The sequence below is a fragment of the Zingiber officinale genome, chromosome 9A (genome assembly GCF_018446385.1).
Source record: "Zingiber officinale cultivar Zhangliang chromosome 9A, Zo_v1.1, whole genome shotgun sequence".
Taxonomy (NCBI): domain Eukaryota; kingdom Viridiplantae; phylum Streptophyta; class Magnoliopsida; order Zingiberales; family Zingiberaceae; genus Zingiber; species Zingiber officinale.
In genome coordinates, this window is record NC_056002.1 from 30906497 (window position 1) to 31050675 (window position 144179).

Here is a 144179-nt window from a genome sequence, read left to right on the forward strand (position 1 = left end):
AAAATCTCTATGACTCGTTTTTGAAAACTCTATTATACATCACATGGGTGAGGGAATACCTTAGGCATATCTTGAAAATATTTACAAGTATTTCATCATTGTTGGTGCAAAACTTAGGGATCCTTAGCAATTAAAGTCATTTATGGAGTGGTTCTTTTTGTTGTATGACAAAAGGGGGAGAAGAAGGGTTTAAGTTAGAAATCTAAATCTTTTTGACCTAACTTAAACATATTTTTCAAACATCAAAAATGGGGAGACTGTTGGTGCAATCGACCTCCAAGGTTTTAATGTCAGACAAATATGTTTAAGTATGCTTAAGTATGTTTAAGTATAGAGTTTGATCTAGGGAAGTCCTAGTTGTAGGCTAGGCAAGGGAAGTCCTAGTTGGAGGCTAGGCAAGGTGAGAAATCTCAGTATATCGTAGAAGCCAGGTGGATAGGTCTGGAGGACTTGATCCCTGGGTAGCCGAATACTGAGTCCTAGTTGCAGGCTAGGTAAGGGAAATCTCGGTATGTCGTGGAAGTCAGGTGGATAGGTCTGGAGGACTTGATCTCTAGGTAGTCGAATACTGAGTCCTAGTTGTAGGCTAGGTAAGGGAAATCTCGGTATGTCGTGGAAGCCAGGTGGATAGGTCTGGAGGACTTGATCCTTGGGTAGCCGAATACTGAGTCTTGGTGAGTGAAGCCAGGTTGAGAAAATCCTAGGGTGTGGTAACCTTAGGTAACGAGAAGTCTTGGAGTAATGAACTCCAAGCAAGGTTGATCGGATGGTTTTCGGTCGACCGAGTGCGGTCGACCGGACCAGCGGATCTCGGTAAATCTAGGTTTAGGTTTACTATTATTTTCTGTATTACTATTATTATTGTTGGCTAATGTAGTATTGCAGGAAAAGTTTTAGTGGATCAGGCGATCAGACACTGAGCAGGCAAAAGTCCAAACATGTCTGGAGGAGCATGTTTGGCAGGTAAGTTGAGGTAAACAACTGGAGGAGCGACAGTGAGGTCGGGTTTCCAAAGGGAACAACCTAAGGTCGCTGATCCAACTGAAAAAACCGGGAAGGTTTCCAAGTTGAGATCAAGACAGCCCTACTGTCTTTATATTACTCATGCATTATATATTACTGTTATAACCTTTGTGTTGCAGGGATACTTTGCTTAACTCTGTGTTGCGGGTATAGCCGGATCGGTCGACCGAACAGAGGGATTGGTCGACTGAACCAAGTTGACTCAGCACAGATCAGTTATGTCAGCAACGATCAGAAGCAAAAGGAAGTTAAGCTGATCGGTCGATCGAACCCATGGATCGGTCGACCGAACGATCAATATTAATGACCCAGTAAATGCAGAACACGGCAAATCTCGACAAACAGGGAAGGAGCCTGTTCGGTCGACCGAACAAGGGGATCGGTCGACTGAACCCTTAAAGACCAATTAATGCCAGAGATTCGAGCCAGCATCAGACTCCAGCTGGAGGGTGTCGAAACTGGTTCGGTCGACCGAACAGAGGGATCGGTCGACCAAACCTCCAGTACTCTTATAAATTGAGGCTCGAAGTCAGAGGCAAAAAATAACTCTTCTGATCATCTCAAAAGTTCTTCTTCACGTACGGATTGTGCTACACATATTCAACAACTCAGCAAGTCACTCCGTCCGGAAGTACCGACCAAGCTACATTCTACGCATACTATTGTCGGTATACTTATTTTATATTGCACTTAATTGTAAATAAGATAGTAGGCTTGTTACTATCTTATTCCATTGTACTTGTACGATCTGCTTCTCTCTGAGGACTTCGGAGAGAAGAGTTTTAGTGCTTTGCCCATCGGTGCGGTCAAGGACCACGGGCCTTCGAGTAGGAGTCGAGCTAGGCTCCGAACGAAGTAACCGAATTGTGTCTCTTTCTTATTTCGTTGCACGACTTTGATTTCAAAAGGGTAAAAGAAAAAGTTTTAAAGCGCGATATTCACCCCCCCCTCTATCGCTCCAAACGATCTATCACTAACTCCCCTCCCCTCGGAGGCCACCGTTTCCTCCACTCCCCGGTCATCTTCTCGAGCAACCCCCCAGGTTCATTTCGCAATGGAGCCTTCCCGACCTACTCCTATTGTGCCCCGCACTCGCCGGCCTAGGACCCTGCTAGATGAAACAGACTCTGATGACCAGACACTCTCGCGCCGTCCCAGATATCGACCTGGGAGACCCGGCCTGGTTTCTAGACCTCCTATTGCTAAATCAGCATCCCGACTGATCCCTAAGCCTACCCCAGAACAACCTTCTCCAAGAAATTCCCTAATGGCTTCTACGGCCCGAGCTGGACCTAGGCGAGGAAAGACTCCGATCATTAAAGAAGAAGTTGTTGCAGAGCCTTCTCCTGTTCCAGCAGCTCTTGCCTCAAATGTCCCTTTTCAACCTCCCTCTTCGAGGATGCCTCTTAGGATAGAACCAGATAAAACCACTGCGACTCAAACTAACCCTCCTACATCCCAACCTTCCACCTCTGCACATCCGCCTGTCTGTGAGACTGATGCTGGTCCATCAACCTGCCCTCCTTCTGGTGAGACTGGGGCTGCACCATCTCATTCGAAGTCATCCCAGTAGTGGTCTGTGACAATCACTAAGGCTTCAGAATAGAACATGCGTGATCAGTCAGATGCCCCCACTAGTCGTCTCAAGCTGAGGGGCCAATTGTCGACTCAATGGGAGGAGCGTCTTAGCCAAGTGCAAGCTCTTCCTATACCTACCCAACTGGATCAGTTATCCAAAGGGCCTGTTGTGGTAAGCTTTTACGACCCTTTGTCATTCCTCCTTTTTCTTTATTCTGACCCTTCGATTCTACCTATTCATTTTCCTGCCTAGGCCTTTGCTGATTCCATGGCGTCGGGTTACACACTTTCCCTCCTTCATCAGCAGAAAAAAAACCTTGAAAGAAGAGGTGGTTGACCTGAAACTTCAACTGTCTGATCTGACTTCATCCGGGTTCTTGCTGAGGGGAGAAGTGGCCACCCTGAAGAGAACAAGCGCTACTCAACAACAGCTTCTCAAGGAAACCAGCGAGAGGTTGATCTCCTTCGAGATGAAAAGAGCAAGTTTGAGTCTCTTTTACAAATGTCCGAGATGAAGTATCAAGAAGCCCAGTCGAATCTCTCGGGAGCCTTAGCTGCCCTGGAGACGTATAAGGAAGAGGAGGTTGATCGGCTAAGAGCGCACCTAGAAGAATACTAATGCTCTCCAAAGTTTGGTACACAAGTGGGGTATTGGTTAATCCTAGGAAGATCATACCGGTTCCACTGTACAAAAATTTTGTACAAGTGTCGAACCTTTCCTAAATAACCTATTGTGTTCTTTAGAAGTTAAATTAGGAATCACAAACGGAACTTAACATTATTGATTTCAAATTCAACTTATCTGTTCTTAATGGTTTAGACTTGGATCGCAAGCGGAACTTAACAATATTGATCCAAATCCACCTACGTTATTAATTCAATTAAATATTAATTTCCAAAATTTGCTTCCAGGTTAAACATGGTGAGGCACTAGGCCTTCTTGGATATGGGAGCAACCACCAGTTCCTAGATAAAGCCTTTTAAGGAAAGCTAATATTTAATTTCCTTATATAACTCTAGCTTTAACCAAAAAGAACAATCGAATCATAAATTCGAAAAACAAAAAAACACAAACACGAATAACAAATTCAAAAAACTAGAATCTAATGTCTCTTGTGTTTGGAATTCATACAAAGAAAATAACTAGCATGATGCGGAAGAAAATTACTAGTTATACCTTCTCTTTGTATGCTAATGACCTCGAGATCTTCTGCCGTATTCCTCGCCTCGCCTTGGACGTCGTGTGGGCGACGATCCTCCAAGATGAACACCACCCAAAGAGCATCTACTCCTTCTCTATGTTTCGGCCACCACCACCACCAAGGAAAATAGAGCAAGGGAAAAGGAAGAGGGGAGAGGTCGGTCACAAGAGGAGTGATAACCATGATTTTGCTATATTATTTTGAATCATAATGCATATTTTTATTGTTCTATTCATAGCTTAATCTCACATTTACATCATATTTCATAATTGCATATGATTTTGGACCTAATTGCAAATTAGCCTATTTTCATGGTATTTGATGCTAATATTTGTTTATTATTTTATAGGCATCAAAAGGGGCATGGATCCGATCAGATCAAGCCACACTTGGGCTCAAATCTAGGGCTAAACGAAGCGATCAAGTCTTGGAGTGTTTTAGACCTTCCATTGAAGATCAAGCAGATCGGAACCATCCATTGAAGATCCGGCTCATCCGACCTAATGAGGAGCAGATCTGGATCGTAGATGAAGATCGGTACTGTTGGATAGGATTTTAGGCGATTTTCTACCGTTGATCAAACTCCGAAGAATCTCAGCCGTTGGATCAGATCTAAGGAGATTTAAAACCTGTGAGAAGCTACAATGCTTCCTGGGCTCGGGCGTTTGCGATTTTCCACTGTTCCTGCGTCTTCTTCCTCAGCAACGCCGAGTTCCCGTTCCACAATTCAGATCCGAGAGCAGACATTCTTCTCTGACGGCGATCCTGAGCTATCGGCGTCCATCTTCCGAGATCGGAGAGTGCTAGAGGGAGGTTTCTCGGCACAACTTGGAGTCTGTTTCATCGTCGTGATCCTGTGAGAGGGAGGTTTCTCGATCAGCGATCTTCGCATCCACCAGAGCTCGAAGGGAGGTTTCTGAGAGTCTCTGATCATCTTTCCGATCTCCATTCCATAGCAAAACTTGGACGATGTGGCCATTCGATCCGGTTTGCGAATTTACAAATTCATGCTCTATTCTTTGTTTGATGGGGTTACTAGTCGGATGTGAGTTTGAGGGGACGTTTCCAAGAGCTGTGATCATTCTCTGGTGATGGTTGGGAGCTTAGTTGATTGTTTGTTGGATGTTGGAGGGGAGGTTTCCAAAGACATATATGTTGACAGCAGATTGATGAAGTTTGGTTACGGTTTGGGTTTGTGGAATGCTTTAGGTTTAGGTTTACTTTGAATTGTTCATCACTTGGCTTAAATCTATTGATTTGATTTACTTTCGTTGCTATTTTGTTCTGGTTTGAATTCCTTTTGCCATCCAATTTCTGAACTCTTATTTGCAAATCTGATTTGTTTGAATTACTGCAATCCAACCCCATGTTCAGCTACTACTTAGTTTTGCAATTTATTTCCTATTTAGAATTCTTTATTTCAGTTTATACTAACTCATGTTTAGCTAGTGTTTTGCCTTGATTGTTTAGCTACTAGCTTGGTTTTCCTTTATCAGTGTTGATTTGGTTCTTGATCTTAGTGACTGTGAATTAATTTAGATGTCGAATGTATCACTTGATGTTCTTCATTGTTACCTATGTATCACTTTGTTGATTGAGGGGAAGAATTAGAGATTTGGTGATTGAATTCATTGTTGAAGTTGATTGTGTTTGTGACTTAGATGTTATTTCGGTCTCTAGAAGTGTAGTGAGATCTTGGGTTTAATGTTACTGTGATTTTGAATTGAAAAGATAATAATTGATCTATTGATTCAATGAGGCATTAGAATCTGAGTTTAGTTGATTTTAATTTGATGAGAAGGGAATAAATCATGTGAAGATGAGAACAATAATGTTTTGCTCCTATTTTAGATAGTTCTAGTGCACTTTTGGGAATTAAATGTATTCAAGTTGAAATGAGATATCAATTGGAACCAATACAAGAATTCTCACACACACTCACTAGTTATCCTTGGAGAAAAATATGACTTGGGACACCATACTACAATGTTTGTCTTAATTTTAATGAGTTTCAATTTTAATTAATTTGATGTGCCACGTGACATGTAAAAAAGGCTGACACCAAGGAGCACCAACAAAAGAATAAGAATTGTTATCTCATGAGGTCTCTCCTCCCCTTCTTTTATATTACTTGCCCAAGGCAAATAAGGGAAAACTTTTTACAAAAATTAAAATCTTCCTCTAATTTTTCCTTTTCCCTTTTCATTTTTCCTTTTCTTTCCTCTTGATTGATTCAATCATCAAACATGGTTTGATTGTCTTGATTGGCCGGCCCTTGCTTGGGCACCAAGCAAGGGTGGCCGGCTACATCATCAAGAAGGAAAAATAATTTTTATAAAATTTTATAAAAGAAGAAATCCTCTTATAAAATTTTACAAACTCTCTATCTTAAAGTGGATGTTAAAAAAGAAAAGTTTTAAAAATTAAAACCATGTTTTAAAATTTAAAACTTCTCTTCTAAAAATTTCCTTTTTTAACATGTTTACAAAAATAGAAAATTTTAATTTTAAAACTTCTCTTCCTTTTTTCTAAAATCATGAGGATGGTTAAAAAAGGAAAGTTTTAAAATTTTTAAAACTTTCTATTAAACCATGTGGCCTAATTCAAATAAGAAAAGTTTTTCATTTTAAAATTTCTCTTTTAAAACCTATAGTTTTCTACAAAGAGAAGATTTTAAAAATTCAAAACACCCCTTCACTTTTGAATTAATATGGCCGGCCCCTTCTTGCTTGGACACCAAGCAAGGGGTCGGCCCCTTAAGAGAAGATGGTGGCCGGCCCTTGGCTTGGTCACCAAGCTTTGGGTCGGCCCTCTCTTGGACACCAAGAAGAGCTTTTATTTGGATGGACTTGAGGCTTTAATGAGGCTACGACAGGGACCTAGAGGAGAAATTGGTTTTGGCCTTCCGATAAGCTTGAGTATCCCGTGTTCGCCCCGAACACACAACTCAAGTTCATCAATAATAGCTCATTCCACTAGAGAGTTATTATTGCACTACCACACCAATCCCAATTACATTATGGGCTCCTTCTTATCATGAGTCTGTTAGTCTCCCTGTGTTTAAGATAATGAATGCCCATTAATTTAATTTAGTTACTGACAACTCACTATAATTAATGTCTTAGTCCAAAAGTAGTACCACTCAACCTTATTGTCATGTCGGACTAAGTCCACTAGCAGGGTTTAACATGACAATGCTTATGAGCTCCTCTTGGGGACATTCTCAACCTAGATTATTAGGACACAGTTTTCTTTTATAATCAACATATACACTATAAATAATATCATTTCCCAACTTATCGGGCCTATTGATTTATCAAGTTAAATCTCACCCTTTGATAAGTTAAAGAAAAATAAATACTAAATATATATGTTTGTTATTATATTAGGATTAAGAGCACACACTTCCATAATAACTAAGGTCTAGTTCTTTAATTAAGTCAGTATAAAAAGAACTTACCTAAAATGGTCTTACTCAATACACTTAGAGTGTACTAGTGTAATTTATTAGTCAAGATAAACTAATACCTAATTACACTACGACTATTCCAATGGTTCGTTTCTTTCCATCTTAGTCGTGAGCAACTGTTTATAATTTATAAAGAACTGATAACATGATCTTCTGTATGTGACATCACTCATCATATTATCTACATTATAAATTAATTGAACAACTACACTTAACAAATAAAATATAGACATTTGACCAATGTATTCTTTTATTTCATAAATAAATGTTTACAAAAGCTAAGCTTTTAGTATACACTCTAACAATCTCCCACTTATACTAAAAGACTAAGCTGCCATATTTGCTGCCATACATCTGATTCTCATCCCCTCCACATGCTGATCAAAAGCTTTCTCCGGAAGGGCCTTAGTGAAAGGATCTGTCAGGTTATCTGCTGATGCAATCTTGGCGACGACAACTTCTCCTCGCTTGACGATGTCTCGTATCAGGTGGTACTTGCGCTCTATATGTTTACTTGCCTTATGGGCTCGTGGTTCCTTCGAGTTTGCAACTGCACCGCTATTATCATAATAAATTGTGATGATTTTTGACAAATCAGGAATTACATCTAAGTCCATTAGGAAGTTCCTGAGTCATACAGCTTCTTTAGCTACCTCAGAGGTTGCCACATACTCAGCTTCCATGGTTGAGTCTGAAATGCATTTCTGCTTAACACTCCTCCATGCAATGGTTCCACCTCCTAAAGTAAACACATAGCCTGATGTAGACTTACTGTTGTCCCTATCTGATTGGAAATCTGAATCCGTGTAACCCACAGGGAGCAAATCGTCGGCTTGGTAAACTAGCATATAATCTCTAGTCCTTCTCAGGTACTTCAATATATGATTTAAAGCAGTCTAATGTCCTTGTCCAGAGTTACTCTGATATCTGCTAACCATACCTACGACAAAACAGATATCAGGTCTCGTATACAGCATTGCATACATTAGGTTTCCCACAGCCGAAGCATAAGGAACTGCTTTCATGTCCTCTATCTCCTTTGATATCTTCAGAGACATCTCTTTAGATAAAGCTACTCCATGCCTAAAAGGTAAGAAACCTTTCTTGGAGTTTTGCATGCTAAAACGAGCAAGGATTGTATCTATATATGAAGCTTGAGATAGGCACAACATCCTTTTCTTGCGATCCCTTATGACTTTGATCCCAAGGATGTGTACACATTCTCCTAAGTCCTTCAAATCGATTGTTTGGACAACCATACCCTTACGTCTGATAAAACTTTGACATTATTGTCAATTAACAAAATATCATTTACGTATAGTACAAGAAATACCACCACGTTTCCGTTACACTTTTTGTATACACAAGACACATCTGGACACTGAATAAATCCATATGACTGGATCACTTCGTTAAACTGGATGTTCCAAGATCTTGAAGCTTGCTTCAGTCCATAAATGGACCGATTCAGCTTGCATACTAGATGCTCTTTACTTTTTTCAATGAATCCCTCTGGTTGCTTTATATGGATGTTTTCTTCAAGACTCCCGTTAAGGAAAGCTGTCTTGAAATCCATTTGTCAAATCTCACAATCCATATGAGCGGCAATGGATAAGAGTATTCGGATAGACTTAAGCATAGCTACCGGCGAAAAAGTCTCATCATAATTGATTCCCTCTTTCTGAGTATACCCTTTCACAACAAGCCTTGCTTTGAAGGTTTCTACCTTCCCGTCTGTCCCTCTTTTCCTTTTGTAGATCCACTAGCATCCAACGGCTTTTACATCATCTAGTGGATCTACAAGCTCCCAGACTTTATTAGAATACATAAACTCTATTTCAGAATTCATTGCCTTTAGCCAAGATACTGCATATTTATCTTGGAGTGCTTCATCATATGCCCGGGGATCAGGTTCATGTTTATCCGGGATCAAGTCCGAAGACTCTCCCAAAAACATGAATCTTTCAGGTTGCTTTACAACCCTCCCACTACGACGAGGCACTGTCTCTAGTTGTGTATCATGTGTGACACGTATTGCAGTCTCTTGTGGTACTTCATCTTGTACTGTTGGTACTAAAGTAGATGTTTCCTCTCTTATTTCTTCTAGTACAATTTCACTCATGGGCTTATGGTTCATTATATAATCTACCTCTAAAAATCGAGCATTGGTGCTTACAATGATCTTCTGATTTTTAGGATTATAAAACAAACCCCCTTTCGTTCCCTTAGGATATCCCACAAATAGACATACTTCTGTACGTGATTTCAACTTGTCAATATCTCCCTTCAGCACATGTGCTGGACTACCCCATATCTAGATATGATTCAGACAAGGCTTACGTCCATTCCATAATTCCATGGGAGTAGAAGGAACTGTTTTAGAAGGTACCATATTCAGAATGTATACTGCTGTTTCCAGAGCATATCCCCAAAACGAATTTGGTAATTCTGAATAACTCATCATCGATCTAACCATTTTCATAAGAGTCATATTCCTTCGTTCTGCTACACTATTCTGTTGGGGTGTACAATTGGAATTGGATCCCAGCTTCTGATAAGTAATTCCTAAACTCTCCAAAGAGGTATTCGCCACTACGATCAGACCATAGTATCTTGATACTTTTACCAAGATGTTTCTCCACATTAGCCCTATATTCTTTGAACTTATCAAAGCATTCAGACTTGTGACGCATCAGGTAAATGTATCCGTATCTTGAATAATCGTCTATAAAGGAGACAAAGTATTCATAACCACCTCTTGCCTGGATAGACATAGGACCACACAACTCAGAATGAACCAGTTCTAACGCATCTTTGGCTCTATACCCCTTGGCCTTAAAAGGTCTCTTGGTCATTTTACCTTCCAAGCAAGATTCACAGGTTGGAAAGTTTTCCAACTCTAATGTACCCAAGAGTCCATCGGCTATAAGCCTTTGAATCCTACTTAAGTTAATATGACCAAGCCTTAGATGCTAAAGATATGTTTGGTTCATTTCTGAAGGTTCTTCTCTTATTAGAGTTAGAAGATGTGTTATTAATTTACATTTGTTGTTTTATGGGAGAAATTGGATTTAATGTAAATACAGTTTAGAAACTGAAATTAAATTCTTTCTAAAACTGGGTACATAAAGATAATTTCTTAAAAACAAACTTCTATTCCTATCAAAAGATAAGTAGACGTCTCCCACTGCAACAGCCGCCACCTTAGTAGCATTGCCCATGTAGACGGTTATCTCTCCTTCAAATAGTCATCGGGTTTCCTGGAACCCCTGCAAAGAGTTGCAAACATGATCAGTGGCTCCCGTATCTACACACCAGGTGCTGGTAGATAACACCGCTAAACATGTTTCAACTACTAGAGAATGAGATATAACTTTATTGTTCTGATTCCTACGAGGACAGTTCGCCTTCCAATGTCCTGACTGCTTGCAGATGAAGCACTTGCCCTTCGGCTTCTTCATTCCAGCTTTTTGTCCTGTACCCTGAGGTTTATTCACTTTCTTTGCTGAAAAGACCTGTTTCTTCTTCTTCTTGCCTTTCGATTTAGAAGTAGAACCATTTTCAGCATAGTGAATCTGAGAACTATGACGAAATATACTTTCTATTGCCTGTAGTTCTGTCATAAGTTTCACCAACGTATACTCCCTTTTATTCATGTTATAGTTCAGGCGGAACTGCTCAAAACTTCTGGGTAGCGTTTGGAGAATTATATCGACCTGGGTTTCCCCATCTATTTCACCTCCAAGGACTTGTATTTCATTCAGATAAACCATCATTTTGAGGATATGATCCCTTACGGGTGTCCCCTCTGACATGGTGGTTGTCATTAACTTTCTCATTGCCTCTTGCCTAGCAGTCCGACTCTGGTGTCCAAAGAGTTCTTTGAGATTGTTCATTATATCATAAGCAGTTGATAAATCTTGATGCTGATGTTGCAATACATTTGACATTGAAGCCAAAATGCAACACCGCGCCATCTCATATGCTTTTACCCATTTCTTATGATACTCAATCTCCTCTAGGGTAGAATCATCATTAATTGTATCTGAGCATACCTCTGACAGTACAAACTTATAGCTTTCAGCAGTTAGAACAATGTCCAGGTTTCTTTTCCAATCTATATAGTTTGGACCAGTAAGTTTATTCTCTTTCAGTATAATAGTCAATAGGTTGAAAGACATCCTAAGAATCAGAAAATAAACTTTGGTCAGGAATCTAAATTTAAAATAATATTGATTCCTCAAACAATACTATTTAAATTTACCAACACCTCAAAACACCGTGAATATTGCATGTCACGTTAGTGTGGACGTATACAAATTCAATATTTGTAAGAGGAGGGTGTAACCCATTAATTTTATTATCTTGTCATCCTAACTTTATGACAAATAAAATTAATAGTTGGTTTTCCTTTGGTCACACAAAACAATAGCAGTGACTCCATTGGGGAGGATACTATTAAATGTGTCTAAGTGTATACCATTACTTGATACTTAGTCCATTAAATAGGATTGTGTCCGTTCAGTTGGAGAAGATCACACACTCCTAAATAATTTCCTATAACCATCCATAAAGGAAGTTTGATCTAGTGATCCGCAACAAACCCATCCGTTGTGGAGGGAGGCACTCAGAGTTAACACGCAAACTTGTTGCATCACTTACAAATCAGTAATGGAGACCGTGGAATTTATTTAAAAATCCCTCTCCCACTTAGTTATTTAAGGTGAGAAATTTTAACCTATGCTAGCATACATCACATGCACACATCACATGCACACACACACATCACAGTAAATAAAAGCAATAAATATGGAAATTAATTTTTCAACTATTATGACATTTTTCGTCACTGTTCTCCATGTGCTCCAACCCAAGCTGCTACCATCTTTAGCCACCGCCATCAGGTCAAGTTTTCGCATCTATCTTGCTTCTTATTCCGCTGCGCCTCTGGTCCTCCAATAGCACCATGCTTCGCAAAGATACGATCCGTGACAAAAATAGAATTTTACATATATCGATCCTATATTCCACGAAGGAATGTACATGTAATCTAGATCGAAAATAAAATTCTAAAATCCTAGGGCTAATACAGCTCCTGCTGTATTAGTTACATACAATCATGCACACACAAATAATGCCCTTGATATGTCCAGGGGTCCAATCACACACAATATTTATATATCATAATAGTTGGAGCCTGCAACCACGAAGTTAGCATATCCTACTATTATCCTGCCTAAAATATGTATGACATGTGCATAATTAATTTGAATTCTAAACACACAGAGGCAAACCCTAGCTCTGATACCAATTGTTAGTTGGTCCTAGGAAGATCGTACCGGTTCCACTGTACAAAAATTTTGTACAAGTGTCGAACCTTTCCTAAACAACCTATTGTGTTCTTTAGAAGTTAAATTAGGAATCGCAAACAGAACTTAACATTATTGATTCCAAATTTAACTTATCTGTTCTTAATGGTTTAGATTTGGATCACAAGCGGAACTTAACACTATTGATCCAAATCAACCTATGTTATAAATTCAATTAAATATTAATTTCTAAAATTGGCTTCCAGGACTACATGGCGAGGCGCATGGCCTTCTTGGGTATGAGAGCATCCACCACCGCCTAGACAAAGTCTTTTAAGGAAAGATAATATTTAATTTCCTTATATAACTCTAGGTTTAACCAAAAAAAATAATCGAATCACAAATTCAAAAAACAAAAAGAAAACACAAACTCGAATTACAATTCGAAAAACTAGAATCTAATGCCTCTTGTGTTTAGAATTCTAAAAAAGAAAAATAACTAGCATGATACGAAAGAAAATTACTAGTTATACCTTTTCTTTGTATGCTAATAACCTCAAAATCTTCTGCCGTATTCCTTGCCTCCTCTTGGACGTCGTGTGGGTAACGATCCTCCAAGATGAACACCACCCAAAGAGTTTCTCCTCCTTCTCTAAGTTTCGACCACCACCACCACCAAGGTGCAAAAGAGAGCAAAGGGAAAGGAGAGGGAGAGAGGGCCTGCCACAATGAGGAACTTCACCAAGAGAATAAGAATTGTTATATCATGAGGTCTCTCCTCCCCTTCTTTTATATTACTTGCCCAAGGCAAATAAGCAAAGACTTTTTACAAAAATTAAAACCTTCCTCTTGTTTTTCCTTTTCTTTTTTTTTTTCCTTTTCTTTCCTCTTGATTGAATCAATCATCAATCATAGATTAGATGATGATTTAATTTGGCCGACCCCTTGCTTGGGCACCAAGCAAGGGTGGTCAGCCCCTTAAAAAGGAAGGAAATAATTTTTATAAAATTTTATAAAAGAAGAAATCTTCTCATAAAATTTTACAAGCTCTCTTACCTATTGTGGATGTTAAAAAAAAGTTTTAAAAATTAAAACCAAGTTTTAAAATTTTAAACTTCTCTTCTAAAATTTCCTTTTTTAACATGGTAACAAAATTAGAAATTTTCAATTTTAAAACTTCTCTTCCTTTTTTCTAAAAACCATGAGGATGGTTAAAAAAAAGGAAAGTTTTAAAAACTTTTAAACTTTCTATTAAACCATGTGCTCTAATTCAAATAAGGAAAGTTTTATATTTTAAAAACTCTCTTTTAAAACTTATAGTTTTCTATAAAGAGAAGATTTTAAAAATTCAAAACACCCCTCCTTATTTGACATATTATGGTCGGCCCCTCTTTGCTTGGACACCAAGCAAAGGGCCGGCCCCTTTGTGAAGGAGATTGGTCGGCCCCTTTGGCTTGGTCACCAAGCCATGGGTCGGCCTCTTCTTGGACACCAAGAAGGGCTTTATATGGGTGGACTTAAGGCTTTAATGAGGCTACGACAGGGACCTAGAGGAGAAATTGGTTTTGGCCTTCCGATGAGCTTGAGTATCCCGTGTTCGCCCCGAACACACAACTCAAATTCATCAATAATAACTCATTCCACTAAAGAGTTATTATTGCACTACCGCACCAATCCCAAATTACATTATGGGCTCCTTCATATATGAGTGTGTTAGTCTCCCTATATTTAAGATAACGAATGTCCACTAATTAAGTAAGTTACTGACAACTCACTTAATTAATATCTAGCTCCAAGAGTAGTACCACTCAACTTCATTGTCATGTTGGACTAAGTCCACCTGCAGGGTTTAACATGACAATCCTTATGAGCTCCTCTTGGGAGCATTCTCAACCTAAATAACTAGGACACAGATTCCTTCTATAATCAACAACACACACTATAAGTAATATCATTTCCCAACTTATCGGACCTATTGATTTACCGAACTAAAAAAATAAATACTAAATATATGTGCTTGTTATTATATTAGGATTAAGAGCACACACTTCCATAATAACTAAGGTCTAGTTCTTTTATTAAGTCAATATAAAAAGAACTTACCTAAAATGATCCTACTCAATACACTTAGAGTGTACTAGTGTAATTTATTAGTCAAGATAAACTAATACCTAATTACACTACGACTATTCCAATGGTTTGTTCCTTTCCATTTTAGTCGTGAGCAACTGTTTATAATTTATAAAGAACTGATAACATGATCTTCTGTGTGTGACACCACACACCATGTTATCTACAATATAAATTAATTGAACAACTACACTTAACAAATAAAATATAGATATTTGACCAATGTGATTCTTTTACTTCATAAATAAATATTTACAAAAGCTAGGCTTTTAGTATACACTCTAACAGATGTCACTCATGATCGTTCTATAATTAAGTAGTTAATTATGGACGACCAAGGTAAACCGGGAACCTATTGGGTCACACGTACTAACGAGTCTCTAAAAGACGTAAAACAAATTAAAGAATAGGATTCTTAAATCAAGAAATAAATATTTGATTGGATCATACATAAGACAAATATGGAAATATTTGTCGTAATGGAAGTGTGGAAGAGTCGCATCTCTTATGAAAGAGTTGGACCATATTTGGTTTAATCATGAACCAACTTGGTTTAGTTGTGAACTAAACCAAGGGATTAATGGGCTAATTTTTTGTTAAGGGATAATGGGTTGAATTTGGACTTTCTAATCCAACTCATTAATGAGGGTTATATATTGATGATATGGTTGAGAGAAAATTATACACATGAGATCATTAATTGGCTTGTAAGATTTTTGAAAACTCTTAACTCAATTTCTCTCTCCTCTCCCTCTCCCCTATTTCTTTGACGCCGCCAATAAGGGGAAGCCTTTCCCCTTGTTGTCGTGACTACCACAAGGGAGAAAACTCTCCCTTGTATGCTTCTCTTCCTCTTCCTCTTCCTCTTGATCCCTCTTCTTCGCTCATGGCTAGTAACTTCCGAAGAAGAAACTTGTACTCAAAGAGTTGTCTTGAGGAACTCAGTGTGGATACGAATAGATATGAGGTTCGACAACGTCGCTACGATTAACCCTTACGATATAAATCTACTCGGGTAGACTCTTGGATCCCGCCCTTGGTCCTTACTAATACGAATCTACTTCATGAAGCCTAACCAGATCCAAGGGTTTACCCGAGTAGAGAGAAAAAAAAATAGAGAGAAGATAGTTAGAATGATGATCAGGAGTAGATCCACTCTCCCCAGTTGGCCCTTACGGTGTAGATCCACTCGGGTAGACCCTTGGATCCCGCCCTTGGTCCTTACTCGAACGAATCTACTTCATGAAGCTTAACCGGATCCAAGGGTTTACCCGAGTGGATCTCCTTTATGAAGTCTGACCGAGATCGAGAATGTCATATCGGGATTCAAAGGACTACCCGAGCAAATCTTCCCTCCTCCTTGACTTTACTGTCCAGTTAAGTAATAATTGTGGCAAAAGGCGAATACGCTCGCCCTCAGCGCCTCCGCCAACCCATCTTAGGATCAACACGGAGGAGGTAAATCACGGGCGGCTACTAGCCTTTGGAATAGTGACTAGCACATAAGGGAGGTATTTATCTCGACTTTGTCGAAATTCAAATCCCAGATCTCATTATGACAACACCTCATACGCTAGCCACTAGACTCATCCGAGGAGACGTCCAGTTAAGTAATAACGCTCGACCCTTGAATGATGTAGGGCTCCCATATCCACCAAATCAAACATAATGCCCTAGGCGAATCCAACGGCATGGATAAGTTCCCTAAAACAACTGACGGCTCCGATCTCTCTTCGCCTCTCCAGATCGAGGCCCACAGGCGGGGATCTCCCAAACACTCGCCGCCGACGATCGCCTCGACATCTTGATTGACACCTTCGTCGAGGTAATTAAACTGACCAAACCCTAAAAAAACGATCTGTGTGAGTGTCATGTCGTAGGCGGATTAGATATGGGGCTGGTGGTTGTGGGCGGCGGGCGGCGGGCGGCGAGGGAGCTGATCATGCTGAACCCGGAATGCCTGCGAATGTACACGCCGGAGATGGAAGCGATGGAGTGGGCGGAGGTGGAGGCGTCGATCACTCTCTGGATCCGACACCTCGAACTGGCGGTGCAGACTGCGTTCGCGGTCAAGGAGCACCTCTGCCACGAGATCGCCTACCGCATCATGGCCGTCTTCTCCCGCTTCGGCGAGGGCGTCGCCCGGAGCTCCAAGCAGCCGACCAAGCTCTTCAAGCTCCTTGACATGTTCGACGCCTTGGACCGCATCTGGCCGCAGTTGGAGTCCACCTTCGACGGCGAGCCGGGAGGCGATATTCGCACTCGCTTCCGCGAGCTCCAGAAGCTCGCCGTCAACGCGGCCGCCAAGGCATTTCTGGGAGTTCGGCCTCCTGATCGAGGAGTTGCAGGACGCCGCCGGGTGACGGGTTGGTCCGAAGGTCGTCCGGGACGCCGTGCATTACCTCAAATGCCTCGCGACAGCCGGATACTCTGGGCCGATGGTACAATCGCTCCGAACGCAGCACAATTGGAGAACAGAACCGCAGTCCCGTCGCACGGCGGCAGACGTCGGCCTTCTCCGCGATGCGTCCCGCGACATCCTGGAGGCGTTGCAGAGGAACGTGGAGGCTAATCAAGCGAGGTTCGGGAAGAAGGACCTCGCGCTATGCAAGTCATGGCCACCAACGCGGGAGGGCGTTCTGCCGCCCGACTCGATACGGCGACTTATACGAAAGGCGCTCCACGCAGCCGGAGTAGGGGAGGAAGAGGAAGGAAAGAATAAGACCACCGCTTCTATTGCCGGAAGTGAGAGAGTTCCACTGCAGAGCCGGCGGGAGCAGGGAAGCCCTGCCGGAGTTTGGAGGTTCCGGCTCTGACATTCGTGCAACGACGAAAGCCACGGTTTACGACACGAACAACAGCATGAGCCCGACTATCGACCAGTGGGCCGGGTGAGCCGTTATTTTCCCGGTTCATGATCGTTGCGGTTCAATTGGAAGTATAATATATACATATAATCGATTGGCTTGTAATAAGAGCAAATATTATATAGTAGTTGTGCCCTGATTTTGTCTAGAAGGAAAATCCAGGGAAAAAAAATTACCTCCCAAATTAATTATATAAAAATCCGGGCACCTTTATTAGGGCATCTCCAACAATTTTACAAGAGAGATTTTTTAGGGCCCCTACCATCAAAAAAAAAAAAAAAAAACTGGGTTCGATTTTTCGAACCTGTTGCTGGAGATGCCCTTATGGAAAAAATATATATTATTTATAAGCTTTCTTGTAGAGTGTATTTAATTGTGTATATATTTGTACAAACTATAGAGATAACAATGGAGGAGAAATACAAGAAAGAGAGGCTTACATTTCAACATAAGTACATAACAACCATTAATTCAATGGAATTGTGTTTTCTGAGATGCGCAGCATTCACAATCCTCTAATGTTTAGCAGGCAACTGATCGTGAAATTTCACAGAAACATTTAGCTACACTACATGAGATTTGGCGACAATCCTATGTCGCACCGAGATTACAAAACCAAAAGGATGATACAAACACAACATGAGAAATAGGCACCGACTTATGAAATGGATGCCGATAAAATGAAGCTAAACATCTAGATGTGTCCTAACTTCAGTAATAATACCTAGTGTACACTGGCCAGCATACAATCCACTGAACATAGAACCGGACATCAAATATCTGGAACATTTGTTTTGTTCCTGTCAAATACACTGACCGGGATATAGGTGACCATCACTTGGGTCCTCTTCCACGCCCTCTTCCTCTTCCTCTTCCTACTTTAACTATTGCTCTTTTCTTTGGGTTTCTACTGCTTGGCTGAGGTTCAATCAGAATACGCTCCATTGACTTGAATGTTGTGCCGTTCTGCGATTTAGTTGCAGTGTTGTCCGTTTCTTGGGCGACTGGTGGATTGACAGTTGGAGGCACGTAAATTGTTGCTTCAGTTGTGATTGCAGTTTGGTCGCCATTGCTACATTGGGTAGCACTCTCGTTTACCTGGCACACAGGTTGTGGATTGGGATTTGACTCCGAGGACCCACTGAATGAAACAGAACAAGCAATTAGATTAAGACGATTAAGAAGAATGGTTGCAAAGATATTCTTGTGTATTTATTTACCCATTGGTGTTGAATTCATTTGCCAATCCATCTATTCCATGCAGTGAACAAGTAACCATGTCGTGCAGGTTTGATTCTGTCACATATCATATAGTGCATATTCTTTTAAGAAATATTCAATACAGTATACAGGTATTAAAGCATTCATGCATAAATATAACCACAATAAAATGGGACATCTAAAGTGCAGAAGTAGGCATCTTTGGCACAAATGTTTTTGCCGAGCTTGATTCCGTTCCATTTTAATACCAATACCGACATCTAACATGAATGGTTGATGTGTGATGATTATCACCACCAGCGACCAAAAACTAACACAATCCAAGAAAGGATAACCAGACGGTGTATGTTAAGTGATTACCAGATTACTATGGAACAAAAGAATTGAATACCAAAACTGTAATTTTATTTTATTTTTTAGTACCAAAAAAAAAAGAGCAGAGAACTTGAAACCTGAATCTAGGTTCAATTCTGTAGAATTATTGGCCTTGATTACCCCAGAAGTAGTTTTATTTGCGCTAGAAGCATGAACCATATTCTTGAGATATGTAGCATCATCAACGTCACTGGCGTGAAAAAGAAAGAATTCACAATAGTCATGGGTTAGTAAAACATGCATGACTAAGTTGTGTTAATAAACCAAACAGTCATAAACCATACACAATCAAGAATTATGGACTGATTCTTAAATTGATAATTATGTTATTGTAGAAAAAGAGACCAAATCAACAATGTTGATGCAAACTCTTGTTTTGATTGAGATAGAAGCTTTCATGAAAAGGAGTGAGCATATTTCATGAAACCATTTGACAAGTGCGAGTTACTTATCAATGACAAGAGGCACGTCACCTATTTCCCAATAAACTGACTTTCCCTGTGCTTGACCAGCAAGGTGGGGCAGGCTTCTTAGCAATTTGTAGCAGCAAAAACAAGCTAACCTTCTGTTCGATCATCATAAACTAATTCTGCAGATGGCTTGCAAAGGTATATGATTGACCAGTCCCTTTAACTTAACCACCCAAATAAGACATGACACCTCCAGGGTCTCAGCAGAACAGTTGTCACCTCTCAGCAGAGCAGTTGTCACTTCTAAGAGAGCCTCTAAATTTGGCAGGGCCCTTGACTGAGTGGTAGATAGTAGGGACCAAAATGTTTTCATCAACCCCCTCAGAAAATTGTGCTAATCATCCCAATACATTGTTCCTTGAGCCTAAAAATCAGCATCTGACCATTCTTTAAGATGAAGTGATGAACATGCATCTAGGATATGTCGACACAAACATCAATGAAGGTTTCTAAAGCTTTAGAGCTGGTGAGATGTCAGAGGATAAAGAATGTGGGAATAACTGTGATAGAATGTCTTGCATCACTAATCCATTACAATGCCAGTAAATATGAATCCTATACCCACTTTACGAGCTTGAGAGAGTTTTAAAAGAATAAATGGCCTTAATCAGTGATATATGTATCATCTTAAAATAAAATTGAAGAAAAAAAATTATGAAGAAACTATTAAACATGTCATCCATGGCATAACTATAAATAAATGTATTGACTCACCGATCTGGTGTCTCAATTACTTTTTCAATATGAGGCGTGGGGTATCTGGAATCTCCTGAATTCAAACAAAATTAAACAATATTATATATTTATAAATAAACTGTTACTCATAGTGCTCCCAGAAAGATAGTTTTTTCTTCAACAAAGAAATTACCGCCAGGCACCATTGATGTTGAAGCTGAAATGAAAGATTCACGAGGAACATTATTCTCAACAATGTCTTCTTGCACAGTTGACAAGTTGCTGACATCCTGATGACAGGAGATTTTCATAGTTTATATTCAACAATAATGTTAAAGTATGTGTTAAAATTCAAAGACATGCAACGACATAGAATATACAACAAAGGAAAATCATATAATGTTTAGTAAAAACAAGAAAACATTGTTTACCTGATTTGCATCCAAGTAAATATACAAGTTAGTCCCTGTAGGTCCATCTGATACAGTGGAATCTAAAGTGTTCACAGTTGGCATTGACAATGCAATTTCCTTTGGTGCCACCACTTCCTTAAGTATTTTCTTGGGTTCTGAAGTAAAGGTAGTGGAGGTGGATTTATCTGTGAGTGGTAGTGTAGACGGGTTGGCATAGTAAGTTTTATCAACTAAGTTACGAACATCCTTGGAACAAAGATTTTCAACATGCTCAGTTAATGACTTCGCAGGAGCACTGACATTCTCCATAGATGATAAAGAAGATGAAAATTGCATTGTTCTTAAAAAGTCATGATCCCTCTCATTTGCTGCTGATGAGATCTTTGAAGTTTTTCTTTGAAATAATTCCCGGGAATCAATTTGTTTGAAGGAACAACTCTCCAGCCAAGTATCTGCCAAACGGGGTTTCTTATTACTAGTATCGTCTGGGCTTTCCCACAATCTGGCAGAGAGATACTTTCTCTTAAATTCCTGCAGCAAGCATTATATTGTCAGGTAAGAAACATACAAGCATCAGCTTGGCTTAAGAGCAACAACAACAATATGTCTTGAATTCAAATTTTCCATGAGCATTCTTAAATTGCATGGTTAGAGAAATCTGTGCCATGTTGCAAGAGTAATTTTGGCACTAAAACAACACATCATCGAGTAGTCATGCTATTCAGAATGGTGTGTGCCTTTAACATAGGCATTGGATGTGCTTGTGCATTATCTACTTCCAATTGCAATTGCCTATGTTTTAATACTTTACCTTGAATGATGACAAAGAATTGGTACTTGTTGCCTGGTTGCTCCGATCAGGGAAAAGATTCACCCTGCTATCCGTAGTAGATTTCAGAGTACTAGTATCAAAGCTCGGAGACTGACAAGGAGGAAGGGATTGCATATATGATTTCGCCAAATCCACTGGTGATACATCATCATGAGCATCCTGTAGAATGCGTGAACAGAAAGTAACTTCATAAAAAAACTTTCATGTTGGGAATAAAAACAGAGTACTCAAAACACCTCTTATGGTTAATAAAAATGACTCAAGTATAATGAACTTTCAGATAGAAAATCCAGACGTTAAAGGCAACACTGTGCCCTATGCCATACTTCGTTAAAAACGTGAGCCAGTGAGTTAGGAGCAATAAACAAGGGTGAGTCAGACGCAACAAACAAAGATGCATACATCAACATGCAGATCAATGTCAATAGTGCTTTTTCAATCAAAACAGATAGTGTAAAAGTAATCCATTTCTCTGATATGTTCTGTCACATGATCAAGCCCATGAAGCAAGGATGACTATAAATTATACAAAAAAATACCGTTTCTAGCAATAGGAGGGATTAAAAAGATTCCTGTGAAAAAGACTATTGGTTACAAAATCGAGACAAAGTGATGAGATCCATCAAGCAAGAACCAAGTATACAACAACAACCAAGCCTTAAACCACTAGATGAGGTCTATGTCATTAAGCTCTATCTCCTATTATATCATCATATATATTTAAATAAATTTTATCTTATTTTATTATTGCTAATTGAGTCTTTTTTTATCTTCCTCTCCCTCGCTTGATATGTATATTTATCATAGTTTTACATTGTCTAACTGGAGCATTTATTAGTATCTAAGTACATGTTTGTGTCATCTTAAACATGTCCTCAATAAATCCAACCTCAATTTTTTCTCTAATGTTTTCATTTCTTATCTTGTTCACCCTCGTATGTCCACACATCCACCTTAATATCCTTATCTCTGCAACTTTCATCTTCTACTAATGTGATTGAGTCATAGCTCAACATTCAACTTCATATAACATAGCAGGTCTAACAGCCATTTTGTAGAACTTCCCATTAAATTTTAGAGGTACCTTTCGATCATATAGAACACCCCACACTCTGCTTGTATTCTATGTTAAGACATCTCTCTCAATCCCTCCATCCTTTATTTTATTAAGCCTAAAACCTTTCGCTTCCAGTGTTTCTGCCAAGATTTGAGTTTAGTATTTACTCCTTAATATGTCTCATCTAATAAAATCATATTATCTACAAACAACATGCATCACGTTACCGTGTACTGGATGTGTCCAATAAGTTTGTCCATGATTAATATATATAACAAAATAGGGACTTAGAGCTAATCTTTGATGTAACCCTCATATTTTTATGTGAAATGTTTCAATTAATGCACTTGAAGTCTTCATTCTTGTCATTACATTCTCATACATAACTTTAATTAGTTCAATATATGCTACACTAACATCAATCTTTTCTAGAATTCTTTATATAATTTCTATTAAGACTCTATCATAAGTTTTTTTCTAGGTCAACGAATATCATTTGCAGAGTTTCTAGTGTCAACCTTCAAGCATGAATCCATATTAATTTTCAGTCATCGTGATCTTCTTCCTTAATCTTTTCTCTATTATTATTTCCCAAAGTTTCATAGTACGGCTCATTAGTTTAATACTCTTATAATTTGCATAATTTTGTACCTTTCTTTTGTTCTTATATAAGGGAATTAGAGTACTTACCCTTCATTGATTCGACATCTTTTTCATTTTCAATATAGGTTAAATAACTTTATAAGTCATTAATACCTTATTTCCCGAGAGACTTCCATACCTCTATCAGAATATCATCTGGTCGAACTATTTTTTCATTTTGCATCACATTTAAAGTTTGTTCTACTTCTGAACTTTGGATTCACCTACTTAAATTACCTAAGTTAAGTTGATCACCTAAACCTTCATTAAAAAGTTCATGAAAATTTCTTTATCATTTACTAATACACTATTACATTAATTTTTAATACATCATATTTAGATAAGATCTCTTGTCTGCCTCTCTCGCTTTAACTATTATATAAACGTCTCTTTCCCCTTCTTTTGTATTCAATTTTCGATATAAGCATTCAAAAGTTTCATTGTTAGCTTCATTCACGACTTTCTTAACCTCTTTCTTCGCTGCTTTTTCTCATTCTTACAAGTATATAATTCCTTATAAATTGTTCGTTTTTTCCTTCACTTTCTCTTGTACTCATTCCACCACCAAGATTCTTTACTTAGTAGTGCATATCTCTTTGACTCACCAAATGCACTCTTAACTACTATTTCAACTTTGATATCATCTTATCCCATGTTGTATTCGAGTCGCCGAATATTTCTCCTAATACTTGTACTCCTACCCTCTCCTTAAATATGTTTTACTTTTCATCCTTTAACTTCCACCATTTAATTTTAGGAGTCATTGCATATTTTCCTTCTATTGCTACTATGTTTAAGGCGTATATCCAACACTAATAACCTATGTTGGGTAGACCTTGTAATATTTACAAATCTTTCTATCATTCTTCCTAACCATAAGAAAGTCAATTTACAATTTATTATTCTCACTTTTGAATGTGATCGAGTGTTTTTCTTTTCTTTTTTTTTTTTGTTGCTTTTTCTCATTCTTACAAGTATATAATTCCTTATAAATTGTTTGTTTTTTCCTTCACTTTCTCTTGTACTTTCTCATTCCACCACCAAGATTTTTTACTTAGTAGTGCATGTCTCTTTGACTCACCGAATACACTCTTAACTACTATTTCAACTTTGATATCATCTTATCCCATGTTGTATTCGAGTCGTCGAATATTTCTCCTAATACTTGTACTCCTACCCTCTCCTTAAATATGTTCTACTTTTCATCCTTTAACTTCCACCATTTAATTTTAGGAGTCATTGCATATTTTCCTCTATTGCTACTATATTTGAGGCGTATATCTAGCACTAATAACCTATGTTGGGTAGACCTTGTAATATTTACAAATATTTCTATCATTCTTCCTAACCATAAAAAAGTCAATTTACAATTTATTATTCTCACTTTTGAATGTGATCGAGTGTTTTTTTTTTTTGTAAAAAACGTATTAGTTAATATAAGGTCATATACTATCGCAAAATCCAATATGGTTTTCCCTTCTTCATTTCTTGTTCCAAACTCATAACGCCTATACACCCTATCATATTCCTTATTTTTCACTACACATGTCCATTTAGATCTCCTCCTATTAAAATCATTTCATTTGGCGGAATGTTTTGTAATACCTCATATAAATTGTCCCAAAACCTAGATTTGGTTTCTTTATCTAATCTAACTTGAGGTACATATATGCTAATTGTGTTAATAGTTTCTTTCACTACTACTATCTTAAAACCTATAATCCTATCCCCTTTTTTAACTACCGCTATAACTTTATCCTTTAACAAACTATCTACAATAATTTCTACTCCATTTCTTATTTTACTCATTCTTATATGTTATAACTTAAAACTTGAGTTCTCTATCATCTTTGCCTTTTTTTCTACACATTTTATCTCTTATACCCACAAAATACTAATTCTTCTCCTAATATATCTACTACATACATTGTTTTACCAAGCGTTCCTACGTTTCAAATTTCAAATCTTAAACCATTAATTTTCCTATAATATTTGTTCTTACCCAACCTATTATGTGAGAACTCTTGTATATTTAACACTACGCCAAAATTCTCATGAAAATGTAACGTTACAGTAAACGCTACGCATATTCAACACTACGCCGAGGTGTTACAGTCAGACCCTACAACGCGTTAAACAAAATACTTCACAAGTAAACACACAATACACTGTTAGGACATGCATTAAAGAAATTTTGGCAATTTACTTTCACAAAAAAAAAAAACATTGGCAACACTGTTGATGTGGCACAATGAACCCAGGAACAAATGGTTAATCAAGAATGGGAAACAACCATGACTTTGTTGGTTTTGCATAGATATGATAGCAGTTATAAAGAGGTATGTTTATCAAAAATATTTAAAAGCAAAGACACTTCAAGAGAAGAATGAGTAAATGAAAACTGAAGCTACAAAATATTTTTCAAAAAATAATTTAAAATAAAGCTTACACAATGAAGCATATTGGTATTCAAAGTGCAAGGTTCTACATCAAGATCAACCTTGGACTTCGATGTTAGCTTCTTCTCCTCCAGCCATTTCTTAGCTTCCATAATAGCCGCGTTGTGGACAACAGATGCACCAAAGGCCGGAGTCTTGGGAGAAGAATCACCAGGAGAGTATGGAACGGATCCAATTAAGTTAGGACTCTGCTTCGAAGATAGCCAAGGTTGAGGAGAATGAACAATGTTGCCAAGAACCCTATTTGCTGATGGTGAATCAACCACTCGAGATTGTAATAACTTTGTTAATCTTTCACATTCATCCCTGTAATAGACAACCGAGAATCAAATAACCATATGCAGGAAACATAAAAGAGTATAGGTGACTGAGAATGGAATAAATTGTTGACATTTTTTGACATAGATAATGAGAAAGTACACAAAAATTATTAATCACTCTCCTTGTTACTCTTAGCACTAACTGCATTCTTATACATGACTTTTATCACATCAATATAATTCCTAAATATTTCTCTCCTTTAAACACCTCACCAAAATAATTGTCTAGAGACAGTGTCCTAAAATTTTTATATATCAATAAAAAACATGCCCAAATCCTTCTTTTACTGTATATTTTTCCATTGATGTCCAATTAAACAAAATAATAAATATCATCTATAGTTGATCTTTCAGACATGAATTTAAAACGAGTTTATAAAGTATTCATCTCATTCTTATTCTCCTCTTAGAGTGGCATGCGATCAATGCTACTTCGCCAATAAAAGATAACAAGTTAGCATCTTTTTTACATTTGTTAAAGAGCTAGATCATCTCATAGTCTGCAACTTCACAGAAAATCTTACATCCACACAAAAATGGGTTACGCGCAAGTGAAAAAGTGAAAAAGGAAATGTAAATGCATTGTGTGAACAAGAGGAAATCTTACAATGATGTCAAGGAAATATCAACAAACCTACAAGATGAAAAAATAAGAATAAATGAAGAAATTTTCAGCTACCTTGAGAAAGTCTCCTGTGAGAGCAACTTCTGAATAGCAAGTTTGGTTTCACTTATTGGAACAATAGCACGTGATCCCTCCACGTAGTCAGCAATCACATCTGAATTATCCAAACCCTGACCATATAGAAGCAACAATTTCCTCTATTAGCTAAGAAATGTTAAACTAAAACTTTGCATAGAAATGGAGAACTAATGGGTTCCAAAGGTATCAAGAGCACACAATTTTGTGAAGTATCATCTGTAATAGTTCTCATGATTTTCAGTCAACATAAGTCGCTTACTAATAACATTAACAACAGAATGGAAATGGAAATATCAATGCAATTACTTGTTTGGGTCCAGTAAGCATTTTAGGTGCATCAACATTCCCCTCTTCATCTGCATATGAGGAAAACATCAGACACTTTTTGTACAAATCAAAACCTTGTTACAAGCACAAGAAGATTTCATGCAAGACTACCAAACTGACATATTCTTTACAATAAAAAATGCAGAAAATTTAAGAAATGCAATCAAATCTTAGAAAACATTAACTAAGTACAATGGATTAAAACAATCAGCATTTTCCCAAAAATACAAATAGACAGATGTTTGGTTCTTATAATAATAAGATGACTTTACCAACGCCAGCACATCCACTTATTATTCCTAGTAAGAGAGTGGGATCCTCCAGTACTCCTAATAAGACTGCAGGGATTTACAATTTGTTGGAACTAAATAAAACTTATGCTGATTCAATAGACACCTTTCCTTGGCTAATTTTTGACACAAAGCAAACTGTCGTAGCACTTGGAATCAAGCCAAACCAACTCAATGTAAATTTTGGTTTGGCCAATTCGATGTGAGATGAAACAAACATCGATTACTATAATTTTGGTTAATTATTACTAAGACTGCTTCTGAAATTTGGTGCCCCATGAGCTAAAAAACAGTTTCATAAGATTGTTGTAGTAGTATTCATACTTTATAGATCAGAATGTTGGGTTGGTTAAAAACTAGCACTTACTAAAAGTTAATGCAGATGTAGAAAAATAAAATAAAAAGCACATCTATCCCAAGATTTATGTGTAGCTCTACTAGATGATAGAATAAAAGAAAATGGATTAAGGTAATATGCATGTTCAAAGGTGATCAATAAATATATATAGTTACACAAGTTAAATTAATTCTACTTTAGCTAAAGTAATTAAAAGTGAATTAAGAATTATTGGCGAGGTAGTTTTTTTATAGAATTACATTGAGGGTTAAGATCCATGTAATCCAACCCTATATGAGCATGCAAAGAACAACATTTTAAAAATATAAAAATGTAACATTAAGAGTGGGAGAAAGCTTGAATAAAGGACAGCCCGTGCATGAAACTCCCGCCAATATGAGGTCCCGAGGAAGGGTCTATTATACGTAGCCTTACAAGGTAATAACTTTATTATTGCTCCCCTTCGAGAAAAAACTTGAATGCCCTCACTTATTTCACATGAGCCTATAGGCATCGTTATTTGAGATAAAAAAATTGATAATCTTTGTTGAAGAGTGAGACGTATTTATATACAAATTAGGAATGTATCTTAGGAAACTATAATTAGACTAATTGACAATTAGCTAATTGACATATATATTAACTAATATATACAGATAATACGATAACTAATATATACAAATAATACTCCCCCTCAAGTTGGAACAAAGATATTAATCGTATCCAACTTGTTACAAAGATCATCAACCCAAACCCCATTTAAAGCTTTTGTGAAGATGTCCCATAATTGTTCTCCAATCTTCACATATTCTATAGAAATCAAGCTTTGTTAAATTTTATCACGAACAAAATGACAATCAATAGGATTCGATGTGATATAGAGAGCAACTTGGTTATCACATCACAATTTTGCTGGTACTGAAATTTTAAATCCTACTTTAGTCAAAAGTTGATATATCCACATTATCTCACACATAGATTGTGTCATAGCCCTGTATTCTGATCGTGACACGACAATTTGTTTCTTGCTCTTCCATGAGACTAAATTTCCTCCCACAAATATACAATAACTAGATCTTCTATCAATTTTGGAACCTGCCCAATCTGCATCTAAAAAATATTAAATATGAGTGTGCCCATGATTGGCATATATGATACCCCGTCCGGGTGTTTCCTTTGAGTAACATAAAATTTTCTCTAATGCTACCCAATGATGAACGGTTGGAAATGACATAAACTGATTGGCGAGTCACGACAAGGTAATTCAACTTCCCAACCAACCTTCGATAACTCTCAAGATGTTTAAATAGTTCCCCATCTCCTGTGAGGTGCATGTTCTAAGTCATTGAAAGAGTACAAGACTTTGCCCTCAATTTTCCTATCTTAGTTAATAGGTCAATGACATATTTTTTCTAAAATAGAAATATACCTTTTTTACTCCTCGTCAGTTCAACACCCCAGAAATAATTTGGCACCCTTTCGTATGAAACTGAGTATGAATGAAATATTTAAGCGATGAGATTCTCGTAGTATCACTTTAGTGATAACAATATCATCCACATACACAACTAACATAACGATGTCATCTCCTAACTGCTTGTAGACACAAAATGGTCAGACTTGCTTTTCATCATACCAAATTTTTCAATAACCTAACTAAATTTTCCAAACTAAGCACGAGGACACTCTTTCAAACCATACAAAGAATTTTGAAGATGACAAACTCGCTCTAACTCCTCCTGAGCAACAAAACTAGGAGGTTGCTCTATATACACCTCCTCCAAAAGATCACCATGAAGAAAAACATTCTTGATATCAAGTTAATGTAAAGGTTAATGATGAGTAGCGGCCATTGAAATAAAAAATCGAGCAGATATCAACTTTGCAACATGAGAAAAAGTATTAGAATAATCCACACCATAAGTCAGAACATAGCCTTTAGCAACAAGACGGGTTTTTAATCTGACAACTGACTCATCCGAATTGACTTAACAGTGAATTCTCATTTGCATCCAATAGCTTGTTTCCCTTAAGGTAGATCGACTAAGTCCCAAGTGTCATTGTCATGTAAAGCATTCATCTCCTCTATCATTGTATCTTTCTAACTAGGATGAAATATGACCTCATGGACAATTTTCGGAATAGAGATAGAGTTAAATGAAGCAATAAAAGAATAAGAGGAAGACGACAAGCCATTATAAGAAACAAAAGAAGTAGGATAAGTACACTGACATTTACTTTTGAGTAATGTAATAGGAAGATCATCGCTTGGGACTGGATCTGATGACGAAGTAGTAGGTGCAAGACATGAATCAAGAGGTTGACGCTTAGAGTAGACTTGAATAATAAGGGGCTTGAAAGGAGTCCGTTCTGGGATGGGTACGGAAGATGTGATAGAATACACCAACAAATCATCATCCTCCCTTTGACGAGTCGGAATAGGTGAGGATAGGAAATAAGGTGCGTCTTCTATGAAGTTAACATCAATTGAGACAAGATATTTACAATAACACCTACAACCTTTCTGAAGACAAGAATAACCCAGAAAGATACACTTCAAAAACTTGGGATCCAATTTAGTGACATGCAGACGAACGTCCTAAACAAAACAAGAGTTACCAAATATCCTAGGGTTAAAAGAAAACAACTTATTGGGAAAAAAAAATTTTGTAAGGGATCTCACCATTAGGAACGGAGGATAGCATACGGTTAATGAGAAAACATGTTGCACATCATTCCAAAAAGGTTTAGAAACATTCATTTGAAAAAAAAAAAGAGCGTGCAATTTCAAGAAAATGTCTATTTTTGTTAGGATGTATACTAAAAGCCTAGCTTTTTGTATGAACATTTATTTCGAAATAAGAATCACATTGGTCAAATGTCTGTATTTAGTTAAATGCAGTTATCTATTTAATTTATATTATAGATAACATGGTGTGTGGTGTCACATAGAAGATCATGTTATCAATTCCTTATAAATTATAAATAGTAACTCACAACCAAGATGGGTTGGGACGAACCATTGGAATGGTTGTAGTATAATTTAGTATTAGTTTATCTTGACTATAAAATTACACTAGTATACTATCTGTGTATTGAGCAGGACCATTTGAGGTTGTTTCTTTTTATATTGACTGCATAAAAGAACAGAACCTCTGTTATTATGGATGTGCATACTCTTAATCATGATATAATAACAAGCACATATACTTAGTATTTATTTCTTTAATTTATCAATGGATGAGATTTATTCGTTAAATCAATAGGCCCGATAAGTTGGGAAATAATATTATTTATATGGTGTGTTGTTGATTATAGAAGGAAACTATGTCCTAGTTATCTAGGTTGATGATGTCCCCTTGAGGAGCTCATAAGGATTGTAAGCCCTGCAGGTGGACTTAGTCCGACATGACAATGAAGTTGAGTGGTACTACTATTGGAGCTAGATATTAATTAAGTGAGTTATAGTAACTCATTTAATTAATGGACATTCGATATCTTAAACACAGGAAATTAATGTACTCATGATAAAAAGAAGTTCATAATGTAATATGAGATTGGTGCGGTAGTTCAATAATAACTCTTTAGTGGTATAAGTTATTATTGATGAACTTGAGTCGGGTGTTCGGGTCGAACACAGGAAGCTCAAGTCCATCAGGAGGCCAAAACCAATTCCTCCTCTCGGTCCCTGTTGTAGCCTCTATATATAAGCCTCGCATCAACCCAAGCCCAGCTTCTTAACCAAGTAATGGGCTGACCAAGCCCATCTTGATGTCCTAGTGTGGCTGGCCACAACCCTTGCTTGGTGTCCAAGCAAGAGGTCGGTCAACCCCTTGCTTGGTGCCCAAGCAAGAGGCCGACCACTAAAGGAAGAAAAGGAAGATTTTATTTTTGTTAAAATCTTTCCTTTTATAGTCATCCATAAAAGGATTTAAAAGGGAGATTTTAATTTTAAAATTTTTTTCCTTTTATAGTCATCCATATGGTTTTAAAAGAGAGTTTTAAATTTTAAAATCTTTCCTTTTTTATAGTTATCTACAATGGTTAAAGGAGAGATTTTAATTTTGATAAAATCTTTCCTTTTTTTAGTTATCTACAATGGTTAAAAGAGAGATTTTAATTTTGATAAAACTTTCCTTTTTTGTAACCATGATTTAAAAGAGAAGTTTTAATTTTAAAGTTTTTCCTTTTTTGTAGACATCTACAATGTTTAAAAGCGAGAGATTTTAATTTTTAAAACTTTTCTTTTGTAGTCATCCACAATAGGAAATTTAAAAGAGAGATTTTAATTAATTGTTAAAATTTCCTTTTTAGCCATTACCAAAGATTATAAAAGAGAGGTAGAGGGTGCCTTATGGGAACAACACATCTCTCTAAGGCCTCTCTCTTTTATTCTCTTGTGCGGTCGGCTCTCCCCTTCTCCCTTTCCTCTTCCTAAGGTCGGCGACACACCATCTTTTCTTCTCTCCCTTTCTTCTTTCTAAGGTCGGCGTCTATCTTTTCTTGGTGGCCGAAACTTGAAAGAAAAGAAGAAGTCCTTGGTGGCCAATTGCTTGGAGGGGAAGAAGAAGAGAAGGAGGTTTCCTATGTTGGCATCCCTTGATGGCCGAAACTTGTAAGTAAAGAAGGAGCTTGGGTGGTGTTGTCTTGGTAGATCGTTACCCACACGACGTCCAAGAGGAAGAGAGGAATACAACAGAAGATCAAGAAGTCTTTAGCTACAAAGAAAGGTATAACTAGTTATTTGTTTCCGTTGCATAATTAGTTTGTGTTCTTTGTATGGATCCTGAAATACCAACACAAGAGGCTATTGATTTTGTGCTTCTATTGAGGTCTCTGTAGTTAAACCTAGGGTTACTGTAAGAAGTTTAAATATTCAATTTCTTTGAAAGGCTTTGTCTAGGAAGTGGTGGATGATCTCATACCCAAGAAGGCCGAGTGTCTCGCCATGTTTAACCTAGAAGTCAATCCTTGAAATAGATATTTAATCAACTTCTGTAATATGGTTTAACTTCAGAAGAACACATGTGTTGAACTTGGAGTAAAAATGTTAAGTTTCATTTCCAATCCAAGTTTAACTTCTGAATAACAACTTGGATTAAAAATGTTAAGTTTCGTTTGCAATCCAAGTTTAACTTCTGTAGAGCACATGGGCTGATAGGAAAAGTTCTGTACTTGTACAAATTTTTGAACAGGGGAAACAGAACAGAATTCTGAGTAGCGTCCAACAATTTTCACGTTCAGTGACACCATTTTGAGATGGAGTATCAGCACAAGAGGTATCATGAAGCATGATATTCTGACCATATAAGATTGGAATAAACTGGACGTATATTCCTTAACATTATCACTTCGCAAAGTACGGATGAATGCATTGAACTAAGTTTTAATTTCAACACAAAAGACACAACACAGAGAAAATAACTTAGAATGATTTATGATTAAATATAACTGAGTTACACAACCTAAATCAAGTTTAGACAAAATAAGACAAGGACTCCAAATATTAAAATAAACTAATTCAAACGGAATAGTAGCATGTTTATTTACGCTAGGACTTGAACTAAGACGTGATATTTTGCAAATTGACACACCTCACAATCTAATAAAGACACCCTACCATATTGTAGACAAAGCTTCTTGAGCAACAGGAGAGATGGATGTCCCAACCTGCAATGAGCCTCGAAAAAAGAAGTGACACTCGAGAAAGGAAAAGAATATGAGAGCGGTGTGTAACGAATGTAGAGGCCTTCACACTCATGTCCTTTACCTAATTTTCTTCATCAAAAGATCTTGAAATGAAAAAAATGGGATGCTATAGTTAAGATTACGAGTTAGTTGAGCAATTCAAAAGATAAATTAGGTAAATGTAAAACAAAGGTCAGAGGAAGCAAAGAGGTAGGATTGATAGTGTCAGACCCATGAACACAAAATGGAGACCCATCAGCTAAAGTAATGGTAGGAGTGTTGACTTTTGACTGAAAAGTAGAAAAGAAACTAGAATTACATGTCATATGATCCGTGACACCAGAATCAATGACCTATTTGGAGGATGAAGAAAGAAAACATGTGTTTTGTTTACCTGAATTAGAAATAGCAGTGGAAGAGGGAAATGAAGACTTGAATGATTCATGATATTTTGAAAACTTAGCAAATTCATCATTGCAGAGGCATGGACGGATTTATCAGACCCATCATTAGTAGATGCAATATGGGCCAAAGTGTTTTTGTTGATTTTTATACTGAAGTTTTCTACACTCAAACTTTGTATGACCTGACTTATGACAGTAGTTGCACATAATACCACTCGAATTCTATGTTTAAGTTTCAAAGTCCTATAAGTCACCTCCTTTGTTTCTACTTTACTAATTTATCTTCCAAGCATGTAATTAGTACTACGACTCACCAAAACACCACTAAACGGAATGGGTTCAATGCTTTCTGTACGTAGAACATGACTAAATACATCTTGTAAAGAGAGGACCTCATAACCAGAGAGAACTTGCAACTTAGCAAACTCAAAGTCAGGAGATAGGCCAACGAGGAAACTCATGATACCATTTGCTCTCATTAACGTTGTTGAACCTTCACATCAGGGCTAAAGGGCAGCAGCATATTAAGCTCCTCATATGTTTTTTTGAATGTCATAAAATAATTGACCAAAGGTCGATCTTAATTTTCCACAAGTATAATATTTTGCAAACCTCATAAGAGAGATTTTTTTTTCCAAAGTACAGAAATTCTAAGTAATCCATTAGTTCTTTAACAAATTTACAGGATTGATCAAACCAGTTACCTCACTATCAATACAATTCCGAATCTCAAGGAACAAGCGAGCATCCTCCCTAAACCACGTCTGCTTCGAATCATCTTGAGGAGGGTCATCAATCAAATGATCATATTTGTCAATACTTCGTAGATAAAGATGAATAGTCTTACTCCAATCCAAATAATTCAAACCATTTAACTTATAGTTCATGATTTTAGATATCACAAACACCACATCCGTCACAATAAAAGGCTTATTTTCAGCCATAAAACTTTATCCCAAAGGAAGTCAAATAAGAGAAGAATATGAAGGAAGCTCCGAACCAACAAGTACAAACAAACCCACACACGCTTAGGTGCGAGAGCAGAGAGAAAGGTTCAAGCTGGCTGTAAGGATCGATGGCGGCCGAGATTGGGTGACGTCGGAGATGCTTCTAATGACACGTATTGGGAGAGAAGCGGTGGTAGTTGTCGGGGATAGAGTCGACATGATGGCCTGCTCGGCGGTTGGAATCTAAGACAACAGTGTCGTGGAAGGAGAGACGACGCCCGGTGCGGCAATGGATCAACACATGAGCAGCCTCGTGAGTTGTGCGCCAGGGAATGGGAGGCGCAGCAGCGACCGGTGCAGTGATGAGCAATAGCCGACTTAGTGCGCGGACATAAGAGGGAAGGAAAGAGTGCCGACGAGAAGGTCGTGGTCGGCCGATGGAGGCGGGTATGTGTGGGCGACGATAAGGTAGTGACGTGCCACGGAAATGAAAGTACATGAGAGGTAGAAGAGGCGGAGATGGAACCCTAATTTTGAAGTTGCTCTAATATCATATTATTTGAGATAAAGAATTGATAATATTTATTAAAGAGTGAGACATATTTATATATAAATTAGGAATCTATCCTAGGAAACTATAATTAGACTAATTGACAATTAGTTAATTGGCAAATATATTAACTAATATATACATATATTATGGTAACTAATATATACATATAATAGGCACAAAGTACTAAAAAATGACATTTCATATAACAGACAAGCATATTGCTCCAAATGATTTCTGACCAAGTTTTAAAAAAACATATAAAGGCAATACACAACCAACCCATTGCATAGCGCATCACAATTGATGACGAAAAAGTATTTATATTGGTATCAAAAAATTTAGCACTTTCAAAGTAGTTCACTTCAAAGTCATAAGTTACTAAAAAGGGTAACTTAAGGGTTTTAAATCAATTTGATTTATTTTAAATTGTTTACACAGACAGCATATGTCATATGGAATTACATGTCGGCTATGAAATCCCCATCAAAATCTGCCTAACCACTGCTTATGTGAGTCAAGTGGAAACTTTTAAAACCCATGTTTTTCTGATCATATATTTGAGCAAACAGACTGTTAGACTAGTGCAGCACACTCCATTGAGGCATGAACATCGGAGAAAAATATCAGGCTGACTAAATGATCTTTAGCTATCAAAAGGTAACGCTGCAGGAACTGACCCTACTATGCACATCAATGTAGTCCGTGCACCTTCTTTTTCATGGAAATACATTCAATATTTACCCACGTGGTACTACTACTTGCAAATTAGGTAAGAAAACTTAAATTGCTAAGTATAAGTTGCAGACTCAGCAAATAAATATTCATACTAGACCTAGTATAACTTCAATTCCTACGATAATAATTGTTATGATTATAAAATATTTGTTGTTCTTAATATAAAAGCACACATAAGTCACTTTACAAGACAATTAAAATTTCAGGATAAATGATCACTTAGTCTTATGTTATCAGAAGAGGTTTCTGGTCTAAATTCTGCACATTAGGTAAGTTGAGCTAATCTACATGTTGATCTTTGGCAATGAAGAGGAGTGTGTTATAAATGTAAAATTATATATAGGGCACATTCTAAATAGGCTATATTTTTTTGTACAAGTAACCAGCTAACCAAATTTAGCAATTAAGATTACTAAAATTAATTTAAACCATATTTGAATCGGGAGAAGAATAATTTAAGGTATGCAGTATGAAAATGCATGATTGCACTAAACTAAACAGAACGATAAAATAATCCACCAGTATCTCTTTCCTGAACCTGCGTCTAATACTACATACCAACTAGTATAAAGATAAACTGATAGTTGCAGCTATAGCAGCCCCCTCATAAGGTGAGAAAGGCATCAACTCACCGGATCGAGGGCTGTAGTTAGTAGAGGAGGAAGAAGATGACGCGGAAGAGTCGGGGGAGCTTCCGTCGGAGCGGAACGCGGATGAGATGAGCTTTCCGGCCCCGGAGACGAGGCCGAGAAGCCACCTAGGGCTCCCGGCGGGAGGTGGAGGCGGCGGGAGGGCGAGCGGGGGAGGGCGCGCGTAGGGGGAAGGCTGCGCCTCCCGGCCTCCTCGCCGGTCGCGGAGGATCTTCCCGCCCGATCCACCCTCCTCCGGCGCCTCTCGGCGAGCCCTAAACAAGGACGCCATGGTGGAGGGAGGAAGAGAGGCGGAGGCGCGGAGAAGCTACCGGAGGACGAAGCGCAGGCGGTCGCTCGATCGTATTGGAGGGGTAGCGGAATCGGAGAGGAAGAGGGGAAGTGGTTTAAATCGCCACGGAAATCTGCCGCACGGAGTGAAATAGGGGAATATTTGCCTCTTTTTAATTTTAACTATTTACGATTTACGGAGGGCTGACAAAAAGCTTTTTTTTTTTAATAATTGTTCATGTAACTAGCAGCCGCTCCGGAATAATAATGATTATAACGGTGTAATAATTATGAAATCGTAATAGTTATAAATACGTGAGAGTTATAACTATATAGTAATTACGATAGCCGCTAAACATCAATTTAAGCGAAAAAAAATATAAAAAAGAATAATAATGAAAATAGATGGTTATGTAACGGAGAGTAGTAGGGTAATTACAATAAGAGGATAATCCTCCCTGGGATCTGTCTATTCAATCTACAAGAAAGATGTATCACGAGAAAAAATAGTTAGATAATTATACTTATAATAGGTATCCTTTTAATAAAAAAAATTAAAATAAAACATATTGTTGATTTTTTTTCTCGATTTTATCAAAATTTGAATTCTTATGATAGTAACTCTGTACTAATCAATTCAATTCTGTCCCAAGGGCATGAATCAAACTCACTAACATATTTTAAAAATATAAATGAGCTTCTATCGATCTAGCAGTACGCTTGAAAATTAAAATTAAGTGTGATGATGGGTTGAAAATATGTCTAATTAGGAAAAAAGAAAACAAACCTTTTAATAATTCACTAAGGTCAATCTTTTCAAGTCAAACTTTTACTTTTTTTTCAGAATCTAAGCGTTCGGAGTTTGTGACTAATTTTGAAAATAGATAGTTTTCTTACTTAGTTCCCTAGTGAGTAAATCCAAAATACAATTTATGAATACTCAAACCTCTAAAATTTTCATTTCATTTGAAACCTTTATTTCTCCTAAACTTAAACGGAGAAGGCAATATGAACTTAGTTTTAGGATTAGAAGACTAACGACTAGGTTATGTTCACTCAAGAAAGGTTGCTTACTTGAGACCTCAAGGAAGATAAAGAAAGAGAGAGAGAGAAAGCAAATGTTTATATTGTTAAAGGGGAGAAAGGAACGAAAAAGGATGAAAAAAAAATCAGATTACCATATAACATTTATATTATTAACCTGAAAAACAAAAAAGGTAGATTTAGGATAACAAATAAGAAAACTAAAATTTGAATCCCAATAGAGATAATATTGTGAAAGTCAATCTCTAAATGTTCATAAACCGAATTCCGTAAGTGGATTAAGAAAAGGTCATCTACCTTTAGGATTAGTCGGGCAAAATCCAAACTGGACGAAAGATGAATGCCCTGTTTACAAGACCAGAAGCGGATGCGAATATGGATAATGAGTAAATGCATAACTCAAAATGCAAAGTATTTCCATAATGATTGGTAGCATTACGAGACCACGACATCATTTAAAAAACAGATGTCTCTCGAGATCAAAATGTCTCTGAGATTTTACATAAAGCATGCTGTGCTTTCTACTTTGCTTATCATTTGAATCAAATTAATGATCTGGGCTCTTCGAGTATTTGCATAATTTGTATGCACTATGAAGCTAAAACAACAGATCGATGGTCATGTTGATCATCGTACCTCTAGAAAAATGAAGAGCATTACCTTAACCAAATTAAGTATAAGGAATTAGATGCGCTAAACACGCAAACGTGCAGCGGAAAAATACTAATTCTTCCAGGAAATCCATGCGAAGGAAAAAAAACAAATATACTAAATTTACATAAGAGCATGAGAGATTATACCTTTGGTGCGTGCTCACAGACTCCCGACAGCTCGGATCACAGCACAATCTCACGTTCACGCCTCTACGGTATCCACACGAACAAGCGCTCGTTTGTCTCACAAACTCACAAGTGGAGACGGAAACCACCTAAGATTGTACTAGCAACCACACCAAGGGATTTCGGCCAAGAGAGGGAGAGAAAAGGAAGGAGAATGAAAATCTACACCAAAAATGAAGAGAAAAAATGATTAATAAGTATTTTTATCCAATGAAAACACTTAATTAGCATTAATAGCCTTAATGAGCATTTAACCTCCATTAAGGACCACATTTGAAACTCCTCATTTCAAATTCAATTTCGAAAAGTAAATGAATGAATCATTGAATTTCGAAATTCAATGAATATCTCATTAATCCTCACTTGAGTCTAACTCAAGTCTCCTCACTAACTCAAGTCTAATTCAATCGAGTGTTACTCAATTAATCTCATACAATTAAAATTCAATGAATCATTATTTCATTAATTCAAATTGACTCCTTGAGTCTAGTTTGAATTAGACTTAATCTAATAATTAGATCCAATTGAGTCTAACTCAATAAGTCCAATTCGAATTAGAATTAATCATGAACTCATCTCCAAATCTACTTGTTCTTTGTGTGTGACCCAATAGGTTCTCGTAACGTTGACAATGTACCCAAATCAACATTTAGATACATAAGCAATGAGTGACATCTAGCAAGGTATCATTGCTACCCAAGTGACGAGAAAGTCGAGATCCGACCTAACTTGTCCGTGGCTATTATCTTGTATGGCTTGGTCCCTCTATCCTTGATATCTAAATTGATCAATGAGGCATAGACCGTATCATCCTTTTATCGACTTTTGTGTTTCTTGATCTCTAAATAGACACACTCTATCAAATAAGCTCAATATCTCATATTGACTCATTTGCGCATGGTCATGCTTTCTTGTGTCATCCTAATCAAGGAGCCCGCAGATATCGCTTCCGTCATATGGAAGGAATATATCACATCTACATCACTCACATCCCTCCGCATAATTCATTGCATACCCAATGATCAATTTTATTGTCCACCTTGTTTACAGGTGATGTTTGCCGATATCAAAGTACACAACTCCTTATGTAGGAAATCGTAGTGACTTCAAATTTAAGGACTATTCATAACAATAGTCACATGAGAATGTTTATGACACTCATATAACGATCCATGAAACATTCTCATGGCGGGTTATTCAATATATATTTTCTAATATATTAGTGTGATCGTGCACACGCGTTGCGTGTGTAATATAATAATATATAAATTATTTGGACCCCAGCAATAAACTACTGCAATGGGTTTCCATTTGAAAAAAATTATTTTAATTTAATATTATACTTATCTTAGTAAAAGAAACTAAGAAAAGTATATTTTTTAACATCGTCGGCTTAAAATATTTATAGAAACTTCTTTGATCATAGTGTTATCAATTCTAAGATGTGGGACTAAAGAGAACTTTATTTTTTTATATAAAACAACCAGAGAAAATTAATGATGAGAAAAATTCATAATAATACGTCGTAGCTGAGTCTCGAACTCTAGATCACTGATTGTTTCGCTTGTGGAATTATTAATAAACTTTGAAATTATTTTTAGTGTGAATAGAAAAAAGGACAGTAACGTAAATTCATTTTAGGCTTCACCAAAGCTAGTTAGTAAAGGAGGGAGATTTTTAATAAAATAGTAAGATACTCATGTGTCAACCTGATATCTCATATCTATGACTTATGAGATTAAATCATCCGTTGACCTACATACTATTCTCAACGCATTAATATTATCCTTGTATATTAATGTTTGACTAGAAATAATTAAGAGTAATATTCTATGTATATCTACAATATTTCACTATCAATTCAACTAATTGATATGCTGTAGATAAGGACCTACTATCCAAGGACATTATTATACTTATTCAATCGACACTGAACTGAAATAAATATAATAATCAATTTTACCTTTTATTAATAATGATATATGATACAAAATGAATCCTTTAAAAATCATCATATAATTGGTACTAGGATTAATACTAACATTAAGTTCATCTTCACGGGTAGCAAAGGTCTTCGATCCTTCGATTTAGTCGATCAGTAACTGGGCGAAACTTGATCTGATAAAGCTTCGGCCATAACTTACCTGTCACTGGTAAGACGAAACCATAGAGACAAAGAATTATGTTAAACATGACCCAAATTTAAGTGAGAAAAGTAGTGTTCTCTTTCAGAGAAAAAAAGGTTGAAGCAGAAGAAAAAAAGTTATACACAAACTTACCAAACAAACGCTTCTTTTGGTCATCCCAAGCAATGCCATTCAGAACATCAATGCGCTGGGAAAGTTGTAAATTAGATTAAATAAAAAAATAAAGAAGGTGCACCAATAATTAGGTCTGAGAACAGTGTCTATAGTATTTACGACAGGATGCTATGTTGCTCACTCGATGATTTGATCAAGGAATGCCTCGCCAAGCCCTTGTGTTCGTTTGATTCTACATACGCTAGAGCATTTTGCATTTTTGTTTGAATTGATATAAAATTGTGTTTGAATTGTCTTAGCTTTATTGTAAACTATAGTGATCAGCCTGTACCACCCGTAACTAGAGCCTTGTTTTATTAACAACTAGGGAACCCTTCAATGTGTTTCTGCTGTTGAGTCTAAAGATATTGATTCAGACCCAAAATTTTAGTGGCATTTCAATGTAGACCAATTCCACCATGAATCAAAGTAAATTAAGGGCAAGTTGGGATGGTTTAAAGAAAACAAAGTTGACATGATTCGCTGAGTCTAAGGCAAAACTATTATATTTATAAACATCAAGCCTCCTAATTTAATCAGGTCATTTTCCTTATACCAATAAGGTAACGGAGTACTTATGTCATGAACAAAAAAACACTTTGGTTCCTCCAAACCCTCAAGACCCAACCAGTTTTAGTTAATACTCCTTGGATGCGCAATCAATCAAGAATGCTTCACACAAACTAGGCTGGAAAGTCCATATACCAAATCCCATAAAAGACCTTCAGAATTGGGGTTTGCCAAGTAAAAAAAGTAAGTCTTGTTTAGGCTACCATTTAAATTTTCACAAAGTTATTATGGGTTTTAATGGTAATTGAGGTTCTAGATGCTAAGCCCAGAGTGACCTAAAACCAGGAAACATAGAAAAGCTTTTCACCAAGATGAACTTAAAGCTTGTTGAAAGGGAAAATAAGGTGTGACCTCCCAAACGCACAAAATGCAAATCTATAGTTCAAAGGTAGAAATAAAGGGAAACATAAATTAGGAACTCACAGTGTAACCGGATCTCATCAATCCTTGCCTGTTGAAAACAACACAGATTCAATTTCAATGTGAAGTAGCTAAAATAATGATGAATGTTAAGAATACACATACAAAATAAAAGGTATAAATTGATCCCTTCCCAATAGGCTTAAAATAACATATAGTTTATGACACAATTAAACTTCGCCTTGACATTGTATCCGTTAGGAGACTTTAGTTCATTTGCATGTTGGTAATTGAAACAATGATTCCTTCCGTAAGTTAATCCATGTATTAGGCTTGGGCTATCATAGTCTGCCTGATCACATGGGAGATTTTGACAGATCAGGCTTTTTAAGTGATTGTCTGGTCAAACTTAACAATCTATACCGATGTTTCAAGTTTAAAATTCAAATATCTAATAGAACAAATCATTTGATGAAATCATGTACCTTAATTCATGGAGAGCAATCCAACTTAGTACCTTGCCATCTTCATGTGATATTCTAGCTATGCAATCTGTCTGCACCATGAGGTAGTTAACATTTCTGTATAGATTTAGTGGGACTCTGGACATGCTTAAGTAGTGTATGAATGAGAATAAATGATTTTCAAATTAACAAAGAAATGAAAATGAAACTCCAATCCTATAATTTCATGTGGTTGATGGCAGAAATAAAAAATTGTGAAAGAAATAACAGCTCGAAGATTAACACAAATGCCACAAAATACTAAAATTTTGTATGCCTAAAATGCATACAAAATACTAAAACTTTGTATGCCTAAAATTCGGAGTTGGTTCACAATATCTGTTAGAAGAATAATAATATGTTGGTCATGTGGATTCATATGATGAGTATTTTCAGAACCAATTAAAACAAAAGATTATCTACTACAATTATTATCTGAAGGGGAACAATTGCCATACCTGCCAAACATTTGCCCATACTTCCCCATCTACATATTCCAACTCATTAAGAAAAGGAATTTCATGATCATTATATTTGACAGTTACTCTTCTAATTTCTGCAGGAATAAAAAAAAGAAAATCATAATCAATACGAAAATAACACAATTGTATAACTACTGCAAACCTTTCAAAGTCTGGGGATCAAGATGATATAGAGTCGAAGTTCCATCGGTTGCATAAAGGATCTTGCCATCAGTCGCTAATCCCCAACCATCACTCATAGGATGAGTAAACCTATCCTTCTGCTCCATCAATTGTGGAAAAATAATTACTTTCAAAATTGATAGCTCATGTATATACAATTCTACGTGCAATAATCTATAGTCAAAATACAAATGATTGTTCACGCAATAGAAATGATTATTTTAACTTACTTTGGCACAACTATCTAATGGAATTTATGCACATGGATGTAAAGAATATGTGCACAGTAATCAAATATGGTAATCAATTGTGCAAAAGGATGATGTGTGACCAACCAATTGAAGAGTTCTGAAGATTGTCTAGCACATTAACCAAAAGTTCTACTATTTCTTTCAACCAAATGCCCAAATACATCCAAATTTGATGCTTCACATAGATATTTTGATTAGGGAAATGTTTGAACAGGGTATCTTGCTGGGCTTGTGAAATATTGTAGGCAAGAGTAAGCCTTTGAACAGAATTTGGCAAACTCACACCTAAAGAGCAAATGGGTTGATGATTCATCATTCAAGTGGTTGAAGGTGCATAATATAGTATGTCTAACATTAAATCTTGCATAGGAGAATTTTAATGTGGAGTCTAACCTTTCAAGATGATCCAAGTGAAAATTGGCATATATCAGCTATGAACTAAGAAGCATTAGCTTGTCTCATTATTCTCCCTTACTAGACAAATCAGGTTGAATATCCAATAAGAGCAAAGGAAAGATCAAGTGAAGGGTCACAGGACATTCTGCTGAAAAGGAGGATGATTATGATTGTAAGAGAATCATTGTTGGAACTTTGTGAAAGGATATAGCACATGCCAGATTGATGGAAAAGGTGGATGAGGCTTTGATATAACAGTTGTATATCTATCCACTTATTAACTCAGAAGGGAAATTGATTTCCAGGAACAATATCATGTCCCATTTTCTTAAAATGCAATACAAGGTCTAGCATATTTGGTAAGTTACTAATGCTAATACTAACCTTTGTCTTATGTCTTTCTCATGAAGTTGAATTCATATGCATATGGCAAATCTTACTCAGGCAAAGTCAGTATGTTCAATCACCTAAAACAATTCTAGTAGTACTGGTCAAAAAGTGAATAAGATTGCAGAACTATGGTTCTATATCACTTAGCTGTTTCCATTTGGATTGTTAATTTTGCAGGTTCTTTTCAGAACACAGTTAAGAAAAATACACTTTTATAATGATAGTCTCCACCAGTGGGGTCATTTCAACAAGGTTAACCTAGAGTAATAGGTACAACAAGAAAGGATAAAGACAATTCATCTATGGGTTCATTTGTTTCATGTAAAATGCATTTACATAAAATACTCTTTAGGTTTTCTAGTGTTTAGACTTTAGTATAATATAAAAATCGTGGCCAATGAAAATGTTTGTGTCAGTTAACAAAAATTTGTGGACTTTGAGGGAAAATGGCTTCCAATCAAAATGAGCAGAAGTTATTTTCCCTCACACGAGTCATTATCTCCTCTCTCCCCTCAAGCCTCATCCACTACCTCCAACCCTTGTTTGAACACTACATCAATTCTTGTTGCCTCCATTCCATTTGTGCCCATCAAGCACAAGATTGTGCCCCCGGTTCCACCTCCCGCTTGCCCTCACCACCTCTCCATCTCATGCTCTCCCACCAACCACGATATCAATGCTCCCACTACCTCGGCCTCACTTGTGTCCAAGTTTCATCTCTCTAAGCCCGACATCTTTGCCCCCTTTAGATTCCTGAAATAGACCCCTTCCACTGATGTTGAGCAACTTCCATGATAAAAAAAATGTTCATTTTGCCAATTTTAGTCATGGAAGGAAATGGACGAAAGAAAGGGAAAACATTTTGTCCGTATCATAACTAAACACAAAAAAACAATTTTCCCTATAGTTCTTAGAAAATATTTTACGCAAACAAATTATTTTACACAAAACACACAAACAATAGATATATATATGCCGAAAGGCATGATGAAATATTCCCTTTGCTTGTATGTGTTCATAGATCTACAAAACATGTTGGAACCTCTCCAGTACCCTGGTACGTGTATCAAAGAAGTTCTACAATTTTGCAAGTTGTACCAAGGTAACTACAGTTTCCGTACATATGTCATTGGTATAAAACATATATTTCCAAAACAGAAAAAGGAAGTAAAAACTTCATATGTCACCTCATAAGCTACAATCAATGTTTACTGAAAATTATCTTGGAAAATGAAGGAAGAATATATGAAAAGATCTAATTAGTGAAGAACAAACCTCCCTAATGTTATGTCGATCATAGATGAAACCTGTGTTTGTTAACCAGGTAACTTGGTACAACCTGTGTAGCAAGAAAATAATAACAAATTAATAGGATTCTTTGGAATAAAATAAGAAAAGAATTACTTGACTATGAGATTTGTCATTTAACCAACAGAAAGTGCTATCAACTTATGCCTATCTAAGAGGGAAATATGCTTAGTTGAGAGGGAAAAATAATGTATTGTATTGTTGTAGTGTATCCTTCACCAAAGGAAACTACAATCCATGTATAGATAGGCTTGAGGCCTAATAAATTATCTGAAAATATAGCCATGACTTCTAATAATACTACTAGTTAATTAATAAAATAGCTTATTAGTTCAATCACTCTCCCCCCAAGATGTAACATAATAGAGTAGCTAAGAAAATTGATTTGTAACCTTTCGCCAAAAAGAGTGAGACCTTCCCCGAAGAAGGATGCATCCATTTGATGAGAAACCATAACCTGAAAAACATGAAATAATAGATATTCTATCATTTATTAAAAAATGCACACAGAAACAACAGTTGATCACATGACTACTAAATTTACTTTTATATGAAAAAATAAAAAAAATCATAGATTTAATATGGGCATTGCACACCGTTGATAAACAAGCCTAATGCACAAGGGTCCATCCAGCTATGTATAAGGATTTCATTAGACCAACGGCAAGGATGATTTAGTTATATACTTATATCTAGCTATCTAAGGTTTCATCCAACAAAAATTAATCTACACTATACCAATAATTGCACCTCTCGCAATTCATCCCCTTAGATGATTGAGACCACAAATCATCATGAAATGAGAAAGTTGAGTTGTTAAAGAAAACATACACATCTAATGCAATTAACCACACTGGATGAAAAAGTTGAGTATAACTCATCATGAAATGAAAAGTTTGTGTTGTTCAAAAAACCGCATATCTAATTCAAGCATCAATAATATAAACCCAGTATTAATTGAAGGAAGACATCAAGAAGTGCAGCAGTTGAAAAGGACGTTCAAGGAATCATGGAATTATATAGATTAGATTCCATTGCCAAAAATTACTAAAATAAATGCAATAGCAGTTCAAATAATGAAAATCCATGGATAGTGTAATAGAGAATTACCTTCCCAGTTTGCAGAAGAACTTCTCTGACTGATGACTGTGCACCACAAAATATAAAAAAGGAGTCACTAAAAATAAGAATTAAACAAGTATAGATAATAGTCAGTTGTATTCAATTGATGTCAGAATATCAGCATAACATTTTATAAATGACATCAAAAAATACTGAATCCACGTAATTATAATTTTTATATTTTCTCCACAATGACTCGAAACTAGGTGAATAAATCCAAATAAACAGATGACATCAAATTAAACACAGCAACAATTCCTATAATTGTCAATATTAACTAATTCCTATAATGACACAGGATTCTGTTCTATGGAAACTAAGAATTAAGCTTGTGAGCTTTTTGAAAATGTTGGTGGTTATTTTTTGAAAAATAAGGTCATCAACTTAGTATAATAACTAATTGTAAGGCACTCTGCATTTTTTTTTTTTTGAATAATCCTATAGCCCTTTTTTAGCTTTTTTAAGACTGAGATTTTTAGTATTTAAACTCACACAGTAAAGGTAAAATCTTTAAGGGATATCATAAATTACAGAGTGCAGCACAAAGAAGGAATGAGCCTTGTGGCACCTTTTGGGATAGAAACGAAGTTTATATGGTCCCTTTAGCAAATACCAACGTAGAGATGATAAAAAGGAAGGCAAATGTGAGAACAACTTAAGCTTTATTATGTAGGACTCATAATGAAATCTAGCTTACTTTGGAATAGAGACCAGTGGATTCAAACAATGTTTCATTTCCTCCATAAACAAGACCCTGTGAAGATTTAGAAAAAAATTCACATCACGTCCATATAAAAAATTGAATTGAATATGAAAAACAAGAAGTGTCATAGAACAATGAATAAGAAAGAAAATGGGATAAAATCAATAACCAAAGTGTAGTTTATTCTTATCACCTGTTGAGTTTTGAAAAATCAAATAAATCAATATAGCATCATACGACAATATGATTGGTAGGAAAAATAATATTTACAATGAACACATACTAGACAGAACAAAAATAGCACACTGTGCACATCCATAATAGCTTCTAATGCAATCATATATGTTATTTTTTCATCCTACCTTATAGAAATACCACTCAGTTTACATTGAAAGATAACCTTAAATTTGGAAGAAGAAAAATGCAAACTTAAATTTCCAGGAATTGGTACAATTTAAGTCGAGAGTAAAATAATTTCAAACAATTAAAGAATTTACAATGTTATCGGAAATTTCAAGTTGAATTGCAGAATTCATGATCCGACTTTGAAACAAAACAAAATTCTGGAGTCTTTAATATTGCAAAATTATAGGAGTAACTAAGACAGGAATTCTTATATTTCTGGTAATTTATTATCGGTGGTCTTTATTTATATTTCTTCAATAGCATCCAAACTTTGTTAGAATTACAATCTTGCTGCCTCTTCTAAAACAATGTAGCAGCCGACTACTGCATTCTTTTATTAATGTAAACTGCAGACTGAAGGAATAAGTCCCTGGCATAAAATCACGAGTGAGCCGACCAAAATTCTAAATTACAAGTGAAGCATCATCAAGCATGCAACTAAACTATACTAAGAACATCGTCAGAGAAAGAGGATGAAGGTGAGCGGGATCTTGCCTGGGTGAAGGCATCCGGGTCGTGGGGGAACTCATTGACGATATCAAAAGTGTAGAGCTGAGTAGAAGGCGGAGGCGTGCGCGTCCACTTCCATGTGACCCAGAGGAAAAACAAGGCGGAAATGGCGACGATGGCGACGAGAAGTGAAGCTCCTCCACTCCTGCAACAGCAGCGTTTGCTGCTCTTGGATCGAGCGGCGGTGGCGGCGGAAACCGACCCAGGAGCCAGCGGATTCGAGGTGGAGATATTGGTCATCGGCGGAGGGCGCTTCGGCCGCATCCGGGTCATCTCTTGTTCCTCCGAGTCAATTCCCAACTCGTACTTAAATAATTAATAAAAATGATTTAGAAAGAATATTTTTTAAATTAAAAAAAAAAAAATATATATATATATATATATATATATATAATTAATAAAAATGATTTAGAAAGAATATTTTTTAAATTAATATATATATATATATAATTAATAAAAATGATTTAGAAAGAATATTTTTAAAATTAATATATATATATATATATATATATATATATATATATGATATGTTTCCACTGATGCCAAATTGTCGACTTTTTTTTTAATTAAAATAAATAGTCGCCAAAAAAAACTTAAATTGCATTAAAAGAAATATAAATTAAGATGTTGAATTTGAGTTAAATATATTTTTTATAATATCTTATAATTTAATTTATATTGCAACTTAATGTGAGTTAAATATAATGCTCAAATTATAATAAAATATTTTATGATACTCAAATTTTTATATATTTATTAAAGAAAAAATATTTCAATTTCATATGTGCCTTATTTATTTATTTTCAAATCTCACCTCTCATTCACTATAGCAAAGTTTTCAAGTTGGCAAAAGTAGCCGATCAATACGAAGAAGGAGGTAAATTATGGATGATTAATATCAATTAGAATAAGGATTGATGGAGGGATGTAGCAAAGTTTTCAAAATGTATCATAAGGTTTGATAGTTTTTAAAAAATGCTTTCGTGTGCCCGGGCAATGCTGCGGTCAAGTATTACTTGTAGGATGCAATACAATGACAGATCACAGCTTCCAACGGATAAACATGATCAACTTTTTTTCTTTTAGGTATTCAGCTACAGTTTACCGTAATTGAGATCAGAATCTTACATCTCTAGATTATTTATTAGAGGGTCTTATCATTACATTATTACCCCGAGAGTAAAATTAATGTTACTTAACCGCAATCCCTTCTTGACTTAATTGATGGGCAAATTTTGGTTAAATCATTTATGATTTTATAAATTATCGAACAGGTAAATTTCCTAAATATCTAAATCATGTATTCAATTTTTAAAATTATCAAATCATGTATCCATATCTATTTTTGCCCCTCCATATTTACCTCAGTGTAGCAATATAATTTTTTTTAAAAATAGACTGATTTTTTTAAAAGACCGATTCCTATTTAAAAAATCATTACTCTCAATATATTTTATCAAATTAATATTTGAAAATATGAATATAATCATAAGAATTAAATGAATATATAAAATTTATTTTCCGTCATTCCGAGTTATTTATATCCATCATCCAATTCTGACAAAAATCGATCAATAGACGTAGATAACTTAGAATAACATGGAACCAAGTTATATGTGTTCATCTAGTTTTCCTAATTATATTCATACCCTTAAACATCAATTTAACACACTATATTGAGAGCAGTAATTTTTTTAGTTTTTTTTAAATACAATTCATGTTAAAATAAAATCAATACTCTAATACATAGAACTTGATTTTATATTATTCAGAGCTCTCTAAGTCAATCTATCAATTTTGTCAGAGATCAATCAAAATAGGCTATTCATGCCCTTAAACCAGTGTTGAGAAAATTGGGCCGGACTGGCCGGTTCGATCGGTCAAACTGCGAACCGACCCTTGATCCGGTCCGATCAACCATTGAAGCCGAAAAAATAAAAAAACCAGTCAAAACCGCTTAAAACCGGTCAAAACCGCTTAAAATCGGTCAAAATCGAAGGTTCAATCAGGATTGAAGCATGATATATATAATGGTTGAACCATCGGTTCGATCGGTCAAACCTAGAAAACCTCAACCCGATCACCTCACGGTCCTCACTTGTTCAGTGAATAGTCCGGTTTTCAAAACATTGCCTCAAACATTAATTTGACCTAATGTATTGAGTACAATGATTTTTTTAGCACGAATTAGATTTTTTGGACATATTCATATTAAAAAAATCACTATTCTCAATATAGAATACTAAATTGATATTTAAAAGCATATGTATATTAGAAAAACTCGACAAGAATTTAGAACTTGGTTGTATGTCATTCTGAGCTCTCTAAGTTTATTAGTCTTGTTGATTAGTTTCGAATAAAATCGATAGATAGACCTAGAAAGTCAAAATAATATAATATCAGATTCTATATGTTCGTTTAGTCCTTTGATTATATTCTATTTTTAAATATTAATTTGACATAGTATATTGAGAACAATTATTCTTTAATATAGATATATAAAATATAAATATATTTCAAAATTTTAATTCATGTTAAAAAATTATTATTTTCAATATATTATGTCAAATTGATATTTGAGAATGTGAATATAATCAAGAAAACTAAATGAACACATAAAATTTATTTATGTATCATTCCGAGCTCTCTAGATCTATCAATTAATTTTTACCAAAATTAGTTGATAGACATATACAGAGAGTTTGAAATGACATGGAACTAAGTTTTATGCGTTCATATAATTCTCTTAATTATATTTATACTCTCAAATATCAATTTAACACAATATATTGAGAATAATAATTTTTTAAATATGAATCGGCTTTAAAAAAAAATTGACCTACGTTGTTTTAAAAATTTTACCTTAATCAATTGCTGTACTGAAATCCATTAGGATAAATGCAGAGGAGTAAAGTAGACATGAGATACATAATTTTGGCTAATTTAAAAAGTTGGGTAATTTGGATATTTTAAAAACTTACCTAACGGTTGTGTAATTTACCGTTTACGATTGATCGGATTGTTAGATCTAAATACGTGGTTTGTTTTTTTTTTAAAAAAAACAAAAATCAAAACAGTCAGGTGGTGCGATTGTGTTACTTTTCACAAAGGTGCACTATGATTTTATATTGTGAAAACCAAAACTTTGAAGCCCATTTTAACAAAAATAGTGAAATATTGGGGCGTTTTGAAAAACTACCTTCTCTGTATGCTGTATCTGAAACGCCTCCCTCGCCTCCCTCTGTCCCTGCTCTCTTTCTAGTTCTAGAACTCAAACGTGAGGCGAGATCGAAGACTTCACTGGCATTAAGATGCCAGTCGGCAGCGCCTAGGGTTTCCACGTCGGCGCTCCACTTACCGGGAATCGGCCGCCGTCGGCGCCCAGGGAGTAGGCAGCCAGGATGGCGGCGATGGACTTGAATGTGGCTCTTCTTCGGTATCTACGGTGATAATGGCGCCGGGTGGTATGCTTCTCTTGGCCGTCTCCTCACGGGGGAAGATGCACCTGCTGGCGATCCTTGCGCTTGCCTTCCACTTGAGCCCACTTTGTTTCGGTATTCTTCTCGAACTCTTCACTTGTCTGTCTTTATTTATCTTTTGGAAACATTGGAAAATTTGGCGCTTGATGTGCAGTGGTCGGGTTCCCACATGGTCCCTTTCTGTTGGCTTCATGTTTTCGTTAAAAGCCTGAGAAAGTCGCCAACTTGTTGGAATTCTAGGTTTGCCCGACCTGTTTGTTTAAGCGTTCTACTCTGTGCTCGCTTAGTATTCGTTAGGGTTTCAAAATCCAAAATTTGGAGTGTAAACATGACTGGAAAAAAGTAACAGCATGGTGTAAAGGCATCTCATTGACCACAGTTTTGATGAGAACAAGACCAACATGATTAATTGAATAAACGCATTTTACTCTTTAACTTGTTTCATTGTAGTACTAGGAAATTCTTCCTGTGTATCTATCTTCATAAGTTCCAGAAGTAAAGGCATAAATATCTGATTTTGAGCTGGTAATGTACAGTTTTAGCTGTACATCCTCATTATTCATATTCCATATCAATGTAAAGCAATGAACTACTTGGGACCAGGGTTAAGCTCAACCAACCCACCTGAAAACAGAAAGGGAACAATTAAACCAGGACCTGTCCCAGATTTTCCTCCAAATCCTCATGGTACTCCGGCTGATTTATTTCAACCTCTTTTTTAAACTTCCTTGTCATATCAAATATCTAATTGGATTTTCCTATGCCAGTAAACTCTCAGGATCCTATTCCAAAACATCACGATAGTGTTTCTCTTGCATCATCACCAGCATTATCTACTCCTTGGCGAGGTCAAGGTTTGTGATCTATTCACTTATTGTTGTTTGTCATAGTAACTCAGTCTTATGCACAGACACATGGAAGGTTCTTTTTTCAGCTAAAGCCTGTGTCAGTTTATATTTCAGCTAAAATACCAATTCTCCTGTGACTTTTCACTTTTGGAATAACTTGTATGCCATTGTTTGGCAGATTGTGATGACGTAGTATGTTCTGAACCGTTCATGTCAACTGCAATTGGTTCACCTTGTGATTGTGTGCTGCATGTTCGAGTAACTATTGATTTAGGGGTGCCTCCATATATATTTTTTACACATATTACAGAATTTGAAGCTGAGATGGCAGCAGGAACATTCTTGAAGCAGAGTCAGATAAAGATTATGTCTGCTGTTGGTCTGAAGGAGAAGGAAGGAACAACTCGTGTCACTATATTCTTGGTACCGCTTGGTGAGAAATTTGATACTACGATAGTTTTGCTTATTTACGAGAGACTTTGGCAGAAAAAGGTGCCCATCAACAAATCTATATTTGGTGATTATGAAGTAATATGTGTTCATTATTCAGGTGCAACATTTTTCTTTCATGGTGAATACTAAATTACTAATCATATCACATTTCTTCTAACCAATCTTTCAAACATTGTTTAAGGACTTCCTTCTTCCCCACCATCTATTCCTAGGGGATCTTCTGTGCTAGGTCCTGATTACGATGGAAGCTACCAATATCCCCTGATAGCAGTTGTTCCAATGAGCAAGTTGAAGAAATTAAATGCTGCAATCATCGCAGTAATTGTAGTATCCTCATTCATTCTTATACTAGCTTGTTCTGGCATTATCCTTTTTATTCTAAAATGGAAAAATCTTGGACGACAACCTGCTCCGCTGGGCTCTACAATCACCCAATCAGTAATTAGAACATCTGGTAAAAAAATATTTGAATGTATTTTTGCAGTATCCCTCTTTTATCTCTTCCATACATGCCTGAAACAGAGAGAATTATCTGTAAACTGTCTTGACCTGCAGATGGTCGTCATCCTTATATTGCAGACAACTTTCCATAGTTTCTTTAAGATTTTCTTCAATATACCTATTCCACATCCCGATGTTAAGAATTTTTTCTTCTTTACTTAATCTTGATCCACTTATGCTAGAATATTAAATTCATAATGCAGGCATTAAATGCATGGTGCCAGATAGCATGAATAACTCACCTTCTGATGCCATCGTTTTGGCTTCTTGCCCACCTGCATTGAAGGTATTTTCGTTAGCCGAGATTGAGAAGGCTACAGAAAAATTCTGTTCAAATAAAATATTAGGGGAAGGAGGTTTTGGATGTGTTTACCATGGGACTCTAGATGATGGAAGTGAAGTTGCTGTTAAGCTGCTTAGCAAAAGGAATCAAAATGGAGAACATTTCCTTTCAGAAGTAGAGATGCTTAGTCGACTGCATCACCAAAATCTTGTAAAGTTAATTGGTATTTGCACTGAAGATGATAAAAGTTGTCTGGTTTATGAGCTTGTACGAAATGGAAGTGTTGAATCCCATCTCCATGGTATGTAACTGAAGACCTGCTCATAGAATAGATTTTCCAAACTTGTGCTTATTTTGCTATCGTATGTTTACTAATTGCCCACAACAACATCTTAATGCCCACTTTATGACTTCCTTAAGATGCTGATATAGGGAGGTGAAAAGAATAGGATGTACACATCTCCCTTTACTAAAGGTGTAATAGCACAGTGAATGAATGCACAGATCATGATAATTATTAACTAAAAACAATAGTTATTTGATTTCAAACAATAAGGTGAAAAGTACATCTAGATACTAAGGTCTTTTTTATGAAAAGAGTTGATCATCCCTTTTAAATTCCATGAACTAAAAATCAATTTTTATGAGAGAGATCGTCTCTAATCAGAAAATATTTGCAATTTCTTATCAATGTTGATGCCTACTGCAGGGGATACTCGACATCCACAATTAAAAAAATTATGTTTGCTGACTCTCACCCAATGAAATAGTAACTAATAAGTATCCAACATGCATAGTTATGGAAAACTTTGTATGACTTATTGTTTTTAAAAGAGAATTCTTACTCCTTTAGTTTGCTCCAACACACGTTTTGTTGGATGATCGACATTTCAATCAAAGTATATGCAAAGACTGAATCTGTAATTCCTACAACATCCTTCTCTGATCTGCTTATTATAATTTTTGTTGCATGTTCCATATTGAGGATGAAGGGGAGCCTTGGCGCAACGGTAAAGTTGTTGCTCTGTGACCAAAAGGTCACGTGTTCGAATGCTGGAAACAACCTATTGCAAAAAGCATGGTAAGACTGCGTACAATGGATTCTTCCCCCGGACCCCGCATAGCAGGAGTTTCGTGCACTGGACTGTCCTTTTTTTTTTTCCAGATTGAGGATAGTACTTCTTAGAAATTTTCTCTTGTTTTGTCACAATCATAGCAACTTAACCAAAGCAGAGAAATCCTAAAAAAACTACTGAAAGCTTGTAGTTTTTTTGTGTTTTTTATTGAGTTTGACATTAAAGATATTTGCTTAATATTTTCAGAAAGATTGATATCCTTCACATGGTGACAAGCATTTGCCTTTGAGCTAGCCTGAAAGCACAATTTAGTTTTCTGAATCTATTGTCAATATCTTTCTGCCATCCTATTTAAGTAATAGTTCCATGAAGAACATGGTCGTTGACTGCTGTTACTGCAGGTGCTGACAAGAAGAAAGGACCCCTAGAATGGGATATTCGGGTCAAGATTGCGCTTGGTGCAGCTAGAGGCCTTGCGTACCTACATGAGCATGCCAACCCTCATATTATACATCGAGACTTCAAGTCTAGTAATGTGCTACTAGCGGAAGATTTCACTGCCAAGGTGACAGATTTTGGTTTGGCTAGAGAAGTATCAGAAGGTAGTCAACATGTTTCAACTAGAGTCATGGGAACATTTGGGTGAGAATTATCTCTAATCTCTTATTTAGCATTTTTTTTTTCTAAATCGCAAGTGATGACCAGGTGAGTTTTGTGATAATTTTTGCATGACTCTTTTAGGTTTTCCATGACTTAGGATGGTCACCTCTTCTAATCCGTATACGGACATTCCATGTGATTGCTTTCGACTAGTTTGGTCCCCTTTTTTTTTTTCCTTGCAGCAGCTATGAACTTTTCCTGATTTACGATCGTGAGCTTTTAGGTATGTTGCGCCGGAGTATGCAATGACGGGGCATTTGCTTGTTAGTAGTGATGTATACAGCTACGGGGTTGTGTTGCTGGAGCTTTTAACTGGTCGCAGGCCTGTCTACTATTCCTCATCCCGGGAGCCAGAGAATCTTGTGACATGGGCACGCCCTCTCCTTGCCACGAGGGAAGGAGTCATGCAAGTCATGGATCCATCCTCGCATGGAAGATGTAACTTTGACGACGTTGTCAAAGTTGCAGCCGTAGCATCAATCTGCGTTCATAGTGATCCGTCTCAAAGGCCATTCATGAGCAGAGTTGTTCAGGCCCTGAAGCTGATATGCCATGACATGGATGATGCTGATTCACAAAGCCAGAAAGAGTCGTCTTCCGGCCAGGAGCATGACTACGGAGGAGATTTGGAAGCTGAGATGAGCTGGTGGAGCCAGACTTCGCCGCTGTCCTACAGGCATGGCTCTCCCTTCATCACCATGGAGTACAACAGTTTGGACACAATGGATCAATTGCGGAGGATACAACAACGGGCTTCAGCATCAGAATCTAAGTACAGCAGATCTGCTCCTTCAAGAATAAGCAAGCAAAAGACCTCCCTCTATAGATTGAGAAGAAATGTTAGCGAACATGGACACCTCTGTGCAAATCGTCCGTATGGATCAAGTTTTTGAAAGGCAATGATACTCATTCTTACCCTTTTTTTTATCGTATTTTCTATTAACTTTACAGATTGTGATAGAGATGGCTATGGCCAACCATGTCCTAAGGAAGAGGTTGAGCTTTTGGATTTCATTTCGTATGAAATCCTTTATGGGTTGAAGTTGTCGATATATGTTATCCCTCTAACATGACATATGAATAAGTTGTAATTTCAACCAGTTTGAATCAGCTACATGGATGTACTGCATCATATTATCGATATAAGATCTGAATCATCAAAGGCTATTCTCCATTTTATACCGAGAATTGTAGTAGCTTTCGGAACTCAACCTAATGCAACTAATGTTTCCTCTTCGCTGTCCCTAAATCTAGTTCTTCCTGCCGTGGCTCTTCTTATTGTTACTTAGAATTCTCAAGCTCTGCTTCAAGATATCGATCTCTCGGTCTCGTTTTGATGCCTCCTGTTCCATTGTCTTGACGTGCGACTTCAAGGTTTCCATTGTGTCTTCCTTTGTCTTCAGCTCCTTTCGGAGTCGCCCGATCATGCCTTGTTCTGATCCAAAGTAAAATCTCTCCCCTACGAGGCAGTGACGATAGTAAGTTTCATTGCGGTCCATTAGCAACGAAAAAAAATAGCCTTGGCGCAAGGATATAAGTTTTCAAATTATAGGGGGATGAATGAAAATTTCAAAAGTTCGAGGGGCGAATCGAAATTTTGTTAGTTTAATTCGTCACCTTGTGGGGTCCGTTGGATGAGCTCGTCGAGCTCCGTCTTGATGGCGACGTAGAGCTGCTTCCACTTCCCCGCCACCTCTTCCGGCCGCGCCGCCGCCGCTTTTTCCTTCTCCCCCTCTTCTCCGCCGCTCTCCGTGGCCTTCTTCTCCTCCGCCTCCTGCAACCGCCTCCGCAGCCGCGCGGCCTCATCGTCTCGCTCCCGCCGCTCCGCCTCCCACGCCTCCTCCCTCGCCGCCGCCGCCGTGCGCGCCTCCCGCAGCTCCTCCTCACTCGCCGCCACCTTCGCGCGCAGCAGATCCCGCTCGCCCTCCCGCCGCCGCCGGTCTGACTCGACACTGAGCACACTTCCCATGGCCTGATGGCCTCTCTCCCGCCGCTCGGCCTCCCACGCCTCCTCCCTCAGCTCCTCCTCCTCGCCACCGTGTACATCTCTCTCTCTCTCTCTCTCTCTCTCTCTCTCTCTCTCTGAGCACGACAAGGAAGAAGGAACAGAGAAGAGACGAATCACAACGTGCATGAGACGTCTCCCTCCAACGCCCTGTTATCATCCTTAAAGTGATCAATTTAGGGGGGAAAAAAAACAACTCTCTCAGCCAATATGACGGTCAAAAATTGATGTGATAATTTACCTCTTCCCATATAATTTAAAAATTATAAGGGACATTAAGATGATATAATCATTTTTATACTCCAATTAAAGCGATCAATTTAGGAATGATAAATTTAAGAATACTAGCCGGATAAATTATAGTTAGATTTTTATAAATTTTCTATTTAAGTTAAAAGAAATCCCTATAGACAAATGACTAGACCAATCATAAACAAACGACTAAACATGAGTTAACTGCATGCATATATCGCGTAAAATAGATACACATAATAAACTCTACCTAACTAGTATAATCACTTATGGTAAGAGGGACTAGTTCTCTTTAGGGTTTGACTAAGGATGATTAGAGTGTAACATACCGAATGAATATGTATAATAATATCTCAACATAGTTAAAATTGATCGAGTTTGAAATTATTAAAAATACTTATTTTCAAAGATATAAACTAAGAAAAGTAATGTAAGCCAAAAGAGGGGGCTCAAGCTTGTCCTCTTTAGGGTTTTGGTATTTCCCTTTGGATGTCTTCTTAGGATTCCTACAGTGATGGGGACTCAAGCTTGTCCTATCATTTAAGGGCCAACCATCATTGAAAGACCTAGCAAGAGAACTCCAACATAATTGGATCATGAAATTGTAATGACTTTCGAAGAATTAGGCCATCATTCTTCAAACAGAGTCAATTCGAAACTTGGTTTCAGTATGAGAGATTCGAATGATCCAATTCGATCCGATAAGAGAAGCCTTCGACCTAAGATATGTAACCTTCTAGGGTTTCATCATGTTTTCACCAAAGCAAATTTTATATGAAGCTTGTTTGGCATTTAGTTCATGTTTTTGTTTTGTTTTCTTATTTGCAATGGAGGTTGCACGCGTTTGTCTTTGTTAGTGACCAATAAGTGTTATATTTCAATGTATCGTATTCATACCCCATAAGTAATACTAAACATATATTGTAAAAAGTGATAGATACTACACTAGATTAAAGATAATTACATATTTTTAGATTTGTCAATGATTTTTGGAATATATATTTCAATTCTCTCAATAATGATTGTATAGATCTAAAGGACAATTGTGACAATAATCATGGCCAATATATGCCAATTGAAATAATTAAACAATGGAAATTAAATGCAGGGGGGAATATTGTACAATGAAATGATTACTAGTAGGAATAATTGTTTTTTTAAAAAAAAAATGAGTAATTTATCATTTACTATCCTAAAGTTTCATTTTAGTCTCAAAGTAATTTATCATTCAAGGTGTGTTTACTCGACTAGAATCACATCCAATCGGCTTCACTGAAAGCCACTGACAATCAAGTGGATATTGTTAGATTTAGTTTTTAACGAATGATCGATGAACACTGACTAAGTAACTTGATCTATAACACTAACAAGATACCAAAAACACTTCCATAACTGAAACTTATAACATCTTGTTGTAGAAAAGAAGAGTTAAGAAGAGATTAAAAGATCAACAAAAGGTTGTAGCCTTGTTATGTCACCTGAAGCATACTGATGAAGTCGCTTCGTCCTCCGGTCGGTAGATACGGCACTCGGCTGCAAGACGCTCATCTGAAATGCGTTGCTTTCATACGATTTTCTGCCATTGGTAGCAAAGGATTTTTTCAAAGACTCCAATCTGAGAATCACAGATCCAGTTCCATACTGTTACATCAGAAAAACAAAGGAAACAATGAGATTATTGCGAATCCAAACATGAGATGATCAATAAAAATATCGAGCGTCCAATTGAGGTGTTCGAGCATCTCCAGTGTGAAGGAGCTCCCCTGGTGACGTGGCATGAGAGACGGCCCTCCCTCTCATAGGTCAGTCCCTAACGACGGAGTGGTTCTGCGTTTGCAGAGCCAATCCGTCGTCAGTTATTTTTTTAATTAAATTTATTTTTAATATTTTTATTGAAAAAACACATACAATACGTTAAAGAAGATGAGAGGGATGTTAAACAACAGCTAATTTATTAGTCGTTGTCAACGTTCAAATTTTCTTTTTAATTAAAAAAAATCTATAAATACTGGACTTCTTTTTTTTTCATTCATCTCTTCCTTCTCGATTTCTTTCATCCTTTTATTCTCTATTTATATTCAAGATAAATGAAAATTTCAATACTTCTTTCACAAATCTTTTGAATTCTTCAAATACAGAAGAAAATATATTTTCTCAAAATACTCGCATTCCTCCAAACCATGATGTCCAATTGTTGGTGCAATTTGCACTAACGGTGTAACTGAAGTTTTGATGAATAACAAATGAGTTAAGTTAGGTATTATCGTAATCTAATCTTATTATCGAGTGTGCAGGGTTGACCAAACCCTAGTTAAGATGTTTGATTCTTGATTGGTTGAAGATCGGATGTGTGATTCCGACAAGTTAGGATGTTCGATTTCCGACAGGCTGAAATTCATATGTGGGATTTTGGCAAGGGTCGGGATGTGCAATTCTCGATTGGAGAAGACCAGATATGTGATTCCCCATTGGAGAAGACCGGATGTGTGATTCCGGTAGGTCGGGATGTTTGATTCCCAAAGTCCGGATGTTTGATTCCGAAAAGTATCTTTACACCTGGCAAGTAAAGGTAAGTCACTGGAGAAAAATAACTAAGTGAGGATGTGTTCCCGTTCGAAGAGACAGTAGACGTCGGCCCAATTTAGGTATATTTCGAAAACTAAATTGAGACCTTGACTCGATCCTGATCTCAGGGAGACAAGATCCAATTATTACTCATTATTATTATTGTGCTAATACTTGTCGTGCAGGTTATTAGACTAACATTTTTTGCAGGGCAAAAGAAGCACAAAAGGCCTCGGGTGAACATTGTCTGAGACGCCTTCAAACATTGGAAGACACCTTCACACTGTTCATGGAAGGCGCCTTCGGTGTTGTGCAAGGCGCCTTCCGTAGGATAAAATTCATACCTCATCGCAGATAAGAAGCGAGTGGTTCGGAATCAAATTTCTAACATTGGAGGCGCCTTTAAGACTATGGAGGGTGCCTTCCATGCTCAATAAAAGGATGTTTCTCCCAAGGCTTCTTCATTAACTTCCATACGAGCTTCTACGCGTCCAATTGAGTTTCTGACTGCTTTGGCCTATTGCTGCTGTCTTGCCGTGACTCTACTACGTCCGACTGCCGCTAAGAAGCTACCCAAACACAGAGCTCGAGCCTACTGACTACAAAGAAGTGTTTGGTAAAAAGCTAATTTCTGTACTTACTTTTCTATAAACGGGAAGTGTAGCGTATTATATTTCTCCGACCTTCTTTGTATTCGATTACTCTTCTGGCGAGATTCTATGCGTCCAATTGAGTTTTTGACTACTCCGGCTTGCTGCTGCTGCCTTGCCGTGACTACGTCCGACTACCGCTAAGAAACCGCCCAAACATAGAGCTCGAGCCAACTGACTACAAAGAAGTGTTTGGTAAAAAGCTAATTTTTGTACTTACTTTTCTACAAACGGGAAGTGTAGCGTATTACACTTCTTCGACCTTCTTTATATTCGATTACTCTTCTAGCGGTTCCGGAAGAGAATTTAGTGGATTACTAGTCAATAGGTCCGCAGGACTTGGGTCTTGGAGTAGAAATAGTCGAAAGCTCCGAACCAAGTAAAAATCGAATCGTGTTTTTTTTGTTTGTTTATTTCGCTTTCTTACTTAATTTTTCGCTACACACTTTGTTATTCAAAACTGAAAAAGTCAGTTTTCTAAAAACACGTGATTCACCCCTCCTCTCACGTGCGTCTCGATCCAAGACCAATATCCTCAATTTTTATCTTACATGCATTACCGTCTAAATTTTTAAAATATTTCCACAAGATCTTCTAAATCTCCCAAATTTCTAAAGTTCTCAAAATTTTTCGTTCCCCCTTTAGAATAGCACGCCCCAGCTTCATTTGGTATGTATTCACTCCAAGATTGGTTAGTCATGAGCAACCAATTTGGGATGTCTTCTCTACCTTTCATATTTTCACCTCCTCAACCCTCAGTCATGTTTTCAAATGACGCAAGAAGGGCTATTATCAACCCATCTATCAATGACAAAGAACCTCTAACGTCATCGTCTGTTCCAACATCTTAGTGGCCACCACACTCATCACAAGAAGAGTGTGAAGTTGAACCGGAAAAAGATGATTCGAAACAAAGATTTTGATCTCTTGATGAAGACATGTCCTTGCGAAGTCATGAGCAACTATCAGCATCGATGCAATCATTGATAATGACCAGAAGAATCGAGCTTTTTGGAAATGTATAACTGATTACTACAACAAACATCGGCCTATTGGAACTATGAAGAGAAGCTATCAGGTGCTAAAATCATATTACTACAAGTTTGCGCCGATAGTAAAATAAATTTTCTACAACTTATAATAATTTATATACTCATCATCAAAGTAGATGGAGTGACAAGAATGTGTTGGAGAACGCACTGAATATGTGGAAAGTCAACAATAAAAACAAGGATTTCAAATATATGCATGTGTGGAGGATTCTCAGAGAGTATGAGAAACATGTTCCACAATCAGTTTCTCATTTCTCTAACAAGAAGGTAAGGACATCCGAATCAGGGGGGAACACTTCAGCATCAAATCCAAATCCAAATACGAGTGTTGGTGTGGATGACTCTGAATCCCATATTCGTCTAATAGGGCAAAAGACGGTGTAGAGAAGGACAAATCCAAAGTCAGATAGTGTGACACAATGGAACAAATCCCCGACAATGAACGACAAGATATTAAAAAATATCAAATGAAAAAATGACTTTGCGAAAAGTTGAAATCTTTCATAAGGATTATGAAATTCTTATGAAGCATACTAGTGAGATGACACCAGGACAACTTCGGATACATGAGAAAATAGTTGAAAAAATTAAATAGAGACATGCCCTGGAGTAAATGTGTTTAAGTTTATTTTTTATATGTTATTATAATTTTGTCTTTTTATTTGATGTACAGTAATATTTATGTATTTTTTTAATTATTAATATTATTCAGGATGTTAGCAAGGGGAGGTCGTGGCTGACTAGAAGGGGGGTTGAATAGGCGGTCCCCCAAATCGATTGCTTCCTACGATGTTAGCATAGCGGAATACAAACAAAAACAAATAGAAAGCTAATCTAAAGACAATAAGGAAATGCAAACCAATACACGTCCGTTTAACGTGGTTCGGAGATAAAGCTCATACTTCACGGTTGTCCGTAAAGTGGACGATCCCAATCCGTCGGTGGATGACTCCCCAGCAAACTCCGGCTAGCTCACATAGCTCCTTGTGGGTGAAGAAAGCTTACCACAACTCTCACAAGAACTCTTGAGAAGCTAGAGCACTAGTATACTACTAATAGGGGTTAACTATATTTATTTCGTCAACCTCAACCAAGCTCCCAAGGCTTGGTTATATAGGCCGTGAGTTGGAAAACTCTACCTACCAATCGACTGGTGAAAGTGTCAATCAATTGTCCTCTGTGGAGATTCCACCGTTACAACCCAACGGCTCGATACCAGTCGGCTGGTAAAAATACCAGTCGACTGCTCCATATTGGCCGAGCGAACAGAAGCATTCTGTTCGCTCCCAGTCGATTGCTCAGTCGACTACAACAATCGACTGATGAAACCCCAGTCGACTGGTACCCGAGTACAATCTCTCAACACTTGGACCCTCACCCTTATGACTCACTTGACTCTTCGTTGCAGCTTTGACCTCTTGCCTTCAAGCCTACTTCCTTTGGCTCTCGTCCCTTGGATGCACCCAAGCCCGGGGCTCGCCCCAATGTCATCCTTCACGTATGCCTCGAAGTCGCTTCCCTCGGCCCTTGTCCTTGCTGCCTTGTCCACGGTCCCTTGGATGCTCCATCCTTCACCAGACCAGAAGCCATCAACCTGAGTCATATGTGTATCCTGCAAACCTGCACAACTCAAATACACATATCAAATACAAGGGTGAACCTAACTTAAACCCTTTGCCCAAACACCAAAACACATGGTCGCACGGACCATTGGCATTTCTCCAACAATTTTCTCTTTTTTGACGTTTGACAATATGTTAAAGTTAGGGAAAACAAATAGCAAATAAATATGTTAAAAACAATGGACTTACGTTGTCAAGGCTACACACTTGGACTTACACCGTCGAATGGACTTACGTTGCCAAGATTACACACTTGGAATTACACTGCCGAATGGACTTACGTTGTCAAGACTACACACTTGGACTTACACCGCTGAAACAAAAACAATACAACATGCATTAGAACCTATCCCAAGGCTCCCTCTACAACTATGCTCCCCATTGAGCTAGGAATTTTATCACAGGGCTATTTAAGAACCTATCATAAGACTCCCCCTACGCAAAGACACTAAGATTTTTCCAACTAAACCTTACTTCTCCCCCTTTGCCTAACATCCAAAAAGCTTTCTAACAATATCCCAATTATTAAAAACTTATCATCCAACTGACCCTAAACTCGTGTATTTATCCCCCTAGGATCTCATACACATATACAAGCTAACCCGGTCAGAATCTAATGCTGAAAACAGTTTTATGCTGGTCTCAGTCGACTGACAGAAGTACCAGTCGACTGACCTTATCGAAATCAACCCACAAAATCATGTTGTGTTCGATAAACACTGTTACCAATCGACTGCCAATTGTACTAGTCGATTGGCACCCAAGTTACAACCTATCAACATTCTGAACCCAATTTCAGAAATGCGCCAATAATTCCACAGAGCTCCAAAAATCCCTAAATTTTATGGAGAGGTCTGTTTTACCCGTGTCTACTTGGGAAAAATACATTACAAAATGTATCTATCACCAATCCCAAGATTGATACAAAATTCAAAACTAGCTAAATTGTTCAATTGAACCTTGATATAAAGTCTTAGTCTTGGCTCCCTCTTGATGTATTTACTCATACTAACCCACAATGCATCCCTAGCATTGGTTTATATGACATCTATACATCCAAAATCAATTATCATGCAATATGCCCCCTAATGTCATATTCCTAAATATGAAACACAATCCATGTGTGCCAATTCCCTAGGCTTGAGACTCAAGTCAGTCTCCAAACCATTTGGCACACTCCATGACTCCTCTAGACTCCCAAGTAGTACCCACCTGAGATCCATTTGCCATGGGTCCCAACTTGACTCTCAGAGCTCCCCTTAGAGCTCTTAACCTTAGCCACCTCCCTAGGTGACTCATCCACAATTGCTAGGCCACATCGGTGCACCTCCGGTGACACTTAGCCTATAAACCTAACCTTTTTAACCTTGGACACCTTGTCTTTGGTTAATTTTTTCTTACTATTAAATGACTTTCCCTTGCAATTTATTGGCTTCTTCTTACTATAGTCATATGCAACCTTAGGACAAGACTTTCCCTTAGCCTTGGAGACATTAGATCGATATCTTACACCCGATCTATCATTGTTGGGTCTTTGACTACCCAACACTATACTTAACCCTTTAAATCCAACATTGAATCTATCTAGGGTTTTCTCCAATTGATCAAACTTTGCCTTCAAAGTTTGATTTTCCCTTTCTAGGTCCCTAACTCTAGAGTTGATTTGTCCACCTTGGACATTCATAGACCCACCCCTTCTAGGCATGTGTCTCCCCTTCTTGGGATTAATGCCTTGATTCTTCTTAGGTCTACCATTTCTAGATTTATCATGAATGATTCTCCTAGGGTTATGATCTACAATACCCTATTCCTATCATGATATTTAAATCCAAAATTTTTTATTTATACATAATGATAATCATTATTTTTCCTATCATGCATGGAGGAATTTAAATTTGACTTCAAATTTAAATTAGGGTTTACCTTACCCTTTACCTTTGGAGCTCCCCCTTGATATGAGCCTCCATTCTTCCTCCACTTCTTTTCCCACATCTTCATATGTGCTAACTTCTTGAGCTCTCCCCTCTTGGGATATTTGGTGTGGTAGTAGCTCATCTCACCACATGTGAAGCATCTAATGTGCTTCTTCTCCTTCTTTTTCCTACACCCCAAATTAGTATCTAAAATAATTTGAGTGGGTTTAGGTTTTGCCTTCTTGAGCAAAGAATATCTACTCTTGTAATGTCCCTTCTCATTGCAACCGAAACAAATTATGTTGTTTTTTGATTTCACTTCAATGGAGACGCTCACTAGGTTAACCTCTAAGACTTCCTCTTCTTCTTTACTTGTCTTGGATTCTTCTTCAACCTTTGAGGATGTTGATGATAGTTCCCCATCCTCCTTCTCCTCGGATGTGGCCGAATTCACTTCCTCTTCCTCTTTTGATGTTGAATTGGTCTCCACATCCGATTGGTCCTTCTCCTCTTGGACCACTTCATCACTTTCTTCTAATCTTTTCTCCTCTTGTGTAGGTATGAGTTCTTTCCCTAGAACTTTCTTCACCTTGCTCCACAACTCGTGAGTATTCTTGTATTCATCTACACGACTTATCACGTTAGAAGGCAAAATTTCAATCAACATTGGTATTACTTTTGAATTTGCCTCCGATCGTGTGGTTTGCTCCTCCGTCTAATACCGTGGTCGGAGCTTCTTCCCTTTCTTGTCTTTCGGGACTTCAAATGGTTCCTCGACGACCATCATCGTGTCCCAATCTGTTTCAAAGAAGTTCTTCATTTTCACCATCCAAAAGATGATGTCCCATAACCTCCCTCCTTCGAACTTCGACGGTTCTATAAAGTCGGTCATCTTCTTACGCGTTGCTCTTCTCGGCGGTTAGTCGGTTGAAGTGTGTCCTCGCTCTGATACCACTTGTAGGGGAGGTCGTGGCCGGCTAGAAGGCAGGTTGAATAGGCAATCTCCCAAATCGATTGCTTCCTACGATGTTAGCACAACGGAATACAAACAAAAACAAATAGAAAACTAATCTAAAGACAATAAGGAAATGCAAACCAATGCACGCCTGTTTAACGTGGTTCGGAGATAAAGCTCCTACTCCACGGTTGCCCGTAAGGTGAACGATCCCGATCCGTCGGTGGATGACTCCCTGGCAAACTCCGACTAGCTCACGTAGCTCCTTGTGGGTGGAGAAACCTCACCATAACTCTCACAAGAACTCTTGAGAAGCTAGGGCACTTGTAGACTACTAATAGGGGTTAACCATCTTTATTTCGTCAACCTCAACCAAGCTCCTAAGGCTTGGTTATATAGGTCATGAGTTGGAAAACCCCACTTACCAGTCAACTGGTGAAAGTGCCAGTCGACTGTCCTCTGTGGAGATTCCACCGTTACAACCCAACGACTCGATACCAGTCGGCCGGTAAAAATACAAGTCGACTGCTCCACATTGGCCGAGCGAACAGAAGCATTCTGTTCGTTCTCAGTTGATTGCTCAGTCGACTACACCTGTCGATTGATGAAACAACCAGTCGACTGGTACCCGAGTACAATCTCTCAGCACTCGGATCCTCACCTTTACGACTCACTTGACTCTTCGTTGCAGCTTTGACCTTTTGCCTTCAACCCTACTTCCTTTGGCTCTCGTCCCTCGGATGCACCCAAGCCCACGGCTCACCTCAATGCCATCCTTTGCGTATACCTCGAAGTCGCTTCGCTCGGCTCTTGTCCTTGCTGTCTTGTCCACGATCCCTCGGATGCTCTATCCTTCACCGGACCCGAAGCCATCAACCTAAGTCATATGTGTATCCTGCAGACCTGCACAACTCAAATACACATATCAAATACAAAGGTGAACATAACTTAAACTCTTTGCCCAAACACCAAAATACATAGTCGCACGGACCATTGAAATTACTCCAACAATATTTATATATTTTTTTAATTATTAATGTTGTTCAGGGTGTTAGCAATTTATGGATTTAAATTTTATAAAAATTTAATTATATATAAGGTAAAATATGAAAGAGAGATAAAGAATATATATAATGAAAAAATATGGGACCCACAAAGAAGTTGTTAAAAGATATTTTTTATAGTGGAGAGATATATAGGGGTTTTACTTTTGATGTTACGTTGACGTGGCATTGAAGGAGCTCCTTGAGGGTGTCCACGACCGAGTTTCAGTAATTGACACACAAGCACAAAAGGGTAGATGAAGAGTTCAAGTATCAAAGAAGAGAGGCTTGTGATCAATTTCCCTAACAATTTTAGTCAGAGATGGATGCTAGCAACATAAAAGTGAATTTGAGAGTGAAAGAAGATGACGATACTGCTAGAAATGCTAAAAAGTGAGACAAATAAAGAAGAGGTATAAATTCATCTGCATACCTTATAGAAATAACATTCACATTCATTTGTTTTCAGAACTCAGTTGTCTTCCAAGAAACACAAGCCCTACTGATGCAAATGCAGATAGAATCGTCGATGAATAGAATATCACTAGAAGAGCTCCTCTCAGTGACTGATCATAAAAGGCATGGAACAAATTGATCATCGGGACCAATTCTTACCCAAAAATCCAAATTCAAACTAAATCACCTTTGCCAACAGCAATGCATTATCATTTGCATATTCTAGAGAGCTTTCTGGTATGCTTTGGATGCCTTGACTTAGCTGCCATGAAATAACCCTAAAATTAAATCCATAGAAGTCAGAAAAACCAGTTAGAATCCTGCTAACTACAATTCATAATAACTCTTTAATGGTAGCAAATGAATGGAGTTCACACAAGGAGCACCATAGATGTAATGTACTATACCCAAAAATAAGACCAATTCCAGCACCAATATAAGCCTTTTCAGAAGTCAATGCAACCTGTAATTCACCAAACTGCAAAAAAAAAAAAAAACAGTAGATTGGTAGTCTTCGCCAATTGATACATATATAGTAGATAGTTATATTAGCAACATATAAGTTACCTTAAAAGCCCTGGTTTCTGATTTAGATTTTTCAGCTGTTTTGATGACAGAAAATCTAGATAGCTGTTTGCCAGTCTTAATCATCACTATGGCTATCTGCAGAAATTCATCATGAGATGTATCAGTTTGAAAGGTATACCACAATTCTTATTTTCATCTTTGACAGCTAGAAAAACATAAACAAATATCCACTTGCTTATAATATCAGAGAAGGTTAACTATGAATTTTTGTTCCATGATTCACTGAAACACTTCAGGAGTAGCTACAGATTTTGCCCAAAAAAAGTTAAGAATAGCTACTCCTGATTCCATCAAAGAGCTTGTTTCTTACTTTCAAATGTTTTCAATTTGGGCTCAAGAAACAGAATTTTGATAAACCAGTTCATGTTGTCAATGCTAAAGGTATGAAAACCTCATTAGATTGATCATTGATCAACCTTTTGCAGCTCTCCATCACCGTATTGCCCCATCGCCTGAAATCTCCTTCCAGCCGCTACCAACCGTTTGCCAAATGCTGCATCCAACAGAACACAAACTTGGCAAAGGTTGACGAAGCGTAAACAATGACTATAGTCCATACATGCTTTAGCTTCCTCTGTCAAGAGGCGATCCATTGATGGCAACTGCCTGGCAAGGCGATTGGACGTCGAAGTATCAGCTTGTTCCCATGCTCTTGAAATATTCAGAAGCAAATTCCCCAACTCTTCGCCACACTGAATCAAAGTTGGATTGAATCGAGTTACAAAGTGATGGATAACAAAAGCACGAGACATCCGCCAACCATTTACTTGCCTCATCCAAGATAGGTCCGTTCGAGAGATCAAAGGCCGCATCATTCAACTGAAAAGAGATAAAAGTGTTGCAGAAATCCCCACATTACGATGAACGAAGCTAAATTGGGCGATCTTACATCGAGACGGAGATCGCGAGGGAGCTTTGACAGGTAATCCGGAGGGAGAACGAAGCTATCCTGATTTAGGGCACCGACCGTCACAAAAAGGCGAAAGAAAGAAAAAAAAATCCATCTTTCCGAAAACTGAAATCCCGATTGAATCAAAATGGAAAATTATTCGTTACAGCTAGGTCGCGGAGGAGGGGGAGTAGATCCTCATCGTCGCTTCCTCCTTGTCCGTCTCCGCTGCTGTCACCGCCCTCCGATTTAGCGAAATCGGACTCCGCGAGGGCGAAGCAAGCGAGAGCTCCACGCCTCGAAGGATCGTTGCGCCACGGGAAGGATCGGGCGAAGACGAGGTGGGGGATTGGGAAGCATGAGGACAGCGCGAGAGAGGAGCGGAGTCTGGAGGGAAGAGGAAGAGAGACGAGCAAAGACGCCATTTTGACTCCTCGCTTCTGTTTCCGTCTGTTTCCGTTCTGCAGCCCTATCCACTTCCTTTTATAGTGTTGATTTGAATTTTTTTGGTTCACACGATTTTTTTTTTTAAATGCAAAATTTTCATTTCAACAACCACCACGCTCCTCTGATGCGTGCTCCTCCTCTGCCTCTTTCTGCTGCAGCCTGCAGGTCTTAAACGGGAAGCCGCTTACTCAACGCCGTCCCATGCCTTCCACCTCGTCTCCCATGGCCGGCGGCGCCGGCCAGTCCATAGAGGCGCGTGCAAGGAACAACTCCAGCTCCGAACCCAACGCCGATCGAAGTTGACAAGATCAAGCACGAAATGCCCAGCCGACCAAACCCTGTCTCAAAATGTTGAACGAGGTAACCGATCGGAGTACTCGAGGCTTGCGGCAGATGGTTCGGAAGTCTAATATTTTGTGTTTTATTTGGAGAAAAAATATTTACAAATATGTTGTAATTAGGATCAAACTTAGATTTAGAATTTGAGATTTAAGGTTTAGTCGAATTTAAATTTTTTTAATAATTTAAATATCTAACTCTTTGAATCAATTAATTTAATAGATAATTGATTTGATCCTATAAAACTTTTTTATTTGGCACCCGAGTAAATCTAGAAAACACATATGGATTTTAGTGGACGTCCCAACATGATAAGTGGTTCTAACATGTGTATGATGCACCTTGCGAGATATTCAACCCTCGTTGTATGATAACTCATCCTACCTCTTACAATCGCATCGTGCCTTGAGGGCATTGTTCTTCTTCTTCATATTTAGGATTTAAAATTTGAAGTTCAGGATTTAACTATATTGAATTGAAACTTGAAGAGTGAAAAATTTATAGTTTTAGGGATAAGTATTTATATTGAAATCTGAAAAGGGATTATGTTTATGGAGAAGTCGTGACACGATAGTAAACACAACACGATTAGCAGAGACAAAAACCTTAAAAGCTTGTTACTTAAAGTAAATAGGTCAAATGAATCAAGATTTGAAATCGACGGTTCGACGATTACTACATAAATGACTTTTCATTCAATTTCACATTACGTAAGTACATAGGATAGATGATTTATGATGAGATCAAGTGTCATGTATCATGATTTCAATAAGAGACCTCAAGAAAGTGTTCATAGAAAAGAAAGGTTAGTAGTTTACATGATCTCTTACAATCTTCCATTCTCACATTATCATCATCGTTTCGATCTAATCCTAATCTTACAATGGTGAAAGATCTAGCCGAATTACAAGTTGATATCAGTTAAAATTTCAGATTTCGGGTAATTCCTCAAAGTCCCCGGCCTCCATGAACAGTTGCAACCAAAAATCTATTCCATCCTCTTTGCCACTCGACGAGCGGAACAATGCCAATGAGTCATTCCGAAAGGTATCATATTCGGCAAAGGATGCATCTAGCCATAGACTGTCCTCGATGTCGGAAAACTCACACGGAGAAACCATAGCCTCTTCCTTGACATCCACACTACTAGTTTCGCCCTCGCCCGCCTTGTTGAACAAATTGATGCAAGGGGTTGAGGCCTCACTGAAGGGCTGACTCAAGCAATCCAATTCTAGCTTCGACATTGCTTGGTGACTGATGGGTTTCGCTTCAAAGCCAGACTTTATTGCATTGGCACGACACTTCGGTCTAGAGCCTGTTTGGTTCGGTTTGATTCGTTTCTTCAAGTGGGTGTTCCATACATTCTTGATCTCATTGTCTGTTCTTCCAGGGAGGCTTGATGCTATGGCCGACCACCTGACAACAAAATGACAGAATCATACTCAGAATACTGATCGATCCATGCCGCTTAATCAGATGCTGTGACTAAAATAACTCTTAAAATGTTTGGTTTCAGGATGTGGAACAGTGTGCTGTACATTTTAAATCGACTTGAAAGACTACAAATTCTCGGTAAATCCAAACAAGAAAGAATCTTTTGGATGCTTTCGGTAGGCTATTACTCGATTCAACTTCGCGATATCGCATTCATCTTCGATTTGATAATATACTCACTTGTTGCCAAGAACCTCATGCAACTTGATTATGGTCTCTTCCTCCTCCTTGGTAAAGTTTCCTCTTTTGATATCCGGTCGAAGGTAATTCGTCCACCGCAGCCGGCAACTCTTCCCGCACCGCAACAGCCCTGGAGTTATCAGATTCAACACTCTCACTTTACCAAACTAACTGAAACTGAAATGTTTTAGTATTGTAACTTTCGAAATTAAAACCTTTTATTGATCTTCAAATTCAGTATCACTTTCACTTTACCAAACCAACTGAAACTAAATCGTTTTCATCTCGGAAACTACAAAATCTTGTATTATTAATCTTCAGATTCAAAGACACTGAGTCTTAAACTGAAATGCTGAAAGAAATCTTGTATTGATTGATCTTCAAATTCAGAAACACTTTCACTTTACCAGACCAACTGAAACTAAAACTGAAATGTTTCCATATCTTAAACACTCTGAAACTGAAACTAGATTGTTTTCATCTCAGAAACTCAAGAATACTGAAATGATTTATCTCAGGAAATTTAAGTTGAAAGAAATCTTGTATTGATTGATCGAACTTAAAATTGAGAAACACTTTCAGTTTTCATCTCAGAGACAAAAAAGCAAGCAAACAGAAGGCACATATAGAACAAGTACCAGCTTGTTTAGGAAGAGCTCTCCAGTTGTCATGGCCATGCTTTTCTATGTAAGAGACGAGCAGCCGGTCTTCCTCCGGCGTCCATGGCCCCTTCTTCAGACCCATCTTCTCACAGCAAGGAGCCCTCACCATGTTGCAGGAAACAACAAGCTGAACCTCACTGTAAACTTCACAAACAAGAGTAAGAATATGCTGCATATATATATACAAACAGTTGGGAATCAATTGGTGCTGTGATCTTAGTCATTTTTAAAAATATGTATATTTTTTTGTTTTTGTTTTTGTTTTTGGTTGGTAACAGTGGAGGAGAACGACTGAATGCAATGTACGAAGGAAGTTGACAAGGAGGGTTAGTTCTTTTGTTTGATTTTCAAAAGGATAATAGCTTTTATGTAATGGATCGTTCCGTTCTAATATTCTATCGGAGAGCTATAGCTTTTAACTAATGCTTTTCGTATACAATAGAACAACGCCATTGTGATGGATTGGATGACAAAGACAATGTTGAAAAGGGGATTTTTTTTTGATCGAAAGGAAGTTTTGATTTGTGTAGTAGGAGAAAAAGGTAAAATTTTCATTCTTTGGCCGGAGAGATATGTGAAACTGACAAAGGGATTAAGTGGAACAAAATTCATCGAGTGGTAAAGTTTATGGAAACACTTTTTATTTTTTATTTTGGTTCTACAAAATAATATGCAACTAATGGTCATTTTACTTGGGCAAGTGAAAATCAAAACTAAGAAACAATTTTCACAATAGAAAAGTTTCTGTCATCAACGGATAATTTTGGAACCAAAATTGATCACCTCAAAATCGGACGGAAAACAACGAATAGAAAAAAATAACACATGTATCCCTTTTTATTTATAAAATTACACTATATAAAAATAAAATGCACGTACCCTTTTTAACTCACAAAATTACACCATGTACCTAAAAAATGACATATGTACTTTTTTTTATTTATAAAATTACATTGTAGGTATCCATTTTCCTCTATCAAACTAAAAAAATATGCAAATGAAGAGATTTTTTTCACCCTTTTTCTTCTCTTCCTCCGAGGATAATTTTCTACCATAAATTCATTTTCCTTTCTCAGTCGTGCTTTTGAGTAAACATAGTATAAAAGATAGTTAGGCGGGTAGAATCTATTAAACAAGTTTGTCAAGCCAAATGGATGATTGAATCAAATCAGTGATTTAGCAAAATAAGATAATCGGGTTAGATTAGCTGAACCAAATAGTCAAATGATCTAGTCAAATTAGAGAGTTTATCAAGATAAACGTGCTAATCATAAAGCTATTGACTTAGTTGGATTACAAGTCAAAAACAAATTATAAAAAAATATCATTGTAAAAGTTATTATAAAATGTTCTTTTATTTATTAATTATAGTATTCCTAAAAACTAAATATAAAAAACAATTATTTTATATTTTCCTCTATTTCATAAATTTCCTATCTTATACTGTGAAATGCAAGATTATCAATTTAAGGAATAAATAATTTTTATCACTAAAGAAATATTGACCAAAATCATAAAATAGAAAAAAGGAAACGTGTCAACATGCCTTTGTCTGAAAATTTTCATAATAATTTTTAAAAATAAAACAAATAATTGTGGGGTCTGTTTCTATGAGATTTAATTATCGAATTTTAATTTCGATCAATTAATCAATAATTTTTTTTCTTAATCAGTAAATTAAAAAAAATGATGTGGCATAAAGGTAATTCGATCGTTCAGCGTCTCCGTCAATCTGTTCATAGGTCAAAAAAATAAATCACGGATGACTACTAACTATTAATGTATATAGTAAGTCATGGAGGGAGACATATTTAGATACATCGAATTTTGACTTTAAAATTTTATATGATAATATTTCATGTTTTAAATATAGTACTGCCCTGAAAGAACGTAAATTTAAAAAGGATGAATTGATAGATGGTAAACTATCAATGCTTTTATAAAATCAAATCGAACACCTCCACAATTAATTGCCGACTTAAACAAAACAAAAAGAGTTCGATTGACATTGACAATTTCAGCGAGATATAAAATTTCAACGGTCGATATCCAACCAAATACACACATTTCCAAGGTTAACAAATCAAAACGTGGTCTTTAATTTGTCAAATTTAGTGTGCTTAGGACAGTCAATTTTACTTGTTCGTATGGACCAACCTTCTGTCCGTCGATCCAAAATTTCTAGAAATAGTCAAACCATAAACCATAATGTATTATTCATATTTTTTTGTTAATCCTGTTCAATATAAATAGTGGAGTGAATGAATTAGATATTGAAAATTTAAATATATTGATATTGCACTATAAAAATGGAAGTGTTTTAATATCGCTTTTAAAAGCAAGAGTAATAACCAAAATAAATAAATAAGAGATAGTCAATCAATTTAGCTCAAAAGGAAAAAAATTACAAATTTTTTTTTGTTCCGACGGTCTCAACTAACTTCGATGCTAAGAAAAGATAAAATAAATACCGCTCTGGTTGGATAGAAAGAAGGATGAGGGTGGTTGGTCGGCAAAAACAATCAAAAAAAAAAAGAAAAAAAAAAGGGCTATTGCTCTTAAGAACAAGAAGTAAAAAAAGAGAGATGAGTGGAAAAAAAGAAAACAATTAAGCTACGATTCAAGAAAACTGACACATGAGAAAGTGGGAGCAAGATTGTACGTGGAAGATAATAAAAAAAAAAAGAAAAAAAAGATTTTCTTAAAAATTCTAAATTGGATTGATTTAATCTAATTTAACCATAACTTGATAAATCCACCTCAATTTAAACTAAAATACTATTTCGGTGCCCATAACTTTGTTAAACCCTAATCCAATTTTAATTCAGCATTTTCACTTCATATCTAATTTATTTATTTATTAAAAAAACTAATACTTAATTAAATTTATATAGCCTTAATCTACATCTGTCTCTGCCTACATTATAATTCGAATCATAAAATCACACTATATGTTTCCTTTCTTTTACTTATTCTATTAATTGCTTGAAAATGATTTATTATATTTTTAAAAATAAATTATTGTCTCGAATAAGTAGGGAGGGCCGTCTCAAGATTTTCCGAGATCCTAAGCAAAATAATAATAATAATAATAATAATAATAATAATAAAAACCCTTTAATATATTTTTAAATTTTTTGTTCAAGTTTTTTTCATTTGAATTTGGGATTGAGAATGACTGATTTTAAAAAATTAATTTATTTTTAAAAAATAAAATATTATTTTTATATAAAATTTAGTTTTCTCGCTAATATTTAGATAATTCTTTTAAATATTGTTAAATTATTTAATATTTTTGAGATATTGTTGAACGTAAATAAAACTTTATTAATTTTAATTTTTATTTTTTTATGAAGCATTTTACTTTAAGTTACGTGGATAAAAAAAAGATATGATTCATGTTTTTTAGGAAGAAAAGAAAGAGTGAGAAAGAAATATTATTGGCGGGGGAGGAGAAGAGCGTTCTATTAGAGTATCACCAACGAGAGAGCATGAATTTACAGAATTACTGATGAGAAAAGAAAAAAGATATCGGCAAGAACATAAAATGTACAAAATTAATAATCAGGAAATAAATAGGCAAGAAGGTGACAGAAAAATTAGGATTTTTTAGGAAATAAGATTAAATAAAATAAAATTTGGCTAATTGTAACGATGAGGAAATAAGGATAGTGTAAGGTATAAATAGGAATAATGAATTAATTGATAATATGCAATTAATGAGTTAGCATGATATTTATTAATGTGTATGCTATCATTAATTAATATTAATGACCGTCTACCTAATTATTTAGCCTCAGTAATATTAGGGCCCTAGGCATATGACCTATGCCTTGAGCCAGACCTGCGAATAAGGTAAAGGCTAAAAATATCGTAAGTAAAAATTGACTTTACTGCATAACCACACTTAAGTTGACAAATTAAATACCACTTTTTCATATGTCGACCTTGGAAATTTATATATTCGGTTGGATATCGTCCGTTGAAATTTTATCACGTGCTGAAATTGTCAATGTCAATCTTTTTTAAATTTTTTTAATTGACCCTCTATATTCAATTTACTCGATTAATCAGCCTGATAGAAAAAGTGTACAGGTCTATCAATCCAATATTTCTACGTCAATCAAGATGCTATGCCACTACACCATTATCTTGGAGTGAGCACAATCTTTTATTTTTATCAAATTAGTATAATGTTTATTGATCCTGCCCATAACGTGGACGTGTGATTCATCGACGAGTTAGCTCTGTTGCTAATTTAATTGCCAATCGCTGTGTAATAACGGAGATGATGAAGTGGTAAGGAGCCTAGCTGAAAGTAAATAAGTAGAAGAGGGTAAAAATGACGACCATGAGGTTTCCCCACACAACCACTCCGACACTCAAGTTAAATGACGAAGAAGATGAATATTAGGCTTTTGATGTACCTTAGATGTCAAAAGGACTACCTTTTGTAAAGAGAAAGCAGATATTTTTCTTTCGTCTCTCTCGTGCTGCCATTATTTAATTTCTTAAATAATCTTTCCATTGTCTTTTTTTCTATCATAATTGAGATTAATAGAGTTTTTCCTTCTAATTCTCACGCTATCATTGTTTAATTCTTTTAATAATATCAAATTTATTCTCCTCACTGCCTGTTTTTTTCCATAATAATCTTAAAATTTTATGATGATTATTCTTTGTCTAAAATGGTTCTTCATCTCGTATCGTTTTGGAGCTATGAGGTTTAAAAGGCCTAAGGAGACTATGGAGCTAGGAGGCCCAAGAAAACTGTGGAGTTAGGAGGTCCAAGAGTGTTAGGAAGCCACAAGTACATGACTACATTGTCAGTAATATAAAAGATTGTCGAACTCACAAAAACTGATTATAAGTACTAGTGATTTCTCATAGAGAATTAGCTAAACAATTGATGGTTAAGCGTCACGTACTAAGTAAAGAGAAATGAGATTGAGAAAAGGAAAGAGAGAGAGACTTGATTTGGGAGATGTTCTAGGGGTCAGTTTCATTGTGTATTTATCAATGTATCATGGTTAACGAATTGTCCATCCTCAATTCCCATGCACTTGTATGAAGTTAAATTCATTACCGGCTCTTCCCTGTAGTGGTCAAGTCGAAATGCTATTTGGATTCATATCTCATGCTCTTAAATAGAAATGGTTCCTATGAAGTCCGGTAACGGGTCACCCCTGTCAGTAGGGCCCCTGAGTCATGAATCACAAGAACTCACTCATATTTAATAGTCATAGAGATAGAGATAACAATTACGTCCAATTCCTTATTTCCTTGTGTAACGCCCGCCCTCCCTGCTACCCTAAGGGACGGGGCTACGATACTCTACGTATAAATTTTTCTTTTTAAAACAGCGGAAGACTTAAAATAATTTTCATAGTTTTAATAAAACTTTTCTTTTAAATTTCTTTTGAACTATACTATCACATGGCATCAAAATCATAACATCAAATCTAGTAGAATCATAATGTCAAGACACACATGTTTAGGTATCACAAGTCATAAAATACCAATATAATGCATAGTTCTTTAAAGAAACTTTAAGCAGGTTCTTATTTATTTGGTTGCCTAGCCACTGCCACACACATCTTCATTGCCCCTCCTGCTGCTCCTCTAACTCATCCAGCTTTTTCCTTTATCTGTGGTACAAGGAAAGTAAGCTATGAGCACTCATGGCTCAGTAAGTTCCTTTCCTACTCACTAAAACCAACAATCAACACATAATCAAGAATGCATCAACAAGTCATAATCTCAACTAATCATGGCATAACATAGCATTCTATTCAAGCATATCATGCATCATAATATAATCACAACTAGTCATAGCATATCAAGCATCACCATGACCGAAACATATACATAGTGCATTGCATAAAACATAGCTAGTCATGGCATAACAAACAAGTATTATGGTATATCAAGGCATGGCCGAAACATGTATATCAAAGCATCATTCCATGGCCAAAACATGTACATCAAGGCATCATCATATCTATGGCCGAAATCTATATATCAAGCATCAACAATTCCATGGCCGAACATGTCTATAAGGTATAGCATGAACATAACATAATCATACCTTATCATGACATATCATAATCAAGAGCATAACATGAAACATAGCATAATCATAAGGTGTATGCAATATAATTTTGGAAAACATGTATCCGAAAAACATGTGTATGCCTCATGATCTTTAAAACCATTTTCTTTTACATATATACTTGAAAATAATCTCAACATAAGGGGGATCCCGGCTATGTACCACTTACGTACATATTGCGCGCAACCTTGTAGGTCCAAGGTAGCAAGTCTTGAACCCTACGAAGCAAACATACTAGGCCCTTAGTCCTAGGGGCACTTAGGAGCCCATCCCTAACGAGGTCCTTAGTCCCCGGGGCGCTTATGGAGCCCACCCTTGGTACAAGCCACTCACACATAAAGTAAAGTACATGTCATACATATCATGTATCATAAAAGCATGCATCACTTAGGCACACATCATAAAAGTATGCATCACTTAGGCATACATCATGTCATAAAAGTATGCATCACTTAGGCATACATCATATCATAAAGGTATGCATCACTTAGGCATACATCATATCATAAAGGTATGCATCACTTAGGCATACATCATGTCATAAAGGTATGCATCACTTAGGCATACATCATATCATAAAGGTACGCATCACTTAGGCATACATCATGTCATAACAATATGCATCACTTAGGCATAGATCATAAAAACATGCATATCTTAAGCATAAAGCATATCATCAAGCATGCATATTTTATCCACATAGCTTATCATAAAAGCATGCATATTTTATCCACATAGCTTATCATAAAAGCATGCATATTTTAAGCACTCAACATAGCATTAAAGCATGCATAATTTAACCACATATCATAACATAAACATGCATATTTTTAGCACAAAGCACATCATATCATAAAAGCATGCATATCATATCATAAGTCATAAATCACAAGCATACATATTAAGCATAAGGGTGTATCTTGTGATTATCCTATCATAGGAAACATGATATCATATTTATCTTGGTTTTAAGCTTCCTAAACCCTTGTGGTCGAAACCCTTTAGGGCTCAATTTAGGTTAAACACAACATCCAAGCATGTGGCACCTAAATTATCATCATAACATTTTCATAGGAAGCATTATAAACATGATTAACTTAGTTTCTAAGTTCCTCAAGTCCCTAATTTCATATGGTCGAAACCTTAAGGTGTAAACCAAGGTTCCATATGACATAAAAGCATGGACAACTTTAAATCATATTTATAACATTTTTACCAAGGAACAAGGTAAACACATTTGACACATTTGAATTAGTTCCTAAGTTCTTCAAGCCCTTAACATATGTCATGGCCGAAATTTAACAAGTTCTCATTAGGGCTTCAAACAAGCATACAAGCATGTGAACTTGTACTAACATTATGTATAAATTCATACAAGGCATCATACAATAGTTATGGCCGAAACATACCCTAGCATCATTTTAGGTCATAAAACAACATATAGCAATTGAACCTTGGCTTTCTACTTATCATATTTCATGTAGAGTGACATGAGCATATTTAATTTAAGTCCTAGGGTTTCTAGGGCATCTATTCCTTCATGACCGAAGCATTCAAGGGTTCATTTAGGTCATGGAAAAATTATACAAGCATGTGAAACAATCAACACATTATCCTATTTTCATAATAAGTACTTTTAACACATTTGGTTTCATTTCTAAGGCCTCTAGGTCTTTTAAACCCTACTTGGCCGAAACTCACAGAATATGAACTTGCTTCAAATAGCCTAAAAGCATGAGAATTTATACAAGTTTCATAGCATGTATAAGGACAAGCATAATGAGTATACATATGAATTGTGTCTTAGGCTTTCTAGGTTTCTTTTCCTCTTTTTCTCTTATTTTTTTCTCGTGGCCGAAACCTACCATTCCTTAGCTAGGTTTTTAAGTGGCCTAAAGCATGAAAAACCTAAGTAAGTTTCATGGCAAAAGTTACTAAGAAACATGTATACAAATTGGTTCATGAATAAGCTAGGACCCCTTGTGGTCATACATGTTATATGTCATGCAACTAATTTTTCTACACCCTAATTAAGCATGAGGGCATTAACCAACTTTCATATCTAAATAGCACAGAGGTCTTGAGCATATTAAAATTTTGTTTAAGCTTTTCTAAGCCATCCATCTCATCATGGCCAAAAAACCCTAAGAAGGAGTTCATGAAATTCTAGCAATATTCAAGCATACAAGTCCTTTAAGATCTTTGTATTCTATCACATGAGCATGGTTATTTAAATTTCAAGGTCTTCCTAACCCTAAACCCTTTCTTGACCGAATCATATGAGTGGTTTTCTCTTAGTTTCAAATATCTTCTAAGGAAGGAAAACTAATACATGATCCTTAATATTTCATAGGGAGAACCTTGTACTAGTTGGGTAAAACAATAGATTTTCCCTAGCCTCTTAAGAATATTTTTGGCCAAAATTCTAGGGTTCAGTACTCCTCTGATCAAGCATCATATAGGTATAAAAGTATGAAGAAGAACCCCTTTACATAGTATAGAAAAATCCATCATGTAGTGAAGACTAGTTTAAACACCATTAGATTTTGAAAGCTCTTATTGGCCGAATTTTCTCAAACTTGTTTCTAGGTTTTAAAATCTTCTTAAAATCCGAAAAGCACATAAAAGCCTTGTACCACAGGTGAGGGGAAAGCTTACATCCTTTTCGCTTGTGGATCTAAGGTATGGTGAAGAAGAAGTAGCCTCTTCTTCTAGTTCCTTTCCCTTGATTCCCTTGCTAAGTCCTTGTATCTTAGGTTTTCTTAGGAGAAAACCTTGGCTTGGGGCCGAAAATGGAGGAGAGGGGAACTGAGGTTTCGGTGAGGGAGAGGAGAGAATGAGAAAAATGAGAGAAAATAGAATTTTCCCTTTACATATTCTCTTTTATGTTAAGGGGGAAGAGGTAGCAAACTTAGTTTTTGCTTTCCTTCTCCCTTAGCCTTTTTTTTTCTATTTTATTTTTTATTTTTATTTATTTATTTATACACATCATTCATGGTGAAGTAAGAGGGAATGAATCCCCTTAATTCCTCTTTAAACATTTCGGCAAAATCAAAGAGGAAGAGGGAGAGGAAGGGAGAAAGGCAAGTTGCCTTTCTCTTGCTCTTTTCTTGTTTCCTTTTGGCTAGCTTTTACTCTCATCTTTATCATAAGTTTCCCTCCTTTGTTATCAACATATTATTCCTATCCCAACTGGTTATTACCCATTAATTCTATGAAATATAATATAAGAGGTTCAAGGTTCAATCCTTGACCTCTCCCTATTTTTATTTCTTTTTATTTCCTTTTTGGTTCAACTCATTTCCTATTATTTTCTAAGGTTAAATCCCACATTCATATATTTATCTTACAAGCTTAGTGGGTATTACACCTTGTGGGGAATTGCTTCTCATTTCAAGGTAGTGCCCTAGATATCCAAAAATGGGTTACCTATCACTAGGTTCATTCGGTCATCCCCCTATGGGATTAACAATTCTACACAAATATTCAATCAAACATGAGAATTAAGCTCAAATACAATACATACATATAAGATCAAATAAATACAAGGCATGGTAATGTCATATAGATAGAAAATTGACATATCCATGAGTTCTTACATCAATCCATATCACAATTACTCCCTTAATCTTAGAACTATAGCTCTACTCCATGACACAAAGGGAAGAATACAAAGACATAAGAATTGAAAGCATCAAAACCTAACTAGAAGAGGAAGGGAGAAGAAACTTATCCAATTGCGTTGATTGATCTTAGGATCCAATCTTTTGTTTCCAGAGTCGATAAGATGATGAAAATGGCCATGAATAGTCGAATGGAGAGCGGGGAGAATGTAGATCGGCATCAAGATGGATATCCCAAAGGAAGAACCTTCCTCCCCTTGGGAAGGGGAAGAAATCCTCTTAAATAGTGCTAGGCAAGGGCTTGGCACGACCTGGTGGCATCCACATGGCCACTTTCTGCTTGCCCTCTGGTTAGGTGATACGGCTGTGCGAATTCACATGATCATTTTCTGCTTGGTCTCTGGATGACCCCCATGGCCGTATGGATTTCACACAGCCAAGGTCCGTTCCTCCTTTGGAAGGCCACACGGCTATGTGGCTTCATACGACCGTGGCCATCTATCTCCTCCTTTGCTTCTTGGCACGACCGTGTGGAATCACGTGGTCAGAGTCTTCTCCACCTTTTCTAAGTGGCGTGACTATGTGAACTTCACATGGTCAAACCCTTTGTCTTTGCTTGTTCTTCAATTGTCTAGAAGCGTTGTTTTCATCCCAAAAGTGGCTCCTGTTAATAGAAAAAAATACACAAAGAACAGATCTTCGATAAACAAGAGTAATTATGCTAAACATATGATAAGAGGTGTAAAAATGTACAAATAAAGTGTAAATAAAGTACACGAATGTGTGTCAAAATATATATAATCTATACACATTAGACAAACCGAAAAATTATAGAACTAAGAGGACCAAGATTTTTAAATTTAGAACCACTTTAACGATTTTTATTCCTCCTCTTTTATCAAGCTCATTAGTCCCCGGATCATTTATATTTCTTTCTAAAATCTAACATTGATCGGTTCTGGTTACTTGGCTGAGCCTAGACTGGTCCCGTTTGCCTGCAACTCGACCGAGACAAGGACTAAAACAGCTCAAATCCGAAACAATAATGTGATCGGAGCCGTTCGATTCGGTCTCAGAATTGGGCCGATCCTGGGCCCACGCTCTGGCTGTTCTGAGAGGAGACCTGCTTTTCCCCCCTCCCCTGACACCCTCACCTTCCGTCCCCACCCATTTTTTGACCTTTATACCCCTTATTAAGTGCCCACGTTTTTTTTTTTTTACAAATTTTTATTTCTTTTTAATCAATTTTTTATCAAATTTTTTTAACAGTTTTATTTTTTAATCAGTTTTTATCAATTTTATTCTTTTTAAATAATTTTTTATTATATATTTGTAATATTTTATTTTTTTTAATGGTAGATTTTCACATTTCACACACTCTCTTCCAGCTCCATCATATTATTTACCTTTATACTATTTTTTATTCTATTCATTTTTGTTTTTTTAATTTTTTTATTAAGTATTTTTTTTCGGCAAGAATATCATACTGTTTTTATATTTGTAATATGAAATCGAATCCTATGTCATCAATTTTCTCTCTGCCCGTATTCCGCTCGTCGCCTCCAGCCCACTACCGACGACCTCTGTTCGTCGCCCCGACTAGAACTATACCCTAGGGGGAAGGTAAATCGAGGGGGTTCGCCATTGACACGATCGACATCGGAATTTGACCGAATCTGAGCAGGGACTCAGATCGATATTGAAGAAAGTCTACTCAGATTTGGCCAAATTTTGACGCTAATCGCGTCGATGCAACCCCACTACCTTCACCTTCCCCCTAGGATATAATTCTAATCGAGGCAGCGACCGAGGGCCGCCAGTGGTGCCGCCGACGGTTGGCTAAGGGCATCCGTAATTGTAAACCTTTTAAAAAGGTTTATGCTCTGCCACATCATTGACACATCAAAAGTTAAAAACCTTACTTCTTTTAAAAACCACTCTCTATTATCATAAAAGCTCTCTCTTTTAAAAACTCAACTTCTTTTAAAATCTTCTCTCTATTATCTCTCCACTATTTTTTTTATAAACCTGGTCCCAAGATTTTGATACAGGTTTGTAAAAAAAACTATAAACCCCACCTATGTAGTGGGAGAGAGGTTTATATTGAGAGGTTTATACTATAAATTATATGCTATAAACCTCCCACTACAGATGCCCTAAGGCAACGAGTGGGAACAGAGGCAGGTGACATTGGAATAGACGATTAGATCTCTTGTAATTTTTTTTTAATAGTAAATTTTAGGGGTTATTATTTATAAAAAATTTAAAAGTAAAATATGGATAAAAAATAAAAAAAATGATGAAAAAATAATAAACAAAATTTATTAAAAAAATAAAACTAAAGAAGTAAATAAAATTGAAAAAAAAATTAAAGAGGTAAATGAAATTAGAAAAAAAAAACTTGTTATTTAAAGAAAGAGTGGTTAAAAAGGTCATTTAATAGGGGAGAGAGAGAGGGGTGGGCTATCATAAGGGGTGGGAAAAACAATTTGCTCTAAGAGTCGCACCAGATCAATTAATTATTATTTTTACATTGAAAAATAAAAAATTAATATTTTTTATAAATAATTCTATTAGATTAGTAAAAAAAAGTAATTGCTGTTTTAAAAGATTTCCTTTATTTTTATTATTGTAAAAAGGATATTTTATTTTAAAACTGTTAAACGTACTTATCTTATTTTTTATTTTAAAATATTCTCATTCAAATAAGATAATAATTTTAGTAATATTGAAGCTATTTTGACTAAATTGAAAAAGCAACCACTTGGAAAAATTATTATAATGATGTTGGAAAAAAATAGAGAGTTTATCTATATATATATTAAAATGAAGCGTTCTATTATTTTTTTCATAAAGTATTTATTTTCCTATATTTTCAGTTTATTATTCTAAACCAAATTTAAAATTCATATAATAATTAATTATTGAATTAATTAGACGGAAAATGGGGGAGATATTAAAATAATTAATTATGATTTTCATTGATTTATAAATTTAAATCAACATAATCCGTATAGAAACCTGCACCTATCCGGTCAAAATTTCTCAATCTCTTTTCCAATTATTTCTTGGGAGCAGCTATCCACACCATATGAATCACGAAACACACCATAATTTTTCTTCCTCAAAAATATCCTTAGATAAAAAGTCTAAAATACTCTTTTTATAAAATTTATATCTCCCATCTTTCTCCTTCCTTCGCCTCTCTTTTGCTTTCTTTTTTTTCTCTTTATCTAAACCCTAATAATCTAATATCTCTCAAAACTTCATTTTTTAACAAATCAAATACGATGGATCATGAAGATCCAATTCCCACGAACAATGTAAGATTTTTTTTTTCATTTTTTTTCGTGCAGTATAATTGTATATTTCTATCATTGTGATTTGAATTGTAACAGTCTGAAAGTTATTCAAACACGAGTGCTCGGTCATACCAGGCCAAACACTTTGAGCAATATTCGGTTTTTGGAAACTGAACATAATGAAATATGTTCTGTCGAGCATGTGAGTCATGTTTGTCCATTTGTAGCCGAACACTAGGTGAACAATACTAATGCATATTTTTACATTTTGTAAAATTATATTTGTAATGTTATAATATTTTCTGATATTTATTAGGAATCAAATACACGTTCTATGGAGATTAGGCCCACGTTGGGCCTGATATCTTTACATATCAGGCCCAATATGGGCCTGATATCTCTCCATATCAGGCTCAATGTGGACCTAATATGGGAAGATATCAGGCCCAACAATAGAAAAAAAAGAAAAAAGAAAAAAGAAAGAAAGAATGAGAGATTTTTTTTTCAAAACCTCCAGACAACCACTAGGTCCAGAAGTTATGGAAAAATTAAATTCTCTTTTTTTATTTCTTTTTTCATAACCCTATTATAGGAGATCAGACACACATTGGGCCTGATATCTCTTCATATCAAACCCAATGTGGACCTGATATCTCTCCATATCAGACCCAATGTGGCCCTGATATGGGGAGATATCAAGCTCAACAATAGAAAAAAAAGAGAGATTTATTTTTTTCAAAACCTCTGGACAACCACTAGGAATACCAAAAATAACAATGGAGAGCATATTTAAATTGAACCCTCTTGCCTTCAAGCCTACTTCCTTTGGCTCTCGTCCCTCAGATGCATTCAAGCCCACGACTCGTCCCCAATGCCATCTGTAAGCCTTGAAGTCGCTTCTCTCGACCCTTGTCCTTGTTGCCTTGTCCATGGTCCCTCGGATGCTCCATCCTTCACCGGACCCGAAGCCATCAACCTCAGTCATATGTGTATCCTATAAACCTGCACAACTCAAATACATAAATCAAATACAAGGGTGAACCTAACTTAAATCCTTTGCCCAAACACCAAAATGCATGGTCACACGGACCATTGAGATTGCTCCAACACTGATATCTCTTCATATCAGGCCCAATGTGGGCCTGATATCTCTCTATATCAGGCCCAATGTGGACCTGATTTGGGGAGATATCAGGGTCAACAACAAAAAAAATAAAAAAGGAAAAAAAAGAGTGATTTTTTTTTCAAGAATTCTAAATATGCTCTCCATTGTTATTTTCGACATTTCTAGTGATTGTTCAAAGGTTTAAAAAAAAGTAAATTCTTTTTTCTTCTTCTTTTTTCTCAACTTTGTTATAGGAGATCAGACCCACGTTAGGCATGATATCTCTTCATATCAGACCCAATGTGGGTCTGATATCTCTCCATATCAGACCCAACAATAGAAAAAAAAGGAAAGACAGAAAGAAAGCGCTCTGTTCGTGCGAGTATGCTTCTCAATCGATCGGTTGATCGATTGGGAATTTAATCGATCAACTGATCGATTTGAGAGCGCTCTGTTCACATGAGTATGCTTCTCAATCAATCGATTGATCAATTAGGAATCTAATCGGTCAACCGATTGATTTGAGAGTGCTTTGTTCAAGTGAGTATGCTTTTCAATCGATTGCCCAATCGATTGAACGTTTTTCAATTGATTAGTCAATCAATTGATACATTCTTTTACTCATGGGTCTTAGCTTTTAGCTCACCAATCGTTGACAAACTTACCAATCAATCTTGTCTGACAAACATATTCATATTTACAAACTCTAAATAATAATTCTTTCCAACAATCATATTTCATATCAAGCTACTCCAAAAATATATCAAAAATAGTTATATATGCAAAATCATATCGAAATGTATCCAAGATAGTTATACATGCATTTTAAAATCCCACAGCAGTGATGGATCATGTGGACCACCTGGAAATGGTTTGTATAATATTTTATCATCTTCTTCGTTCCCTCCAACGGGATTGTGCTCTCCTTCACCCTCATTCATTCCTAAAGGTAAATTTTCTTGTGGAGGCACCTCTTCATGCAGATCTTATTGTAGTGATACTTGTGGTGGTACCTCTTCATGCACATCTATTTGTTGTGGTATCTCTTCTTGGGGTAGTTGTGATTATTATACCTCTTCTTGTAATGATTGTACCTTCGTGCAAGTCTCTCTTGTCGATGCTTTCTATCAGAAGTCATTGGTCTATTCCTCCTTGAAAAGGTTTTCAACATTTTTACTGCACATAAAAAACAAGTGAATTAGATATACAATCAACATGTATTGAAAAGAAACAGAGATGTTCAGCCACTTAAAATGGAACAAAACACAATGTGTTCAACAATCGAACAAATCTGTCGGTGTTCAGCTGCTGGAGACCGAACGTTTAGTGTTTCGTTCGACGTTCATTAATCGAACACATTGTGTTGCATTCGTAGACCATGACGAAATAGATTCTGGTGCGTTCGACAAATTGTAGATGAATAAGTGACAAACCAGGGAAGAACGATGCACGACTGAAATTCAAGAGATTTTCATGAACACTTGAAACCTAAACACAAAATCTAACAAAAATAATATAATGATTTGAACAAGCACTAACATTGTTTGATTCAACTAGAAATCGAGTTGCCCAAATGGAGAGATTAGAGGAAGAGACGACAAAAATGGCGAAGGCGAAGGCGACGGCGAAAATGGCATAGGTAGGAGCGACAGCAAAAATGACGATTGAGGGAGAGATGACAAAAATGGCGATTGAGACACTCCAATTGATTAGGTGATCGATTAAAAGTCTAATTTTATGAAAGTGAATTTCAGCCGAAATTCAGAAATGCCCTAAAAATTCTATAAAATTCTAAAAATCATGAAAACTCTTGTAGACATTATTTAGGATATATACTATCATTGAAAAATAATTTTATAAGAAAATACACTTTATTTTCAAAGATTGACAAAAACTTGTAAAAATTTCAATGTTTTTTCCAAGTTAATTTGTGTCTAACTTTTCAATTATGATTACTATCAAAAGATAACATTCACCAAGGTTTTCTAAAGTATATTTAAAATGATTTTCAAGACCAATTTCTAACCATGTTCTTTTGGCTCAATGCACATTACTTGTACATTAGCTTTCCCAATGATTGGAGTAAACATAACTATGTTTTTTTTTGATGAAATCAAAACTCAAATAGATGCACTAAATCAACATCTTGAGTCTTGTTCACCCTCCTAACATCTCACTTGTATCTAATTTGTACTAAAACACATACAAGTCAACTTATAGTGTTTGTGAGATGTAGATTTTGGTTTTGCCTTAAACTAGGGATCATGCATATTTATCTAGACATTTTAGAAATTTTGAACATCCACCTAGGATGTCACTTGTTAGTAAATGTTATTATCCTTATTTACAAGGAAACTAAAACGATACATGATGAGTTATGACATATATCAATAAGAATAATTTTCAAAAGAAAATATACTATAGCTATATGATGTATGTATGACATAACATGGTATTTTTATTTATTTTTCATAATAAGCATGAATGCAAAATATGATGTCATGACAAATAATGGGCAAACAATCATGACAAGTAGCATAAATAAAATATACCTAGATAATCTATCTAAGCATCCTTAATCCAAAACTAAATTAAAGTCTAATCTTAGATTGCCCACATTTTCTCAAGAAAATGTCAAAACCCAACTTGACATTTCTTTAACTCTTTTCTATTTGTGCCAATTAAAATTAAGTACAATATTTCCTCAAATTTTAACACATTTTACTCTTCCAAAGAGTAATCAATTAATCATTTTTCATTTTCAAAGGTTAAAAAAAGCTTTGAAAATACCTCCAAGTGTCAACTTTATCAAGGTTGGTTTAACCACCCTACCCAAATAGAGTTGACACTCTCTAACCCATCTAAGGTATAGAGAATATGCTTCTGGAAATCCAAAACCTATTGGTGCTCATTAGATGCTCTAGGTATTCACTAGAGATGACTACCCTAGATACCTTCCTAAGCCCGTTAGGAGCCTTGGTCACTTTCTCTAGATCAATTTTAGGGATAGCCTCCCATATGACCTTCTTGGTGACTTGGCTAGACTTCTTAGAAGTCTTAGTCACATTGGTCTTTGCAAATATACTTCTAGGGATAACTTTTCTTATATTTTTTATTTTACCCCTAAACCTAGGGTTGGTTCCATAACTATATGGAACCCTATGATATGAAGCCACATTCTTCTTGGCCTTAGGTTTGTATCCCAAACCTCTACGGTCACTTGATGGTTTTTGTGTTCCTAAGCCTTGGTTATGCTCATTTTCCCCTTTTAGAATATTTTCCATAGTTTTTAGAGTCTTTTCCTTTTTAAGCCTTGACCTCAAGATTTGATTTTCTTTCCATAAATCCATAGATTTTGTTTTTTCATAAAATCCTTGAGCATTTCTATTTCTAGGCTTATATCTAAAGTCCTTAGAATTTTTACCTAAATTGTTATCTACCTTTCTAACCCTAGGTGTGCCAGTCTTAGTATAATAAGCTACATACTTTTCCTTAATTCTATCATGCTTCCTATTTTATGATAAATAGCATTAAAATGATATAAACTATTCCTAGCATGCTTTTTATCATTACTTAAAGGAATAGACTCAATAAATGATACCTTGGATTGCTCTTGAGTGCTCCCCCTTGACTTGAGCTTCCTCCTTTGAGATTGGTCAATTTCTTCCCCTTAGAACATTGACTTCGATAATGTCATTTTTTATTGTAAGAGAAGCATACTATGGGGGGGGGGGGGGGGCTCCTTGGGCTTCTCCTTGCCCTTAGGTGCCACTTGGCCAATTTGGGACACTCACTCTTGTAGTGCCTTTTTTTCCTACACTCAAAATATATAATATGATTTTTATTATTTAAATTTGAAATTGTTGTACCTTTGCTTGTAAGGGTGGCACATGATCCTCCATTTGAGTTTTCTTGATTTGTGGAGGTGGCACCATCTTCTTCTTCTTTATTTGACCCGGAGGTGGAAGCCTCTTCTTGCTTCGGTGTCAGTGAATGATGCTAGCTCCCCCTCAATCCTAGAGGTGGAGACCTCTTCATCTTCATCCTCTTGCACATGAAACAAAGAGTATGCTCTCTCTTTGCTCTTTTGGTTGCACTCCTTTGAGGATGAAGCTTCTTGGACTTCTTCTTTGGAAGTTGAGCATCTCTCAACTTTGGAGTCCTCTTTCTCTTGAGCTTGATCCAAAGAGTCACCCTCTTTGGATTCTTCTTGGTTTGGTGTAGTGGAGGACACTTCATGAATCTTTGCCAATTTGCTCCAAAGCTCTTTGACATCTTCAAATTCTCCTATCTTGCCCAATATTGTGCTTGGCAACAAACTAACCAATAATTTAGTTACCTTGTCATTTGCTTCACACCTTTGAATTTGCTCCTTGCTCCATTTGCTTTTCTTGAGGATTTTGCCTTTTGAATCCATTGAGCTTGAAAACCTTCCATTAGAGCAAACCATTGCTCTTGTTGGTGCGGTTAGCACTAACGGTCTAACTCAGGTTTTGATAAATGACAAACTAGGTTAAGTTAGTTTTGTTGTTATCTAACACTCTGATCGAGTGTGTAGGCGACAGGTCGACGGGCTGACCGGATGTCTGGCACGAAGCCCAGCTAGGTCGACAGGCCGACCGAATAGCTAACACGAAGTCCAAACAGGTTGACGGGTTGACCGGACGTTTGACACTAAGTCCAGCTAGGTCGACAAGCTGACCGGATAACTGGCACGAAGTCCAGATGGGTCAAAGGGCTGACCGGACGTCTAACAGGTAGGTGAAAGTAACTCACTGGAAGAGAGTGACTGTGAGGACGCGTTCCCGGGAAGGGAACTTAGGCGCCAATCCGACTTAGAATCATTTTGGAATTCTAAGTCGAGATCTTTACTAGATTCCAGTCTCGGAGAGATGAAATCTAATTAATACTCTGTTTGTTTATTATAACTGTACTAATACTTTATTTTGCAGGGTAATATACTTTGTATTTTGCCTCGGACTAACTCTTTCTTGTAGGAGAAGGACTTTCTGGAGAAGAGTGGTCCGAGCGCCCGGAATGTAAATTTTATCCCAACGTTTCCTCGCCATGTGGAGCTCGCTAATTGACTCGGTTACGTCACCTTCAGGGCGCCCCAAAGGGATGCGGGCGCCCCAAACCTCCTATATAAGGAGGGTCAAGGCTGGAGCAATTCATCAACTCACAATCTGTTCTCCTATGTTCCTGCGACGTTGCAAAAGCTCTCTGACAAAGTGCTAGTTTGTTTGTTTTTCTTTTCTAATTGTCGGTTTCTTTTTTCGCTAATTAATTCTTGTACTTAGATTGTAATAATCCTTCGAATTATTAGTAATTACCCATCAAAAGCACCCTTGCATGCGGACCTTGGAGTAGGAGTCGCCAAAGGCTCCGAACCAAGTAAAAGGTTCTTGTGTTAGCATTGTTCTGCTTTCGACTTTTCCGCTGCGTACTCATTTGAAAATTTTAAATTGCTATTCACCCCCTCTAACGAAACTCTATGATCCAACAAGTGGTATAAGAGCAGGTACCGCTCTGAATTGATGCAACCACCAATCGAGCAAGGGGGGTTCTTTTTAAAAGTTAAATTAGATATCGTTTGTTCTTAAAATATATTCTTACGCCTTTCGTTTTTTTTCCCTCTAAAAATATTTTTGAAAAATATATTTTCATCTTTTCACCATTAGTCGGCGAAATATTGCATTTCCAAAAATTTGTAATAATATTTTTTAATATATATTTTTAAAAAATATAAATATATATATATTTTTATGCATATTTTCCTTATCTCCCGCACTACTAATCCAAGACCAAGTCTTGGGATTCCTTGTTGTTTTTGTGTGTGCAAGGTAAAAATGACCCAACTAGAAGGGCGGAGCATTCATGAACCACCTCCATATGAGATTTACGAGAGACATGAATTCAATTTGTGGAGGATGCAGATGGAAAACTTCAGCTTCATGAACCACTTTGATAGTGGCTTAGCACTGAGAAGATCAACACAAAACTCAGAAGCAAACCAAAAGGTAATAAAGTTAGTTTCAGATTTATTACCTAACAAAGTTAATTGCAGGATAGGAAAAGTTAAGGATGCCCATGAGTTTTGGACCTATCTGACCAAGCTTCACGAGAAGCCGATGGAGCTAGAGGATCAAGTTAAAATTGAATCCGGACTCGAGTCAAATCCAATGGAGAAGCTACTGAATTAGGGGTTGCGCTCAAGGTTAGTAATATTTACCAAAATATCTCTGCTAATAGTAGTTTAAAAAATATTAACATTGATTTGGTTATTTATGAAAATATATGTGAAAATAGTATAGTTGACAATAATTACAAAAATACCCCTAGGATATTATCTGATAAAATAAATCTAATTAATTTAGAAAATTTAGAAAATATAAAAATAATTAATAAACCTAAAAATTCAAATTTAAACCTAAACAAATCTGAAAACTCAAATGATAGAGATGACAAGATCAATATTGATCTAGATAAAATTAATAAATTTATTAATAAATTATCTAATAATCTAGACAATATCAATCTAGAAAATTCTATCCAAACTCTAGATAATCTAATTAATAAAAAATTAAATTTTAAAGATAAGATTAATCTAATAAATTCTACTAATCATATCAACTTAAAAGACAAAGAAAATATAAAGATAAAATCAAACAATTTGATAAAATCAAAACAAATTTAACAAACTTAAAATTAAATGTTGAAAATAAAATACTAAACAAAAATAATCTAGAAAATTCAAATTTAACAATTAATAAAAGGTTAAAAGATAAACCTTTAAGGAAATATGATTCAAACAATTTAATTAATTCAAATTTTAAAATTAATAAAAATTTAAGCATTAACAATAATCTATTAAATAAAGACAATTCAATTAGCTTAATAAAATTAAAATCGAAAGAAAAATCAAATATTAAATACGCTCTTTAAAAAAAAAGGATAATTTGACTAATCTAATTAATTCAAAATTAAAAATTTAAATTTAAATTACAAATTAAATCTGAACTAAAACTAACTTTAATTATACAAAAAAATTAAAAGAAAAATCAATAATTCAGGGGGAGACTTCAGAATAGCTGGCACCTCCAAAAATAATATACCCGGTAGGGTAACCAAAACTAACCTACCCGACAGGGTAACCAAAAATAAACCTACCCGGCAGGGTAATTAGGATTAGAGTAAAAATGGACAAGGTTTAACTTGACCTACGATACTGGTGAAGTTTTAGATGATAGTACGTTAGGGAAGCTTAATCTATGCATGTCTAGGAAGATATGGCTTCGACTTTGTGCATTTGGCTAAGTGGAACTAACCGAAGCTACCCTTTGCGGATCCTAACTAGTTAGACCAAGGTTTTGTATTAAGTTTAGTGGATAGGACTATTTGAAAAACCTCGAAGGCATGGTTACTCTACTGATGTCCAGGTGACTCACCATAGCCCAGAAGTTTATCCAAATAATGTCTGTTTGTTGAGCCCAAAACTAAACCAGAATTTAACACAAGGTTAAACCAAACCGTAAAACTGAACCCAATTCATCTCACAAAATTATAGAATTTCCTGATTGAAAATTTAGATCGTGTGAGATGATTAAAGACTAAATATTAAATAAAAATAAAAATAAAAATAAAAATAAAATAAATTAAATAAAAATTAAATTAAATTAAAATTAAATCAAATTAAATTATATTAAATTAAAAATAATTTAAAATTATTTTAAAAATTCATTAAAAATATTTTCAAAAAATATTTTAAAATCATTTTTAAAAATTATATAAAAATATTTTTAAACATTATTTTAAAAAATCATTAAAAAGCTTTTCAAAAATTATTTAACAGTATTTCTAAATTTTAAAAAAAATATTTTTAAAAATTAATTAAAAATAATTTTGCCTAATTCATTAAAAATCTTTTTAAAAATTACTTAAAAATGATTTTAACATTTTTAAAAATCTTTATAAAAATTATTTTAAAATCATTTTAAAAAATATTTAAAAATCATTTTAAAAAATATTTAAAAATAATTTTAAAACTTATTTAAAAATAATTTTAAAAATTCATTAAAAATCAATTTAAAAAATCGTTAAAAATCAATTTAAAAAAATTCTTTAAAAATCTTTTTTAAAAATGACTTAAAAATCATTTTAAAAAATTCTTTCAAATGTTTTTAAATATTATTTAAAAATTATTTTAAATAATTCTTTAAAAATATTTTTCTAAATTATTTTAAATAAATCTTTAAAAATCTTTTTAAAAATTATTTTAAAAATAAATTAAAAATTCTTTAAAAATCTTTTTCAAAATTATTTAAAAGTCATTTTAAAAATTATTTAAAAATCTTTTTAAAAAATATTTTAAAATCATTTTAAAAAAATTCTTTAAAAATTAATATAAAATGTATTTAAAAATAATTTTAAAAATTATTTTTTTTAAAAAAAATTGTTTTAAATCATTTTTAATTTTTTTTTGTAAATATATTTTTAAAAATTATTTAAAAATCATTTTAAAAATCTTTTTAGAAAATATTTAAAAATCATTTTAAAAATTCTTTAAACAACATTTTAAAAATTATTTAAAAATTCTTTTAAAATCATTTTAAAAATGATTAAAAAATATTTTCAAAAATTATTTAAAAATGATATTAAAAGAATTCTTTAAAAATCATTTCATAAATTTTTTAAAAATTATTTTTAAAATCCTTTAAAAATCTTTTTAAAAATTATGTAAAAATCATTTAAAAAAATTATTTGAAAAACATTTTAAAAAATTATTTAAAAATAATTTTTAAAATTCTTTATAAATCTTTTTAAAAAATCTTTAAAAATCATTTTAATTTTTTCTAAAAAATCATTTTAAAAATTATTTTGAAAATTTTTTAAAAAACATTTTAAATACTTTTTAAAAGTATTAAAATATTATTTTAAAAATTATTTAGAAATCATTTTTAAAATTATTTCAAAATCTTTTAAAAAATGATATAATAATTATTTTACAAATTCTTTAAAAATATTTTTAAAAATGATTTAAAAGTTATTTTTAAAAAAATTCTCTAAAAAAAGGATTATTTAAAAATTCTTTAAAAATATTTTTAATGATTATTTAAAAATCATTTTAAAAAATTCTTTACAAATCTTTGTAAAAATTATTTTAAAAATTCTTTAAAAATTAATTTAAAAATTCTTTAAATATGCTTTTAAAAATTATTTTAAAATATTTTTAAAAATTCTTTAAAATTATTTTTATAAATTCTTTAATAATATTTTTAAAAAATATTTTAAAAATAATTTAAAAATGTTTTGTAAAATTATTTAGAATTTCTTTAAATATCTTTGTAAAAATTATTTAAAAATATTTTAATGATTATTTAGAAATTATTTTATAAATATTCTTTAAAAATATTTTTAAAGATTATTTGAAAATGATTTTAATTTTTTTTTAAATCATTCTTTAAATTTTTAAAAAAATTATTTAAAAATCTTTTTAAAAAACCCTTTAAAACATTATTTTAAAAAAGTATTTGAAAAATCCTTGAAAAATTATTTTAAAAATCTTTTTTGAAAATCCTTGAAAAATTATTTTAAAAATCTTTTTAAAAAATCCTTTAAAAATAATTCCATTTTTTTTAAAATTATTATTTAATTTTTTATAAAATTATTTAAAAATCATTTTATAAAACCATTTAATTTTTTTTTAAAAAAAAGTATTTGAAAAATCTTTTTAAAAATCCTTTTAAAATTATTTTAAAAATCTTTTTTGAAAATCCTTGAAAAAGAATTTTACAAATCTTTTTAAAAAATCATTTTAAAATTATTTTAAAAATCTTTTTTAAAATCCTTTTGATTGCGACGCTCAGCTACACCATTTTGACTGGGTGTAGCAGGCATGGTATATTGAGGCACAATTCCAAACTCAGCAAGGTATTTCACAAAAGGTCCTGGACGTTGTTCACCTGATCCATCATATCGACTGTAATATTCACCTCCACGGTCCGATCGGACAACTTTAATTTTCTTACCTAGTTGAAGTTCAACTTCGGCTTTGAAAATTTTGAACATGTCCAAAGATTGCGATTTCTCATGAATAAGGTACAGATAGGCAAATCTGGAATAGTCATCTATGAAGCTAATAAAATATATGTGTCCATTCCAAGATGCCTTAGGGAATGGTCCACAAATATCCGTATGTATTAGCTCCAAAACATCACTACAACGGCTAACCCCCTTATTCTTTTTGTTAGTGGTTTTCCTCTTGATACACTCTATGCAGACATCAAAGTCCGACATATCAAGAGAATCGAGAATTCCATGTGGCATTAACCTCTCTAGACGTTGTTTGGAAATATGTCCTAAACGCCTATGCCACAACATGGAAGAATTCTCATTAGTCAATTTACGTTTCGTACCTATACTATGCATTATCACGTTGTCGACTGTAGGAGTAAAGGTGTTCAATTCATAAAACTTATCAACCAAGGAACCATTGTTAACTAACATTGAATTAAAGAAAATACTGAAAATTTCATTTCTAAATGAACAAGAATAACCTGATTTGTCCAAACAAGAAATTGAAATTAAATTCCGTCGAAAAGACGGTACAATAAATGTATTTTCTAAATCCAGAAAGACATTGGTTTCTAAACAAAGCCTAAAAACACCAATCGACTCGACTTTAGCCTTTTTTCCATTTCCTGTATAGATGTATCTTTCACCATCAAGCGGAAGTCTGCTCGTGAGACAACCTTACATAATGACACTTATGTGAGTAGTAGCACTGGTATCTATCCACCAAGTGTTAGTGGGTACAATAGCTAGATTGACTTCTGAACTAACAAAATTGAGAAAACTCTCAGAATCTGCAGTTTGTTTTTCCTTTTCCATTATTGATCCTCTTTCTCTTCTTGCTTGAACCTTGAGATCTAGATGCTAGGTGAGCACTTTCAGGTGTCTCCCTTATGCTTCCTTTTCCAGTATACCGCATGGTTACCAACTTCGTAAGAAGTGTGGTAGTGTCGACCTTTTCATTTGAGGTGAATCGGTCTGCTAATTGGTCCAGGAAACTTCTAGCATCTTCTCTCTCAGTTATCGAGCCCTTTATTGGTGCCGGTATGGAAAGCTTCATGATACTCAGATACATGCGATTTGATTTCTCCCACAGCTGAAATTCAGCCCTTTGCTCTATAGTGCTGACACTGGTCAAAGGTGTGGGGCGATCATTCCTTAATGCATAGTCCTAGTCCATGCAGCCTAAGACTACGGTTACGTATTCTTTCCATTTAGCAAAATTCGAACCAATTAGTGTTGGGATGTTATTAATGCTAGCAGTTACAGATTGCACTGAAATTAAAGAGAGAAATTTATTTAAGCTCACGATTTTACTAAAGCCAAGAACATATTAAGTAATATAAAATTATGCAAATAAAATAAAATTTTAAATTCATATAAATGAGCTCTTTATGAGATACCAAGTACAACATAATGTGTCTTCCTTTGGGCCGACACATTATTCATTAGCGATACTCTCTAATATAACTCAAACTTTAATTGATCACACAATGTGCCTTCCTTTGGGCCGACCCATTGTGCGCATAATATGATACTTTATATTAGTTATATTTTGGTCCATAACTTACAACGACCTTAATCGACCACATAATATGTCTTCCTTTAGGCCGACATATTTTGTGCATGATTTGAACAAAATAATATTTTGTTCTATAGTTGTAAGCTACCTTATACATATATCTGGCATAAAAGTAACCTTCCTTTGGGTCGATTACTTTTAGCATAGATATACGTCTACCAACACAAAATGTACTAAACCTACCTAAGGTGTCTTCCTTTGGGCCGACACATTAGTTCAACTTAGTAGCACGTTGTGTAGATAGACCCAAAAAAATACTAGGAACTTAATTCGAACAGAAATTACTTATTCAGCCTTAACAGCATAAAATTAGATTTATTAATCGATTGATACCTTATAGTAATCGATTGGCATGATCCAATCGATTGTCCCAATCGATTGAAAGCCTACTATATACGACTACGTGATTATACATAGAATCATTCTTTAAGAAGCTAAAGCTTCCTTTAGGTTCTATAATTAAATAGTATTAAATAATACTTTTAATGTTTTAATCATTACTTTAAATAATTATTTAATGCATTTTATTTTCTTTATTCTGTTCGTTCACCCTTTTTTTTGTTTGTTTGTTTTTTTTAACGTTGAAACAATAAAAAAAAAAATTCTTTTACTGTTTCGTTCAATTCTAATTCTTAATCATTTCCATTTATTCTGTTCGATATTTTAGACTTGATAATATATTGGTCGATCAAACCAATCCATTATACCATTATTACATGGAAGATCTAAGTTTTTCCTAGATTTTCTATATAAAAGATTTCGACGATTAAATAATTGTATTATACTAGGAAAACTTAATCTAGCATACAAACAATAAATCGACGAAAAACCTAAACTTTATTGCCAATGAAAAACGATGAAACAAAAACTTGACTCTGATACCAATTGATGGTTCTTGTAAAACCTAAGCCGCATGAATTCTAGACAATCAAAGTAAGAATTCGTATAGGAAAAACAAGAACATATGAGCATGGATCTTCGTTTCATCGAGAATACGACATAAGGAAATAAATACTGTAATTACAAAGAACCTGAATGCAGCGGAATCGTCATGGTTCTTCGTGCAGAGCTCGTCGATCCAACAATCAAGAAGAAGGAGGAGAAGAAGGTTGGCCTTCCGGAGGAGTTAGGGTTGACGGCGTTGGATTCTCTTCGTCAATGGAGAACGAAGAGACGTCTGGAGATTACCCTAATCCTCTGGGGACCATCCCATTATATAGTGCATATCTATTATCAGCCTATCGATGATAATAGATGTGAGACTATAAATCCATATATACTAAATATCTATTATCAGCAAATAGATGATAATAGATGCGGGACTATAGGTTCTACACATATGAGATTCACATTCAATTATCCGAAACTCATTAGATATAAGTTAGATCACTTTAAAAAGTTCAGATTGTATTTACATGTGTAACTTATAAATAAATCCACCAAATAAGGATAATTATATCCAACAGGTGCTTGCCAGTCATGTGAGTTTGGGAAGACATAATTTTTGATGCTTGAATTTCTTTTAAATAGAAACAGTCTCATTTTACTCCGTATTCTGGTTTATATAATTTTAAGTTCATTTCTTGCCCCCTAAAAATGCCATGTATTTTGTTCATTTAACTATTTAGGACGAAGAAAAAAGTGGCCAATAAGCTCATTTACTTTTGTTGAATATTGCTTGATGCATTAAGAAAGACTAGTTGACTTTGAAACAAATTGGGTTAAGGAGATTCCTAGACTAAGTATGATCCTGTGAGCACTTTCAGTAAAGTACATGCGTTTAAAGTTGCATCTATGTGTAACCAAAGCATGTTTATGACGGATTAATGGAAGGAAAAGATTTGGAACAAATTGAAAGAGATACAAAATTGTTTGAGCCTTGGAGGTAAATTAGAAGCTCAACTTACCCTTGCTATTGAAGGCCAAATCCATCTTCTTCTGCAGCTTCTCAAAAATAACCTGACCCCCACATATAAAATTTGGCAAGCACCACATGTAATATCGTCACCAATATCTTCCACCTCATTGTCGCTTGTGGCTGAAAATTTCTTGTCGCTCTCAACTCCCTCTTAAAAGCTTGACCCTCTACAACTCAATGATCTAAGAATCAAGCTCTCTTCTCCAATTTGAGGGTTTCTGCCATGATTTGCAATTTGTTGATTGGACAACATTGGCAAGGGTAGAGGCCTTATCCATCTTTGCAGTATGTTTGAGAAGGATTAATGGAAGGAAAAGCAAACAATTCGAATTAATTGAACGAAATGCAAAACAATTCGAGCTAAATTAGAACCTCAAATGAAGTTAAATACTGAGAAGGGCAACCTAAGCCTAAGGGTCGTATAAGGTAGACCCAAATAAAAAGGTCCTGAGTTCTTACCAAGATGAAGAAGAGAAATGTAAAATAAACTTCTCCTTCAGGGTGAAGTGGGCAGAATAGACCATGCTTACTCAGAAAAAAATGCGAGAGGTAAATAAAACATTAGAAGTAAAATAAAAGATATTAAAGTTAAGCTATTTAAGCTCAAGATCACTTTTTAGCTTTGCCCTTTTCAATGTCCCTGATTTTCAAAAATTTCTCTTAGGGTGGGAGCAATGTCTTTGCTATCATTGAACTAAATAATACCACCAACCTTCTCATCTTCTGTCATCTTTGCTATCCTTTATGTTAATTTGCCCTAGATCACACCACAAATTCCAATTTCATTAGTCGTGAACTATCTATAGTGTACTAATGCTTGAAGCTTTATTTTTTTTTAGTTTCATTTCTTAAAGTTTTTGTGATTTGTAATTAAGCCTCTTTATGCATAATCATAATACATGGTTCAGAGTCCCCTCGGGATGGACTAGTGGTTAGTGCATGAGGTGTTGTCACAATGAGATCTGGGGGTCAAATCCCGGCTAGTAGCCCCCCGTGATTTACCTCCTCCGTGTTGACCTAGAAACGATTTGGCGGAGGCTCTGGGGGCGAACGAATCTCCTTTTACTACAATAATACATGGTTCAAGGACCACGGGCTGACGCCAATGCTTCAGTGGTGTTGTCACAAATAAGTTTGGGTCTATTTCTAGCGGGTGCGATAGCCTCGTGAGTTACCTTACTTCCTACAAGTATTATTGTTACTAGTTGAAGTCCCTATGATTTACATACTTGTATCTAGCCGGGGGTCGATACTGGGCGTCTTGGGCCGTCTAGGATAAGCTTTGTCACCCTTTGCCACAGATAATACATAGTTGTGTTTACAAATATGTCTAGGTACTGATGCGGGCTTTATCAGATCCTCCACTTCGAGAATACCATGTGTGGTGGTCTCTTTCGGATTCCAAGTACGGTGGAAGTACTACTTTGCTTTGCAAAAAGCAACTTGAGCCTAAGACGGTTTATTTCTCAATAGACCAGTTAGGTAGATACCCATGCTTATATTTCAATATAGTAGATTTGTTGTATTCGCCTTTGCCACAATATAGTAGATTTGTTTTCTTTCTTTTCAGGGTCTATCTACTTGAGCTTCTCTCCGTTGATTCTACTTTTCTTGTCATTAATTTTTTATTATTACAAGTCTGTAGCTGTGCCATTTGTGCTTTGACATTTTTCACTTTTGTAACGAGTTAGAATAATAGCCTTGCTTGATCTCAATTCTTTTAACTCTTTTGGATCTGCATTTATTTGAAACATAGGTCAATTATATTTACTAGCTTCAAAGACCTATGTGTCATGTAACCTTGTCACTTAAGTTTTAAAGCTGTGTATTTTATCAATTAACATCATTGATCTGGTCCAAAAACGTAGAAGATGGTTGGTTGAAAAAGGAGCTCTAATATTAATTACTTGAAGACTCTAATTCAATAGAAAGTGACTCAGAGCGATCTTGCATATCAAAAGGAGCATTAGCAACCATGCCAGGGAGGAGTCCTAGCATAAAACTTTCGACTCTCAAGTCAGTAATTCGATTGAAGATGATGAACCGTAAATGAACAGTAGCTATGAGTATCTAAAGTTGTGTAGCGTCGTATCACGTACCTGCATCTGTAGATGGAGACCTTCTTTTATAGTGCTATGTTTGTTTATGCACGAATTTCAAAGCACTTCTCAAAAAAGATAGACCGTAAAGATGCTCTAACACTTTTACCAAAATGGATGCGCAATCCCTGAAGCTTCTAGTGTATGGTTTGCATATAGAATATCTTCCGTGATACAAAATACCAAAAAGGAATATGAAGCCGTTGGGTTGAGGGGCTCACAATATGCTCAGCTAGTGAGCTGATCGAATCCTCCGTATTTGACCCCTAGATCTAGGTTTGGTTCCATAACTACATGGAACCCTATGATATGAAGCTACATTCTTCTTGGCCTTAGGTTTGTATCCCAAATCTCTACGGTCATTTGATGACTTTTGTGTTCCTAAGCCTTGGTTAGGCTCATTTTTCCCTTTTAGAATATTTTCCATTTTTTTAGGAACTTTTCCATTATATCAAGCGTTGACCTCAAGACTTGATTTTCTTCCCATAAATCTATAGATTTTTATTTTTCATAAAATCCTTGAGCATTTCTATTTCTAGGCTTATATCTAAAGTGTTATCTACCTTTCTAACCCTAGGTGTGTCAGTCTTAGCATGATAAGCTACATGCTTTTTCTTAATTCTATCATGTTTCTTATTTTCATGATAAATAGCATTAAAATAATATAAACTATTCGTAGCATGCTTTTTATCATTACTTAAAGGAATATGCTCGATAAATGATACCTTGGGTTTTCTCTTGAGAGCTCCCCCTTGACTTGAGCTTCCTCCTTTGAGCTTGGTCAATTCCTTCCCCTTAGGACATTGACTCCGGTAATGCCCTTTTGATTGCAAGAGAAGCACACTATGTGTTTCTTGCTCCTCTTTGTCACGGGGGTGGCCTCCTTGGGCTTCTCCTTGCCCTTAGATGCCACTTGACCCTTCTTCTTGGCCAATTTGGGACACTTACTCTTGTAGTGCCTTTTTTTCCTACACTCAAAATATATAATATGATTTTTATTATTTAAATTTGAAATTGTTGTACCTTTGCTTGTAGGGGTGGCACATGATCCTCCATTTGAGTTTTCTTGATTTGTGGAGGTGGCAACATCTTCTTCTTCTTCATTTGACCAGGAGGTGGAAGCCTCTTCTTGCTCTGGTGTCAGTGAATGATGCTCCCCCTCAATCCTAGAGGTGGAGACCTCTTCATCTTCATCCTCTTTCACATGAAACAAAGAGTATGCTCCCTCTTTGCTCTTTTGGTTGCACTCCTTTGAGGATGAAGCTTCTTGGACTTCTTCTTTGGAAGTTGAGCATCTCTCAACTTTGGAGTCCTCTTTCTCTTGAGCTTGATCCAAAGAGTCACCCTCTTTGGATTCTTCTTAGTTTGGTGTAGTGGAGGGTACTTCATGAATCTTTGCTAATTTGCTCCAAAGCTCTTTGACATCTTCAAATTCTCCTATCTTGCTCAAGATTATGCTTGGCAACAAACTAACCAATAATTTGGTTACCTTGTCATTTGCTTGACACTTTTGAATTTGCTCGTTGCTCCATTTGATTTTCTTGAGGATTTTGCCTTTTGAATCCATTGGAGCTTGAAAGTCTTCCATTAGAGTAAACCATTGCTCTATCTCCATCATAAGGAAATTTTTGATTCTTGATTTCCAAGAATCAAAGTTTGTCATTGTGAATGGTGGAGGCACCCTTGTGTCAAATCTGAATCCATCTTGGAATTCCATCTTGAAGTTGATCCTTTGATAAAGTTTTTGACTTGTTGAAATTTGCTTCAACTTCTTCTCCCTCTAGCTCTTTGCCCTTTTCGGCAATGATTCCGGTAAAGAGCGACCTCGCTCTAATACTACTTGTTAGTGTCGAATTGTAGTTTGAGAGGGGGGGGGGGTGAATAGCTCGTCGTGCTTTGTTTGCTTAGTTCGGTGTTGTTGATATGTAGCAGAATGACTCGAAACAAGACTCACAATGCTAACACGTAGATTTACTTGGTATCCATCTCAAGATGAGATGACTAATCCAAGGATTCACATACGACACGCTCTCCACTATGAAAAATACTCCTTTTCGGTAACTACTGGAGGTGGAGAAACCTCGTACAAGACTCACACAATAAGATACAACACACGCAAGAAGGAACTACAAGTATACAAAAGAAAAACCTCTCCTTGCTTGACCTTGTTGTTGAAGAACACCTCTTGAATCTTGGAAGTGCAACAACACTTGTCCCTAAGAGCTTCCAAGAACTGGCGGTGAGTGTCGGAGAAGATCGCGTGAGCTGGAGAAGAAAGGTTACAACGTTTGAACGCTTCATCGCCTTTATTTTTGCGCTTCTAGGGCTTCCAATCAATTGGGGCTCCTACCAATTTATTGTCATGTCAGATCCCAGCGATCTCAACTGTCAAAAACTTACATCCTGTGCAACGGTCATATCCCAATTGATGGGGAGGCTTGAATCGATTGGCTGATCGATTCAGAGCACCTCTGTGCTCTTCGCTGGAAAAGCCTGAATCGATCGATCGATCGATTCAACTTTCTTGTGTCACACACTATTTCCAACCCCCAATCGATCGGTTGATCGATTGGCGTGCCCAATCGATCGGCTGATCAATTGGAGACCGTTCTATGTTCACGACTTCGCTTCCCAATCAATCAGTTAATTGATTGGGATGATGATTGTCGTTCTTATTGGTCCCTTTGGAGGCCGGCAAGAGGGGAGGGGTGAATTGCCCTACCAAAAATAACTCAAACCTTTCTCGGATATTCAACTAATTTAAAGGAACTTGTAATAATAAATAAAAGAGACTGATTAGAAATAAACTCAGACACAGAGGGTTTACTTGGTTATGGGTTCCAACAATTCTATGCTCGCGACTTGACTAGTTAAATAAATTTATTAAAAGAAAATGATAATAAAAGATTATTAAAAGAAAACAAAGAACTAAAAGGAACTTTAGAAAGCTGGTATTTTTCATTTTTAAAGAAACAAGTATATGAAACGAAAAACTCCAAAAGAATAACATAAGAAAACACCAGCGGTTGTACTTGGTTCGGAGCTTTCGGCGACTCCTACTCCAAGACTCAGGTCCCACGAACCTATCGATGGGTAATTCACTAAAAACCTCTTCCGGTACCTCCAGAAGAGGGAATCAAGTACAACTAAGATCGGAGAAGTGTAACAGACTGCACTTCCCATTTGCAGAATTTAAGTACAAAAATATTACCGGCACTTAGGATTAAAGTGGCTTGTTCGTGTATTGATGTCGGTCTGTCGGCAACGTTCAGAAGTTCTTGAAACAGTCGTCGGGCTCAGTAGCTTTGCAGCTGAGTTTCTGTCCTCCCAGGACAAGAAACTAGTCAATGTCTCAAATTAGAGATCCGAAATGGACCTAACCTGGATCAACGCCTACTGCCCCCTTAACCGAGACGCGTCCTCACTTAGTCACTCTCCTCCAGTGACTCACCTTTACTTACCATTTTGCCAGTTGTTCAGTCCGCAGATCCAACTGGACTTTCTGTTAGATATCCGATCAGTCCGTCGACCTATCTGGACTTCGCATCATCTATCCGGTCGGCCCGTTGACCTAGCTAGACTTTGGACCAGCTATCCACTCGACCCGCTGACCTAGCTGGACTTTGTACCAGCTATCCGGTTGGCACATTGACCTAGCTGGACTTTGCACAAGCTATCCGGTCGATCTGTTGACCTAGCTGGACTTCTTGCCAGATATCTGGTTGGCTCATTGACCTATCTGGACTTCATGCTAGATATTCGATCGACCCGTTGACCTATCTGGCTAATTTCCTGCATACTTAGTAAGGTGGTTAGATCACACCAACACCTAACTTAACTTACTTGTCATTCATCAAAACCTGAGTTAGACCATTAGTGCAACTTGCACCAACACTTTGGATATGTCTATTTCACTGTTACAAAATTTTTTAGAATTTTTGAACAATTAAAAATAATTTTAAAATTATTTTTTCCAAATTGCTTTATTAATCACAAAACTACAATTTTTCAAAATTTAAACTATTATTTCAAAGTTATTCAAAATTTAAAATTATGTCTCTGAGAGATTATTTTAAAGTTATTTTTCAATATTCCTCTTATTTTTAATGTGATCAAAGGGGAGAATTAGAGATTAAGTATAGGAGGAGGGTACATTTTTTGATTTTGTATTTAATGTTATTAATTACAAATTATGTACTTGCCATTTTACTGTTATTTGTTTTTGGTTTACCCTAACATAACTTAGATTACTCACATAAAAAAGGGAGAGAATGTAAGTATCTCATGGTAGTTTTGATGTGATCAACTAAGTCAAATTAGGTCCTGTTGTGACTTGATCCTTATGTCTAAGTGTGTAGGAACTTACGAGCATAAGAAGTTGAGCAAGAGATGTAGTTAGCGAGAAGGATAGTACGAGAAGGAGTCGATGAGCTCGGTGCGTCCGAGGGATAAGGTGCTGTGGAAGAGTACGCTACCAGACAAGAAGGAAGTGCGCGGCGTTTCTGAGGGACAAGACGTCGGAGTGGAAGATTACTTGAGAAGGCCAGAAGATGGGTTCGACTGAGCCTAATTTCGGATAACCAAAATCACCTAAGCGAGAGGTGTCGGAGCGGAAGCTTGGACAAAAAGTCAACTAGAAGTTGACTCTCTTTCGGGCGCTCGGAGCTATTCTTTGTGCTCGAAGCAACTCCGAGCGCCCGGACCACTTTGGTCCAGTCGGGGCGCCTCGACTCCTCGATGTTGTAGATTAGCATCTGCCAGGGTCCGAGCGCTAGGAGTGGGATAAAATTTTATCCTACATCCGTTGCGTAGCCATTTACGAGAAGATAAGATTTGAACGTTAGTAAACAGTTAGTTTCAACTAGTGGACTATAAATAAAGCGCTGGTATTCTCCTTTTCGAATAACACACTTTGTACTTAGAATCTCTTTTTGTTTTTCATATCCAAGCTTTATTTTCGTGTACGAGGCTTCTTCTCCTCCGACGTTTTGTTCAAGAAGGAGATCTTCATAGTGAGCTTATCTTCCTTGGAGTAGCAACTCTCTGATTGCTAACCAAGTAAAAATTTATTTGTCTCATACTTTTTTTAATTCTATTATTCTTTTTTAATTAAGTGTGTAATTGTGCTAAGCCCGATTATTTGAAAATGGTATTTGTATTTTTATTGTGCAGGGCAATTCACCCTCCCCCCCCCTTGCCGGCCGCAAGGGACCTACATAAAGAACTAACAATAGAAGGATAATCAGAAAAAGACTAACTATAGAAGAATAATTAGAAACTATTGGTGATACGATTATTGTGGGAAAGAAATAGAGCATAATCTTTTGTAAGTAGAAAAGTCCTAGGATTAAGTGGATATTAGGATGCAATAAGAGTTTAACCCAAAGTTTTGACAGAGCTAGGGTGTGCTATATTCTTCACAATTATCATAAAAGCGGAGATGGGTATTGGTGACAAACAGTGTGCAAGTAAGTGTTGTCCATCAAACTGGGTACTGACTAATGGTTGAGAGGTAGTTTTTTATAGGATTTTTGGTAAGATAGAAAGGAGTGTGGCTTCATCAATAGTGGAATTAGTAGCCCCACTATCTAGAAAGGCATGTAATATAAATTCATGTCCATGAATATTAACAAGACATTTAATTCTAATGTCTACGTTTTTTACCTGTGCTATAAATGCTAGAAGCTTTAATAAACACTAGGACTGTATATGAAGGTGAGTTTGGGAGTTGAATTGCCTTCCCTTTATCTATAGATTTTTCAAGTGAAGTTACTATATATAAGGAGATTATTTGCATTAAGGAGATTATTGATCTCAGTTTCTAATATATTAATACGGGTTTCTAATATAGATACCCTAGTTTCAAGTAGCAAGTTTCTAGTACTTCCTCTAGATGATGGAGTTGTGGGAATAGTAATGGTAAATATATGTTGGAGACAAAGGTTACATGCCTGTTTTCTATGGATCTTGCAAGTACCTCATTTGTCTATAGATGGATACTAACTACAAATCAAAATAAGGAGTTATCAGTTCCTATTTTTAACATCTAGTCATATTGACAAGTAAGTTCCTCTGTAGGCTCAACACTAAGTTGGGTAAACATTAAATTTGTTTATGAAAATTCATCCCATAATTCATCTAGATAATCTAATGGAACATATTCTTTGTTGTCAGACATGTAAGTTATAAGTTGATTTTCTAAAACCATAAGACGACAATGTAAAGATGTAAGAAAGACTAATATAGTATTATTCTGTTGTACTAATATTTAGTCTCCTTAGCCTAGTGCAATTCGCGTTCTACTTTTCTCGCGCTTATAGGGAACTTTTTTTATGTTAGCGATTTAAATTAGCTTTCTTTTACCGTTCTAATTTGTTGGGGTTTTCCTGTCTTGCAATGTAATTTAGTGTAATTGATATTTTCTATACCACCGAATCCTTGAACTGACTAATATGCTTTATCTAGGGGTTTTGGCTCAATTGAAAGAGACTGAGACTGTATTCAGTAGATTGTTGATTTATTGATAACCTTATCAATATGTTCGATTGTACAATGGTTATAATAACACGAAAGGATACTATACAGGTTCTCAATATTTTCAGTTTCTATGTGAATAGGTTCTCATGGGCTGTTTGTGTTGGCTTGAGATGAAAAACATTTTACTGAGCAATGCAAAACTTTATCAGTCAAAAATCTAGATGTTTTTTAAAAAGGGAAGGAAGGAATATGAATTTGTTTTAAAATGAAGATTGTGTTTTTGTAGTGGTATAGTCAAATTGTTTTAGGACTTAACATGTAAAGAGGGATATTGATGTTTGATCTGAAGAAAACACAGGTCCTTGAGTATTTCTGTCATTATTTTTGGGAGTTTGTTTGTGAAATAAAATGCCCACTAATTAAGAGTTAGTTGAAAAGGTTCGTGTCACAGGAGAGAGAACGACCTTATATAAGAATCAAGTTATTTGGTACCTATAAGAAAAATCTGGTCAACAAAATATCAATCATGATAAAATACATCAACCTATTTGGTACCCTAATTTTCATCTCACTATGAATATTGCTTTGGAATTGTATTATGTTCAAGTGGGGCAAGTCACACAAGTAGATCCGACCATAATTCAGAATTAAACCGTTCAATGGTTTTGATAGATCAACTTTTAATCTTAACCGTCTTCGATTTATGATTCATCACAATTCAAGATTATTATTTATATTTTATTTTTTAAAAATATTTAAATTTTTAATTTAAATTTTTAGTAAAATTTTAATTTAAATTTGTAGTAAAATTTTGAATAGATAAAAATAGATCAATTAAATAAGACATACGGAATGTGTTGAATTAAAGTTGGATTGAGTTTAAATTAAATACATTAAATAGTTTCAAAAATAAGGATCACACGAATTTAAATTAGGATCATTTTGAATTTGAATGAATTAAGATAAGAGCATCCACACAGAGCTCCCACTATAACATGCTCCACCGAAGGAGCTCCCTCCCATAGTAGGAGGGAGCTCCTTCGTTAATTATAAGGAAGTGACACTGTGTTCATGGAGCCACTTCTTCATTGTTTTTTTTTTTTTTTAATTTTATTAAATGTTTTTATTTTTATTTAAAAAAATATTAAAATATTAAAAAACCTAGGAAATGTTAATTTTTAGGCATGGTTCAACGATTAATTTTTATTTTTTTTATTAAAACAAATTATCTATAAATATATTCGGTCAAACTTTCATTCTTCCTATAATTTTCTCAATTCTCTACTTCTTTCAACCTCGAAAATATCTCGATTTATTTCAAATGGTTGAAAATCCAGATCAATCTATGCTCTATGAATTTTGGAGAAATGAAATGATAGAAGATACGGAAGATATAGATGAACAAAGAATGCTCCTGCTATATGAGTAGCAATAAACGGTACATCAAAGAGCTCAAAGTTCTTCTCGTATAACAAAGAGGAGAAGATATTTGAATCAAGATCGTGAAGTCGGACATGCTTGTCTTTTCAATGATTATTTTTCTGATAAGTCAATATATCATGATGATATATTCCGATGTCGATTCCGAATGCAAAGAGGGTTATTTCTTCATATAGTCGATGCTTTAAAAAATCATTTAGAATATTTTCAATGGAAATTCGATGCGATGGGAAAAAAAGTTTATCACCACTGCAGAAATACACACCGACCATTTGTCAATTGGTGTATGGAGTCCCTGCTAATCATTATGATGAGTACCTACAAATTGCTGAAATAACTGTCATCCCATACTTATTCAACTTCTGCCGATGTGTAATTGAAGTGTTCGGGGCCTAATATTTGAGAAGACCTAATGCTTGTGATATCCAACATTTACTTGAAATGCATGAATAGAGACACGATTTCCCTCGCATGTTGGGGTCATACATTGATAATGAAAAAATTGCCCCGTTGCTTGGAAAGACCAGTTTACTCGAGGAGATCATGACGTCCCAACAATTGTGTTTATAGAAGTCGCATATGCGGACTTATGGATATGACACGCCTTTTTTTGGAATTGCAGGGTCGTGTAATAATATCAACGTGCTTAATAAATCACCTTGATTCAACAACATCTTACAAGGAAATGCACCTGAGGTTAATTTTATGGTTTACAATACAAAGTATACAAAAGAACACTATTTGATTGATGGGATCTATATATAATGAGTTACTTTTTTCAAGAGCTTTGCATGCCTCTAGGATCCCAAGAGAAAAATGTTTAAGGAATAATAAGAGGCTGCGAGAAAGGATGTTGTGCGGATATTTGGGGTTCTCTAATCTCGATGGGCAATGATCAAAGGTCCAGAATGATTTTGGTATAAGGATAATTTGAAGGGCATCATGTAAAAATGCATTATTTTACTCAATATGATTATTGAAAATGAGTGAGGTACAATAGTCAATTGGTCGAATGATAAAGGATATCCTCCGATCTATCACAAATATTTCAAGGCTTTACCCAAGAATTTCAAGAATATCTCCGAAGAAATTGTGAACTACGTGATAATCAGCTGCATCATTGACTTCGAGCTGATTTGGTTGGTATATCTAGGCATGCTACGGATATGATTAATGAAAAATAATTTATTAATTGCTATACATTTACCATAATATTTATGTATTTTTTAATTATTAATGTTATTTCATATTGACAATTTGTGAATTTAGATTTTATTAAAATCTAATTATATATAATGTAGTAAAGGTGAGAAAAATATATATATAATGGAAAGTATGGAACCCATGAAGAAGTTGTTAGGGAAGTTTTTTGATAATGAAAAATTATATGAGATTTTTTACTTTTGACAGTGCAGATATGGTAACGAAGGACCATGGAAAAGTTCTAAATACCCTAAGAATCCAGTTTTAAAATATATTCATTCAAAATAAAATAAAAGTTTTAAAATATGGTAACGAAGGACCATGGAAATTAATGGACGCCTGATTTGGAGTAATCAAAATTGCCATAATTAAAAAATTAGTAAAAGGAAAAGAGATAGGGGAAATAAATGGGATTATATAGTTACCTTGTAAGATTTGCTCGTATCTTTTTTCCATTTAAGCAAAATTACCATAATTAAAAAATTAGTAAAAGGAAAAGAGACCAGGGAAATAAATTATATCAATAGCTAAGTTACCTTATAAGATTTGCTCGTATCTTTTTTCCATTTAAGCTAAGAATCATCTTTTTTTTCCATTTAAGCTAAGAAATCAATCATTATTTCATACCTTCATCGTCGTCTCCTGCCTTGTCCCTCTCTCTTTATGTACATATATATCTCTACCAATTTGGAACGCAAGGCCAAGGATGCCGGCGATGGGTTGTACCCAAAGTCGCCGGTCCTTGAGCTCGACCTTTTAGGCAAGCTCGGAGCGATCAAGGCCGAGCCCGCTTCGCCAAAACCCGCCCCGAGAGTGTTCGCGTGCAACTATTGCCCGAGGACATTCTACAGCCCTCAGGCTCTTGGTGGCCATTAGAATGCTAACAAGCACGAGCAAAACCTCGTGCCGCAGCGGAATTTCTGCAGTACGCTGGCCGGAGGCTCGACGTACAAGTGCGCTCCGTGATCCACAAGCCGTACGGTGCTTCGGCCGCATCCACCGCTGCAGGTGGGCTGTTGTACAGGCGCCACAACGGATAGTTGCTGTCTAAGCTGCAGCGTTTCCGACGGAGGATATTCAAACGCTAAGCCAGGTCAGTTCTCCAATTACATTGACTTGACACTTAGACTTTAGACTCGTCGTCGTTGGTTGGCTCGACAATTATGCATGTCTGCTTTTCTAATGGCTCGACAATTATGCATGTCTGCCAGGTTTCGCTGGCGCTTGTGAGCATTCTGATGGCCACGGAGAGCCTGAGTGCTGTAGTACGTCCTCGGGGAGTAGTTGCACTCGAACACTCTTGGCGCGGATTCTTGCGATTGGCGAAGCGGGCTTGGCCTTGATCGCTCCGAGCTTACCTAAAAGGTTGAGCTCGAGGACCGGCGACTTCGGGTACACCCCATCGCTGGCGTCCTTGGCCCCGGTCATGCTCAAACCCAAGTTGAATTGGTCCTTTGTCTCTGTTATCTTTGTCCACCGTTCTGCAACTCTCTTTCCGTTCTCTGTTTCGTCCCTGTTGACATTCATCTTCTCCTGAGCCTTGGCGTTCCAGATTGGTGGAGATACATATTTGGGACAACGATTTATGTAAAGAGAGAGGGACAAGGCAGGAGACGACTATGAAAGTAAATTTCTTAAAGCTTCTTTGAGATCCGTGGCTTGAGTATTTTTGTGAAGATGACTTTCTATCGTTATAAGTTTATTTTCTACATGATCTATTATATGCGCATATACTTTGTAATGTTCTCAAGGTTGTAAAGTATCAGCAGTTCCATCCTATTAACAAGGAATTACATTACGGTGGTAGTATATTCCAGATATTATCTACCTCTTCCTCTTGAACTAAGGCTCTGTTTACTTGGGATTCGCATTCATCTTCGATTTGATAATATACTTGTTTACTTGTTGCCAAGAACCTCATGCAACTTGATTATGGTATCTTCCTCCTCTTTGGTAAAGTTTCCTCTTTTGATATCCGGTCGAAGGTAATTCGTCCACCGCAGCTGACAACTCTTCCCGCACCGCAACAGCCCTGGAGTTATCAGATTCAACACTCTCACTTTACCAAACTAACTGAAACTGAAATGTTTTAGTATTGTAACTTTCGAAATTAAAACCTTTTATTGATCTTCAAATTCAGTATCACTTTCACTTTACCAAACCAACTGAAACTAAATCGTTTTCATCTCGGAAACTACAAAATCTTGTATTATTAATCTTCAGATTCAAAGACACTGAGATTTAAACTGAAATGTTGAAAGAAATCTCGTATTGATTGATCTTCAAATTCAGAAACACTTTCACTTTGCCAAACCAACTGAAACTAAAACTGAAATGTTTCCATAACTTAAGCACTCTGAAACTGAAACTAGATTGTTGTCATCTCAGAAACTCAAGAATACTGAAATGATTCATCTCAGGAAATTTAAGTTGAAAGAAATCTTGTATTGATTGATCGATCTTCAAATTCAGAAACACTTTCAGTTTTCATCTCAGAGACAAAAAAGCAAGCAAACAGAAGGCACATATAGAACAAGTACCAGCTTGTTTAGGAAGAGCTATCCAGTTGTCATGGCCATGTTTTTCTATGTAAGAGACGAGAAGCCGGTCTCACAGCAAGGAGCCCTCACCATGTTGCAGGAAACAACCAGCTGAACCTCACCATGTTGCATGTTTTTGTTTTTTGTTTTTGGTTGGTAACAGTGGAGGAGAACGACTGAATGCAATGTAAGAAGGAAGTTGACAAGGAGGGTTAGTTCTTTTGTTTGATTTTCAAAAGGATAATAGCTTTTATGTAATGGATCGTTCCGTTCTAATATTCTATCGGAGAGCTATAGCTTTTAACTAATGCTTTTCGTATACAATAGAACAACGCCATTGTGATGGATTGGATGACAAAGACAATGTTGAAAAGGGGATTTTTTTTTTTGATGGAAAGGAAGTTTTGATTTGTGTAGTAGGAGAAAAAGGTAAAATTTTCATTCTTTGGCCGGAGAGATATGTGAAACTGACAAAGGGATTAAGTGGAACAAAATTCATCGAGTGGTAAAGTTTATGGAAACAGTTTTAATTTTTTATTTTGGTTCTACAAAATAATATGCAACTAATGGTCCGTTTACTTGGAAAAGTAGAAATCAAAACTAAAACAATTTTCATAATAGAAAAGTTTTCGTCATTTACTTCATTAAAATTTTCAGATCGAAAAGAAACGCAATCCATCAACGGATAATTTTGAAGTCAAAATTGATCATCTCAAAATCGGACGGAAAACAACGAATAGAAAAAAAATAACACATGTATCCTTTTTTATTTATAAAATTACACTATATAAAAATAAAATGCACGTACCCTTTTTAACTCACAAAATTACATCATGTACCTAAAAAATGGCGTATGTACTTTTTTTTTATTTATAAAATTACATTGTAGGTATCCATTTTCCTCTATCAAACTAAAAAAATATGCAAATGAAGAGATTTTTTTCACCCTTTTTCTTCTCTTCCTCCGAGGATAATTTTCTACCATAGATTCCTTTTCCTTTCTCAGCCGTACTTTTGAGTAAACATAGTATAAAAGATAGTTAGGGGGGTAGAATCTATTAAACAAGTTTGTCAACCAAATGGATGATTAAATCAAATCAGTGATTTAGCAAAATAGTATATTCGGGTTAGATTAACTGAACCAAATAATCAAATTAGAGAGTTTATCAAGATAAACGCGCTAATCATAAAGCTATTGGCTTAGTTGGATGACAAGTCAAAAACAAATTATAAAAAAATATGATTGTAAAAGTTTTTATAAAATGTTCTTTTATTTATTAATTATAGTATTCCTAAAAACTAAATATAAAAAACAATTATATTATATTTTCCTCTATTTCATAAATTTCCTATCATATACTGTGAAATGTAAGATTATCAATTTAAGGAATAAATAATTTTTATCACTAAAGAAATATTGACCAAAATCATAAAATAGAAAAAAGGAAACGTGTCAACATGCCTTGGTCTGAAAATTTTCATAATAATTTTTAAAAATAAAACAAATAATTGTGGGGTCTGTTTCTATGGGATTTAAGTATCGAATTTTAATTTCGATCAATTAATCAATAATTTTTTTTCTTAATCAGTAAATTAAAAAAATGATGTGGCATAAAGGTCATTTGATCGTCCGGCATGTCAGATGACTACTAGCTATTAATACATATAATTAATCATGAGGGGGGGGACATATTCAAACACATAGAATTTTGACTTTAAAATTTTATATGATAATATTTCATGCTTTAAATATAGTACTGCCCCGAAAGAACGTAAATTTAAAAAGGATAAATTGTTAGATGGTAAGCTATCAAAACATTTATAAAATCAAATCGAACACCTCCACAATTAATGTCTGAATGCCGACTTAAACAAAACAAAAAGAGCTCGATTGACAATGACAATTTCAGCGAGATATAAAATTTCAACGGTCGATATCCAACCAAATACACACATTTCTAAGGCCAACAAATCAAAACGTGGTCTTTAATTTGTCAAATTTAGTGTGCTAGGACAGTCAATTTTACTTGTTCGTATGGACCAACCTTCTGTCCGTCGATCCAAAATTTCTAGGAATAGTCAAACTATAATGTATTATACATTGTCTTACTCTACATTCGGATATTCATATTTTTTTTTTGTTAATCCTGTTCAATATAAATAGTGGAGTGAATGAATTAGATATTGAAAATTTAAATATATTGATATTGCACTATAAAAATGGAAGTGTTTTAATATCGCTTTTAAAAGCAAGAGTAATAACCAAAATAAATAAATAAGAGATAGTCAATCAATTTAGCTCAAAAGGAAAAAAATTACAAATTTTTTTTTGTTCCGACGGTCTCAACTAACTTCGATGCTAAGAAAAGATAAAATAAATACCGCTCTGGTTGGATAGAAAGAAGGATGAGGGTGGTTGGTCGGCAAAAACAATCAAAAAAAAAAAAGAAAAAAAAAAAGGGCTATTGCTCTTAAGAACAAGAAGTAAAAAAAGAGAGATGAGTGGAAAAAAAGAAAACAATTAAGCTACGATTCAAGAAAACTGACACATGAGAAAGTGGGAGCAAGATTGTACGTGGAAGATAATAAAAAAAAAAAGAAAAAAAAGATTTTCTTAAAAATTCTAAATTGGATTGATTTAATCTAATTTAACCATAACTTGATAAATCCACCTCAATTTAAACTAAAATACTATTTCGGTGCCCATAACTTTGTTAAACCCTAATCCAATTTTAATTCAGCATTTTCACTTCATATCTAATTTATTTATTTATTAAAAAAACTAATACTTAATTAAATTTATATAGCCTTAATCTACATCTGTCTCTGCCTACATTATAATTCGAATCATAAAATCACACTATATGTTTCCTTTCTTTTACTTATTCTATTAATTGCTTGAAAATGATTTATTATATTTTTAAAAATAAATTATTGTCTCGAATAAGTAGGGAGGGCCGTCTCAAGATTTTCCGAGATCCTAAGCAAAATAATAATAATAATAATAATAATAATAATAATAAAAACCCTTTAATATAGTTTTAAATTTTTTGTTCAAGTTTTTTTCATTTGAATTTGGGATTGAGAATGACTGATTTTAAAAAATTAATTTATTTTTAAAAAATAAAATATTATTTTTATATAAAATTTAGTTTTCTCGCTAATATTTAGATAATTCTTTTAAATATTGTTAAATTATTTAATATTTTTGAGATATTGTTGAACGTAAATAAAACTTTATTAATTTTAATTCTTATTTTTTTATGAAGCATTTTACTTTACGTTACGTGGATAAAAAAAGATCTGATTCATGTTTTTTAGGAAGAAAAGAAAGAGTGAGAAAGAAATATTATCGGCGGGGTAGGAGAAGAGCGTTCTATTAGAGTATCACCCAACGAGAGAGCATGAATTTACAGAATTACTGATGAGAAAAGAAAAAAGATATTGGCAAGAGCATAAAATGTACAAAATTAATAATCAGGAAATAAATAGGCAAGAAGGTGACAGAAAAATTAGGATTTTTTAGGAAATAAGATTAAATAAAATAAAATTTGGCTAATTGTAACGATGAGGAAATAAGGATAGTGTAAGGTATAAATAGGAATAATGAATTAATTGATAATATGCAATTAATGAGTTAGCATGATATTTATTAATGTGTATGTTATCATTAATTAATATTAATGACCGTCTACCTAATTATTTAGCCTCAGTAATATTAGGGCCCTAGGCATATGACCTATGCCTTGAGCCAGACCTGCGAATAAGGTAAAGGCTAAAAATATCGTAAGTAAAAATTGACTTTACTACATAACCACACTTAAGTTGACAAATTAAATACCACTTTTTCATATGTCGACCTTAGAAATTTATATATTCGGTTGGATATCGTCCGTTGAAATTTTATCACGTACTGAAATTGTCAATGTCAATCTTTTTTAATTTTTTTTAATTGACCCTCTATATTCAATTTACTCGATTAATCAGCCTGATAGAAAAAGTGTACAGGTCTATCAATCCAATATTTCTACGTCAATCAAGATGCTATGCCACTACACCATTATCTTGGAGTGAGCACAATCTTTTATTTTTATCAAATTAGTATAATGTTTATTGATCCTGCCCATAACGTGGACGTGTGATTCATCGGTGAGTTAGCTCTGTTGCTAATTTAATTGCCAATCGCTGTGTAATAACGGAGATGATGAAGTGGTAAGGAGCCTAGCTGAAAGTAAATAAGTAGAAGAGGGTAAGAATGACGACCATGAGGTTTCCCCACACAACCACTCCGACACTCAAGTTAAATGACGAAGAAGATGAATATTAGGCTTTTGATGTACCTTAGATGTCAAAAGGACTACCTTTTGTAAAGAGAAAGCAGATATTTTTCTTTCGTCTCTCTCGTGCTGCCATTATTTAATTTCTTAAATAATCTTTCCATTGTCTTTTTTCTATCATAATTGAGATTAATAGAGTTTTTCCTTCTAATTATCACGCTATCATTGTTTAATTCTTTTAATAATATCAAATTTATTCTCCTCACTGCCTGTTTTTTTTCCATAATAATCTTAAAATTTTATGATGATTATTCTTTGTCTAAAATGGTTCTTCATCTCGTACCGTTTTGGAGCTATGAGGTTTGAAAGGCCTAAGGAGACTATGGAGCTAGGAGGCCCAAGAAGACTGTGGAGTTAGGAGGTCCAAGAGTGTTACGAAGCCACAAGTACATGACTACATTGTCAGTAATATAAAAGATTGTCGAACTCACAAAAACTGATTATAAGTACTAGTGATTTCTCATAGAGAATTAGCTAAACAATTGATGGTTAAGAGTCACGTACTAAGTAAAGAGAAATGAGATTGAGAAAAGGAAAGAGAGAGAGACTTGATTTGGGAGATGTTCTAGGGGTCAGTTTCATTGTGTATTTATCAATGTATCATGGTTAACGAATTGTCCATCCTCAATTCCCATGCACTTGTATGAAGTTAAATTCATTACCGGCTCTTCCCTGTAGTGGTCAAGTCGAAATGCTATTTGGATTCATATCTCATGCTCTTAAATAGAAATGGTTCCTATGAAGTCTGGTAACGGGTCACCCCTGTCAGTAGGGCCCCTGAGTCATGAATCTCAAGAACTCACTCATATTTAATAGTCATAGAGATAGAGATAACAATTACGTCCAATTCCTTATTTCCTTGTGGGGAATTGCTTCTCCTTTCAAGGTAGTGCCCTATATATCCAAAAATGGGTTACCTATCACTAGGGTCATTCGGTCATCCCCCTATGGGATTAACAATTCTACACAAATATTCAATCAAACATGAGAATTAAGCTCAAATACAATACATGCATATAAGATCAAATTAATACAAGGCATGGTAATGTCATATAGATAGAAAATTGACATATCCATGAGTTCTTACATCAATCCATATCACAATTACTCCCTTAATCCTAGAACTATAGCTCTACTCCATGACACAAAGGGAAGAATGCAAAGACATAAGAATTGAAAGCATCAAAACCTAACTAGAAGAGGAAGGGAGAAGAAACTTATCCAATTGCGTTGAATGATCTTAGGATCCAATCTTTTGTTTCCAGAGTCGATAAGATGATGAAAATGGCCATGAATAGTCGAATGGAGAGCGGGGAGAATGTAGATCGGCATCAAGATGGATATCCCAAAGGGAGAACCTTCCTCCCCTTGGGAAGGGGAAGAAATCCTCTTAAATAGTGCTAGGCAAGGGCTTGGCACGACCTGTGTCACTGCCGTGTGGCATCCACATGGCCACTTTCTGCTTGCCCTCTGGTTAGGTGATACGGCTGTGCGAATTCACATGATCATTTTCTGCTTGGTCTCTGGATGACCCCCATGGCCGTATGGATTTCACACAGCCAAGGTCCGTTCCTCCTTTGGAAGGCCACACGGCTATGTGGCTTCATACGACCGTGGCCATCTATCTCCTCCTTTGCTTCTTGGCACGACCGTGTGGAATCACGTGGTCAGAGTCTTCTCCACCTTTTCTAAGTGGCGTGACTATGTGAACTTCACACGGTCAAACCCTTTGTCTTTGCTTGTTCTTCAATTGTCTAGAAGCGTTGTTTTCATCCCAAAAGTGGCTCCTGTTAATAGAAAAAAATACACAAAGAACAGATCTCCGATAAACAAGAGTAATTATGCTAAACATATGATAAGAGGTGTAAAAATGTACAAATAAAGTGTAAATAAAGTACACGAATGTGTGTCAAAATATATATAATCTATACACATTAGACAAACCGAAAAATTATAGAACTAAGAGGACCAAGATTTTTTAATTTAGAACCACTTTAACGATTTTTATTCCTCCTCTTTTATCAAGCTCATTAGTCCCCGGATCATTTATATTTCTTTCTAAAATCTAACATTGATCGGTTCTGGTTACTTGGCTGAGCCTAGACTGGTCCCGTTTGCCTGCAACTCGACTAAAACAGCTCAAATCCGAAACAAGAATGTGATCGGAACCGTTCGATTCGGTTGCAGAACTGGGCCGATCCTGGGCCCACGCTCTGGCTGTTCTGAGAGGAGACCTGCTTTTCCCCCCTCCCCTGACACCCTCACCTTCCGTCCCCACCCATTTTTTGACCTTTATACCCCTTATTAAGTGTCCACGTTTTTTTTTACAAATTTTTATTTCTTTTTAATCAATTTTTTATCAAAATTTTTTAACAGTTTTATTTTTTAATCAATTTTTATCAATTTTATTCTTTTTAAATATTTTTTTATTATATATTTGTAATATTTTATTTTTTTAATGGTAGATTTTCACATTTCACACACTCTCTTCCAGCTCCATCATATTATTTACCTTTATACTATTTTTTATTCTATTCATTTTTGTTTTTTTTAAATTTTTTTATTAAGTATTTTTTTCGGCAAGAATATCATACTGTTTTTATATTTGTAATATGAAATCGAATCCTATGTCCTCAATTTTCTCTCTCCCCGTATTCCGCTCGTCGCCTCCAGCCCACTACCGACGACCTCTGGTCGTCGCCCCGACTAGAACTATACCCTAGGGGGAAGGTAAATCGAGGGGGATCGCCATTGACACGATCGACATCGGAATTTGACCGAATCTGAGCAGGGACTCAGATCGACAGTGAAGAAAGTCTGCTCAGATTTGGCCAAATTTTGACGCTAATCGCGTCGATGCAACCCCACTACGTTCACCTTCCCCCTAGGATATAATTCTAATCGAGGCGGCGACCGAGGGCCGCCAGTGGTGCCGCCGACGGTGGGCTAAGGGCATCCGTAATCGTAAACCTTTTAAAAAGGTTTATGCTCTGCCACATCATTGACACATCAAAAGTTAAAAACCTTACTTCTTTTAAAAACCACTCTCTATTATCATAAAAGCTCTCTCTTTTAAAAACTCAACTTCTTTTAAAATTCTCTCTCTATTATCTCTCTACTATTTTTTTTATAAACCTGGTCCCAAGATTTTGATACAGGTTTATAAAAAAAACTATAAACCCCACCTATGTAGTGGGAGAAAGGTTTATATTGAGAGAATTATACTATAAATTATAAGCTATAAACCTCCCACTACAGATGCCCTAAGGCAACGAGTGGGAACAGAGGCAGGTAACATTGGAATAGACGATTAGATCTCTTGTAATTTTTTTTAATAGTAAATTTTAGGGGTTATTATTTATAAAAAATTTAAAAGTAAAATATGGATAAAAAATAAAAAAAATGATGAAAAATAATAAACAAAATTTATTAAAAAAATAAAACTAAAGAAGTAAATAAAATTGAAAAAAAAATTAAAGAGGTAAATGAAATTAGAAAAAAAAAACTTGTTATTTAAAGAAAGAGTGGTTAAAAAGGTCATTTAATAGGGGAGAGAGAGAGGGGTGGGCTGTCATACGGGGTGGGAAAAGCAATTTGCTCTAAGAGTCACACCAGATCAATTAATTATTATTTTTACATTGAAAAATAAAAAATTAATATTTTTTATAAATAATTCTATTAGATTAGTAAAAAAAAGTAATTGCTGTTTTAAAAGATTTCCTTTATTTTTATTATTGTAAAAAGGATATTTTATTTTCAAACTGTTAAACGTACTTATCTTATTTTTTATTTTAAAATATTCTCATTCAAATATTATTTTAGTTATACTAATTTTAACTAAAATCATTATAAATAATTTGATAGATAATAATTTTGGCTAAAGTTTATTGCACATGTAAAAATTTAATCAAATTTAAAAGATAATAATTTTAGTAATATTGAAGCTATTTTGACTAAATTGAAAAAGCAACCACTTGGAAAAATTATTAGGATGATGTTGGAAAAAAATAGAGAGTTTATATATATATATATTAAAATGAAGCGTTCTATTATTTTTTTCATAAAGTATTTATTTTCCTATATTTTCATTTTATTATTCTAAACCAAATTTAAAATTCATATAATAATTAATTATTGAATTAATTAGACGGAAAATGGGGGAGATATTAAAATAATTAATTATGATTTTCATTGATTTATAAATTTAAATCAACATAATCCGTATAGAAACATGCACTTATCCAGTCAAAATTTCTCAATCTCTTTTCCAATTATTTCTTGGGAGCAGCTATCCACACCATATGAATCACGAAACACACCATAATTTTTCTTCCTCAAAAATATCCTTAGATAAAAAGTCTAAAATACTCTTTTTATAAAATTTATATCTCCCATCTTTCTCCTTCCTTCGCCTCTCTTTTGCTTTCTTTTTTTTCTCTTTATCTAAACCCTAATAATCTAATATCTCTCAAAACTTCATTTTTTAACAAATCAAATACGATGGATCATGAAGATCCAATTCCCACGAACAATGTAAGATTTTTTTTTTCATTTTTTTCGTGCAGTATAATTATATATTTCTATCATTGTGATTTGAATTGTAGCAGTCTGAAAGTTATTCAAACACGCAGTGTTCGGTCATACCAGGCCAAACACTTTGAGCAATATTCGGTTTTTGGAAACTGAACATAATGAAATATGTTTTGTCGAGCATGTGAGTCATGTTTGTCCATTTGTAGCCGAACACTAGGTGAACAATACTAATGCATATTTTTACATTTTGTAAAATTATATTTGTAATGTTATAATATTTTCTGATATTTATTAGGAATCAAATACACGTTCTATGGAGATTAGGCCCACGTTGGGCCTGATATCTTTTCATATCAGGCCCAATATGGGCCTGATATCTCTCCATATCAGGCTCAATGTGGGCCTAATATGGGGAGATATCAGGCCCAACAATAGAAAAAAAAAGAAAAAAGAAAAAAGAAAGAAAGAATGAGAGATTTTTTTTTTCAAAACCTCTAGACAACCACTAGGTCCAGAAGTTTTGGAAAAATTAAATTCTCTTTTTTTATTTTTTTTTCATAACCCTATTATAGGAGATCAGACACACATTGGGCCTGATATCTCTTATTATCAAGCCCAATGTGGACTTGATATCTCTCCATATCAGACCCAATGTGGCCCTGATATGGGGAGATATCCAGCTCAACAATAGAAAAAAAAGAGAGATTTATTTTTTTCAAAACCTCTGGACAACCACTAGCTAGGAATACCAAAAATAACAATGGAGAGCATATTTGAATTGAACCCTCTTGCCTTCAAGCCTACTTCCTTTGGCTCTCGTCCCTCAGATGCATTCAAGCCCATGACTCGTCCCCAATGTCATCCGTACGCCTTGAAGTCGCTTCTCTCGACCCTTGTCCTTGTTGCCTTGTCCATGGTCCCTCGGATGCTCCATCCTTCACCGGACCCGAAGCCATCAACCTCAGTCATATGCGTATCCTGTAAACCTGCACAACTCAAATACATAAATCAAATACAAGGGTGAACCTAACTTAAATCCTTTGCCCAAACACCAAAATGCATGGTCGCACGGACCATTGAGATTGCTCCAACACTGATATCTCTTCATATCAGGCCCAATGTGGGCCTGATATCTCTCTATATCAGGCCCAATGTGGACTGATTTTGGGAGATATCAGGGTCAACAACAAAAAAAATAAAAAAGGAAAAAAAAGAGTGATTTTTTTTCAAGAATTCTAAATATGCTCTCCATTGTTATTTTTGACATTCCTAGTGGTTGTTCAAAGGTTTTAAAAAAAAGTAAATTCTTTTTTCTTCTTTTTTTTTTCTCAACTTTGTTATAGGAGATCAGACCCACGTTAGGCATGATATCTCTTCATATCAGACCCAATGTGGGCCCGATATATCTCCATATCAGACCCAACAATAGAAAAAATAAAGGAAAGACAGAAAGAAAGCGCTCTGTTCGTGCGAGTATGCTTCTCAATCGATCGGTTGATCGATTGAGAATTCAATCGATCAACTGATCGATTTGAGAGCGCTCTGTTCACATGAGTATGCTTCTCAATCAATCGATTGATCAATTAGGAATCTAATCGGTCAACTGATTGATTTGAGAGTGCTTTGTTCAAGTGAGTATGCTTTTCAATCGATTGCCCAATCGATTGAACGTTTTTCAATTGATTAGTCAATCAATTGATACATTCTTTTACTCATGGGTCTTAGCTTTTAGCTCACCAATCGTTGACAAACTTACCAATCAATCTTGTCTGACAAACATATTCAGATTTACAAACTCTAAATAATAATTCTTTCCAACAATCATATTTCATATCAAGCTACTCCAAAAATATATCAAAAATAGTTATATATGCAAAATCATATCGAAATGTATCCAAGATAGTTATACATGCATTTTAAAATCCCACAGCAGTGATGGATCATGTGGACCACCTGGAAATGGTTCGTATAATATTTTATCATCTTCATCGTTCCCTCCAACGGGATTGTGCTCTCCTTCACCCTCATTCATTCCTAAAGGTAAATTTTCTTGTGGAGGCACCTCTTCATGCATATCTTATTATAGTGATACTTGTGGTGGTACCTCTTCATGCACATCTATTTGTTGTGGTATCTCTTCTGGGGGGTAGTTGTGATTATTGTACCTCTTCTTGTAATGATTGTACCTTCGTGCAAGTCTCTCTTGTCGATGCTTTCTATCAGAAGTCATTGGTCTATTCCTCCTTGAAAAGGTTTTCCACATTTTTACTGCACATAAAAAACAAGTGAATTAGATATACAACCAACATGTATTGAAAAGAAACAGAGATGTTCAGCCACTCAAAATGGAACAAAACACAATGTGTTCAACAATCGAACAAATCTGTCGGCGTTCAGCTGCTGGAGACCGAACGTTTAGTGTTTCGTTCGACGTTCATTAATCGAACACATTGTGTTGCATTCGTAGACCATGACGAAATAGATTTTGGTGCGTTCGACAAATTGTAGATGAATAAGTGACAAACCAGGGAAGAACGATGCACGACTGAAATTCGAGAGATTTTCATGAACACTTGAAACCTAAACACAAAATCTAACAAAAATAATATAATGATTTGAACAAGCACTAACATTGTTTGATTCAGCTAGAAATCGAGTTGCCCAAATGGAGAGATGAGAGGAAGAGACGACAAAAATGGCGAAGGCGACGACGAAAATGGCATAGGTAGGAGCGACAACAAAAATGATGATTGAGGGAGAGATGACAAAAATGGCGATTGAGACACTCCAATTGATTAGGTGATCGATTAAAAGTCTAATTTTTTGAAAGTGAATTTCAGCCGAAATTTAGAAATGCCCTAAAAATTCTATAAAATTCTAAAAATCATGAAAACTCTTGTAGACATTATTTAGGATATATACTATCATTGAAAAATAATTTTCTAAGAAAATACACTTTATTTTCAAAGATTGACATAAACTTGAAAACTTGTAAAAATTTCAATGTTTTTTCCAAGTTAATTTGTGTCTAACTTTTCAATGATGATTACTATCAAAAGATAACATTCACCAAGGTTTTCCAAAGTATATTTAAAATGATTTTCAAGACCAATTTCCAACCATGTTCTTTTGGCTCAATGCACATTACTTGTACATTAGCTTTCCCAATGATTGGAGTAAACATAACTATGTTTTTTTGATGAAATCAAAACTCAAATAGATGCACTAAATCAACATCTTGAGTCTTGTTCACCCTCCTAACATCTCACTTGTATCTAATTTGTACTAAAACACATACAAGTCAACTTATAGTCTTTGTGAGATGTAGATTTTGGTTTTGCCTTAAACTAGGGATCATGCATATTTATCTAGATATTTTAGAAATTTTGAACATCCACCTAGGATGTCACTTGTTAGTAAATGTCATTATCCTTATTTACAAGGAAACTAAAACGATACATGATGAGTTATGACATATATCAATAAGAATAATTTTCAAAAGAAAATATACTATAAATATATGATGTATGTATGACATGACATGGTATTTTTATTTATTTTTCAAAATAAGCATGAATGCAAAATATGATGTCATGACAAATGATGGGCAAACAATCATGACAAGTAGCATAAATAAAATATACCTAGATAATCTATCTAAGCATCCTTAATCCAAAACTAAATTAAAGTCTAATCCTAGATTGCCCACATTTTCTCAAGAAAATGTCAAAACCCAACTTGACATTTCTTTAACTCTTTTCTATTTGTGCCAATTAAAATTAAGTACAATATTTCCTCAAATTTTAACACATTTTACTTTTCCAAAGAGTAATCAATTAATCCTTTTCATTTTCAAAGGTTAAAAAAAACTTTAAAAATACCTCCAAGTGTCAACTTTATCAAGGTTGGTTTAACCACCCTACCCAAATAGAGTTGACACTCTCTAACCCATCTAAGGTATAGAGAATTTGCTTCTGGAAATCCAAAACCTATTGGTGCTCATTAGATGCTCTAGGTATTCACTAGAGATGACTACCCTAGATACCTTCCTAAACCCGTTAGGAGCCTTGGTCACTTTCTCTAGATCAACTTTAGGATAGCCTCCCATATGACCTTCTTGGTGACTTGGCTAGACTTCTTAGAAGTCTTAGTCACATTGGTCTTTGCAAATATACTTCTAGGGATAACTTTTCTTGTATTTTTTATTTTACCCCTAAACCTAGGGTTGGTTCCATAACTATATGGAACCCTATGATATGAAGCCACATTCTTCTTGGCCTTAGGTTTGTATCCCAAACCTCTACGGTCACTTGATGGTTTTTGTGTTCCTAAGCCTTGGTTATGCTCATTTTCCCCTTTTAGAATATTTTCCATAGTTTTTAGAGTCTTTTCCTTTTTAAGCCTTGACCTCAAGATTTGATTTTCTTTCCATAAATCCATAGATTTTGATTTTTCATAAAATCCTTGAGCATTTCTATTTCTAGGCTTATATCTAAAGTCCTTAGAATTTTTACCTAAATTGTTATCTACCTTTCTAACCCTAGGTGTGCCAGTCTTAGTATAATAAGCTACATACTTTTCCTTAATTCTATCATGCTTCCTATTTTATGATAAATAGCATTAAAATGATATAAACTATTCCTAGCATGCTTTTTATCATTACTTAAAGGAATAGACTCAATAAATGATACCTTGGATTGCTCTTGAGTGCTCCCCCTTGACTTGAGCTTCCTCCTTTGAGCTTGGTCAATTTCTTCCCCTTAGAACATTGATTTCGGTAATGTCCTTTTTGATTGCAAGAGAAGCATACTATGGGGGGGGCCTCCTTGGGCTTCTCCTTGCCCTTAGGTGCCACTTGGCCATTCTTCTTGGCCAATTTGGGACACTTACTCTTGTAGTGCATTTTTTTCCTATACTCAAAATATATAATATGATTTTTATTATTTAAATTTGAAATTGTTGTACCTTTGCTTGTAAGGGTGGCACATGATCTTCCATTTGAGTTTTCTTGATTTGTGGAGGTGGCACCATCTTCTTCTTCTTTATTTGACCCGGAGGTGGAAGCCTCTTCTTGCTCCGGTGTCAGTGAATGATGCTAGCTCCCCCTCAATCCTAGAGGTGGAGACCTCTTCATCTTCATCCTCTTGCACATGAAACAAAGAGTATGCTCTCTCTTTGCTCTTTTGGTTGCACTCCTTTGAGGATGAAGCTTCTTGGACTTCTTCTTTGGAAGTTGAGCATCTCTCAACTTTGGAGTCCTCTTTCTCTTGAGCTTGATCCAAAGAGTCACCCTCTTTGGATTCTTCTTGGTTTGGTGTAGTGGAGGACACTTCATGAATCTTTGCCAATTTGCTCTAAAGCTCTTTGGCCTCTTCAAATTCTCCTATCTTGCCCAATATTGTGCTTGGCAACAAACTAACCAATAATTTAGTTACCTTGTCATTTACTTCACACCTTTGAATTTGCTCCTTGCTCCATTTGCTTTTCTTGAGGATTTTGCCTTTTGAATCCATTGAGCTTGAAAACCTTCCATTAGAGCAAACCATTGCTCTTGTTGGTGTGGTTAGCACTAACGGTCTAACTCAGGTTTTGATAAATGACAAACTAGGTTAAGTTAGTTTTGTTGTTATCTAACACTCTGATCGAGTGTGTAGGCGAAGTCCAGACAGGTCGACGGGCTGACCGGATGTCTGGCACGAAGCCCAGCTAGGTCGACAGGCCGACCGAATAGCTAACACGAAGTCCAAACAGGTTGACGGGTTGACCGGACGTTTGCCACTAAGTCCAGCTAGGTCGACAAGCTGACCGGATAACTGGCACAAAGTCCAGACGGGTCAAAGGGCTGACCGGACGTCTAACAGGTAGGTGAAAGTAAGTCACTGGAAGAGAGTGACTGTGAGGACGCGTTCCTGGGAAGGGAACTTAGGCGCCAATCCGACTTAGAATCATTTTGGAATTCTAAGTCGAGATCTTTACTAGATTCCGGTCTCGGAGAGATGAAATCTAATTAATACTCTGTTTGTTTATTATAACTGTACTAATACTTTGTTTTGCAGGGTAATATAGTTTGTATTTTGCCTCGGACTAACTCTTTCTTGTAGGAGAAGGACTTTCTGGAGAAGAGTGGTCCGGGCGCCCGGAATGTAAATTTTATCCCAACGTTTCCTCGCCATGTGGAGCTCGCTGATTGACTCGGTTACGTCACCTTCAGGGCGCCCCGAAGGGATGCGGGCGCCCCAAACCTCCTATATAAGGAGAGTCAAGGCTGGAGCAATTCATCAACTCACAATCTGTTCTCCTGTGTTCCTGCGACGTTGCAAAAGCTCTCTGACAAAGTGCTAGTTTGTTTGTTTTTCTTTTCTAATTGTCGGTTTCTTTTTTCGCTAATTAATTCCTGTACTTAGATTGTAATAATCCTTCGAATTATTAGTAATTACCCATCAAAAGCACCCTTGCATGCGGGCCTTGAAGTAGGAGTCACCAAAGGCTCCGAACCAAGTAAAAGGTTCTTGTGTTAGCATTGTTCTGCTTTCGACTTTTCCGCTGCGTACTCATTTGAAAATTTTAAATTGCTATTCACCCCCTCTAGCGAAACTCTATGATCCAACAAGTGGTATAAGAGCAGGTACCGCTCTGAATTGATGCAACCACCAATCGAGCAAGGGGGTTCTTTTTAAAAGTTAAATTAGATATCGTTTGTTCTTAAAATATATTCTTACGCCTTTCGTTTTTTTCCCTCTAAAAATATTTTTGAAAAATATATTTTCATCTTTTCACCATTAGTCGGTATTAGCGAAATATCGCATTTCCAAAAATTTGTAATAATATTTTTTAATATATTTTATTATATTTTTTTAAAAAATATAAATATATATATATATATATATTTTTATGCATATTTTCCTTATCTCCCGCACTACTAATCCAAGACCAAGTCTTGGGATTCCCTGTTGTTTTTGTGTGTGCAAGGTAAAAATGACCCAACTAGAAGGGCGGAGCATTCATGAACCACCTCCATATGAGATTTACGAGAGACATGAATTCAATTTGTGGAGGATGCAGATGGAAAACTTCAGCTTCATGAACCACTTTGATAGTGGCTTGGCACTGAGAAGATCAACACAAAACTCAGAAGCAAACCAAAAGGTAATAAAGTTAGTTTCAGATTTATTACCTAACAAAGTTAATTGCAGGATAGGAAAAGTCAAGGATGCCCATGAGTTTTGGACCTATCTGACCAAGCTTCACGAGAAGCCGATGGAGCCAGAGGATCAAGTTAAATTGAATCCGGACTCGAGTCAAATCCAATGGAGAAGCTACTGAATTAGGGGTTGCGCTCAAGGTTAGTAATATTTACCAAAATATCTCTGCTAATAGTAGTTTAAAAAATATTAGCATTGATTTGGTTATTTCTGAAAATATATGTGAAAATAGTATAGTTGACAATAATTACAAAAATACCCCTAGGATATTATCTGATAAAATAAATCTAATTAATTTAGAAAATTTAGAAAATATAAAAATAATTAATAAACCTAAAAATTCAAATTTAAACCTAAACAAATCTGAAAACTCAAATGATAGAGATGACAAGATCAATATTGATCTAGATAAAATTAATAAATTTATTAATAAATTATCTAATAATCTAGACAATATCAATCTAGAAAATTCTATCCAAACTCAAGATAATCTAATTAATAAAAAATTAAATTTTAAAGATAAGATTAATCTAATAAATTCTACTAATCATATCAACTTAAAAGGCAAAGAAAATATAAAGATAAAATCAAACAATTTGATAAAATCAAAACTAAATTTAACAAACTTAAAATTAAATGATGAAAATAAAATACTAAACAAAAATAATCTAGAAAATTCAAAATTAACAATTAATAAAAGGTTAAAAGATAAACCTTTAAGGAAATATGATTCAAACAATTTAATTAATTCAAATTTTAAAATTAATAAAAATTTAAGCATTAACAATAATCTATTAAATAAAGACAATTCAATTAGCTTAATAAAATTAAAATGGAAAGAAAAATTAAATATTAAATACGCTCTTTAAAAAAAAGGATAATTTGACTAATCTAATTAATTCAAAATTAAAAACTTAAATTTAAATTACAAATTAAATCTGAACTAAAACTAACTTTATTTATACAAAAAAATTAAAAGAAAAATCAATAATTCAGGGGGAGACTTCAGAATAGCTGGCACCTCCAAAAGTAATATACCTGGCAGGGTAACCAAAACTAACCTACCCGACAGGGTAACCAAAAATAAACCTACCCGGCAGGGTAATTAGGATTAGAGTAAAAATAGACAAGGTTTAACTTGACCTACGATACTGGTGAAGTTTTAGATGATAGTACGTTAGGGAAACTTAATCTTTGCATGTCTAGGAAGATATGGCTTCGACTTGGTGCATTTGGCTAAGTGGAACTAACCGAAGCTACCCTTTGCGGATCCTAACTAGTTAGACCAAGGTTTTATATTAAGTTTAGTGGATAGGACTATTTGAAAAACCTCGAAGGCATGGTTACTCTAATGATGTCCAGGTGACTCACCATAGTCCAGAAGTTTATCCAAATAATGTCGGTTTGTTGAGCCCAAAACTAAACCTGAATTTAACACAAGGTTAAACCAAACCGTAAAACTGAACCTAATTCATCTCACAAAATTATAGAATTTCCTGATTGAAAATTTAGATCGTGTGAGATGACTAAAGACTAAATATTAAATAAAAATAAAAATAAAAATAAAAATAAAAATAAAAATAAAATAAATTAAATAAAATAAAAATTAAATCAAATTAAATTATATTAAATTAAAAATAATTTAAAATTATTTTAAAAATTCATTAAAAATATTTTCAAAAAATATTTTAAAATCATTTTTAAAAATTATATAAAAATCTTTTTAAACATTATTTTAAAAAATCATTAAAAAGCATATCAAAAATTATTTAATATTATTTTAAAATTTTAAAAAAAATATTTTAAAAAATTAATTAAAAATAATTTTGCCAAATTCATTAAAAATCTTTTTAAAAATTACTTAAAAATGATTTTAACATTTTTAAAAATCTTTATAAAAATTATTTTAAAATCATTTTAAAAAATATTTAAAAATCATTTTAAAAAATATTTAAAAATAATTTTAAAACTTATTTAAAAATTATTTTAAAAATTCATTAAAAATATATTTAAAAAATCGTTAAAATCAATTTAAAAAAATTCTTTAAAAATCTTTTTAAAAATGACTTAAAAATCATTTTAAAAAATTCTTTCAAATGTTTTTAAATATTAATTAAAAATTATTTTAAATAATTCTTTAAAAATATTTTTAAAAGTTATTTTAAATAATTCTTTAAAAAACTTTGTAAAAATAAATTAAAAATTCTTTAAAAATCTTTTTCAAAATTATTTAAAACTCATTTTAAAAATTCTTTAAAAATCTTTTTAAAAAATATTTTAAAATCATTTTAAAAAAATTCTATAAAAATATTTTTAAAAATTAATATAAAATGTATATAAAAATCATTTTAAAAATTATTTTTTTAAAAAAAACTTGTTTTAAATCATTTTTAATTTTTTTGTAAATATATTTTTAAAAATTATTTAAAAATCTTTTTAGAAAATATTTAAAAATCATTTTAAAAATTCTTTAAACAACATTTTAAAAATTATTTAAAAATTCTTTTAAAATCATTTTAAAAATGTTTAAAAAATATTTTCAAAAATTATTTAAAAATGACATTAAAAGAATTCTTTTAAAATCATTTCATTAATTTTTTAAAAATTATTTTTAAAATCCTTTAAAATTCTTTTTAAAAATTATGTAAAAATCATTTTAAAAAATTATTTGAAAAACATTTTAAAAAATTATTTAAAAATCATTTTTTAAATTCTTTATAAATCTTTTTAAAAAATCTTTAAAAATCATTTTAATTTTTTCTAAAAAATCATTTTAAAAATTCTTTAAAAATTATTTTGAAAATTTTTTAAAAATCTTTTTAAAAACTTTTTAAAATTATTAAAATAATATTTTAAAAATTATTTAGAAATCATTTTTAAAATTATTTCAAAATCTTTTTTAAAATGATTTAATAATTATTTTACAAATTCTTTAAAAATATTTTTAAAAATTATTTAAAAGTTATTTTAAAAAAAATTCTCTAAAAAAAGGATTATTTAAAATTTCTTTAAAAATATTTTTAATGATTATTTAAAAATCATTTTAAAAAATTCTTTACAAATCTTTTTAAAAATTATTTTGAAAATTCTTTAAAAATTAATTTAAAAATTCTTTAAAAATGCTTTTAAAAATTATTTTAAAATATTTTTAAAAATTCTTTAAAAATATTTTGAAAATTTCGTTAATAATATATTTAAAAAATATTTTAAAAATAATTTAAAAAAGTTTTGTAAAATTATTTATAAATTCTTTAAATATCTTTGTAAAAATTATTTAAAAATTATTTTAATGATTATTTAGAAATTATTTTATAAATATTCTTTAAAAATATTTTTAAAGATTATTTGAAAATCATTTTAATTTTTTTTATATCATTCTGTAAATTTTTTAAAAAATTATTTAAAAATCTTTTTAAAAAACCCTTTAAAACATTATTTTAAAAAAGTATTTAAAAAAATCCTTGAAAAATTATTTTAAAAATATTTTTTGAAAATCCTTGAAAAATTATTTCAAAAATCTTTTTAAAAAATCCTTTAAAAATAATTCTATTTTTTTAAAATTATTATTTAATTTTTTAAAAAAATATTTAAAAATCATTTTATAAAACCCTTTAATTTTTTTTTAAAAAAAAGTATTTGAAAAATCTTGTTAAAAATCCTTTTAAAATTATTTAAAAATCTTTTTTGAAAATCCTTGAAAAAGAATTTTACAAATCTTTTTAAAAAATCCTTTTAAAATTATTTTAAAAATTATTTTGAAAATCCTTTTAAAACCCTTTAAAAATTTATTTTAAAAACTTTAAAAATTCTTTTAAAATTTATTTTGAAAACTTTAAAAAATTTTATTTAAAACTTTAAAAATTTCTTTTTTTAAAAAATATTTTAAAAACTTTATAAACTCCTTTTAAAATTATTTTAAAAACTTTGAAAATTCTTTTAAAAACATTGAAAAATCCTTTTAAAAAACTTTAAACATTATTTTAAAAAATTATTTTTTAAAAAACTTATAAAATACTTTGAAAAATAATTTTAAAAACTCTTTGAAAAAATTATTTAAAGTGTTTTAAAAACTCTTTTCTCAAAAAATGATATAAAATCTTTTAAAAATCATTTTAAAACACTTTACTCTTTAAAAATTATTTAAAAACTTTTAAAAATTATTTTTTAAACTGTTTAAAATTTATTTAAAAACTTTTAAAACTCATTTTAAAAACTCTTTTAAAAAATTATTTTAAGAATTCTTTTAAAAACTTTTAAAAACTAATTTTTTAAAAAAAAACTTTAAAAGTTCTCTTGAAAACTTTATCGAAATTAAAATAAAATTTAAAATTTAAAACTTAAATTAACTTAAAATAAGACGTAAAACTTAAATTAACTTATAAATGAAACTTAAAACTTGGATTAAGTTAAAAATATAACTTAAAACTTAAATTAACTTTAAATAAAATTTAAAACTTAAATTTTAATTTAAAATTATAACTTAATTGAAATTTTAAACTTAATCAAGTAATTAATAAGTAAATAACTAAAACTTAATTGTTTAAGTCTAACCTTATTTGACAACTAAATCTTTTTTAACTTTGAACTATTACATTAAAATATTAATTAAAATTTTAACTATTGAAACTTACTTAAAATTACTTTAATAAATTTAACTTCAAAGTACTACTAACTTTGAACTAAGTTAATCCTACTTAAAAGAAAATAAATGTAAAATTATAACGAACACTTTTATTAATCAATTAATATGAAATTTAAATTATTTTAATTAAATAAGTGTTAAATTATTGAATTAAGTAAAAGTTAACCAGTTATCGATAATAATTAACCGTTAATGAATTAATAATAATTTATCTTATTCAACCTTAAACTTTTTAACTTATTACACCTGAATCTAAAATTAATTATTTTTGGAATAATTGATTAATCAAATTAAACATGGATATCAAGGATATAGAGATAATAGTATAAGTGTTATTAAATCCTCTAAAACAATTAGGTACAAAAATGTGTTATGGCTATAAAATTTAACATATCCAAATCTTAATGTTAACTTAAGGGGGAGACATAAATTAAAAGTGAGTAATAAATTAAGGCAGTATCAAATTCAGGGGAGGACAAATTGTTTTTAAAAATTATATATATATTTCCTTAAGTTTCTTTATTAAAAATTCCTTAGATTTTTTTTCTTCTTATAAAATTTCTCTTTAAATCTCTTTAGAAAAATCCTACTTCAATTTTTTTTTAAAAAGGAATATACTTTAAAAAAAACTTACATTAAATATTTTTAGCAAATATTTTCAAAAGTTTTATATTAAAGTATTGTCAGGGTTCAGGAGGAGAATTAATTAAAATGTTTCATATTTAATTTCCCTTTATTAATTTTTTTTCTTAACAATATTTTAAATCTGTTTAAAAATATGACTTATTATTTTAAATCTATTCTTGAAAACTAACTTTTATACAACTAAGTTCTTTCAATTTTTTTTAAAAAAAACATAACTTTGAAAATTGGATTTGAAAATTGAAATTTACAACCTTAGTTTTAAATTGGAATTAACTTAGTTTTTGAAAATTGAATTTGAAAATCTAGTTCTGAAAATTTGATTTTACTTAATTTTAAAAATTTGATTTGAAAGTTAAATTTTACAAAATTAGTTTTGAAAATTATTTTAGAAATTGAATTTTTGAAAATATGATTTTACTTAGTTGGATTTTTCAAACTTAATTTTGAGTTCACAAACTAAGTTTCTCAAAATTATTTTCCTTAACCTTGAAAATTGAATCTTTAATTATTTAAACTCCCCCAAGTCAATCCGACTATTTGATCATGTTTATTTTTGATGAATGCCAAAGGGGGAGGGTTAGGTGGTTAAGTTAGTTAAAATAATAAAATATCAAATTTAAAACAAAAACTAACTTAAAAATCTGATAATGCTCGTTTTACTTGCATTCTTTTTCACTAACTTAATCAGGTTATCATTGCATCAAAAAGTGGGAGATTGTTGGTGCGGTTAGCATTAACGATTTAACTCAAGTTTTGATAAATGACAAAATAGGTTAAGTTAATTTTGTTGTTATCTAACACTCTGATCGAGTGTGCAGGCGAAGTCCAGACAGGTCGACGGGCTGACCGGATGTCTAGCATGAAGCCCAACTAGGTCGGCGGGCCGACCGGATAGTTGGCACGAAGTCCAAACGGGTCGACGGGCTGACCGGACGTTTGGCATGAAGTCCAGCTAGGTCGACGGGCTGACCGGATTGTTGGCACGAAGTCCAAACGGGTTAAAGGGCTGACCGGTCGTCTGGCAGGTAGGTGAAGGTAAGTCATTGGAGGAGAGTGACTGTGAGGACGCGTTCCCGGGAAGGGAACTTAGGCGCTGATCCGACTTAGAACCATTTTGGAACTCTAAGTCAAGATCTTGACTAGATTCCGATCTCAGAGATACGGAATCTAATTAATACTCTGTTTGTTTATTATAATTGTACTAATACTTTGTTTTCCAGGGTAATATAGTTTGTATTTTGCCTCGGACTAACTCTTTCTTGCAGGAGAAGGACTTTCTGGAGAAGAGTGGTCCGGGCGCTCGGAAGGGATCCGAGCACCGGGAATGCAAATTTTATACCCACGTCGCCTCACCACGTGAAGCTCGCTGATTGGCTCGACTACGTCACCTTCAGGGCGCGCCAAAAGAATGCGGGCGCCCCAAACCTCCTATATAAGGATGCTCAAGGCTGGATAAATTCATCAACTCATAATCCGTTCTCCTGTGCTCCTGCGATGTTGCAAAAGCTCTCCGACAAAGTGCTAGTTTGTTTGTCTTTCTTTTGTAATTGTCGGTTTCTTTTTTCGCTAATTAATTACTGTACTTAGATTGTAATAATCCTTCGAATTATTAGTAATTGCCTATCGAAAGCACCCTTGCGTGCGCGCCTTGGAGTAGGAGTCACCAAAGGCTCCGAACCAAGTAAAAGGTTCTTGTGTTAGCATTGTTCTGCTTTCGACTTTTCCACTGCGAAATTATTTGAAAATTTTAAATCGCTATTCACCCCCCCCCCCCCCCCCCCTCTCTACCTAAACTCTATGATCCAACAACTCTATCCCATTAGAAGGAAATTTTTGATTCTTGATTTCCAAGAATCAAAGCTTGCCATTGTGAATGGTGGAGATACCCTTGTGTCAAATCCGAGTCCATCTCAAAATTCCATCTTGAAGTTGAGCCTTTGATAAAGTCTTTGACTTGTTGAATTTTGTTTCAACTTCTTCTCCCTCTAGCTTGTTGCCCTTTCCGGCGATTCTGGTGAAGAACGACCTCGCTCTGATACCACTTGTTAGGGTCGATTTGTAGCTAGAGGGGGGGGGGGGTGAATAACTCGTCTTGCTTTGTTTGTTTGCTTATGTGTTGTTGATATGCAACAGAAATACTCGAAACAAGACTCACAACGCTAACACGTAGATTTACTTGGTATCCACCTCAAGATGAGGTGACTAATCCAAGGATACACACACGACACGCTCTCCACTATGAAAAATACTCCTTTTTGATAACTACCGGAGGTGGAGAAACCTCGTACGAGACTCACACAACAAGATACAACACACGTAAGAAGGAAATACAAGTATACAAAAGAAAAATCTCTCCTTACTTGACCTTATTGTTGAAGAATGCCTCTTGAACCTTGGAAGTGTAACAACACTTATCCCCAAGAGCTTCCAATAACTGGCGGTGAGTGTCGGAGAAGATCATGTGAGCTGGAGAAGAAAGGTTACAACGTTTGAACACTTCGTCACCTTTATATCTGCGCTTCTAGGGCTTTTAATAGATTGGGGCTTCTCCCAATCGATTGTTACATCAGATCCCAGCGATCTCGACCATCCAAAATCTGCATTCTATGCAACGATCGTATCCCAATCGATTGACCAATCGAATGTGGAGGCTTGAATCGATCGGCTGATCGATTCAGAGTGCCTCTGTGCTCTTCGCTGGAAAAGCCTGAATCGATCAACCGATCAATTCAACTTTCTCATGTCACACACGATTTCCAGTCCCCAATCGATCAGCTGATTGATTAGTGGTGCCCAATCGATCGGCTGATCGATTGGGGACCGTTCTGTACTCACGACTTCACTTTCCAATCGATCAGGTGATCGATTGGGCTTGGTCCAATTTGATCACTTGATCAAATTGACCAACCCTAGCTCGCCCGAGTCAAGTCTAGAGCTCCCAAACCCAACATCTGGTCAACCTTGACCTGTCAGGACTCCTCATGCCTTACATCCAGTCAACCTTGACCTGCTGGGACTTCTTCACCAAGTGTCCGACCAATCCTTTGACCCACTTGGACTTTTCTCCTCATGCCTAGTGTCTGGTCAACCTTGACCCACTTGGACTTACCATCTCGTGCCACGTGTCTGATCCTCCATGACTCACTTGTGCCAAGTATCCAGTCACTCCTTTGACCTACTTGGACTTCCCAACACCAGGTGTCCGGTCCGTCATGACCCACTTGGATTTCCATGTGCATGACTTCACTCACCAGGAGTTACCATCTACCTAGATTCACTCACTAGAGCTTTCCATTTGCCTAGCTTCACTCACTAGGACTTTCCTCTACCTGGCTTCACTTACTAGGACTTTCACCTAGCTTCACTCACTAGGACTTTCCTCTGCCTGACTTCACTCACCAGGACTTTCACCTAACTTTACTCACTAGGATTTCCACATGGCTTCACTTACCAGGATTTTCCCACCGCCCTGCTTCACTCACCGAGACTTTCATCTGCCTGGCTTCACTCACTAGGACTTTCACCTAGCTTCACTCACTAGGATTTTCACCTAGCTTCAATCACCAGGATTTTCCCTTGCCTAACCTCTAGGTAGGAATTTTCCAGTCAAGTATCCGGTCAACCCTTTGACCTACTTGATTCTTCTTCACATCTAACTAGTTAGACCTTGACCAGAGGGGAATTGCACCAACAAACTCCCCAATCAGATGATTGCACCTGCAATCTCCACATATTGTTAAACATCGAAACCCAAACATCAAGACCCAAGATTGAGCCAACTCAAACTTAGTTAACCTGGTCAACCTAACCCAGGGGATATTGCATCAACACTTCACATACAGAAATCGATAAGGTAAGTTAGGTATGGTCTCTACCTCTTGATTAGTTATATAAATTTATTAAAATATTATCTAAAAATTTATATCACCTAGAAAATGATAATAAAAGACTATTAAAAGAAAACAAAGAACTAAAAGGAACTTTAGTAAAATCTTGTCGATTAGAAGATTTCGACAAAATAAAAGTAAAAAATAAAAAATTAAAAGTACAATAGAAAATTTGAAGAATTCTACATGTTCGAATATTTTTATTTCAAAATTTAAAAATTATCAAGGACTAAATTAGTATTTTAGATATCATAAGGGCCAAATTAGAAAATTATCACTAAAATATATTCCTAAAAAGTTTTTGATTAATCCGGTAGGAAGGACATATGTTGGGTTCCAAAATCATACTTAGATTAAATTTTTATACATGTCTTACTTTTAAATTGATTTAATATTTTTTCTTAGAATTGTCTAAATAAATTATTTCATATAATTTTTCTAAGAAAGAGATATCATTATTTATCTGTAGAAAAAATTTTAAAATTTTTTTACCATTGAATTATTTTTTATGAATTTTTCTTAAAAAAATATTTTTTTAATTTAAAAATATTTTTTTAATTTAAAAATATTTCTCAAGTTTATTTTTTGCAAACTTTTTTTTTTCTTTAAAAACTTATCATGTTCTCTATCCAAGAAAATAATTTTGAAATTTTTTTGACCATTATTAATTTTTAAATTTTTTATAAAAATACTAACTTTTCATATTAAAAATTCTCAAAGATTCAACCTTTAAAAATTTATTTTTTATGTAAAAATACTTGGTCTATTACATTCTTAGAATTTTTTTTGAACTTAGAAACTATTTTTAAGTCTTTTTTAGAAAATACATCTTTCTAAAGAAAATAATTTATTACTGTTTGAATTAATTTTTTTTTGAAAATTTTATCACTACTTTGTGTTGGACCGATACGCATGTGAGAAGGGGTGTCACGCCCCAGGTAGTCCCTGTCAGAAGAAATTTCGGCAGTATCTCCTCTGTCTGGGTGACAATATGAATCCAGAATACATATATCCATACATCGGCCCACACGGTCGGAACAATACTATACAAATAATAACCAAACCACACAATTTATATCAACATTCCACACAGTTTAATATGAACAATCCACGCAGTTTAATATAAAGAAAAGACGATATAGAAATCATCGCAGATATATGTATAATATCCTACTCCACTACAACGAAAAAAACGAAATCCACGAAGTAATGAAAATATCCGCAGTGGAAAACAAAAGTAGCAAACCCAAAGGTTCAACATAAAGTCCACAATACAAAACCCACATCACCGGTATATGCATAGAAATCATAACAGAAATCAACAATAAATCCTCGCGACAAGGGGGGCTAGCGACTGAAATCTCCCGACGGCCTCAACCTGAAAAATAGTAATATAACGGTGTGAGTCCATAGAATTCAGCAGGTAATCCAATAGATATGTACAGTAACATATACTACCAGCAACAATCCTACGGTACAGTATCCTAACATTACAACATATAGTACAGTCTCCTAACAGTATAACATATAGTACAGTCTCCTAATAGTATAACAGGTATGCATAACTGAATAAACTGGAGTAACCAATAATAGACATGTAATACAGTCTACTGCAAGAATAATAAGAAATGCAATACTGAAATAAACTGTACTCACCTGCGAGGCTTGGGCAAATGATTGTGGACATACACAGATAAAGATAGTCAGAACAAATAAGCATGTATCATGTATGCGTGTCAATCATATGCAGTCACCAAAATACATCATCCAATATGCAACAATCACAATAAATGCAATCTGTGCATATGATGCAATATGACATGGTCACCCCTGACGCCAGTCAGCCATCTCACACGCGATGATGAGACCGAGTGGGTAGGGTTGTGACACCGTGCACTCTGACATCACTACCCCTGAAGAGTGATCGAGTGGACGGGATGCTGTCGGAGTACACCTATCCTCCTACCTCAAACATAGTGAGGGAGCGCAATGCTCTCATCTCTCGGTACGCGATGACGGGGAGGGATCCCTGCCTGCTACCACGCTGCAGTCACACTACCCATGAGCGGACGAGCGGAGCACTACAGAGCAACTGCCATACACACCCTGGGTGCTGTGCCACTACCCATGCAGTGGTCACGTTGTGTGCAGGCCCGTGTAGCCGACCGACGAGCTCAACAATAATGGAGTCGTCAATCGCCCAGCATGCAATCATGCGGGATGGTGCATGATGCTATAGTATGTCATACTTGAACATAGCCTCCTCCGTATATGTGTGTGCCAAAAGGTAAACGCATATATATAACCATGATATAAGCAGCATAAATCCAAGAACATCACATATAACAATGATATAAGTGTCATGAATCCAAGGACATGTATCAAGTAGGTATAGCAACTAATCCAGTGGACAGAAACACTATATATACATATCCATTTCTATAAACATAGATACGCATGGTAAAAGATAAAAGCATCCAGTTCTAACGTAAAGCAACTAACAATAGCAGTATGTGATAGGTATCCACTAAGCTAAGACTAGGGAAGAGATAAATCTACCAACTACCGCTAGCAATTATATATAAACTACACATATCATAAGACAATATCAAAAAGATAAGTCAAAGGGTACCCGCCTCAAATAGAAGGTACAATCCAAATCCGAAGTATATATATATATAGCTAAATCCAAACGAATAGCTAAATAAAATCCCTAAAACTAAATTAGGGCAAAACCCTAATCAAACATAATCACAACCTACCTAATTAATCTAACGGTCAATTAGGGTTAGTTACCTAATCCCTAATCACCAATTAGATTAGTTATCTAAACCTAAATTAAATCCAATAGTTGATTAGGGTTAATTACCTTAATCCCAATCATTCCATTAGATTAAATTTAAGTAAATAAATCTAATCACAATCAACTCCTAAATAATCGGATTACACCATGATCTACAACTAAGATCAAAACCTACATTCAACTTAACCAATTTGTATCAAAATTACTACACATCATGTATCAATTCCCTGTTCCTTACCTCAATTCAAACCTCTGCTCTTGATCCAAAGCCACTGGTGATGCTGGTTGAAGTGCTGCCGGCAAGGAAACACCACTGGAACCAAGATCACCCTCAACAGATCCTCACTGGATTCAATCCTTCCTACTGATCGGATGCAAATAACATCTCAGGCGATCAAGAATCAACACCACATAATAGAATTGGATGCTCGACTTTGCTCCCTAGCGAGCACTTGGTGATCTCGACCAAGAATCTGTAGCTGGCGGCCAAGATACCTCTCCGACGATGGTTCTAGAGCACAGATCAGAGAGAGAGCGAGGATAAATATAGAGAAGAGCCCTAATCTAGCCAATACACAGATCTAGCGATACCCTACCTCCAAGACCACTGCTAGGTTGCGTCGCTCGGTCCAATCCGGCCAATGGAGAGGTGGATCGCACTGTGAGTAGTGCGAGGAGAGGAACGAAGGGTCGATAGGCTGGGGACGACACAGATCAAGCACCTGTCGTGCCCTAGCCATCTCGCCGTCGACACTCGGCCGTAAAACTAACTGGCACAGACACCCCTCGACCGAAGACAGCTCTGGACTCCGCCGATTCTGTCGATCTCCAGCGATGTACTCCTCAATCGACGTTGACGGTTGCTGAAACTTCGTCGGCTTCGGTTCATCCGCGAGAGAGCAGCGAGAGGAGAAGAAGGGAAAGAGTTCGAGTCGGGTGGAGAATCGACGATTTGGTTTGGGAGAAAAGAAAATAAAGGAATATATATATTAAACATTTCCTCACTTAAACGGGTATCCCAAACAGGCTTTATCCGTGCCGGCCGATCGATCCCCTCAAAACCCGTCGTACGAGCTCCGAAAAATTTCCAGAAAATTTCTAAAAATTTCGAAAAAATTCTATAAGGCTATTTCCAAAATAACCTTATTATTTAAATTTTTCTGATATCTTACAGGGGGGTGAATCATGTGATTTTTGGAAAGCTGGTCTTTTTCATTTTTAAAGAAACAAGTGTACGCAGCAGAAAACTTAAACAGAATAATACAAGAAAACACCAGCGGTTTTACTTGGTTCGGAGCCTTCGGCGACTCCTAGTCCAAGACCTAGGTCCCGCGGACCTATCGATGGGTAATTCACTAAAACCTCTTTCGGTACCTTCGGAAGAGGGAGAAGTGCAACAGACTGCACTTCCCGTTTGCAGAATTTAATTACAAAAATGTTATCGACACTTAGGATCAAAGTAGCTTGTTCGTGTATCGATGTCGGTCTGCCGTCCCGATCAGAAGTCCTCGGAACAGTCGTTCGGCGCAATAACTTCGTAGCTGAGTTGTAACAAGAGCACGGAGCAATCGGAACCTCAAAAGAACGCTTAGTAGCTTGTATAGTAGTTGTTAATGAAGCTTTGGGCGAGTAGGCTATAAAGAGCATGGAAGGGGCCTTCCATAGGTGTTGAAGATGCCTCCAATAGGATAAATTTTATCCAGTAAATTCTGTGTGTTATTTGCTCCGAACGCCAAACTTCATATCTTGGAAGGTGCATTCCACTTCCATGAACAGTACGAAGGCGCCTTCACTACTTAAAGGCGCCTTTGGACACTGTTCACCCAAAGGCTCTTGCTCCTTTTTACCATGCAAAATGTGTTAGTCTAATAACTAAAACATCTACCCTATAAAATAAAGTTAGCACAATAATAAGTGATAGTAATTAGTTTCTATCCTCCCAGGACCAGAAACTA

General features: G+C 35.1%; 6 protein-coding genes and 1 long non-coding RNA gene across 14 annotated transcripts; 3 read left to right on the forward strand and 4 right to left on the reverse strand.

Moving 5' to 3' along the window:
- The first annotated feature begins 2077 nt into the window (after positions 1 to 2077).
- On the forward strand, positions 2078 to 2596 carry LOC122019119 (vegetative cell wall protein gp1-like). Its single transcript, XM_042576622.1, has one exon. It carries the CDS (start codon positions 2078 to 2080, stop codon positions 2594 to 2596), a length of 519 nt encoding a protein of 172 aa, XP_042432556.1.
- A 15402-nt stretch (positions 2597 to 17998) lies between these two features.
- LOC122019733 lies at positions 17999 to 37099 on the reverse strand. 2 transcript variants are annotated; one of them, XM_042577229.1, is made up of 11 exons: positions 36659 to 37099; positions 27052 to 27101; positions 26722 to 26837; positions 25713 to 26028; positions 21544 to 21723; positions 20751 to 21263; positions 20513 to 20609; positions 20359 to 20413; positions 19252 to 19364; positions 18799 to 18874; positions 17999 to 18719 (listed from the first exon to the last, which is right to left on the reverse strand). In XM_042577229.1, exons 1-11 carry the CDS (start codon positions 36945 to 36947, stop codon positions 18413 to 18415), a joined length of 2112 nt encoding a protein of 703 aa, XP_042433163.1. In that variant the 5' UTR covers positions 36948 to 37099; the 3' UTR covers positions 17999 to 18412. The 2 variants fall into 2 exon arrangements, with proteins under 2 accessions (XP_042433163.1, XP_042433164.1); XM_042577230.1 differs by having other exon boundaries at positions 25764 to 26028; positions 36659 to 37098.
- A 1698-nt stretch (positions 37100 to 38797) lies between these two features.
- Positions 38798 to 48576, reverse strand: LOC122021036 (glutaminyl-peptide cyclotransferase-like). Of its 2 annotated transcripts, XM_042579103.1 has the most exons (12): positions 48277 to 48576; positions 47371 to 47427; positions 46662 to 46697; positions 45944 to 46008; positions 45519 to 45582; positions 43187 to 43304; positions 43021 to 43118; positions 42545 to 42615; positions 42123 to 42150; positions 41109 to 41163; positions 40872 to 40979; positions 38798 to 38991 (listed from the first exon to the last, which is right to left on the reverse strand). In XM_042579103.1, the coding sequence occupies exons 1-11, from the start codon at positions 48562 to 48564 to the stop codon at positions 40885 to 40887; spliced, it is 975 nt and encodes a 324-aa protein (XP_042435037.1). In that variant the 5' UTR covers positions 48565 to 48576; the 3' UTR covers positions 38798 to 38991; positions 40872 to 40884. The 2 variants fall into 2 exon arrangements, with proteins under 2 accessions (XP_042435037.1, XP_042435038.1); XM_042579104.1 differs by lacking the exon at positions 38798 to 38991 and having other exon boundaries at positions 40771 to 40979.
- Positions 48577 to 51540: 2964 nt separating this feature from the next.
- Positions 51541 to 56734, forward strand: LOC122019927 (receptor-like serine/threonine-protein kinase ALE2). 3 transcript variants are annotated; one of them, XM_042577568.1, is made up of 8 exons: positions 51541 to 51845; positions 52374 to 52457; positions 52538 to 52624; positions 52797 to 53168; positions 53253 to 53525; positions 53776 to 54156; positions 55333 to 55573; positions 55815 to 56734. In XM_042577568.1, exons 1-8 carry the CDS (start codon positions 51743 to 51745, stop codon positions 56482 to 56484), a joined length of 2211 nt encoding a protein of 736 aa, XP_042433502.1. In that variant the 5' UTR covers positions 51541 to 51742; the 3' UTR covers positions 56485 to 56734. The 3 variants fall into 3 exon arrangements, with proteins under 3 accessions (XP_042433502.1, XP_042433505.1, XP_042433504.1); XM_042577571.1 differs by having other exon boundaries at positions 52929 to 53168; XM_042577570.1 differs by having other exon boundaries at positions 51785 to 51845; positions 52307 to 52457.
- On the reverse strand, positions 56657 to 70049 carry LOC122019928. 3 transcript variants are annotated; one of them, XR_006122069.1, is made up of 12 exons: positions 69749 to 70049; positions 69582 to 69641; positions 69464 to 69511; positions 69252 to 69384; positions 69109 to 69185; positions 68672 to 68767; positions 68512 to 68582; positions 68292 to 68382; positions 68082 to 68214; positions 59327 to 59463; positions 57209 to 57746; positions 56657 to 57050 (listed from the first exon to the last, which is right to left on the reverse strand). XR_006122069.1 is itself a non-coding variant. In XM_042577572.1 (10 exons), the coding sequence occupies exons 1-9, from the start codon at positions 70004 to 70006 to the stop codon at positions 68104 to 68106; spliced, it is 945 nt and encodes a 314-aa protein (XP_042433506.1). In that variant the 5' UTR covers positions 70007 to 70049; the 3' UTR covers positions 59182 to 59489; positions 68082 to 68103. The 3 variants fall into 3 exon arrangements, 1 of the variants encoding a protein (XP_042433506.1); XR_006122068.1 differs by having other exon boundaries at positions 59327 to 59489; XM_042577572.1 differs by lacking the exons at positions 56657 to 57050; positions 57209 to 57746 and having other exon boundaries at positions 59182 to 59489.
- A 1100-nt stretch (positions 70050 to 71149) lies between these two features.
- On the reverse strand, positions 71150 to 73261 carry LOC122020662 (transcription factor MYB4-like). Its single transcript, XM_042578672.1, has 3 exons — positions 72680 to 73261; positions 72042 to 72171; positions 71150 to 71783 (listed from the first exon to the last, which is right to left on the reverse strand). The coding sequence occupies exons 1-3, from the start codon at positions 72876 to 72878 to the stop codon at positions 71297 to 71299; spliced, it is 816 nt and encodes a 271-aa protein (XP_042434606.1). The 5' UTR covers positions 72879 to 73261; the 3' UTR covers positions 71150 to 71296.
- A 39869-nt stretch (positions 73262 to 113130) lies between these two features.
- On the forward strand, positions 113131 to 114479 carry LOC122018785. 2 transcript variants are annotated; one of them, XR_006121900.1, is made up of 2 exons: positions 113131 to 113260; positions 114108 to 114479. It is a non-coding gene; the product is annotated as an uncharacterized LOC122018785 (long non-coding RNA). The 2 variants fall into 2 exon arrangements; XR_006121901.1 differs by having other exon boundaries at positions 113140 to 113260; positions 114120 to 114479.
- The last annotated feature ends 29700 nt before the right edge of the window (positions 114480 to 144179 follow it).

What these genes read in the sequence shown, in the direction of transcription:
- LOC122019927 (XM_042577568.1), top strand. Translation starts at nt 51,743, where the DNA reads ATGGCGCCGGGTGGTATGCTTCTCTTGGCCGTCTCCTCACGGGGGAAG. An exon ending in TACTCCTTGGCGAGGTCAAG is followed by an intron (nt 52,625 to 52,796) that starts GTTTGTGATCTA and finishes ATTGTTTGGCAG; the next exon opens with ATTGTGATGACGTAGTATGT. An exon ending in ATCAGTAATTAGAACATCTG is followed by an intron (nt 53,526 to 53,775) that starts GTAAAAAAATAT and finishes TTCATAATGCAG; the next exon opens with GCATTAAATGCATGGTGCCA.
- LOC122021036 (XM_042579103.1), bottom strand. Translation starts at nt 48,564, where the DNA reads ATGACCCGGATGCGGCCGAAGCGCCCTCCGCCGATGACCAATATCTCC. An exon ending in ACCCGGATGCCTTCACCCAG is followed by an intron (nt 47,428 to 48,276) that starts GCAAGATCCCGC and finishes AAATCTTCACAG; the next exon opens with GGTCTTGTTTATGGAGGAAA. An exon ending in TGATGAGATCCGGTTACACT is followed by an intron (nt 41,164 to 42,122) that starts GTGAGTTCCTAA and finishes CAACTTTCCCAG; the next exon opens with CGCATTGATGTTCTGAATGG.
- LOC122019119 (XM_042576622.1), top strand. Translation starts at nt 2,078, where the DNA reads ATGGAGCCTTCCCGACCTACTCCTATTGTGCCCCGCACTCGCCGGCCT.
- LOC122020662 (XM_042578672.1), bottom strand. Translation starts at nt 72,878, where the DNA reads ATGCAGCATATTCTTACTCTTGTTTGTGAAGTTTACAGTGAGGTTCAG. An exon ending in AGCTCTTCCTAAACAAGCTG is followed by an intron (nt 72,172 to 72,679) that starts GTACTTGTTCTA and finishes TGATAACTCCAG; the next exon opens with GGCTGTTGCGGTGCGGGAAG. An exon ending in CATGAGGTTCTTGGCAACAA is followed by an intron (nt 71,784 to 72,041) that starts GTGAGTATATTA and finishes TTTTGTTGTCAG; the next exon opens with GTGGTCGGCCATAGCATCAA.
- LOC122019928 (XM_042577572.1), bottom strand. Translation starts at nt 70,006, where the DNA reads ATGGCGTCTTTGCTCGTCTCTCTTCCTCTTCCCTCCAGACTCCGCTCC. An exon ending in CCCTCCTCCGCGACCTAGCT is followed by an intron (nt 69,642 to 69,748) that starts GTAACGAATAAT and finishes GCCCTAAATCAG; the next exon opens with GATAGCTTCGTTCTCCCTCC. An exon ending in ACGGACCTATCTTGGATGAG is followed by an intron (nt 69,385 to 69,463) that starts GCAAGTAAATGG and finishes ACTTTGATTCAG; the next exon opens with TGTGGCGAAGAGTTGGGGAA.
- LOC122019733 (XM_042577229.1), bottom strand. Translation starts at nt 36,947, where the DNA reads ATGGCGTCCTTGTTTAGGGCTCGCCGAGAGGCGCCGGAGGAGGGTGGA. An exon ending in TGCTTACTGGACCCAAACAA is followed by an intron (nt 26,838 to 27,051) that starts GTAATTGCATTG and finishes CTATATGGTCAG; the next exon opens with GGTTTGGATAATTCAGATGT. An exon ending in ATTCTTTGTCATCATTCAAG is followed by an intron (nt 21,264 to 21,543) that starts GTAAAGTATTAA and finishes TGCTTGCTGCAG; the next exon opens with GAATTTAAGAGAAAGTATCT.